A 144,179-nucleotide genomic window follows, 5' to 3' on the forward strand; every position below is an offset into this window, starting at 1 on the left:
AGGGTTGGTGTAATGGACTAATTAAAGACTTCAAGGTCAGAGTAGAGAAATCCAGAATTCTGTGGTGTGGAGAGACTCACAGGATATGCAGCACTACCCGTTTTTTAATGGCACAGGCGTGATCAAAGCCACCTGATTGTTACATCCCAAGGAACATGCCTCTGCCAGATCACCCAGTTTTTGATAAGTGGCTGATGTTCTCAGCCACACATTAAGAGAGGTGACAGCCTTTACTTTGCACATGAGAAATTATGAGGAAGCAATGCAGCTTGTGAGAGCAGCGAGCTTGCTCTCAGTAAGGCACTGACAGGCCACATGTGTGTGAGCCATACTTTGCTCTCTTCTTGCTGACCTGTCAGTTGTTTAACTGTCTTGGGTCAAAGAGCTCCACTGGCAGAGTAAAATACGATGCAGTCTGTATTCTTTTCAGTATGTACTTTCAGGTGTGCCTTCCTGTATCAATTCTGCTGCTAATGTATAGAGTAGAAGAATGTTCACATATGTGATAGAACAAGGCATAGAATCAGTGGCCTAGATCCCTGGGCGGTACTTAGGTTTCATTTCAAAAATTCCCAGAGAAAGAGAATTATAGAAAATTTTACTGCAGAACAATAAACATACCTAATAAGACAACACGTCTAAATTATTTCATGTGTCTGTTCAGCCCGACACATGTATGTGCTGTGTAAGATAGGTTAAATTAATACAAATTATCAAGTCAAAACTCATTAATTTAAAAGTTGGAATTTTGGAATAAGATTTCCCCCCTGAATACTTTTCAGTGTTACTTTGTTGAAATCAGTAGATAGCAATGAAACTCTTCCACTGGAAATGCTGCAAGTAGTTCTATATGACTTGTGAATCAAGAGTTAAGTGAAACACAAGGAAAGACGTGCAAGGTGGGAGTTAAGCCATAAGGATGTGTGTAATAAACAGTAGTTACAGAGTGCTGCCCATTTTCGTGGCCAGTGTGCCAGGCAATTTGATCATCAAAAATAAAAGCTTATGATGTGCTAGGCTTAATGAATTAGAGTCATACTCAGAAGGGATGGCTATAGCAAACTCAGACTCTTTGTGAACTGACAGTGGTATACTTAAAACAAGTGTGAGGTCATTTCAATTGTCTAAACATTGCCCAGTGTTTTTTACAGATGTTCATGGAAGAGAGTTTTAAAGAGACATTTGAAGAATTTTAAGGTCACATGCTCTGCTTCTTCATCTGGTTAATGTCACTAGCAAATCAATTCTAAACAAATGACTGTTTAAGAGTGTATTTAAAGAATTGAGAAGACTTGCCAAAATCAAAGAGATAGAAAGTTCAGAACAAGATGGAGCTTCAGCCTGTAAGAGAAGTACATCCAGCCTGCAGGCTACGGCAACTTCTCTTTCTCCTGGACATCTCTCAGCTGCAGAGATAGGACTGAGACAGACTAAATGAATTGTTTTGGCAGCCAAGTGCTGTCTTCTATTACAGACCAAAAGAATATCTTCCAGAAGGGCATGTGATGAGTCCCCTTGAAAATCATGTTGCATAGTAGGATAAGTCCTACTATGAGATTGGAACATATATTGCATGACCAGCATTCTCACATGCTCTGCAATGTTACTGACTGTGCTCATTGGGAGGATACTGGCCTCTGCTCACTCAATGGACATAGCTGCAATTACCCAACAGACCTTGCCTCCTTAACTGGCTATGAAGCTTGACTGCTTGGAAAGTTCACATCTCTGCTTTATAGCACTTAGAACATAAATCCATTTAGGGCTTTTGCAAGCTCCTGTCACTGTATCAACAGCTCAGTTTGGTTATGGATTTAGGGAGAACTGGTAACATGATCATAGACTCCTCTGACTTGGAAATATAGTGGAAACAACTGGAACTGGCAACACCCTAAAGCTTTAATGGAAAATCCCTTTTGAGTTTGCTCTAAACTTCTGCCTTCTTTCAGCTTCTCCCCACACTATATCTGCTTCATTTATAGTGGTCTGAATCAAACGTCCCTATTTGAACTCTGCTGAACTAATAGAATTTTGATAGTACAGATGAGAGCAACTATTTGTACACATGCCTTTTTTCTGATCTGGGCGCTAAGAACTGTTTGTCTGCCACTGTTTTCCATCAGAAAGTGAACTGGCATAGTGGCATGCTGAAAATTACGTTAAGGCCAGGGTATGGAATGAGCTTATTTTAGCCAAAACTGGCTATTGTCCCAAACTAGAACCTCTGAGGCCACACCTCAAATACTGTGTTCAGTTTTGGGCCCCTCACTATAAGAAGGATGTTGAGGTGCTCGAGCGTGTCCAGAGAAGGGCAATGAAGCTGGTGAGGGGTCTGGAGCACAAGTCTTACGGGGAGTGGCTGAGGGAACTGGGCTTGTTCGGTCTGGAGAAGAGCAGGCTGAGGGGAAACCATACTGCTCTCTACAACTACCTGAAAGGGGGTTGTGGCGAGGTGGGTGTTGGTCTCTTCTCCCAAGTAACTAGTGATAGGATGAGAGGAAATGGCCTCAAGTTGCGCCAGGGGAGGTTTAGATTGGATATTAGGAAAAATTTCTTCACCGAGAGAGTGGTCAAACATTGGAACAGGCTGCCCAGGGAGGTGGTGGAGTCACCATCTCTGGAGATATTCAAAAAACATGTGGTCGTGGCACTGCAGGATATGGTTTAGTGGGCATGGTGGTGTTGGGTTGATGGTTGGACTTGATGATCTTAAAGGTCTTTTCCAACCTTAATGATTCTGTGATTCTGTGAATTTCAGTGGGGTGGACAAAACAGACACAGAGCTGGAACCCAGAAATGGGCTAGCAAATAGTCCCACCACAGTAGGTATTGCAGCTATTTATCTACTTCTAAATCTCCTGTATGCTTCCTGTCATCCATGCACAGGACCTCTGGAGGTGGTCTACTTATGATATCATTGTGGAAGAACATGTTACACTAATTCTAGTTCGATTTTGATTGTCACAAAAGTAAAGCACACAGGGATTTGTACAGTTTTCAATGTGCCAAATAGGGGGTTCAAAAGACCTGAATTCTGCACTTGCTTTTTTTCCCAGCTTCCCAGGTGATTGTGAGAAAGTCAGTTTATGAATTTCCTCTTTTTCTCTTTCCCCACCACTGAAGTTGGATCTCCGTTGTAAAACAGTTTAAAATCTGTGGATAAGAAGTATAAGATACTGGTTCACAGTGGTGAGAATATGGAGTATTATGTTATTAGCAAAGAAGGTGACTTTTGTGTAGTCTTCTGTATCTGTACTCAAAATTAGGACCTGTTCAGAGATGTGATTAGTTATGTTTTAACATCCTAGCATCACGCCCTGACAGGCCCAAGGCTTCATTAAAGGACAGGAGCCAGCTTCCCTACGTTCTGTTACTATCTAGTGGTCTGAGGAGACAGTGGCTGGCGTGAATGGCCATGATGGGCAGCACACCCTGCTGCCTGTCACAGTCACATGTTAATCAGGGTACAGTAATTTGTGAGAACATTAATAAATACAAATCACTCTCCAGGGGACTGCAGTACATTATTTTACCTCTCAACAATAACAGACCTTATTATCTTGCAGGGAGAATCTCCTGTCAGGGCAATCAAGGATGGCCACTTTTAATGAAGACAAATGATCTCCTTCAAAGGAGCGGCGAGCCTTGATTTGGCTTAATGGCCCACTAGTATGAAGCATGGATTTAATCAGAGCTCCAGCTTCTGTCACGCATGGACCTTGAAGTCAAGTAATTGGAGGCAGGTGCTAAATACAATTTAAATGAAATATCTAGTTAATAAGGACAGTTTGAAACAAGCTATTTATACCCCTCCCCCAAGCCCTAGCCCTCTCAGGGACATGAAGGCAGCCAGCTGTGCTCAGGAACCAAATGACTTAATTTTTCAGCATTGCCTTTCTCACTCCCAACACTGTGCTGCTACTTTTAGCTTCCCAGATGTCCCAGTTGGAGTGATCCTCTTTCAGGTAAGATGGGCAACTGAAGGACTGTCAGAGCTTAGTATGCTTTTTTTTGTGCTGGAAGAGGCAGCTGAGCCAAAATCTGGACAGAGATGTGGTCCATAAGATTCTGGCTTTTAAGCATCTCAAAGTCTAGGGAGGGAATGAGAAGGAAAAGAGTAGCAGTCTTTCCCTAAAATGTGTATCATTGTTCACCCCTAAACTGTGGATCTGAATGAGGGGATTTGACTCTCCAGGCTGTATTGTGCAGGTCATTTTAGATGGTCACAACTGCTATATCAAAATTGGAGTATGTATGACCCTCAATGCCTCTCATAATACAAATGAAAGAGCCTTCTGAAGAACACTGTGGCCCCTTTCCTACCTGCTAACTGTTCCAAGAACACGACCACAGTTCATACTTACATCTTTTTCTTTTTTGGTGGGGGTGGGGCAGAAAAGACAGCAGATCCTCTGAACTTGTTGGTGCCAGAAGAAACATTACTACAACCTATGACCTATGTGCAGTTCCATTGTGTACCATGTAGGAATTGTCAGCATCACTAAGTCTTGTGCTTTAAAGGAAAGCCTTAAAACATTTGTGGTTTTTTTTTTTTCTTGAAAACCCAGCTCATGGAGTTGTGTGCTTATGAAGTAAATAATGCTTGTGGCTGGGGAAGAAAATCTGAACATGTTATCTAAAACAACTGCAACACCAACCCAACACCTCACTGAAAAAGAAATACTTATTTTTAAGTGAATCTTACAGTTCTGAAGAAAGGCCTCTCTTATTTTCAGGCATTTGATGCCAGCAACACTGAACCTTATAGGCAATACAGGGAGTTACAGGAAGTTCAGTGAATTATCACTAACACATTGGTCATATTCCAGATTTTCAGACATAAATCAACAGAAAACCAAGCTGGGTTTTAAGCCCTAATTATCAGTTACTTAAAAGCAGGGTCTAACAGGCAAAAGCATAATAAGAGCAGTACCATAGGTACTACAGGATCTCCCTTGTCCCTTTTAGGTCTCTCTGCCATGCCTTGAAACTAACCGTTAAAAGGTAGTGCATTCATAACAAAACCAAGATTTTACTTCTGAGGGAGAAAGTAATTAGCCACTGGGTGTGGAAGTATTTTCCATTAGCAACTTTTTAAACACAGGCTGGAATGCAACTATGCCTGTAGGGACTGCACAACTGGGAGAAACCACAAACCTTCACAATAGGGAGACTTCTACGATCAACTTCTGTGGGACTCATTTTTCAGTCAAGGAAGTACACACAGGCAAGCAAGGTCCATTGATGCAACTAAGGAGCCAGATATCTCTTATGTGCTTTCTCAGGATGACATGTGCTGTTTTGTTTTGCCGTAGGGCCAGGCGACAGGTAGGGCTGCCTCTGTACAGCAGGACCAAAGTTACTAAACCTGAACCATGGTAGGTGCATCTATTTCTGGGAGCGTGACATGGCAGTGATATTGGAAATGGATTTCTCTCCATTAATACTTCATTACAGCAGGACCATTAAAGATTAGTTGCCCCCTAAGGAACCTTTTTTAGAGAAGAATTAGAGTAATCCCTGGCTCAAATTGCTTATTGAACTGCTTGAAAACAAGAATTCTTCCTGGGGGCCTGTGGAGTTTTGTCTAGATTTTGGGAAACCAAAGAGGTTTTGGCTTTTCAGATATATTTTGAAATTCATTGTTGATTTTTTTTTTTTTCATTCTTTTCCCTTCCTCTGTTTGTTTTGGGTTTTTTTAACTGGGAAAAAATGGTGAGCTCTAATTAATAGATGAGAAATACAACAATCTTGAGAAGGCAAATGGATCAAGAAAAGAGTCAGAAGTAAAATACAGGCCTTTTAGATCAGAAGTTAGTGTTCAGCTGATCAGAGTCCTGCTACCCTTCCGCTTTATGGCTTGAATTCCTTCCAGTAGCCCTGAAGGTGTAAAATTTCCCACTAGTGACAAAAAAAATAACAGGCAAGATGTTCAGATGGCCTTTCAAGTTTACAGCAACATTGTGGTCATGGATGTGATTGCAACTTAGGTAGCTGCAAAAGAGCTGCCAGCTATTAGAATTACTAAGTCTAGCTAAGTTGGGTAGCAGAAGCAGTGGACATTCAATAGCACGGGCTGCACCACAAACTGAACAAAACTGGCTGGTGTGTGAGCAAATGTGTCAGTTGTGATCATGTCTGTCTGTAGTGGAGGAGAGAAGCAGCATTCTGTAAGTGGCAGAGGTTTGTTCTTCCAATCCTGTAGTCACTTCCTATTCGTGTATGTACAGTATGTAGGGTTTGTCATGGGCATGCATGAGGATGAATGCTGATGGGAAGAAGAAAAGAAGAGTAATTTGATTCTGTACCAGAAGGCGAAGGGTTACAATGTCCACCTTGCCTTTTAAATGTTGGGTGTTTCTGTGTACCTGTCAAGGCAAGATGTTTATGGCAGGAAGAGAAACTATTATTCTGTCAGAAAATGAAGCACTGGAAATGCTATGATTGGCCCAGCTGAGGAAAAAGAGAAGTTCCCAGAAGAAGAGGAGGAGTTTGTGATGTTAAGATCACTTTTGTTGATGTAAGGCAAGACAGTGGAGAGAAAGCCCAGGCTGGGATTCCCCTCTCCTCCTTGGGAAGCAGGATTGGGACCATGTAATCGTGGCTTGTGTATATTCTGTCTGCAGTCATGAACTATTTTAAAAAGATATACACAACTCTTAGAAACAACTCACACCTTAACAATGGAGATATTCCAGTTCTAGATAGGAAGCTGTTTTGGTAGGCCAGAAGAACATAACACTGATAGCTCCAGTGGGCAGGAGACAAGACAAGACTTGAGTTACCTGCTGAGTTACAGAAATAACGCATAAGACTAACTTCTGAGCTAAATCACCTTGTGACTGTTGTCAGCTTGTCAGGGCACCAAAGAGTAATGCCAAACCATGTTGCTTCCTCTGCATGCCCTTGGCTGCTGTGTACTCTGCAATGTGCACTCTATTCCCAGCTACCCCAGAAAACAGGCTTTGTTATTCTTATGGACAAGGATCTCTTCATTACAACGTCATCTGTGAGAGCTGGCACAATAGAAACCAACTGCCATGCTTCCCTAGGAGCAAGGTTGCAGGAATAGGACTCTAGGCCAGAGGTTCATTTATACTGATGAGGATTCACTTTCCCAGATCTTGGAGTTGCTCACCGTGAGGCCAAGTCATTTTGTCTCAGTGTGTACGTCAATGTCTGTAAAAAGCCCAGAATAATGCTACCAGCCTCTCATAAGTGAAATTATTTGAAGCACTCCATGAAAGTTGCTATATAGGCCCAAGCTGCCACAATCAAGCCAGCACAACAATACCTCACGGAACATGTGCCTTTCATGTTTGTTCTGGGGCCATGGGGAACAATGCCCTTGCAGGACAATAGATGTCTGTGATTCATGGTGGATTTCCTTCCCTTCTCTCATTAAAATCCATTCATTTCCAGTTCTGGCTTCTTCATTCTCAAACATACATCTTGGATATTTGTCAACTTCTATTCATTTTACTTAGTCTGTGCATCTAATCTCTTTGAGACTAAACATTTCCTCTGATGGCAGAGCCTTAAGAGTGCTATTCTGCCAATTGGGATGCATTGAGGAGAGCCTCTTGGGAAGCTGGCTCTTTCTTGAGGAACACACATATTTGAGTAGTGAGGCCTCAGGCATTTATGCTGTGCAAGACACCACAATGCTCAGCACTCAGTAAAACTCAGAAGGGAACCACTCCCTTGAAAAGCAGGATGCTTACTGGCAAGTGTTTTTCAAGATGGGTATGGAAAGCTGGCTTCAGTGCCCAGTTTAGCTCATGACTCTCTATGCAGTTTCAGGCAGGCCACTTCATCACAGAGTCTGTAGCCTGTAAAGCAGTAACACAAACGTCTTGTGCATGTTACTGTACCTCCTGCCCGCTCTGCTGGGTTTTTAAGGTAGAGGAGAGCAGAACTGTGATGGTAGTGTTCCCTACTAGTAAGTGAAGGGAGATAGACTCATTTTGGATTAAATTATCCAACAGCAGTGAAATCATAGCATCTTTGGCTCGGTAGCGATTCGTCAGTGTTTCATCCACTGACACAAGGAACGGCTCTGTCCTCCAACAGAGGAGGACCCTGCCGTTTTACCCTGTTCTCTTTAAAAGGGAAAGACACTGTATGTGACTGGCACTTAAGCAGGAGGGTTCTGCTGCCCTGACTTGAGAGATCGTTGAAAGGTTGGTGACATCTGGTGGGAACTGGAAGGATCACAAACCTTTTGCTTCCATCCTCTGCTGCCAACACTCTTCTGCACTGTGAGCTTTTCTTTCACTCCCAAGTAATTTATAAAACAAATTTAAAAATATTACCCCCAAAACAGACCATAAAAATTGCTGTTGATTTTATGCTCAGAAACACAAGAGTACAAAATCAAAACATGATGCTATAATGATGCATACTGAACACTATGGTTTAGAGATCAAAGGGCTTAAAAAGCTGCTGTGACATAACAGAGTTGAAATACGAGGAATTTGGCATTTTGCAGGCATGTAAATGCCATCTTTTTATCAGCCTGGTCAGAATATCAGTATAAAAAGCGAATGATGCAGATCACATTTGCTCATCATGCAGTGCCAGACCCCTGTGATATAACCAGTCTCCATCATGTTTAAACTTCGCAGAAATCACATATATGCCTTACCCTGGAAAGTACCATTGTGTGAGCAGTTAGATACGTGTGCCCAGAGTTTGGATTAGGTGTGGGTAGTGAATTTGGATTTGCCCAGACTTTGAATCAGGGAAGGATAGTGAAGTTAATGCTATATTCAGGCTAATTCTGGTAAGGAAAGTGGAAATTATTTGCTTGAAGTTCAGATGAATTATCCCGTTGGATCTCCATGCAGATGCATGTGCATGAGTTTTTCCAATTTTTTCTAGATCTTTTTAATCCTATAAACATAAGCACTATTGCCTGTGCTCTCATTTTTGCAAGTGTACTTTTTTGTTCTAGCTGTGTACAGCATTTGTGCAGCTTCACAAGATGGAAAAAGTAATAACCAACAAAATTTTTTCCCAATATCTTTTAGATATTGGAACACTATGTCCTTTGTAAGACAGACGATTCCCTGCATTTGCCAAGGGTTCTGTGAGGCCTTTGATAAAGGGAGAAGAGTCTGAAATGCTACCAATCCATCTCCATTTCTCCTTCATCCCTTTTCAGGGTTTGTAATGGGAAAGAATGGATATAGGAGGAGGAAATCAGTAAAATGATGGTCAAAGTTTTCAGAAGCGATTGTGAAGGCCACACCACAGATCCAGCTACTACTGAGAATCCAGAATGTGGATACACAGCATTTCCTGAACTTGAATGCCCCTTGAAGAATGCTGAACTGGGACTTCAAAGTCACTTGTAAGTTTTAACAATCATAGCCTGTTGCTGCAGCCTATTTATCTTTTCATCCCTCAGTAAGAAAGAGTTAGGTTAGAGGACAAAGCAGGGTGGATTTTCAGGGTAAAATCCATCAAGTCCAAAGCAGATATCCTCTTAGCTACTTAGGAGAAAGATTTTCACTCTAAGGATTCAGGTTGCCTGCCTTGAGCTCCTCAGACCTCCACCTCCCTTCTCATGCCAGCTCGTCTCTGCAGTGATGTTATGACATGTATTATCAATGCTGGCAACCTTATTAGCAGAGCCAGTTGTCCAAAGACCTTCAAATGGGAGGCTGCTTGCCATTGTATGAGCTCTGGCCCTATTGTTTATGACAGCACTAGGTGACCTAATTCACTCCAGTGGTCCCATCACACATATCCTCACAGGGTGATTTTCCCCTCTGACAGGCCATTGTCACCATACCTTCTGCTAGTACTCTGCTGGTCCTAGCCTCATGTTCTTGCAATCACAAAACTACACACAGATGGGGCCCTTACTGAAAGCTTGTCTAGTTAGTGGATATTTACATGGGCATAGTGAGCACAGGGCATGAGCATAAAGCTATTTGGACAGACCTTAGGCCTTTAACATAGCAGACTATATGGAGCCTTTGGAGTTTAGTGTTGGGTAAGCCCATTATTTTAGCTTCCCTGACCAGCACTGGACCTGGAGACAGTTCTGCTGATACTGAGGTATTCATGGTACTATTAGGACACAGTGATAAGCTGTTAAGTCCAAACCCAGAGAGAATGCCATGTTCACCACCACGCTACACGCATGGTATCTTTTGGGGCAGCAAGATTCTCCTGCACAAAGCAGAGACAGGAATGAAGGCAAACTCCCCACTGACAAAATTAGTAGCTGTAAAGGGGCACTTAGTTGAATGGTTTGAGTCTGTTCTGTAGGGAGTAGTGTTACATACCTGCATACTTGTGCACTCACAAAGATATACATTACTGTGCTTCAGATTGAGGAGTGAATGGATGTCTTATTTTAGTGTAGATTATTCTGTGATTTGGCAGAGTGTGAGAACAAAGAAAAGAGAACATTACTCCAAGGAGTTAAAGAAAGGTGGGTATTCTCCCTGCCTGCTCCATTTCCTGCATAATTTGTTGGCAGCCTGCATCCATCATCAGCCTGCTCCTGTGGCATTGTAGGCTGGTGAATGCATCTACACTAACGCAGATGGCCTTCCCAATCCTGCCAGTTTTCTCCCAGACCGGTAGAGGTCATGTTTGTTTGTGGTATGAGACGGATTGGGAATGCGTATATTCTACCTCTTTCAGAAGCCAAGGCAATTGCAATATACAGGCTTAGTACCCCCAGCTATTGAAGAGGTAATTGATAATTAAAGGCAGATCGGTCACATCCCTGTCAACGTTCAAAGAACATCCTGACAGGAAGAGAAATGCTGGAGTTTTGGAGGGAAACCTCAAAGGGAATTGAACATGTGTAAACCCTGTGGCTGAAAGCTGTGGAGAGGACAGGGTGTCCTCCCTTTGGTGGACAGGGAGAGGAGCAGCTAGAATACATCTCACAAGCACATTAGTCACAGATCATTTTGGTGTGAATGTTGGAAAAGAAGGGATGAGGATGTGATTAAACTTTACCAATCTTGCATTGATAAGGAGTGCACAAGTGAATGGGACCAATGCGCTTTGATTAAGGACCAGCCTCATCTATCAGCAGCAATTGTGGTACAGGTCCTAGAAAAGCTAAGTGGTAACCTAGACTGTGGTAAGAAACATTATTGTCTGTTCCAAGACCTGTGTATGTATTGCTTTATGAAGATTTCCCAGGGAGCTGATCTCTCTAATGATTTTGAGACAACTTTGACTGAAGCTACAGAGAGCAGCAGCTTTGTTAAAATTTTCTCTTCCCTGCCCAAGGCTGTAATCACTTCAGCTGGCTACAGGCCAGCGCAGTCCTGATCACCTGGAGGTAACCTAGCTACACCTTGGATTCCTCAAAGATTTTACAAAAAAATGGAAGTAAAAGCACACAGTCAGAAGTGGGGTGTGCAAACCTGTTGCCCTGTTAATTGAGGAAGTAAAAGGGGAGAACTGTTGACAAAGGGGAAGGAAGAAAAGTTTTATTTAATGGATATTTTTAACATATTTACTTGTTGGTGGTGCTCCCAGCTTATTCTGTGTCCTTCTCAGAACTCCAAGGAGATAATTGAGTTTCACCAGATACTTTGATAGAGCTCAAACCAGTGTTATGTAAGTCCCCGGGAGGACTCCTTGGATAGTTGAACCTGGCCTTTTGAGCCGCTGACGAAGTCTAGCAGAAGAACATAATCCAGCAGCCACCCACACTCTTAGCTAGAGATCTAAGTGAATTTTGATGAGAAAGGGAGTAGGTGGAGAAGTCTCCATGAGGTTGAACATCTCAGCAGGAGCTGGCATGGAGTGCTCTGGAAGGAGCTGCTGTTGCCTGGAGCAATGTTGCTCTGAAGGGGTTGAGCATTTGTATTGAGCTGAGAGGCGTGGTCATCCCACTGCTGTTGGCTTCCCAGGCTTTGTCCAGATTCTGATTGTGTGAACAGTTTTAGATCTTTTGACCTAAAATTGCTGTCAAGCAAAGGGAATGATGCTCAGTCTGTGCTAAGTGGCTTAAGTTAGGTGATACTAATAGAATTTCTAGCAGTGAAATAACCACTTTGTTCCTACTTGCTGTTCAATTGATACATTAGCAGTATCCTACTCTTTCTGTGGGACAGGCACATGCAATGGAAATAGCTCACAGTCATATGAAATGTTTCCCTTAATGGAGCAGCACAAATTTCCTAATAGTAGAGACAGATGCTTGCTACATGTACCCTAACTCACACACAGTGGTAGAGGAGAATGTGTGGTAACTGAAAAGTGTAAGCATGAAGAATATTTTATGCTTTGTATTGTCTTTTCCTTGAGTACTTCCTTGACACTTCACAAGCATTACCCATGACTCATGCATCAACTGTAGATGGCAAAACAGTAGACAAGGAAAATGAGGCATGATACTGTTAAGGAAGTTGTCTTACAATGAATTATAGATATGGTGAAGAGAGGAACCCAGGAGTTCTGGAGGAGTATGTGTAGTGCTATTCCAAGTTAAATAAACTAACTTTTTATTTCTTTTATCTAGTAAAGTCAAAATTCCCCAAGGGTCATCAATTATTTCAGTTTAGGATTAAAAAAAAAAAGTCAGAAAGCACTGTCTGTGTTCCTGTTGAATACACAACTACAAATTTTGCCTGGTTTCAGTGGATAAAATAGGTGTGAGATGGAGGCAGGATGGTTTAGTGAGAGACCAGGGTTCATTTCCTGCCTCTAGAACAATGGCAGCCTCCTGATCACCATGACAGCGTTACCAATAGATGGTTCCTTTGATGACATGGTGCTAAACTTGCAGTAAAATCTGGAGGCAGCTGAGTGAGGTTTGGGATTTCCTTGCAAAGACTTAACAGTTTTGGATGAATTGTTTCACCCAACATTTCCAAAAGTGTGTGAGCTAAGTTTCTGTCTGCTATAGGCATGCTCTCTCCTGATGCCCAAGTCCCTACTTTATCAGCACTTTTACATATACAATAACAGCAGTTTCCTTGCACTCATGGTGGGGATTTTCTTTGTGAATAGTAGTGTTGCTATAGCTACATTTCCCTAATGTTCATTATTTCCCATAGTGTCCTTGTCACTCATCCAAGGATGCTGGCATTAAGCAAGCTCACAGCACGCCATTTCTGCCTTGGTAGCTATTGGTAGGTGTACTGAATGGGCCAAGAGGTACTGCAGCTGGTGCTTTGCCTGGGCTAAATCTGTTTCAACCATGAAGGAAATGGTCAGGGAAATAGTTAAGAGCTTTTTTACAGCAGTGTGATGGGAAAGGAAAGCCTACAATCACTAGGGCACCTTTCCAAGAGGGTTGAACAGGAAGGAGGAGAAGGAATTGTCATCTCTCAAGAGAACAAATGCAGGGAGGGAGCACAAGCAACATCAGTTAATTGCTAGGTTGTGTAATGAGCTGGGGTGCTGGAGAGCTACTGTATAGTCCCCATTGTGTCTGTCGCCTGGTTGGGGGTGTGCTGCTCTTGGGCATTTTAGCTGTTTTGGGTGGGGGTTTTTTTTGTTTTTGAATGGTTTAATGAGCAAGCTAAATAGCTGTAAAATTCAGAGCAGGATCTCAAAAAGTTCACTGTCAGTGAGGCATGCATGTGTATCTAGTGCTGTGCAGCAGGGCAATGAATTTTGAACAGCCACTACTTCCTATGGGAGGGAGCTATGTACAGAACTCAGTTACACAAAGACAGACACCAAAGAGTTAAGACTAGCTGAAAAGTAAAACTGGTCACTGGCAGATCTTGCAGACCAATATCGAAGACATACTCCAGACTCTGCAACTTCTCTCAAACTCCCATATTGGCTTCTCAGGCCTTGATCAGTGAATAAGTGGTATTAAACCAGCAACTCTCTCATGCTAATAGGCACCAAAAGCCTGTATCTCCTAACTTCAGTAGGCATGCAGCTGTTGGATGGAATCTCATCCTCTCTGAATGAGTATTGGCATATTAAGGCTACTGAGATGATTAAGAAATTGGAATGTCTGTTGTGTAAGAGGAAGCTGAGAGAGCTGTGGTTGGTTAGCGTGGAGAACAGAATGCTCACGTTATCAATATGTACAAATTCCTAGATGGAAGGGAATAAAGAAGTAAAGAAGGTAGATACAGACTCCTCCTAGTGGTATCTGGTGACAGAACAAGACACAATGGGCACACATTGAAATACAGGAAATTCCATTTAAACATCAGAAAAAATCTTTTTTAGTCTAAGGATGGTCAAATATCAGAACAGGTTGCCTAGGCAGGTCATGGAGTCTCCATTCCTGGAGATAGTCAAAACCCAGCTGAACACAGTCCTGAGCTCTACATGACACTGCTCTGAGTTGGGGGCTTTAGACTAGATGCTCTCCAGAGGTTCCTTCCAGTCTCAGCTATTCTGTGTTTTCGTGGTTCTGTGGTTTGGTGTTAATTGTTCCATGCTATTGGGTCTGGAGAAGCATGAATGAAGAATGAGGTTCTGTTTGTTCCTGGTGTGCATTAAGTAATTGAATGCTTGCTGTATGGCACTACAGAACACTCTTCTGGTTTCACAAGCTTATTTCTAAACCTGCAGAGCTACATTGGTGCAAGATTATGTGTGAATTATACTTAACTGTCACACATATCTTTAGAAGTGCTGTGCCCCTCAATCACATGTGTTACTGGACATTTAAAGGATCCATCTAATAGTGGACAGTCACCCTCAGTCTGCTTAGACTGCAAAGGCGAGCTCTCTTTTCAGTGTAGAGAGCTCAGCTGGCATCTTATTTTTTGTGATATTACAATAATATTCAGTTATCTTTGCAAGCAGTAGGCAGCCAATCTGCATGTTGAACCCAGCTTTGTGATTTAACAACCGTGAGAAATACCATTGCCCTTCACTGGTGACTGAGTGTTTTGTATCTGGAGGTGCTATTCCATTGTAATTCCAGTATGAAAGGCACTCAGACTATGCAAAGTTGTCACTTTAAAGTCCTGTTTATTAGAGCTAACACTGTAAAGAAAGAGAGAATAGTATAGGTAATCTCATGTCCCTTCAGATGCTGGGAACTCCAAGTTCTGCAGCATCAAACAGGCATCTGATCCAGGCACAGCAAACTGTGCAATCCCTGTCTGTGAAAGGGTTACCTCATTTTGGTCATTTGAACTAGTACATGATTTTCTCACAAGAAAACAACTCCATTCAGGATTACTACTGTCCAACGGAAAGAATGTTCACATGAGAACTTCTTGCTGCACTTTTAGATAAAGGCAAGGACTTGCAGATGGCATAATCACCAGTAGCAAGTGAGAGCTGCCTACAGGTTCTCTCTTACAATTAGCTGGCTACGTTTATCCTGTGGCTAAGAGATATTCGCAATGTAACATGGGCCTGAAGGCTAAGTTGTATGTGCAGCACAGCACCGGCTTGGGCCTATTCAGGCTAACCGTTATGTGGATCACATTCCTAGATGTGCAATGATCAGGATCATTACACTGAGATATGTGACACTATCTCCAGTCCTCATTCTGCAGAAGAATTTGCAACATACTTGACAAAAGAAACCAGTTTACAGTGATTATCTTACACTAAATGTGCCCCAACCCAACTAGATTCAGCTGCTCACAGTGTTTTATAAAACCAATTCTTGTAAAACTCCAGGAGGATTTACCATTATTCATAATTTTCAGTAAATGAAGAAAGTGCACGCTTCGTTACAAAAGCATCGCTGCTTTAAGGTCAAGAGCAAGCTTATGTATAAGTCGGGCTTTCATCAGATTTGGACAAATCCTGTCAAATTTCTAGATACCCTTTCCTGAGGCTGACCGAGTACTTCATTATCATAATTTTAGGACCTGTAGGACCAGCAGCAGTATAGCTATATAGTTGTCAGCAGCATGCAGCACCTGCCTGGCCAGGTAGGTACTTGCCAGGCTGGAGCGAGTGCGAGAGCGCTGCATCCTGATGCACCCGTCTTGGTAACACTTTTGAGTGAACCTCGGTGGAAGTTCATGGAGTGGTTCTGTCCCACGGCCACGAGTGACTAATTGCGATTAATGCTATCGCAGTAGCGATTTGCCCATAGATGGCAGTATTTGCTGTTCTTTTGCAACACTAGCCGTCTTTGCATTTACTGTACTTGTTCCGTCACAGGAGATTCTGTTGTTCATGAACTCCAGCCAAAAAGGCAGTTAGAGAAAAGTTACTGACTCGTCTCTCAGGCTTTCTGAGAAAATTAAAAGGAAGCCTTGTTACGTTAGCACAAGTTGTAAAAACACAAGCTGGTACCTTTTAAAGACAATTATTCAAACATGACAATGTTCTTGTAGCCAATAGCACGCATTTTGGCATGTATGGGTATTTTAAGATGTCTTGCCATTGAAGATGGGGAATTAGAGTACACGGAGCCATGAGCGTGATGCAGTCCTGAGCATGTGGAACTCGATGTTAAAGGAAAGAATGAGGACCCTGGCTTCCCCTTACTCACACATGGTTTTGTAACTTAATGACTATGAGATGGCTGTCCTTGCTATACTTGCTTTTAAACTGAGATAAAATGTTATATATAAAATACTTAGCGTCAGTCTCAATGGCAGTAAAAGAGTTGCTTCCTCAGAGTAAGATAACTGTGCTGTTCTGTAGACAGAACTACTGACTGAACATAGAGTATCACTGACAAGGTTTTGTGCTACAGTATGAATCGGAGGACTAGCAGATGTTTACCTGTTTTGAGTGCTTGTTATGGCAGGTGCTGCCTCCAACAAATGTGTCCTTTTTGTTTGCATTTGTACTGCAACTTGTCCCGACTGGTGACTAGGCAGTAGAGTAACATGGTTTAGAAATACAAATAGTGATCTCAGTGCCACTTCTGAAGTAAGCGGGGTGATCACAGGCACAGACTGAGGTTCTGTAACATAATACATCTCTTGCATGTTAGAATGTATGCAAGTTCCGGTCAGACCACTTTATATGCTAAATAATATCACACCAGAAAAGGGCCAGAGCAGCGTGATCCTATTTTATGACTGAGGAAAGATACTTTTGTGTGTAGGTGCAGAATCAGAGCTTGTATCATCTGGGTTTAGTTCCCAAGTTTTCCAAAAACTCTGTAGACCTTGGACAAATCACCAACCCCTGCCTCACTTCCATACAACTGAAATGGGGGAGTAGATCCTCCTTTCTTTCCAGCTTAGCCTGACTTGTCAAGTAGTGTGAGCTCTTTAAGGAGCGGATTATCTCTTGTTCCGAATGAATGTGTATCAATGAGCCTTGATCTCTGTGGGAGTTTTGCATGAACGAAGAACACAGAAGTGGGACTCTCATTTGTGCTATGTACGGGGGGGGGGGGGGGAGCAGGGAATGGTGTACGAGCTGCTGGGTGAGGCCAGATTCCCCTATACTTAAATGCTTCTTAACAGTCTTCTAACTGCTCTCAGTTTATCTACACTTTGAGCTCAGTGACCCCATCTGTAAAGGATGTGAGTGTGTCCCAGCAGTGCAGTGTAAAAGAAGAAACCTGTGAGGCACAGAGAATCCTAAGTGGTTTGGCGTATTCAGGAAGTCTGCAGCAGAGCTGGAAGTTGAATCCCATGGTTCCTTAGCATCTCCAAGAGAGCGTATACGGGCAGCCACATCTGCTAAGCATTTTCTGGTGATGGCTCATTGTTTATTTCTCCAAACATAGTGTCTATTGTAGGAAGAAGCTGTGTGTATCGTTTTTTTTTTTTCTTCCCTCCTCAAAATTTGTCTGCTGTCTAGGCTGACTGTCAGCAGTGGAGCTCATGATCTCTACTATTACTGAGGTGACCAGCTTTTATCTTCAAACGTGCAGAACCCTTGCAAGTCTGCAGTTTTCTTAAAATGTTTTCAGGCTGTGCATTGAGAGACTTGCTCTGTAGAATTGCTCTGGGACTGTGACAGATGGAGGGCCTGTCACCCAGCATGTGGTAAATTGCATCTATCTGGATCTGCTCAAAGTTGGTTTGAGAGGCTCTGAGATTTTCAGTGGATGAAAGTTTCTTTGTTATATATCAGATTATGAAATATCTGGAAGGACAGTTCTGTTTTATCTTACTCTGCTAGCAGCATTAGAAGACTAGATCTGTGTAAAAGTGTATGTCTCACCCAAAACAAAGTTCAGTCTGAATGACGGTGTCGTTACAGGAATCATAACCATAGTATCTGTTTAAAAGCATTTAATTATTATATTCCTAAAGGATAAGAACATAGGATATGGCAGAATGTCTCAGAAGTCAGTAACACCTGCTTTAGGAGAATATACAGAAGGGACCATCATCACAAAATCTGCCTTTAGAGGAAGTTTAAATATAAGTCCCAATTAATGAAAGATTATTTTCCCTGGAGCTTTTACTGGCTAGTAGTTAAGTATTACAGCTGCTTTTTCATAAAAAGAAATCAAAATGAAACACAATTCAGTGTTTTCAGAAATCTTTTTAATATCCCTGTAAAACAGGAAAAACTTCCGTCAAACAGCAAACACTTCTGTCAAACAGCTGCAAAGATGATGCACAAATGTGGAGGAACAAATAATTGCACAAAGATTGTATTCTTAAATCAAGAATGCTTGCTCTAAACCACAGAAAAAACAGCTTTGCATAAAGTACAGGAACATTTTCACCAAGCAGCTTTTTAAAGTTGTGGTACAAAAAGTGAATTGTGCATTTGTGTGCCATGTAGTGCATTCATTGCATAGTAGTACATGTGCAGTAATTAAAATCAAAGTGAAAGGCCAGATGCCAAATGAAGGTAACAAAGTTGTGACCAAAATTTGGCTGATGACACTTGACAAAATGGCAAATAGTCCTTTATATGCAAAATAAAGATAGCAAATGCAGAATGCATGGAGAGTAATGCTTCCGGGAAGGCTCAAATTCAATGAATTTAAGACAAAACATTTAATTCTGTTAATGTTTATACCAATATAAGTCCAGGGTTACTCCACTTATTTAGGGTTATTCTGGTTGTCTATCAATATGTCTGAAATTAGCATCTGGCTCACATCATAAATTTCATTTTTATTTTTTCCTGACTTCCAGCAGACTATCTGAGGGCAGAAAGAAAAAATGGCCCATGGCCTTAATTATAATTGTTTTACAGTGGCTTTTTCTAAAAGTCATGCTTTTAATTTTTATTTAATCCCTCATTCTTTCTGAACCATAAACGTGTCATTCATAATAAAAATAAACAGCTATTTTATTGTCTTGTTTCTACAGTTTTATATTCAAATGCCTTTTAATATTTTCTTCTTTTCTGAAATCAAAGAAGTTTTAAAAATATGTACAATTCAGTTAAATAAATTCTGTTATGATTTCCTATGTTTAAAAGTTACTTTTCCAATGCACATCTAAAAACTTCACTTCCGTATATATCACCTTCTAAATAAAGAACTTAGAACAGGTACAATCTTACAAACGTGAGCAGATTTCTGTCCAAATCCACTCAAACTCACACTAGCAGAAATGCTTTTTACAAGAGAAATAAACTGTACAGAGAGTTATTTACTCTAATTTAAAGATCTGATTCAGCCCCTACTGAAACCAGTGGGACTTCCCATAGGTTAGTTCAGATCCTAGATAAGAATTACTAGTTAATCAATGGAAAGGATCAGGGGAAGATGAAATGTATATGTGTGCCACAATGTACACACAGTCATTTCATCTGGCTTGGTATTGCATTCCTTTTTACATGGATGCAGAATGAAAGAATACTGATACTATCTACAGCCATGCATATTGCTGGGAAAAAATAATATTCCATCCAATTATTAGAACACTCTTCCTGCTTTGAAGGGAACCAACTAGGATTTAAAGGCGTCTTATTCTTCTGTTGGTTTCTCGATTTAAGATGTCTAATGGTGGTGGTATAAATTCCAGGGCTGGAATGATGACTGGAAATGGTTCTACATTGTTCAAGCAACCAAACGTAAAGAAATTGAGTCCTTCCACACGAAAGTATAACTACTGTAGAAAACATCAATTTGCAGTCCAGAAGCCACGAGTGCACAACAATATGTAAGGGACAACTAATCTTCCACCAACACCAACAGAGTCTTAGATTGCTATAGTTGCCCTCTGGACAGTAAAACTAATTCCTAAGGCTGCTATCTCCTTGTCACAGTCCCAAAATATTTTTCTAACAATTAATATGTTATTACACGAAAATTGCCCATGGCAATTTAACAGCAGTGTTGCAGTGCTGGCTGGCTGTTTCTCCAAACTGTGAGCCAAGATTTAAATGACTTACCCAGGACATGTTAAGCAAGGTTTAGAAATACCTTAGGAATTAAAGTAATCTAACAAAGCATGTAATGTAACACTTGTCTGTGCTGGCTTGACATCTCTTTAAAGCAATTGCTGAGTGGTCCCTGGACCCCATGTGGAATAGCAACAGGGAGGAGTCATACCGCAGTCAGTAGGAATCCATTGCTTGAAGGTTCTGAAGGACTTCCAGCGCAACTTCATAACAGAATAAATACTCATCCTGTGTGCAGAGACACCAATGTGAAACATCTGGTTACATTGAACATAAATTCTAGACAAAGAGAAGTTGTGGTTGTGGACTGGCTGAAGTACTGTTTATAAAACCAGCATCTTTGTAACATGGATACAAAACCTTAGATATTAAAGACCATCCTTGTTCTTTTTGTTCCATCACTTGTAAAAGTTCAGGAGCACTTTCTTGTTCAGTGCAGTACCTGTAAGCATGTGCTCAAGTCTCGTTTAGGTCAAAGAAGGTTATCTATTTGCTTAATTTAATCACATGCTCAATCATTATCCTGAAGAAAAATGTAGTGAAGCATGTGCTAAAATATTTGCCTATAGGAAGAACTTATCCTAGTCTTCTCTTGTTTTTCTTACCACCACCTGTTTGCTCTAATCTGAGTTAGCCGCATCTTGTCTTTTCCTGTGTGAAAACTCTTTTGAGGGGTAAGTTTAACTCAGTAGTAGAAGGGTTTACAGAGGTGATAATAACTCAGCAATAGCAAGAATTCAACTGAAGGCTGCAATTTTGCAGGTAGAGTTTATGGTATCTCACTGGTTTTGTTGTTGATCCCTGCTTTTTTTTTTTTTCTTAAAAAAAGGGAGGGGGGGCTGTTATCTGTACTGTATTGGTGCTTTGCTTTTATTTCAGTTAGTTAGTAAGGGACAGAGCTTTCATATTTAAATCTAGACACCACTTGCCTGGAAGGCTGTTATTTTCCTCAAATGAGAGGGCTAAAATTATGCTTTAAGCCCCAGATTTATCAAAGCATGTGGGTATCTACCACTAATTGAGGCTTTTAAAAATCATAATCGAGTTGAATATTGAGAACTTACCTTTGTTTGGATCATGCCAAAACGCTGATCTCTCAAATCTCTCACAATCTGCTTGATGTTGAACTATCAGAAGAGAACTTTTTTTATTTTGTTGACAGTGCAAATTATAAAGAAAGATTTAAGCATGTTCAGACAGGGAAGCTATGACTCAGTGCTTTTACAAATAGTATATTTGTAGTTATTATCTTTGTTGTTTAAAACAACAAAAGGTGGATTTATTCCATTTTGTTAGGATGAATTCAACCAGGAATTACTCTGATCTAAGACACCCCACATGTTGTTGACATCTGTGCCGTTTTGTAATACTTAACGATGATCTGTTTGATACTTACACATAGATCTTTTTCTATATAGCTGAGCAGAACTTCAACACAGAGCAAAATTCCACTTCTTCCAATGCCAGTACTGCAGTGAGCAACAATAGGTCCTGCACTGTGAGCTTTTCTCATGTAACAAATAAATTTTACAAGCTGCCCAGCCAGTTTGGGAGTATTGTGGTCTGGCCAAGTAGTAAACTGCAAATGATTTACAATGCGTTTCTCTTCTGTCTGGAAGAGAAAGAACAGAAATGTTAAAAATTATCAGTCCTAAGACTGATTTTCAAGTATTTCCACTGATAATTTTTCCTTCAGCCTCATTCTTAGTCAATTGTTTGTCCACCCTACAATTCTTCAGTTTTTTGTACTTGACCCTATTAAGGTTTCTTTTAGGTTTTCAGAAATGTACTCAGAAGACACAGATCTAGGAACTTCATATAATTTTGATGACACTCTGTTGCCCCAAAAGGATGTAGTTATCTTATTTGTTGGTTAGAAAGGAAAAGCAAAAACATTTCTTAAATTAGAACATTCCAGTACTGTTTACTAAAATTGCTTTTGTAACTGAACTAAACTGTACAAATAGAGGAGTAGCAATATGATAGCCATGATGGTAGGATAGTAAATGCTAGTCTGGATATCAGAGATAAAATAATAATTTGTGATTAGACACCCTAATGTACAAACCAAATCAACTAAAAAAATTCTTACAAGAATAGTCATAATGTAGATAAAATAAAGAGTATTATTAACTGAATGGTCCTGGGCCAGTACTTCCTGTTGCCAGCTTGCCAAAACACATTAAGCTGAATGTAAAAGAACTACGTCGATTTTTACCATCAGAAGAATTTGAATGCATGTCTGGATTTCTGCTGAAGTAAACCTGTGGATTTCTGTAGTTAGATACTGGTCCAAGACAAACATAGCAAACACAACGTGTTCATTGAAACAATCACATATAATGGCCTGTCTTCCTATTTTAATAATCTTTTGGGAAGACTCATATCAAATGCTTTGCTATATTTCACACTCAGTGACATAAGGTGAATAGTGTTTTCTTCATATAGAGAAATTGTTTTCTTGATGGAAAAAGACACCAAGTTAGTCTGGCACAAGTATGAATCTTTTAATTATTCCATTAATTAGTATGTCCTGAAGAAATTTTTGCAAAGCTTTACTTAATATTGAGGCAAGACTGATGGACTATAGTTGTCTCGATTTCCATGTTCTTACACCTGGATTCTGTATTTGTTAGGTTTCTAAAAATTTGCTGCTAGATTTGTAGTTTCATGTGTATTCATGTCTTTTCATGAATGAAAGAAGTATAATTTGTTCTAAATTCTAGGATGAAAACCACCTTCCTCCCCTCTTTCCTTCCAGCCACTGTTACAGAATATGAACCCACTCTGGCAGCCCTTGCTGATTTGATTTGATGAGAACATTAAGTAATTCTGCAAAACACTGAGCACACCAGCTCTGTGACTATTAGAGGACTAATGTTTTGATATTGTCCAAATGTATATAATGTTGGATCCATTGCTTGTGCAATGAACAAAGAAGCAGCATCTCATTAATCTGATTTCATACCTGTTATTCAGATTTTTACATTCCTAAAAAATAGTAAGCAAATATTACTTAGAATTACTTAGAGGAAGCGAACAATAATACTAGTATTTACTTATTTACTTACTAGTAAAATATCTAATAAATTTCAACATATATGACATTATTAAGTATACTTAATAATACTTAATATTTAACACTTAAGTTGATTTAAGTCAACTTACCTGCTTGTTGATCATTTCTATTGTTCTAATTATGAAGTATTCCAGAATCTGGTAGTTGTCTAGCCTGAGATGGAAATTAGTCAGGTCTATAGAGTCCTGGGGAGGCTCAGGCCAGTACCGATGACATTTGACTTGCCCTAGCTCCACTTCTTTTGTCATCATGGCAATCACATCCGATTCACTCTCCCAGACCATTTGCCAGAAATCAGCCATAGTGGATGGCAGAGGCCCTTGCGTTGTAATATAGAAATGATCCTCGTCTCCAACTTTCATTCTAATGTAACTTGCATTAATGTAGCCGTTCTTTTCTCCCAGATGAACTCGTGTCTTATCGTCTGTACAGAAACAGAAAGTTGCTACTTTAGCTGTAGGTCTAAAACAGAGTTCTAGCATCTCTAGCACTCAGGAGATGAGGAAGCTCAGCCTCTAGAAGCAAAGTAAGCCTCTGGATTTTAGAATACATTTGGCTAGTAGCGTTAATATTAATTACTCCTAGTAAGAATTCCCGTAGATAAATTGTATGGTCCAGTGCAGCTTTATTTCTCTTAAGACACTTGTGTAACACTCTGACAAACCTTCTAATTACCATAGAATTGTTTGGCAGTAATTCAGAATAGTTTATCCAACACTGCTTTTAATGTATGGCATGGGAACATTGTCACTGGATATTGGGGTTACAAAACAGGAAACTTCTGAGAACATATACTGTATCACTAATACAGAGACGTAACTGTGCTACAAATTTTGCATGTGTTATCCTGCTGCTGCAATTTAGAAAGACATCAGGGGTCCAAAAATGTTGTTCTTCTGTCATGATACCTCTCAGGGAATCTTTGGGTTGTACACTTTTTTTTTAAAATCCTTGTCAACACCAGTCATTCAGCACTTGGACTCAAATCTTCCTTCTAAAATGACTTCTCATCAGTGATGAAACTTGTTTCTGGCTTATATCAGAGCTGAGCAGCTGAAAGCTCTGGTTGAATATTATGGTTTCAAATACTTCTGAAAGAATCTTTATCTTTCTGAGAGCTACGTAACGCCATGATTTCCACTGTATTTTTCAGAATTCCACAGTGTCACAAGCAGTGGGAATAGCTGTACATTTAAATAGATTTAAAGAACTATTTAAAGCTATTATAGTTCAAGTTACACTTTCTCACAGAAATGTAGGTCAATAACTCTGAGAAAGAGGGAAGGGAACACCAAGACAGCTGGCCCCCTACCAGACCAAGTCCTGCCCTGTGGAAGATGATACTTCAGAAAATTACATATTGTGCAATGCAGACATCCTTACATGAACTCTACCTCTTTTGGAAAAATCTCAACACATTTCATTATTAATAGAGCTTTCTGTGACTAGGGATGTGGTGGGATTTGCCTGCTACATCTCAGTGTTATAGCCATTTTCCTGTTTTCTGATGTCTGTCTTCACTGAATGTATGTTCTCATTACTGTGCGTACTTACATGGAAGGATATCTTGATATCTGTTTTTATTCTGGTTTTCTGGTGCTTTGCCAGTTCTGCAGTCATCTATTGGTTTCACATGTTCTAAAGCCTAGATCAAAGAGAAATAGTCAATCCATGTCGTTCACATCCTTTATAGACAACCATTACAGAGTCACTGTGAGCAAACTTTACTGCTATATGTGACCCAAGACTGGCAAATAAACCTCTTACAGAAGAGAAGCAGTACATCCTTCTCTAAACTTCTAGGCAAGGGATTCAAATTACTTTGCATTTTCTTCAGCCTGCATAAAATTTCTGGGGTTTTCAAGTAAGATTTCCAACCCAAATCTTCAGCCCCTGTTGTATATTACTGTAAAATAGATGTTTGGAATAGTGTCTTGGCCAAATGTCAGCATTCGTAATTGGTAACCTACTGACTGAAGCACCAATTATTGAACTGTTAACAGGTAGTGAATGTCAGTGAAGACTTTTCAGTGACAGAAAATGATGGATATAGGTAACAGTATGTTAAGTGCAAATCATATGGTCGTTAAGTACTTCATAGCAGATTTAGGGGAGCAGAATGCAGTGTAGCTGGAAGCAGGAATGTACAAGTTAATTTCAGTTACAGTTTTGAGTTACCTTCACTTTTCTGTATTCTTTACCTCTTTGGTATGCATTGCACAATCCTCAGCCATCACATTATGCCACTATACAGTGTATACAGACTGAAATACATGTGACATTTCTTCAGTTACTACAGCTTTTACTCAGATAAAATACCCATTGGCTTTGGTAACCAGTGCTTTCCCTGTTAGCTCTTTATGTTTTCTGAGCAGATGTGTGACAGCTCATAGTATGCTATGCTTACATCGGTAACAGAATAGAATGAATGGAAATTAATACATGCCTTTGAGCCTTCAGAGAAAGTCAGCAAATCCTATGCGCTTGAGCCTGTGCGATTTTGTACCCAGAAAGTCAGAGATATAAAGGCAAGTGAAAAAAACTGATAACATTGTAATTACTATGGAAAAGTGGTAGCAATCTATTTCACTGGTGATAAGTACATCATTTAACAGAAATTCCAGTAGTGTTGAAGAGTTATGAAATAATCTGTTCTTTAGGAATTTGCAGATAACTGAGTACTCTATTTATATCCTGAAACAAGAGATTTTATAGACTTTCCTAATTTTACACTTTTTCATGATTTATATGCCATCGGATGTAATTATGTATTTTCATTATCTATGGAGGTACGTTACTTTTTCTTTTTAATTTCACAAAGTTCCTGACCTTAAGAGCACCTTGTGGCAATGATTTCCATGGATCACTAGAGCACTGTGTGAAACATTTTCCTTTCATCAACTAAGTGTTTCAACACTAGTGAATCCCTAGCAGCATGGATTTCTTGCTTTAATGCAGCCTCCAGAATAGTTCTTAGGCAGATGTTCAGCAGAGCTGAGTGGGTAACAGGAAGAAGTCAGTCTGGGAAAAAGTGATTCATACTCTACTTTTGTGTATTATTTATTTTTCATTCCATGTGGGCAGTATCTTTAGACAGGAACGATGCAAGCCTGACCTGTTTGGAAAGAGAGAGACCCAAGTTCTGTAGCATCACCCAAACAGCAGAGTAGAAACCCCTTTCTGGCTGGAATAATTCTCTGAAAGTGGAGTCAGTAAAGATATACAAGTGGATAAAGATATACAAGACTAAACACTCAGATCTTAAAAAGGAACCACACCTTACCATAAACTCCTTTAACACTTCTTGATTCTCTATCTGCAGCTGGAGGCCTTGAATAAGACCTGTGATGCCAGTCCTTGGACCTACTCCAGTCAGTGATGGTTCAAAGTTAATTAGCTGAGTCAGTTCATCTCCAGAAGCAAAGGTTCTGCCTATATATCAACAAAAAAAAAAAGGGATTTTTTAATGATTATTGTTCATAGTGCCAAGTTTTGGCTTTAAAAACTAGGAGGCTGCAGTACTTAAGTACATTTTGATGCTTATACTGTGGAAGCGAAATATGAAAAAATATTTTTGGCTTACTTGTGTTCACAGCAGAAAGAAGAATAAGTCAGCACTGTGGATAAGATGAGCACCACATTTTATGTAATTTGGAAGCAGATCCAACTATTGCAATTTATTGCCTCATACAGTTTCTAAATACAGTCTGCTCTAAATAAACTGTTCTTGCAGAATTGTAAACCTTAACACTAGTTTATACTGGTATAGGAGACTCTGGCCACATCTTCACAGGGAATCATCTTCATGTTTCCAACACTTTCTTGAAAACTACTGTTGCCACACCACACTGCTAGGAATAATCACTGCAAATTCTTCCTTCCTGAAGAAAGGAAATATCTTCTGTTCTTTTCATCTTACCTCAGACTCCCCTTCAAAAACAAAATGTGAAGTGTCTTTGATGCACCAAAATCAGGATTCAGTTTTACTAACTAACTCATCCTGAAGTATATGCTGTGATCTAAAACTTGACAGATTAAGAAGATGGATAAACATTTATATCTCCAGAAATATCACTACTCTGCTGGAGCAATTGAAAAATTTTTGTTAACCATGTAGAGTAAAAACAGTAGTTTATTTGGTAAAAAATAGTGATTTGAGGCAGAGGAATTATGGAATTTGTCCTTTTAGTCATAGGCTACTGTTGGCAAATAATAACATGCCAGCTGTCTCAAAGAAAACTTGATGATCTGTTCCACAGGTTTGTTGTAGGCTGAAGAACAAGGAGCAACGCTGTTTTCCTTTTGTAAGATGTCATTGCTACTCTCTGTTACAGAAGTGTTGTGCTTGCTGTGCTTTTGTCTTGGACCACAACTTGCACCTGCCTTTCCTGAGCTTCTAAGACACTTTCTGTTTACTTTCTGTCCTCTAACCCTCACAGATGTGAGGGTGTTTCTATTAAGTAGTTGAGTGCCAGTAAAGACAGATCCCCTCTCCAGACAGAGCATGCTATTCCCCATACACCTCTCTTTCCTTCCAGATCAAGTGGAATAAAAAAAACAAACTTTGAGCAGGTAGTAGAGGATAGGTTGCTTGTAATTTTCTGTTTACTAGCCAGTACAGCTTGGTAGTGTGAGGGAGATAACTGTGGTTTACTTCTGATAAAAGCCACCAGCAATTCATTGCTTCTACAGAGCAAGAAGAAGCTGGGAGAGACCTGTATTTCAGAGAATCTATGGAATACTACAGCATCCTCAACATAACCCCTTTCACAAATTATTCTTGTTTGGGGCAGAAGCAGCTTAATTTTCTATAGGAACAACTAGGCAGATTCTTTCTGTAAAGTGTCTTCTGATATGAGAGGGGCTTTAGCACCTGAGCTGTGAAAGTGCTTCAGTATGTGTTCAAGCACATCAGTTCTAGCAATTTTAATGAAATTATATGAAGTGAAATTCAGTGATTCTGGGAACAAAGTCTTGAGATAGAATTTGACCCTTTCATTCTACATTTTTGTGTGTTTCATTTACTTTTTTGAGGAGTTGTTTGGGAACAGTAAGAGAGAAAGCAGAAAGATTTCAAAAACCTATTGCATGCAGTGATAACAAGCACATTTTGTAGTATGTTCCTGGAATTCGTTCCATTAATTCTCAAAGCCTTCTTTGTCAATGCCTTTCATATATGAAAAAGGCCTTCTGCTACATCCAGCCAGTAGGATAATCCATCTGCTTTTGTTTTATTTATTTTGGAACAAACTAAGAATTTCAGTTTTTTAATTATGCAGTGGGAAGCCCCCCCAAATTTGTTCCTGACCCAAATTGCAACGTTCATTTTTTTTGTTCAGCCACTGAGCCAATGTGTCATTTCTTTGCACTATCCAATAGTGCATGATTTGAACAAATGTCATGATCTTGCTCAAATTAATTCAACAACTTTCTTTTTATCTTAATTTTTCAGTTTACCTAATTGAGTATAATAAAGATATTCAGAGATTTTCGTTTGGGGAAGGACATCACATATAACGTTAAAAAAAAAAAAGACAAACACAAAACGAAAACAAAACAAAGTTGCTCATCCTTTTGAAACTGGAGTTCCAAAGCAGAGGTGCTCAGAGCAGTGGCAAGTGGGTGATGGCCAGCAGAGCTGCCCTCCCTGGGTTCATTACATTAATTAATTCCAACTCATGTTCCTTCCTTCTAGCAGTTCTCCGAAAGAGTTGGAGAGACCCTGATGTAGGCCGCCTTCTGGATGCTGCAAAGGTTTGATGACCTTCATATGTATCAATGGTAAAAATTGTGTCCCGAGTGCCCTGATCTTTGAGACATGAGACAAAAAGAGCAAATTCTTAGCTTGTATACAAGGGATTAGTGTTGTTCTCACTGTACGTATATGGAGGAGCTGGCCTATAGCGTTAAAGAAACAAGAGAAGTTTTTGCATGGTTACTTCTAGGTAGAACGGAAATTCTGTGGGGCATATCGTCATCTTCATTGTTCCAGCTGTCTGACTCAGACTGCTGACTCTCTCTTCTGCAGCCTTCACATTTTGCATATTGCTGTGACCTGTAAAACAGCGTTAGTTGAATGGTCTTACGGAAGCAGCAGAAGCTTTGATAATCTGAACCGTACAAAGGTTTTGTTTTTAATCTATTTTAAAATCTATTTTAAATAAGTTTAAATAGATTTAAAATCTATTTAAGTCACTTAAAACTTTCTTGAGCAACTATTTTCAAGAATTAGTGTGAACTCTGAAGAACATTTTGTCTTGAGTACTGTTTGCAAATACAGCTAGTGAAAACCACTACTATTTGTATGTAGTATTTTATTTTTTTCAAAGAGATAAAAACATACTTTGTATAAAAAGCTGCCCAAAAATGATTGAAAGTAAAGTTTGTCCCAGTTATAGACCGTTTTTCATGTATGACATTTTTCAGTTGTTAGGCAATCATAGATAAATAGGCTTTGCTTGTTACTGTTTCCTAAAGTATTGTATTGGGTCTGGCTGAGATGGAGTTAATTTTCCCCATAGCAGCCCTCATAGTGCTGTGCTCTGCATTGGTAGCTACAGAGGTGTTGATAACGCACCAGTGTTTTGGCTACTGCTGAGCAGTGCTTGCACAGCATCAAGGCTGTCTCTCCAACGTTCCTCCCTCACCAGGAGGCTGGGGTTGAGCAAGATCTTGGGAGGGGACATAGCCAGGACAGCTGACCCAAAATGCCCAAAGGGATATTCTATACCATATGATGTCTACTCAGCAATAAAAGCCAAGAGAAAGGAGGAGGAGTAGGGGGCATTTGTTGTTATGACATTTGTCTTCCAGAGCAGCTGCTACACATACTGAAGCCCTCCTTCCTAGGAAGTGGCTGGACATCGCCTGCTGATGGGAAGTAGAAATAAATCTTTTGTCTTCCTTTGCTTCCATGTGCAGCCTTTGCTTTTGCTTTATTAAACTGCCTTTATCTTGATCCACAAGGGGATTTTTTTCCATCTTGTTTTCTCCCACCTGCCCCATTCTGCTGAGGAGGGGAGTGTTAGAGCAGTTTGGTGGGCACCTGGCATCCAGCCAAGGTCAACCCACCACAAGTATTTAGAAAATTTTAGAGGACTTAAATATGTTTTAGGTAGAAGATATGCCTGCAATCCAGAATACAACTATAATGTGTGAAGAATGGGCTAAATATTCCTCTACTGGCTAGCTCAAATACCCTCAGACCTGACACTTAACTATGGTAGTAGGCTTAAGCATATCACAGTTTTACATTATCCTATCCTATGTATGATCATAATACATAATGTTAGAAATAGTAAAAGGTACCCTTAAGAGGGAGAATAAGGTAATAAGTAGCAGCTTTACAAATGTCAATAACTATTACAGGCTGTGCATGTTCAAGTTACACAAAGCTTTTGCAAGTAGGATATGGAAATACCAGAAAATACTGGTAGTAAAAAGATTCATCTTACAGGACCGGGGCCAGAAAACCATTGCATTTGCAAAACAATCAGAAAAGATACTGGTTATCCCTATATATTATAAGATAACTTTGTATTAGCCATAGATGCATTAATACATCTTGCACACAGAGCAAGATAATTTAATAATAATTACACCTGACTACCTGGTATATCACAAGATAATGTTGCATTAGCAATGAGATAATAGGAGGTGGCACTGAGCCTATGTTCACAAGGATGTAATCACTAACAGATGCTCTCAAAGCTTTTTTCAAACTTTAGCTCTGCAAGCAGGTAAGTTAGGGAAGATTTTCATCCCTAATTGATTGGCCAAGTACTGTTATTACAAAATTTTAAGTTTTAAATGTAAACATTTATTCCTTTTTTCCATTTATGTGGGTTGTAAGTGATAAAGAAAATAATCGTGTTTCATATATTCTGCATCATTGTAATAGACAAAACTGCCCGTGTCTTATCAATGCTCCATTATTCTTTGAATTCCCATGGTACTGTAGATTTAAAATTTGAAGTAAAATTCTTCTCTTCTTGTACTATGTACTTTCTTTGGAGTAACAACCTCAAAGTCTCTGGATTCCCAGATGTCTGGAGTTCAACATCTGTATCACTACAGCCATAGTAGCACAGGGTCCAGCCCAGGCTGCAGGACCTGCTTGGAATACATGCTAAAGCCCATGGGGACCCTGCCCACACCAATGTGATAGTGGTACCACTGTTCTATCTCCTCCTCAGCTAGAAAGGCTAAAGCTAGCTTAGACGTGTCTGCATGAGCTGTTACACCTAGAAGTTTCTGTTTCATTTGTCTTAGAAGTTGTGTGGAAGCTGTTTTGGAACTCCTACTGCAGATGGAGCTGCATTCCAATAGAACTGTATTTCTATCATTTGGGACACATGAGTGCATTTGCATTCCATATTAGGACAGCTCTGGAAATAAATAGTATGGATAATTTATTCCTCTATTTTAATAGTTTTACTGCATTTGAAAGACTTACCTGTCTGAAATGTTACTGATGATATCCTTATAGTCTTGTCCAGCCAGCTGACCTTGCAGAGGGGAATTGTGTATACTTTCTGGATCCTGCAGGTTTAAAACAAGAAAAAGCTGTGAAAAAATCAGTACACAGAAACATCATGTATATAGTTACTTTCATCAAATTCTTTCTTATATCTGACAACAATGTGTCCTTCAATCAAGAAGGAAAGGGAAAATAGAATAGTTTACACTTTCAGAAGAAAGTATGTAACTTGGATTCAGCATTGCAGTATCTACTAGAAGTAAAAAGCCACATCAGCTGTATTTGTGAGTTTCATAGCAATATAGTCTTCAGACATCTCTACAACTTAGCAAGCATGACTAAACTTTGAAAAGGTTCATGTTAGCTATATCCTCTCTGATTTCATAAAGAAAATGCAATCACAGGCATCATGAGTCACACTCTATTTTTCACCTCTCAGCTCTCGGCAGCAGCAAGCACCAGTGTCTGAGATGGAATTGTTGGTGACAATTTCCTTTTTCTGTCTCAGACACAATGATGCCAGCTGTTAGAAGCAGGGTGCAGCTGCTCTACTGAAGAAGTACTCAACTAACAGAAAAGGCAGACCCTTCATCACCCTCCATATGCAGTAGAAGCAATAGTGTTGGTAGCTGATTTTCCAGCCTAGAGAATGATAACTGGGTCCTGCATTTAAATAATGATGCAGAACATCTACCGTTAGTATGGGGAACTAGCTCCTTCTCAGTTGCAACACTTCATAGATAATAACTGAAATTTTAGTTCAGAGTGGTGGTTTTTATTCTTTGCCTGCTTAATATTCCAGATGCACTCAGAAACCACCCTGGCATGTTACACAGTATAAACTACTGAATGCCCCACAGAATCTTAATAGTAGCTGTCACTTATACTTTACTTTCTTACTGTTGTGCTTGTATTTCCCATTATAATAAGGGAATTCATGGCTGCTTATTTAACCATGAATTCATTTACCCAGTTTCTGCACCTGCTGACTACACTGATTGGAGAATGCTATATGGATTTTTGTTTTCTATTTGCCAAGGAAAGGTATTTTATTGCTGCTTTTTTGCATCTGTTTTTTTCAGTAGCTTGTCATTTTCAAAGTCTACATCTTTGGAGTAGATGGCAGCTGTGCTCTATAAAGTAAAGCATAAATAGTTTCTATTCATAGCAGACAGCTAAAGGCAAGCTGGAAATAATGAAGGAGAGAGAGTTAATGGACCCAATTCAGCAAAAAATTTTAGTATGTTCTTACAGTTAGGCATGTTCTGTGCTGAACTAGACACATGTAACTCCATGCTTAAAACTTTGTGCCTTAGTACCTTGCTAATTCAGGGATCTAATAAGGAACCTGTAACCTTAGTACTATCTCCTACTTCTCATTGACATTATTTCTTGGGTGTACTTATCCATCAGATCATGGACATGACCTTGTTTTGATACTACATTTCACCAATCTCTAACAGTGTACTTCCAACACCCATTCCAACAGTGTACTTAAAACTTCCTCAAACAAATTCCTCTTCAACGTTTTCTCAGCTTATTCACATCAAGGATTTCTTCCATTTTTCTTTTCGAGACTGATTATATTGGTTGAGATAGGGTTTGGGATTTTTTAATTTGTTCTGGAGGATAAGATAACCTATATTTTCTCACTTTCTCTGAGGAGTGGTGTTACAGTTGTAAACATAGATATAATAGATGCTGTAAAATTTGATGTGGAGTGTCTTGCAGAGTTTACTAAGATTCAAAAATGTAACCATATTTGAATAAGTTTGGGTGCCTTGGAGTTATGAATATTAATGGCAGATAACTGAATAGAAATCTTTTAAAGTATATTATTTTAAAATACTGAAAGAATGGTAAAGTTAATAAATCATTAATTCCAATACTATAAAGCACCAGAACTAGACTTGCATATGCAACCTTCCTTCCCCCCACCCTTTTAGCATATATTTTATACTAATCATATGCTCTTATCTCAGTGCAATCCTCTGACTCATTCCAATGTTAGCAGTTCCAGTCATTGCAGCACACTTCCCTTACATTAATATTTTCTCATTAAGAAGGTGTGGTTCTTGCCTGCATTGCAGCAAATCCATTTCGTAAACAAACATATGAGTACATTGCCTGATAACTTCTAGAAGCCTGATTCAGATTTTACCTTGGTGCACTTCTGATTGGATTGTTCTTCCTTGAAAGTGAAAACAGGCTGAGCTCTCAGACTTCCCTCAGCACCATCTGAATACGAGAAAACAAAATCAAAGTAAAATGCCTATAACGCATGAAAATACAGATGCATTTCTTCTGTGCCATCCACATCAGAGGACTTTGACCTTGGAAGAGGCACTGAGATACAGTGCCAGAAACTGGCATGGAATATCCCTTTCATGGATGCTCTGAGAGGGTTAGTACAGCACAAATGCCGTATATTACCACTGAAGAAGCCAGCATAGTTCAGGTTGCCAGAAGATACACTGAAGTAGACCCCTGTTTCAATAGCAGTTATAAAAAACTTAAAAGAGAATTTAAATCTTCCCTCCCTAACCCACCCCATTCCTTTGCAGTGCTAACGGACAAATACCATAGATTTAACTTTGATGCCAGTGCTTCTATAATACCATTGGGTTTTGCTGGTCCAAGAATCACAAAATCACTAGGTTGGAAAGGACCTTCAAGATCATCAAGTCCAACCATTAATCCAGCGCCACCATGTCCCCTAAACCATGTCCTGAAGCGCCACATCCACACGTTTTTTGAACACTTCCAGAGATGGCGACTCCACCACCTCCCTGGGCAGCCTGTTCCAATGCCTAACCACACTCTTGGTGAAGAAATTTTTCCTAATATCCAATCTAAACCTCCCCTGGTGCAACTTGAGACCATTTCCTCTTGTCCTATCACTAGTTACTTGGGAGAAGAGACCAACACCCTCATTGCCACAACCCCCTTTCAGGTAGTTGTAGAGAGCAATAAGGTCTCCCCTCAGCCTCCTCTTCTCCAGACTGAACAACCCCAGTTCCCTCAGCCGCTCCTCATAAGACTTGTGCTCCAGACCCCTCACCAGCTTCGTTGCCCTTCTCTGGACAAGAGAACAGTTTAAACTTTCCAGCAACTGTGTAATTCACCAATGTCATGTGAGATGTCAATAAACGTCCCCACAGTTCATTCCTTAAATTTGCAGAGCTGGAGAAAAGGCTAGACTCACTGAAGTGAATGGGATTATTTCCATAACCCTTAATAGGGCAAGACCTTCAATCAGCCTTTTTATAGCAGTCTGTCCTTCCATTTTTTGCATCATTAACCCCCAAAATTAAACTAGAATAGAGATGAGGCAGTGAACATCCTCCTTCCAGGCCAGTGCTGAGCATAGTTTTCTCATCTTTATGTAAAAGCTTTGCTCTTGAAACACACAGGTTAGCTTCCAGTAAGTGAAGGAGTGTCCAGTGCTTATGACGCAAACTAGGAGTTCAAGAGGATTAGCTTCAGTCTAATAGATACTGAAAAAACTGAGATCCTTAAACCCTAGGGGCAGCTGCTGCCTAACAGCAGAATTGCCCAAAATAATTATGCAGGTAAGTTTGCATCAGTAAAGCTGACTAGATACACACATTTTTGCTGTAAAATAGGTCCAAAACCCACAGTCAGCTCTGCATCTCTCCCTAGTCAGCTGGGGAGAAAGCAAATAGCAATGGCAATGGCTTTTTGCTTGAAAAGATTTGAAACAAAGCCTCCAATTTGTAACCAGCAGGCCAGAAGGTATATTAAGGAGGAATTCTGTATTCTTCCCATTTAAGTTTCTCCACATTATAGGAAACATTTCAGTGTTCAAAGAAATAGAAAGTTGAAGAACATAAACCCATAATCTATTGGTAATAGTATACTCTTGCTTCCACTCCCAGCTCTAAATAGTATTTAAATTTTGAGCATTCAGTAGAGTGGAGCCTGCAGCACAAGTGTTTTCCATTAGAGTTAGCTCTCTAAGTGCTGCCCTATGCAGGTGCGTGTGCTCTCAAACTAAGAGCAATCAACCTGGGAGTAGAGGCTTCTGGATTTTAACATGAACAAGTACAGAAGGGAGAAGAGCTATCTGCCAGGCAGAACAGGAGGTGTAGTGCTTCCAAGAGATAAGGTAGGAGTGCTGGGATGTGAAATTTGTGGGAAATGTATTTTAGTAGCTGGGCCAGTAATTGGCTGTGATTCTATCAGAGTTGCATAAAGTTGGGTAAAATTAGCACAAGACCAGGAGCCTTCTTGGCTTAAAAACATAAGCTGACTTAAAGCATCTTTGAGGGTCATGCAGCTTTGCTTCCACTGTTCCTAGACTTAAATAATCACACTTAGGCATTCCTTCCCTGTGGTCCTATGTCTTGAGTAGCTTAGCCAGAGCTGCACACGAGGGTGAAAAATGTGTTTGTATCTACGGCTATGAATCAAGAGTAACTGTAAAGTTAGTAATATTGAATTGATTTGCTAATAGGAAAGTTGAATTCAGGCAACACATAATCCCACTCTTATAAAGTGCTGTGCAGATGTGGCTGCTTACCAGGCTCTGCTTTTATGTTTGGGGGGGAAGGTATACTGTTGCTCTGATTGCCTGAATAAGCCCAGTGCAAAGCCATGCTTCGGCAGACAGTCAGTTGAACAGTGCCTCGAGCCTTGCGCAGCAAATCTATAACTGTTTGGCGTGGCAGACCAGACACGGAAGTCTCATTCACCTGAAATATACAATGATAATATACTTCCAGATTCCTGTAACAGAAAGCATTTTTTAATCACATGTCCCAGCACTGATCAATCTTTATAACTCCTTTGTATTTCATGTGTCCTCATCCCCTCCCACTTTAGTAACTTGCTTGATCATCTCCTCTCTACTTCTTTATACCATGATTTCCAGCAGTACACCACAAAAGCATAGTCTGCATCTTTCCTGAGGCACTAAGAGGGCAATGTTTTCCCCACTCTTCAGAGTGAAGATGGAGGAGAGATGGAAGTAAATGAAAAACTGGAAAAGCAAACAAAAATATTGAGACTCCTGGAGGGGGAAGAAAAAAATTGGGGTAAAAAAAAAAAGATTATTTATGTTAAAAGATGGTTAAGGCAGTAAGATTTTAAATGAAGATTCAAAAACTGTAATTCCAGTGCTTTTTGCTTGTCTTGGTAATACCTAACTGGCACCAATGATGGGTTCCTCCCAGTATGCTCCTCGTTAGGGGTCATATGCATGCTTGGTCAGTTAACTCTTGTTTCCCTGATTTTTTTTTTTCATGTGTAATCCTCACTGGGCACAGTTACACTATGGAGTAGTTGCACTTTTCTGTTTGCCCTGCTATTCTGGGTCTGCTTTTCTGCTGGAGTGCCCAACAGCCCCCTTCCAGCTGTAGAGCGGCCCAGTCCCCGAGGAAGCGGAACTCTAGGCAAGGGCTGGGGGGACCCAGAACAGCCCTCTGACCCCCAGGAGCTGAGGGACACCATCTTCCACGTGTTAACTATGCCTCGCAGCCTCAGATTTCTCATTTGCACAACCTTTACACTGAATAGAATGCTCATTATAGAGTAACTAGAGAAAATGTAGGCCAAAACAATGGAGAACAAGCATTACCTTAAGTAGGATGTCACCAACTTGAAGCCTCCCATCTAAGTCTGCAATGCTGTCCGGGCTGATGGCTTTTATTAGGATAGCCCTGCCATTTCTTCCACCTACCAGTGCAAATCCTAGGCTTCCACTTTCTGCCTTTTCCAGCTCAATCTTAATAATGAAGTCCTACAATAGAAGAGGATGCAGTCTAACATGGAGTTTATTCAGGGCTGTGTTTTGTTTGCATTTTTAATACCAAAGAATCCCATTACGCTTCAGTCCTCACTGGTTTATGTAGATTATGGGATAGATCCTTCTCTTGAATAGGTGTCTAGAGCTTCCAGTGATCAACATAGCAGCTGCATGTATGTATCAGAATGAAAACAGTATTATTTCCATAATATTTTTAATAATTGCTGGAGAGGAAAATAACCTCTTAAGAGCAAGGAAACATGTACTTTTATAATCCTTTTAGAAAGTATCAGATACATCACCTTCATTGACAAACAAGTCACTCCCATCTCCAGCATGACAGTACTGCAGTACATACTCCATTCTTTGACTGTTCTGTAATGAAAATCTTAACCTTGCAACACCATCTTACCCCATCTGTTTGCCTTTAGCACTTCATTCAGTTTTAAAATCATCTGCTTTTTTAGGGTCAAGTATTAGATTAGAAATGTCAGCAACCTAGAAATGTTTATGTCTTGCAGCATGACTAGTTCCAATGTTGCAAATATCATCCCCAGAAGTTATGTTAGCAAGTTGAACAGATAAACCATCATGGATTAAATGGTGTGGAAGAAGCAGTAATAGTGATGACTTAATCAAAAGTGAAAAAATTGTTCCAATTTTTCTGCCAGATCGGAGGTCTAATTTTAACAAGACAGCCCTTTTTTGCAAACCACAATCAGGAGGAAACTAGTAAATCTAGTCCCATGAAAAATCAGTCCCAATATGGGTAATTTTAATTCCAAGTAACATTATTTTCCACGTTTGCACAAACAGAAGTCATGTTTGCACTTCTAAGAATTCTGAAGCAGTGTATATTGAGCATGGATATTTACTCTTTTTTCAAAGAACACACCTGTGTATTTTAGGAATTCATCATTTAAAAAATGGCATTACTCTTGCCAGATTCAAACAGTTACGATTTATGTCAATGCTGCATAATACTCCAAAGGTTTGGAATAATTTTACCCTTGTTTCAAATGCCCCATCTGAGAATTTCAGAATGAAACATGTTAATCTCAGGTTTCAAAATTCTTGTGGAAAATGCTTCACAATTACACTTATTTTCCCCAGAACCCCATGCTGTGACATTCTGTGTCTTTTTCCTATGCTATTTTCTTTCGAAGCTAAGGACTAATCTAGTAAGATGTTAAGAGTACTATGAAGACCTAATGGAGGGGCTACATCGTATGAGTCGTGCTTATATTACCAAACTGCTAAAATAGTGATGTTATACATTGAAAACCAGCAATAGGAGAGTTTGGCCCCAGCAAGTGCTCAGTGCATTCTAGTCCATGAATGCTGAAGCAATTCAACACTTCACAGGACGCTCTCCAAATGCATTATATTCACATTTTCAAGGAAATTGGAGAGGAAACAAATACATCAAATAGCACTATTGAAAAAATCTCACTCCATATAGCTCACTTCATTTGATGGACTGTCTCACACTTGATAAAATTGTCACTTACCTTACATTCTGGAGAATCGGGAGTGTTTTGCTGAGCACCACAGTTTGTTTCCTCCGAATGTTTCTCTGTGAAAAAGCAGCAGCATTTTTTACCAGTTGTAAAACACTGGTTAAATGTTCTCACTCGATATCGTATTCCGAGACATAATAAGACATTTCATATTTTACATGTCAAATATAAAAAAATTCCTGTGGACTTATGTGGGCTTACATTCCTGAACTGTGAACGGACCTTCTGCACATTATCCCTGTAGACTTTCTACCTCCCACCGAGCAAGTTGCAAAATAAGCTTTAGTAGCTGCATATTAGAGGGTCAGAGGTACCAGGACAACAGGTAATATATAAATGTTATCTGAAACTCTGAGGGAGGCAGTTCTGTTTGTAAAGGATTAATCTTTCCCAGGTGCTGCCAGTACCACCTACAGACTTATTTTCTTTTGAAGAGCGGGCACAAAATTTTACAAACCCTAACCGAAAAATACAAAGTTCCTTACCATGTTGATGCAGCAGATGCTGTTCTCGGGAATTCAGGTTTTCATTTGAGAAAGAAATATTGGCTTTCTCTGTCTCAGCAGGTGGCCCTAAAAGCATACATGTAGGTTTGTTCTGACAGGCCTCCTGCTAATCTTCATATACACAATGGAATGTAAACTCTGTGCTTAGATTATTAAACAAAGCATCAATATCCATATTGATACTATATGAGGCAGTTTGAGACACTACTGCATGATTAAGTTTGCTAATTTGTACAGTGGTATAAACAATTCTGTCATGAATTGCAGAGGTATTGCATCTCAGTCGTTGCTATTTTTAAAATTGTAACAACAATGAGAGATCAGACTGAGTCATTCTAGACACGTGGCAATGATCAGGCAGAGGAGGAGGAATCACACAGCAGGGTGTGTTAGTGTCTGCAGCGATGGAGGTGTAAGAAGACAATGTGCATTTCTTGACACTCACACCTCTACCCACCCACCCCCAGTTTTGGGGTTTTGCTTTATCATATCTTGGTGCTCTTAGTTGTCTTGCACAAAGTGCTCGTAATGTATGAATTACAGAAAATTATGAGTGTTCTGTTGTTAACAAACAAACAAAAAAAGCTCCCTGTTGCATTTGTAATTTTAGTATGCATTTTTGTAACTAAGAGAGTCTGTAAAATGAAGGCTTTCATCCTTAATAACAAATTATTATAGATTTATCTGTCAATCTATCAGAGAGGATGGCAAACAAAACACCAAATACCAAATTACTATAGATTTCTTTAAGTAAATGCCTTATAAGAGGGAAGAATCTTGTTTTATAAAAGAGGCAGAAAACTGTACCATTGTAGAGATCATAAATCTGTATCAGAGGTGGATCAGATCTGGTAACCTATTTTGAAGCTGTCTTGAGAAATCTTAGAATCTGCAAAGCTCGTGGAGCAAGCATGTGTAAGCAAGGCCCTAACAGGACACGCATTTACCACGCTTTAGTTATACCACAGTAGCTGAGACTACACATAACTGTGTCTTGTAGTAAATTCAAAGAAGCTGTTCTTCAGTAAGTGAAATAAGCTGCTTCAGTTTTTGAAAACAAACACACAGCTAGTTTTTGTAGAGTAGAAAATATGTAACTAGCTTGACTTGGAATAATTTCTTCAGGTAGCCATATGCCAGTATTCAGATGAGTGTAGGCATATGAGCTTCTGGTCCAGCGTTACTTTTTCAGGTCATCTTTGTACGGTTAAAAAATAATTCAGATATGCAGGCAGGTAAATGAAACTGTGGGTTAGGCCTGACTTAACAGTCCAGCCAGATGGACACTAGAAAGTATTACTTGCATAGCTAACACACTTTCTGTGCAGTGACATAAATGTGATGTCAGCTGATGGTGCATATGCAACCTCTGCTTGCTGTGACTCCTTCTACTGCTAGAGCAATTCTGCTCAAGTCTTTGTAGTGCAGATAATTACTGAAGTCTTGTATTAATTATCATCCCCTGTCAGGGATGCTTTTATATTAACCAAGAGGTATTGGTGCTGCCTGTTTCTGATTTTCTATAGATTTATTGATAACAGTTTTAAAAGTTGGTCTAGATGATACAGTATTGGCTCATTAAAGAGTGGCTCAAAAAGTGGTGGAAAACCCCTTAGAGAATAGTTTCAATCAAAACAGATGTTGAAATATGATCACGTAAAATTCCCATTTAATAGCAACAAATTAAAAAATAGAAACTGACTATACAAAATGCAATAAATAATTTTTAGAGAATTATACATTTTATTTCTATCTTTAAAGAGCAACCAAATTTCATTCAGACCTTTAGAATGGCCATAACAGAAATACTGAATGCCAAGTTGCATTTAAAAAGTTATTAACAGATTGTAATTAATCAATACCTTATGCTTATTTCCAAAATCAGAAGCAAGTTTTGAGCTAAAACCCAAAAATATTAGCCTTACTTACTATTTTCCTGCTCTAGAGGAACCACGGGATTGCCATTTCTGGGGGGCAGAAAAAGTGAAATATGTGAGCCATTGAGCTGCATGCTTTCTAAAGCACATACGAAAAATATTTTTAGAAAGTCAGTTGTCTAAATTGTACTTGTACTTCTATGATTTTGTTAATGGTGCTTTCCTAAAGAGCATTTACATCGGTGTGTAAAATATTTGACTGTATCTAACAACAGTGAAACTTTTTATTTAAATGGCTTGTGGAAAGAAAGAACATGTTAAACCATCTGTCCCAGTACAGAACTGCTTTGTGGTACATTTTGAATTCAGCTTCAGTTCCCCCTCTATAAAGTGGGAACGAACTTCTGTAATTTCCTTTACCCTATTTCTGTTTGTATCCTTAGATTGTAATTTCTTATGATCAGGGTGTGTTGCCTACTAACTGCTTGTACAGCAAGAAGTAGAATGAGGCTGCAGTTTCTTCATCGCTAGCCTGGTGCAGGTTAATGAAATGTTGATAGAAGTTGCAGCTACATTAAGACAGCTGTGACAGGCACACTGTCACTAACTCAGGTTATGAAACTTAGTCATTCACATACTTTTGGGTTACTATTTGACTGTTCCTCTGAGATCTTTGGAAGCTATTTCTGCATCAGCCCAGGACTTCTGATGATGCTCTTACAGACTGTAGAACACAGTAAATTTAAAGTGCAGACAAGATCTGATGAGGGAAATTCTTAACTTGCTGCAGATTAAATGCTGCATTTTTAACACCTTTCTAGAACATTTGGCTGTTGGAAGTACCTTGGAGTTTCCCATCAGAGGTAGTTTCTTGCCTGTAGTTTTGAATCTGAGAATGAATGGAGAAAGTTGGCACTAGTGGTGGAGATATAAAGATGATTTTTCCCTGCAGAACAGAATATCTGAAAATGGTGGCCAGCCTCACAGTTGAAGGGTTCACATTTGTGTTTGGATGGTGAAGTTTGAAGAGTTCTCATTTGTGTCAGACGAGTCTACTTGTATTCACTGTGTTAGTTGTAATTACAAGTAGTTAAGATATCTTGTGGATGTTACGACTCAGATTGCAACGTTCAGACCTTTGAGGTGAGGCATTTTTCTTTGTTGTAGTTTGTTGTGTTTTTATTGTTTGACTTGTTGATGTAAAATTTAGAAAACTGCTTTAACATTAAGATTGAGTATGCTCAGATTTACCTTGTCAGCTCAGATTTACCTTGTGGCTTTGATTTGAACATTCTGGGTGGCAGCTTCACATACTCTCACTGCATCATCAAGGGTAATGCCCTCAGTCCAGAGTCCACAGATGTAAACAATCTGATCTCGTGGCTGCAAACTGCCTTCCATGCTGGCAGGAGAGCCAGGCACTATCTCTAGCACATAAATACCTTGTAACTTGCTTCCAGCTCCTCCTGTCAGCTTCAAGCCTAGAATAATGCAGAGAAAGCATCTTTTGTGGCAGCGTGTTTAGAATTTCACTCTCAGTGGCACACAGACTAATGGAATAGGTGTGGGTCATTGAAAGATAGGCTGAACAAATTACCAACATTATAAACAACAGTCTTGCCCCAGTGAGATGGGGTATAAGAGCTGGACTGGGAGAATGAAACGCAATTACATGTTAAAAAAGTATGGAAAAACCTGACATGGCTTCATTTCTATGTCCATCTCTATGCTTCAGTTATTCCATAGTGCTTTATTTCACTTGATGTTGAAGAGTCATTTGACTAAGGCACTTAGCTGCATAGCGTAACTCCTTCATTACCAGAGTGCTGAAGTGCCTTCCAGTCTTTAGAGTGACAGGGAATGGAGGCATGTGACAGCTAAGGAGATACCTGTACAGTGCAAAACAGAATTGTGCAACAATATTCAAGCAATCGCCAAACAAGCTAGTTTCTGAACTGGAAACAGGATGCTGTATCTGAGCAAATATAGCTATACTGTTTCCTGGGTCTACAGGTTTATCTGTGTGTAGTGCTCACCACATTCTGCAGAAATACCAAGATACTCACACTGTGGGTATTTCTTTTATCCCTTGTATTGCACAATGTGGATAAAGCCTTTTGTCTGTGGTGAATCAAGGATTTGAGTGCAGGTTTTTTGAACAGCAAACTATTGCCCTAACCAGTGGCTCATCCTGCTTAAACGTTGCCTTTTTTTTCTTTTTTCTTTCTTTCTTTATTTCAAATAGATCTTTGCATATCTCAGCAGGTAGTAGACATTATTATCTAACTACCAACAACTTCTGTATATCAGTAACATAAAAAATGAGACTGGACATCTGCCAGAAACTTCAGCCACTAGGGTGATAATACAAAGATAATTTTTCCGACTATCTTCATTGGTCTAATGATATCTAAAGATATTAATCTTCCCTTTAAGGCCTTGCCCAAAATAAAGCTGTCCCTTCCTTGGTCATGGGTGATGGAGGAGAACATAAAGCTGTCAAGGTCACTCAGGATCATACTGATCCAAGACCACAGTTGCTTGTGATTATCTTACAATAACTGCAATCCCTGTCCAAAATAGTATGCATAGTATTTACTACACACCTAGCTGTCCATTGGCACCTTTTGTGAGAGTAATTTCAGGAATCTCCTCTGGCCTAATAGACGGACGCAGATCACTGTCAGCGCGACCAACCACAAGGTGCAGATCCGGAGGAGAGCTTTGCAGTAAAGTCAGGGCTTCATTGCATGGTAAAGATGTGACATCAATTCCATTCACCTAAATGACAAACCGGTAAAATGATGTCATAGATCTCATTGACGATCATGTACTTCTTCCTCCACTCTAAATTTTGCATATGAACTTAAATTAGTTTTCACTTTCATCTTACTGCTTTGCTGTGGTATTTAATGTCAGTAAATGCAACAGTTAGGATTGCAGCAAGATTTCTTTTTTGAACTTTTATTTTTCTGAATGCAGTGTTTTCATAAAAATAGCTCTTTTTTTCTTGAAACTCAAGGTTTTTGTAGCAAAAAAACAAGACAGCCTAATGCAAGAAACTGAAGATGAACCAGGCTGAAAACAGGCTTTAGTCATACATTACAAAGGACGTAACTCCCGCATCCTTTGTATGTCACCTATCTTATCAGTTTGTCATTTAACTGGGAAGGCATTTAATGTCTCTGTTGTCTTGCATTGCTGCTAGATGATTCATGTTATTTGCCTGGTCATACAATCTATTCAGTCTGATAGTTGTCCTACTAAAGTCAGCAGAATCGCATTTATTATGGGATCCATTTGCACTTGCATGCCTAAATATGTGATAAACTGGGCCCTATGGGATGAAGAATACCTAAGCTAAATGACATTGATCTGCAAATATTCTCTCCTCTTGTATAAACTCAAAGGATTACTGTACCATAATGATTCTGTCTCCCCTTCTTAGTCTTCCATCAGACAGGGCAGGCTCATTCAAGATTTCATCGACATACAGGCAGCTGTCCACTTTGTTAAGAACTACAGAGAATCCATAAGTGCTGTTCTCTGACTTTGTCAAAGTCACAAAGATCTCAGTTTCCTATTAAAATAAGCACAAGATATGTTTGATGTAGGCTTTTCTGTTGCTTTGTTAACATCTTCCATTATGTTTTATATGCAAATAGGAATCAGATCCTCATATGGTATAAATAAGAGCATACATAAGGGTTTCTCTGATTTGGCACTGCCTTATTTCAGAGTTAATTCTACTACTTTTTGCATAGCGGTGCTTCACGGTGATTGGTTGATGGCGCCTAATAAGGCAGGGAATGCCATCAGGGACTAGAATTTTGGCATTTGAAATCTGTAAAGAAAGGCTTGGAGTCCTCTGAGCTGACAAGCATTGCAATAGTAGGGTGCAGAGATTATTGTTGTTGCTATTGCTGTCCCACTGAAGGAAATGGCTGGACCTAAATTTTTGTCCTCAGTGCTCTCAAATTAGTAGGAATTCAGAGCTCGTTAGTGTCAGCAGGAATGCAAGATATTCAGCATTTGGCAGGACTGAGCCCTGTATTTTGAATAGTAATTAGCACAAGGATCATACTTTCTTATCAGGACATTATAGTATCACTGTGACTAAGTGATTTTCCATATGGGTTTAAAACACGATAGAAAAAAAACAACTAGCTGACTCCAATTAATTTTAGAGGCTACTAGAGGGCTTTTGGGCCTTTGTACACTGGGAATAATACTGCAGAATGCTGGAAAGTTGAAGAAATAGTAAGATGGCAAGAGCAAGGACATGGTCTTAAGGCAAATGGTAAAGAATTCTGGAGACCTGGACATAGAGGAAGGTCTGCTTTACTTGAAGATTGTGGACATTCAGGAAAGTTAAAAAAAAAAAAAAAAAAGCAAGCCATGCAGAAATAGTATAGATAATGAGTTAAAATTAATGTTTAAGAATGTTACATTCTTAAAGTTGTTTCTTTTCCCTTGTCAAATTTTATGTGTTAATAATCTGGTGCCTATCACATACCCTAGTGCAATCTTCCTTTTCTTCCTTTTCTTCCTCTAGTTCCTCCAAGTCTTCCCATTCATTGTCACTGTCACGTGTGTCTCTAGTAGGCAGGGATGATGAGAAAGGACCACAAACATGTGGTTGTGGGGTCGCCATGGTTGTGGAGAGTGTCTCGGAGCTTCCTCCCCGTGAAAGTGAGGTCACAGACGTTGAGCTGATAGTGAGATACTCTTCATCAATAGGGGTTAGAGAGAGAGTTTCAGGCATAGATTTTGTGTTCGATAGGTCATCATGACTCTTATTAAATACGTGGCTGGAAAATAAAAAGATTGCAGGGCTGGGGTTTTCCTCCATATCCTTCATTAGATGGCCACTGAAAAGTCTACTGCTTAACCAGCACCTTAATTTAATTTTAGCTGAAGTACTAGTTATGGTATTAAATTGCAGTCTTGGTCCTCCAGTGTTACTATAAAAATAAGTAAGTAATCAATATTTTGCAAAGCTGGTTAGAAGATAAAGAAGCTTTCAGAATTTGAAAGCAGCCTTTGCAAAAGCAGCCTTGCACTCTTTTTTTAAGGCATTAATTAGTTGCTTCTTGAAAAGAATAATTGGACAATTCCTAGACCATTAATTATTTCATCTGCCATAAGCAACTTATCTGGTAAGTGGTATGCACATTACAATACTACTACAGTTTTCATATTTGCGTTTTTCTTGAAAAGGGAATGTCAGCCACATTCCTGGCTCCTGCAGGTCTTTCCTTGGTAACTAAAGCACAGGCCAGAAACATGAAATATAAAATTATTCCTGTGTCTCCATAAAAAATACATGTCTGGACTTCTCTTGTAAGCCTACTTTTATTCTTATGCTTGCCTTGAAGCATAAGAGTTGTCCTACAGAAATCAATAGATTTGTTCAATTACTTGAATTAAAATTATTATTCATTTTATTCCACTATATTGGAGACACAGTATTCAGCACTTTTAAAGTTGAAGCCCATGCTATAATCATATATGTTGTATTTGATTTTGTTTTGGCTGTTGCTGTTAATGAACTCTGTAACAGAGTTCACAGTTTGTCTTCTGAGGTTTTTTTATTTTCTCTGAAAAAAATTGAAATTAAAAGACCATACAATAAGAAAGAATTTTTTGTGTCTATTTAAGTCAACTCTGAGAAAATTTAAATTGAAAGATCATATAATAAATAAGAAAGTCTTTGGTTCCTATTTAAGTCAACAAGAGTCTTTCCAATTATTTCAAACTGTAGCCAGCCTCAGCTGAACAGCATAAATTATTACAGTGCAGCACTCATACAACTGTCTTGCAATGCAAACTTATGCAAAATGCTAGTAAGATGAGAGTAAATAAAAACAGCCAATTAGGATAGTCAGAATAAGATGGTAAAACAGAATCTTCAATAATCATCAGTGACTAGAAGCAGATAGCCCTGTACTTAAACCTAAGCAATTCACTTTCAAAATTATAAGAGCCGAAGGAAGGGCTGCAGAGCAGATTTCAGTATTCCTTACCTTTTGACGCATCCAGCTTCACATGGTGAGTAGCAGTTCTGCTTCACTTCTTCCTCTAGGGAGTGAAAGACTTCAGAACTGGCAGCTTCTTGATGAAACTTCCAAAGATGCTTATAGAAACTTTCCCTGGGAGCCATAAGTTTCTGTATGGGCTTCTCTTGAAACTCGGCTTCCTGCTCTTCGTAAGTTGAGCTGTCGTATTCAGGAGGCTCACTGAAATCTGCTGCCACTGGAGAATCCAGGCAGTCTTCAAGGTCCGGAGAGGTGCTACCTCCATCACTGGTAGACTGATCCATGCTATTTCCTACCTCTGTACTGCCTGGCATTTCTGCCACAAACTCCTTAATTGGAGATGGTGCTGGAGTCTATCAAAATAACAGAAAGGTTAGTGTAATTCCATTTTTATCTCCCATCTTCTTTCCTTTAAAGACAAAATTATTTGAAGAGGTGGTATCAATAAGCATCTGAATGTGAAAATATCAAATGGTAGCTGCAAGGGAGAGAAAAAAAAAAAGAGGGAGGTACTCTTTCACTAAATAACTGTTTTGTCTTTATGCTCATCTTCCACATTCTTCAGGAGTTCCAACCAGGTAACTACTACACAAGTTCACTTTTCTCAATGAATTCTTTTCTAGAGGTGGCCCCTTTTCATTTCTTTTCCTGTCATGCCTCAACTTTGTGTCTATATTCTCTTCATTGTGTAGAAGTGGCTTCTAGATTTGACTCCTGTGTGACAGACCATAGAAATTGGCCAAGGGCACATTGCAGAAGAGCAACAGGAGTCAGTTTGTTATCTGGAGATGGTCCTGACAGTTATTTCTGTCTTCCCGTGGACAGTGCTTATAAATCCTGGTGGGACAGGAACCGTGGATGGGCCATTCTGCATGGTGCAAGAGTAATGCAAATGTGTATTCATTATAAGAATACTTGCGTATGTGTCCAAGAGTTGTGTTCAAGAAGCAGGAATAATAATGCTAGCACACCTAATGGCAATGTTTTAGTCTCTGCAGTCTCTGTTTGATTTATTTTCTCCCCCACACCCTGACTCTGCAGATTCTGCTATTAATAAGAAGCTGAATAACAAGTTGAAACCATTATTTCATTTATTTAAGTTTATTAAGAGGTAGCCTCGATAGGAAAAGTTCTTTATTTTCCTCTTGCTTTTGGGAGTAATACAGCTACCTCAAGCCCACAAGTTACAACAGCTGCAGTTGAGAATATCTGCAGTTTCTGGCTGAGGATCTAGTAGAGCATTTTTGGAAGCATCATGAGAAGATCTGCTTGGGTATGTGTTTTTCACTCCAGTGACAGTACTGCAATTCAAAAGTTGTTGGACTGGAATAAACATGTTTCACATCTGTTGGATTTCTATTATTTTGGTTGCTAAGGAAGAATCAGTTGAGCTCTAGACATTGCATTGAAGCTGGGAAGAGAAAGAAATGGAATAGAGGGCCTTGGAGAAAAGGGAAGGTTGCCTTCTTCAAGATCGGATAGACAATGTAGCGGTGGTTTTCCAGGTTTACAGAAGCACGCTTACTGACAGAAGCTTTGCCTTACCAGGGCACTCTGCTCTATTTCTGGAAGAACACCTTTTGGTGGTCTGCAAAGTAGTAGTGTGACTTCTGGAGGAGCTCCTCGCAACAAGTGCAGGACATCCTAAGCAGAAAGAAGGAATATTAGATTTCTTATGGAACAGTCTATAGTACATGTAATTTTACCAACTGGGATGGAGACAAATTTTATTGCGAATGCCAAGCTCCTAGTATTTGTGCCTCTCAGCAGTGTCTGAGAGCCAAAATTCACTGCCGTATGATTGTCATATAAATGGACCATAGCTTTTTATGTGAATGTGTACCTAAAGTCAAGTCAGTTCTGTTTACAAACTCTTGTTCTACTAAAAGACACAGAGGATAAAATTAATTCTTCTCTTTTCTTGAAGAAAATAGGATTTTCAGACAAATGCATTCAAACTGCATGCGGCAGGGACACATCTTCAGTCAGTCATATCAGCATAGATCCACAGACTGCCATATAGACATAACCAAAGGTAGACTTCGTCAAAGCCCCTCCTTGACATAATGTCTATTCAGTGGCATTCAGCTTTCAGCTATAGTGGGAGTTGAACTACTTAATCTAGAGAAAAAAAAAAAAAAATGCTGTAGGCCAAAACACCAAGTCTCTCCCTGTAGGCTGTATGTCAGAGAGCAACACAGTGCTGGAAGAAGACAGATACCAGGTCAGGGGAAAAAAAAAAAAAAAAAAAAGAGGAGTACAATTACAGCACTCCCCAGGTGTCTAGGACTTGCAGCACCTTGTCTTTTCCCTAGCTATTTAATGATACAAATGACCTGCCAGTGGGAAAATTGCATGATTTCATCATTTCTGTTTGTTACCAGTCTTATCTGTTCAACGCATATTCATATAAAGAATTCAGGGATTTTCATAAGGTGAAAAGATTACAGTGAACTACATGTAGAGTCCTTTGTACCATTAAATTTCTTTGTATGAGTATAGAATTTCTCGTTCCAGGTAAAAAAGTTACACTGGATTTACCTCACCTGGTAGAGATTTGAATCTGGGGCATGGTATTTAGCATAACATTACAAAGCACAGATGACCACAGGGGAAAAAATGTTCCAATTATGCATAACAATAACAAAGATTCCAACTAATTAACAACTGGTGTGCATCTAACAATAGACTTTGTGCATCACTAGTAGAAAGTTATAAATTAAATATCGGAAGTAATTCTCTCTAAGAATTCTGTTAGGAAGGAAATTCTCCATAAGAATTCTAGAGTAGAATCCTACAAAGAAATCAGATTCATTACATGCAAATTCTGAGCCCTTCTGGTGATAATTAAGTTTAAATGCAGTTTCATCCTATTGTCTTTATTAATGTGTTACCTATCAGGAGGCCCAGTGATCGTACTAACTAGTACCTGATACAAGAGTCCTTGAATAGGTTTCCCATTCACAGCTAAAATGATGTCTCCGACTTCAATTTTGCCATTCTCTTCAGCTGGCTGCCCTGGAAACAGTCTTTTGATCCTGACAATAGCTCCTCCAAGGTGTTCAAAAGCATCTCCTTCCATTTGCAGAACACTAAACCCAAGGCCTCCAGAATTCTTTGTCAATTTGACTTCAAATGTATTATCTGTTCAAAGCAGAGATTGGAAAAAGAGTGGGAGCTGTGACATATGTACCCCCTAAGTAGCTGATGTAAATTAAACCCTCACCAGACCTTTTACCTGTGGGCTGCAGAGGTAGATCTACGGATACTAATGGCAAAAGATGGGTTTGTTGTTCCTTTAATTTATGTGAGCCCTTGAAATCACACAGGCAGAATGGGGAGAATGGATTCTATTCCACCATGTGTTCACAGACTTTATGCCATCTGGTACAAGCCCATACAGGAACAAGTCTTTTGGACCAACATAAAAAGGTTCAAAAGCTATCATCTGACATTCCTCTCTAAGTGTTGGGTAGATCCTACTGTTCTGTAGCTGCCCAATGTTAGTTTGGGTCCTGTACTAACCAGCATAAACTAGAATCAGAGCTACTGCTCTTTACAGACAAGAATGAGACCAGCTCTTTCCCAAATACCAGAGTTGCGGCTGGACACCATTCTGCTAGGGACAATGTAGAGGAGTAACTGCCCCATGGGAAAATATGGTTCAGACTTGGTGTTTATGAGACAGCCTTAGTGTAAAAGATACAACAGTTATTTATTGGCTAAATTCAGTGACAGTGATCTCTGAATCTTCTCCTTTTAAGAAATGAAGTCCTGGCCCTGGGGTAGCAGTTCACCCTGGCTTTGTCACTGACACAGCAGTTGTGCTGCTGTGCGCTCTTTGGTAACAGGCTGGCAACATCAACACAGCTGCTTCCTGCCTGTGAGTGCTATAGAGTATAGGCAGGGATGTCCCCTCTGGGATGACCCCCATCTCATGAAGGCTGAGAGATACAGTACTTGCGCCTAGGATAAATTCAGCTGTATCTAGCAACTGTAACTCTAAGTACATGTGAAATACTTTGTTCAGAATTGATTTTTATAACGGCATTAATATTGCGCATTATATTTTTATTCAGTATGCAGTCTTCCTTCCAACCCACAAAAATTTCATAGAATTATTTACATGCATTCCTTTCTTGCACGTTGTAAGAAGTCACCCTGAGTTCCTTTTTCATCGCTTACCATCTGTCAAAAAGCAGTGGTCCTTGGTACCATCTGTGAAGGATGTTGTTACAGAAACAACTGCACACTGGTCCTCCTTTCTGTCATTAGTAGTCAGGCATGGCTCTGCCAGTTGGTAGTTTCCCCTTTCTAGAACCAGCTTGGCAACCTAAACCAATGATGAACAGATTCCAATTACACAGTACACGTTGAGCCCTAAGTCTTTTTACTTTTCTTTATAGGAGAATGGGGTTGGATGGGGTAAAGGGGGCAGTTTCTTTTGGCCTAGCTTTGCTACTGTGTTTCATACTAAGTGCAGTTTATTCTATTGGGTATCTGATTGAGCTCTGCTGTTGTACAAACCTGGCCAGATTTCTTAAGGTGTTCCACAGCCTGTTTGTGGGTGATGCCGCAGAGGCTGATGCCATCTACTTCCAGCAGACGATCACCTGAGGCAAAAGAAAACAAACAAAAAAGGGTCAAGTTGCTTTGATGTTCAAGTTCAATGGATGTAAACCTTGAGGCAATAGATCTTCACTCTTAAATGTGTCAAATTATGTTACTTTCCCTGAAAGCAATACTGCTTGATGTACAGCATTCTATAACTAGCACTTAAAACATACCAGGGTATTCTGTAAGCAGTGATAGTATCTGGTTATCACAGCAACACTGAAAGTAGATGTCAGTCAGTAGCCTTATGTGCAGCTACAGAGATAACTGTACAATGTTGGTATGAGGCTCCTGGTTTTTCAGTGGGATATGTACATGTAGTACAGGGATGGGCTGAGGAATGATGGACTGCATATTACATTTCACAGTTGTTTGACCTCCAATCACAAATTTGTTTCACTGTCCCCGTGGCAGGCATTCCACACTGAGTTCACTAACATTGCCAGACACGTTACCTATCTTTATTTGTCCATCTTTATCTGCTGGTCCCCTGGGAATAATTGACTTCACGTATATCCCACCGTGACGCACACTAGTGTTAATTCCACCCTGCAAAACAGATGCCCACAGATTAGAGTGGAGTCTTCACAAGTTCTTCCTGTGATAAAAATCAAACCAATTTACACAAGCATTACAAAGCTACTGCTTCAGCAATTTTTTTTTTTTTTTTAAATAGGAAAAAAAGGAAAGAGGATGTTACTTGAAAGTCCCATCTAGTTGTGATATACTTCCCTAGGCAGTAATCTTGCTTTATTTTCTCAGGAAAATGCAATGCATTTCTATGTGGCTATATAAAAACATTTACTAAATGTTCATAAGTTTTTTTTCCCTATGCTAACATCAAGATAAGGTTGCATCTTTCAGTCAGTCTCTAGCACAGCTTCCAAACTATGCAATATACATTCAGCAATTATTAACCTTTCAAACAATATATAAAACATGGACCTGAACTTGTGCAGCCACTAAAGACCCTACAGCTCAGAGGAATTACAGATTAACCTAAGAATCATGTTCTGTCCATCTAATCCCCTGGCCAAATTCAGATGAAAAGGCAGCCCTCAGTTTCTTTTGCAGGCAATGAAATGGCTATTGCTTCTCATTTCAGCAAGGACTGCAAAGAGATATCAGCCTGGAGGGGTAAATGCAACTTTGATAATAAGGGCAAGGAATTATTATTCAAATGTGGCAGATAGTTTTCACTGCTGTTTTCTCTGGTACTCTAAATATATGGAGAACTGTATTTCCATATATTAGGAAATAAAATTGTCTAGAGCCCTTTCTTTGGCTTTCAGAGTAAGAAGCATGGCTTATCTTGAGAAGCAAAATAGTCGTGACTTCCACATAAATACACTTCCCTATGGTTTTTTTTGGTCATGTAACAGACAGACACACTGAAAGATTAACAGTAACACTTGCAGTCACACTGATTCCAAAAGTCCCATCTTCTTTAACAAGCTCCACAGAATAGATTTCCTTTGAGTTGGTTTCAGTTGGAGATGGTAAGTGTGAAGAGTCACCTTCCTGTCTCAAAAATATAAACACTAATGAGACTACAGCATCTCAGTAAAGAAAGGGCGGGAAAGGAAGGAAAAAAAGGAGAGTTTCTAGAAGATACAAAGGCTTTGATCCTGCTGCCACTGTAAGCTTGGAGTGGTACCATTTATATCCCTGACATTATTTCAAGCTTAAACTAATATTACTCAAAATATAATCTGTCTAAATGTGCATAAGTTGAGTATAGATAGGGAGGCTGTCTAATAGTAGGAAGTTAGACACAGTTGTTCTGTGTGTGGTTGAAAACTTAAGAGATTGCAAGGAAATAATCAAAATTTTGTACCTCCACTGGAAAAGGGAGGAGAATTTTTAATAACATTTTGTGGAACAGTTACTGCATTTTTTTCACATATTTTAGACCTGTCTATCATTTTGACATTTCCAATATAATTTAACAAGCAACATCTTCCAAGGTTTTCTTTCTCATTTCTTCTCTTTTTTTAAAAAAATTCTTGGTTACCTTCCATTCTTAATATAGCTGGCATGTTGTTAAGACACATGCTGGGAATAATATTACTGAATAGCATCAAAATCTCAGTTACCTCCACTTCCAGGCTATCAGCTGAAGGAACTGGAATCCTAGGGCTCAATTTTGGTGCTAAATTCCAGGAAAGAGCCTTTTCAAGTTCATCTATATTTATGTCCTGTTCTTTGGGGAGAGCTGTATGACAATCCTGAATCTTTTTTCTCCCACTGTCTACATAAGAGATCTCAGATCCACTAGTGCTGTTTCCTCTTGATAGATTCTTTTCTTCATTTAATCCTTCTTCATACATGTCTGTAAAGCCATACCAAAATAAACATTGCTGAATACAAACAGTAAGTAAACTTGAAGGCAAATATTATTATACCTCAGCACAGGAGGATAAAGTAACTTCCTACATCAACTGGTTGTGAAATCATATTCTATAAAATGAGTCAGTCATTGTAAAATGGAGTGCTGCTATTACAAGTGTGGAGAAATGTATTTGCTTCATCACTGCAGAGGACTATGACTCTATCAGAAAAAGAAATGCCAAAATTTCCTTGGTATTCAGCAATGCAGCCCATAATAGATTTTTTTCACCCCAACTGTAGAACAGAGATCACATGATACCTACTACAAGTTGACAATTTTTACTGCTAGCCTATGGTTATTGTAGCTGGCACTGAGTAGCAAGAAAGTACTACTATGTCCCAGTGCCTAATAAATACCAGTGTCCTGAGTTAACTATTAGCATTCCATAGCCAGCAAAGACATTTGCCTTTATACCTTTGGGTTGAGAGATGATGAGCTCCACTTCATCGGGAGAATTCTGTATGATTTTAACTGCAGTATTAAATGAAACGCCCTCAAGACTAGTATTATTCACAGAGATGAGTCGTCCTCCTTAAAAAAAAAAAAAAAAAGTGGGGGGTTAAAAACAAGACAAAACACATCTAAATAAGGAAATAAATCCAGAGTAGCTAACTTTAAACCATGAAAGTATTTTAACTCTAATTTAAAACTAAGGACAATGACCTGGTTTGATATTTCCAGCTCTGTCTGCAGGTCCCCCAGGGATAATTGAAGCGATAAAGATACCAAGGTCTAATTTTCCCACATTTTCTCCTCCAATAATTACAAAACCTGCAAAAATGAGATAGCATGAGAATGCAGAGACACTGGCAGTATTAGAAAAGATGAACAAAAGGCACAAAAGGCTTTTGCTCTAATGGCATAGATTTTAAACATGGTATGGAGAATGGGGAGCTCTGATTTACATGGCATCAAGGTCTTGATTTGTGAGAACTTTAAATTCACGTTATAATTAAAGCGTGCTGGTGACTTTGGTGTCTATTTAAATGTAATTTCTCAGTAAGAACACTTTCCTGGCTTGGGACTTCTAAAGGTTCCAACTACTTTCTTACAAGAGTCATAAACTATGTGGACCTTTGTATTCAACGCCTGCAGGAGGAAAATGGTTTAAAAGCTCTTTAGATAACTTTGAACATTGTTCTACATCATGAAATCTAGGGCCCCTGAGGTTGGCCGTGTAAACTTCTAATGGACATGTAAGAGATATCTAAGAAAATTGTATCTATTGTCAAGTAGTTCAATTTCACTATCCTATCTCAGAATATTCTGCCTATTGCAGGCTACATTCTTTTCACTGGTAGAATAGTTGTGTTTGGGATCGGGATATTCCACACAGACCTGCACCATTTAGAAATTTGATGTTTAATTGGATAATAAAAATGTTATCCAAATAAGAATCCAAAAGTCAGGAAACATTCATGTTAAGCTTGTGTACGCATTTTGCACCCCCACAGGCAATACCTGAAAAGTTTGCAGAACATCATCTTGCCCTATGTAAGGTCTAAGATAAATAAAACCACTGTGCATGTATTTCAGGTACAAAACTATGACCTTTGTTCCTTTCATTCTACTCTTAGCACTTGGTCCCCTTGACCTCTGTGGCCTTAGTTAATCCTCTGAAAAAACTGTGGTCTTGATTTACGCTCTTAGTCCTTTTCAGTCTTGGAAATTCTAAGTCCTTCACCAGGATTGGTAGTCTTATTCTATAAGAAGAATAATGAAGTGAAGACTACAATCTGCCTCAGTTTGAGTCTGCAAGTATCGTTAGCACCAGGATCTGACAGTCCCAGTGACAAATATGAATGTTATGTTCCTTACTTACCAAATCCATTCTTAGGGTCACGTTTTAGGCCGACACAAATGATTTCTCTTTCTAGACCACTTAGCAAAACTTCCTTTTGGATCGCTGGTGATCCAGGTGCTGCGGAAACAAAACAGCTAGAATAAATGCAGATTAATGCAGGGAGACAGTAGAGTCATATAGTATGCAAAACTGGGGCTTGAAAAATTAAAAATACATTTTGTCCTTGTTTTCAACAATGATGTTACTTCTGAATCAATATAATGCAGGAAGGAAGCTCAAACAAGTCTCTGGAAATTTACATTCTTTAGAAAAGTATGTGTACAGTAGCTGTGTAAACTCTTCCTATAATGTTCGTTTCTGGGAGAATACACATTTATCTGCAACATTTTTATTAAGATTAGGATATCTAAAGAATCAGGCATGTAGCGCCCATTGAACCTGAGGGTGATTTGGACACAAAATCTCCTATGGGTTCCTTTGGAAACTCTAGCCTTTGGGCCTGTGGGCCCTTTTGGCTCTGTAGGTGCAATCCAGTCAGCACAGATTGTGATGGTGACTTTTGTATTGTTAACACTATTTAATATTGTGCAATTGCCATAGTGTTTTTAAAGTACAGTTCTAATTTTAAAATGGAGTAACCAAATAATCATAGCTTTGTATTCTATAGATCAGCTCACTGTGTGCATGCAGTATGGCTTCTGTGAGAAAGGTTAGGTGTTAGGTGTCCAGTTCTTCTTCCAGTTAGTGTCATGCAAATGCAAGAATAGCAGAAGGGCCGGGAGCCTGTGTTGTTTCCTGCACTATTTATTGAGTTGTAGATCTGTCAATTGCAAACCAAATGATGACCTCTGAGCACAGAGATATTCCCCCATGCGAGAGTCCTGGGTGTACCAAACTATATCTCTGAAGAGCATTCGGCACCATTGATAGAATAATTTTATCATGAAGGCCCTTACCACTGATCCTGATGGAAAGTGGGAATGAAAGGTAAGAAAACAGCTTGTCTTGCTAAACTCTGGGTTAATTCCCAGGACTAGAAGTGCAAAAGGATATTCTTTAATCTGTTAAGTGGAATATATTTTATTCTTCTGCTATTGCGACAATAAATATGGAAGGGTACTGTCTGTCTTTATGATTATTATACTCACCACTGATTGTGTTCTGAGTTGAGTGGATAGAGAGGTAGTCATAACTTCTTTGCTTTCCATTCAAATTGATGTGCATTTCTGACTGGGATAGCCCTGATGTGGATCTGCACAGCAGGGAATTAAGACTGCATTACAATAACAAACCAGCAATGGTATTTAGCACTCTTCATTGTTGTTAGTCTGCCAGAGCCAAGTTGGGAACACACATGTTTATAATGAGTATTCTGATTTCTGGGCTACATTTCATTGTATGTAAGGAGAGGTAATTTATCCTTGCCGGCATTTGCTTCCAAGTAACAGCTGCCATTAGACCACTCACATCATGACTGATTTCCCCCTGTGTTTTTTCTCTGAGCTCAATGCAGGCATCAGGAAAACACAGCGTAGCCTCAGCATAATTCATTTAGCCTTGCTGTCCATTTAGACAAAACCATGTCTGAAAGTTTTCCTGGTAGTTCATGTTCTTCTTGGCTCTATTCTAACTCTTAGTATTATAAAAGGCAGTAGAATTCATCAAAGTCCTTGAGGCTGTGTGCAGCTTTAGTAACCACCTACACCGGTGAATGTACCAATGCAAATGAAAAGGGAGAAGTTCTTAAACTGTTCTCTATGATTTGCACCTTTAGACATGGAGGAATCAATTAGGTAAGACCTGCTCAAAAACAGCTTCTGCTGTGCACTCAGTTCACATGCTGCCATTTCCAGAAAAGATAGAGAGACACTAAAGATTTTACTTTTTTCTTCCCTTATTTTAATCCTTCTCCGTAACCCAATAAGTGGTTCATTCCTGAGTCTGCTACAAATTTAAATGTCACTCTTTTTCAAGTTCTTTCTGTTAGACTGTTAGCTTCCTGCCTGTGTTTGCACTACTGCTGGTACCGTGGAGCCCCAGGCCTGACAGGGCCTTTTGGTGTGACCATAATAAAGACTGGAAAAAAAAAAAAAAAAGTCTGCCTCACAGTTTACCACAGTGGTTTGCAATGATATAGTCTATGACTGAGTATTCTTACACAGGTTTAGAGGAAAAAGCAAACCTACCTGCCAAGATTGCTTTTGTCTCTAACCCTGTTGTTGGTTTGCACACTGAGGTTATCACAAGATTTGCTCATCATCCCAGCAGAAAGGTTTTCCAGATTTGCTCCATAGAGCACATTCTCTGAACGAGACAGTCTCTGAATCAGGGCAAGGTGTTCACGCTGAGCTGCATATGCAGAATTTGATTTGTCTATTTCCATAAATTTACTTTCCTCTGAATAAGAAGGGAGAGGGGAAGAGGAAGGAAAGATAAATCCACTGATGTTATCCCATCTTTTTAAGCTCAAAGCTGCTTTCTGTCTAACTTTTTGAAATGCCAGCAAAAAAGATTGACATCACAGATATATTTGTTTTGGTATCCTTGAGGATATGTAGGCCTTGGAGTGAGTGGAAAGGGTTTCCAATCCATTTCTTTCGTAGAAAGTATATGCCGTATTTAGATTTCATTTCTATGAATTATACTGCAAGTTCATTTTCCACAAAGACAGATGAAATGTATAACCCTGTATAATTTTAACCTGAATATCTCTGTAAAGTATATTTTGTAAACGTTCAGTGTATGAGAAATACCTGTCTGCCAGAGACTGAAACAGCCAGGTTGGTAGTTTCCCATCCTTCCCAGGCCCACCCCTCCAGTATATGTGTATCTGAGAAGACCGCGGCTTTACTGACACATGCTTTCTAAGCTCAGAGAGGGGCCAAGGAGCTGGCTGTTTGCTCTGAGTGATTTGCACAAGTAGAGTTGAGTAGGGGACCGTCTTGGTGGCAAAGTTTGCTATCCAATTTTCCATTTCCGTGTGAAATCTACTACTTGCTTAATGACATCTGGGCTCTGCTATTTATGAATCTATCCTCTAAAAAGATTTTATTTCCCTGAAACAAGATAGTGCTGGAGGAGTCGTTAATTTATTTAGATTCTTAACTGGTGGGCTGGAGAGGGGATCTGAAGGAGAGAGGGACAGCAGGCAATTGGAGATCTGTCAGAAAGTAAAACAAGAATCCGGCTTGGTACAGGCTAGCACAGATATGGCCTTTAAATCTGCTTGTACGTGACAGCTGACCTCCCGTGTGTTTTCCTAACAAATATTAGCCCAAATGCAACTTTCTAGTACACTACTCTGCAGCATTAAACCTAGGGTCCCTCTCTCCTCAGTGACTTTGATCAGTGGCATTTGTTAAGGCATCAGGAGGCTTGACTGTCCACGGTATTAGCACAGTCTGAGAGTTGCCATGGTGATTTCAAAGTAGGGGGTTGCTAGCAAGTTTTGAGGAGATGGTACTTATACATCTGAACAGAGCAGCAGAAGGAAGAGTTTCCCTCATACAGAAAAAGCCTTATAATCTCTTGCAGTCTCACTGTGCTGGCAAAGGCAGCATTTTGAACTATTGTCTATCATTGCCTTCACAAAGCCTTTTTTTCTGGGACAGGTCTCAATCTTTTTGTCCTCTTATATATGGAATATAGTAATTTTTATCAAGAAATATTAGTACAAGCAAATGTGACACAGGAAACTTTAAGATTCATTATTAGGGTTCATTTTTATGCTACAAATCACAGTCCCACTAAGTTGTGTTTGAAGCTACAGGACCCCAAACAACAAAAGGTGCCTTGAACCTAAATGTCACCCTAGCACCTTTTTCATTGTAACAAATTTGTGCAGGTGGAATTTCAGTTTTCATGGAATAATTTTAGTGGGAAAGCAGCAATATATTAATCATCCTGTTATATCCCATGGTATTATTTCAGTGCAAACACTTTTACAGTTTTACTAGAGGATGGAGTATCCCGGGAGATAAGGCATGACAGTTGATTCTCCTGCTGTGACTCACTGGGTTAAATATTCAGTAGTTGTAAATGATGATGATTCTGTTCGAGGCAAAGGACAAGTCCTCAGCTAGTGAAAAACCATGTTGCTTCACTGAAGTCAAGAGTGATGACAGTTGTCAGCTTCGGCTGTTATTTCTTATGTGCCTCAGTTTCCCTATAATGATCCTCACCCATCTTTACAGAGCATGCTGAGAACTGTGGGTGAGAAGTGCTAACTGCCCTGGGTTGAGCAGAACCTTGGTTTAGAAACTATGGAAAATCTGAATTTTAAGGAGGTAGTAGTCTTATCTTCTACAGACATGGCAAAACCTAGGGTAAGAACATCTAGTAGCTACATAGCTGAGTGTAACTGATGTGCTTTTGGTTTGGTAGTTTTGTCCTGGGACTGAACCATAGAACCCCTGTCTTATGCAAAGATAACCAGTTAACTGAATTCAGCTCCAGCATATCTGGGCACTACTGTAGTTATTCTTTGTGTGGAACATTTATCGGGTTACATTTGGGGTAAGTCTGATACGTATCTTCAGAATTCTCAGGAGGTTTCCTGAAGGGAAGTGTAATCATTCTTTTTTTCAAATCTGAGTTTAGCTATATAGTTATTATCAGAGAACCCCTCTCCACCCCCCGCACACGCACACTCACATGCACACACTAAATTAGACTTGCACACCTCTAACTTCCACTAAGTAGGAAACATTATTTTCTGCTCTGCAAATGAGAAGCTGAAGCACAGTGAAACTGATGTAGCAGGTTCTGATTCTCAGCTTCACTGAATGCACTCTTCCTAAAACCTAACCTTATCCTATGGCCTGAGTAATGAAAGTGCATTTATTCCTCACCTGATGAAGTTTGCCGAAGTTGCCTAGAATTCATCTGTGCATTAAATTTGTGCTGGGCGGAGCAGAGGTCCAGTAGATATTTACATGTCTTTGCTGTATCGGTAATGAAGGTGTGTTTTTTGCCACTGAAGCTGCTTTCAATCATGAATTTTTTTCTCTAAAGGGAGAAAAAAAGCACAGCTTGCTTCATATATTAGTCGTTGCACTGAGGCACTGAAAGTTCATTTGTATAATCTTGTTGGTTTGTCCAGTTGTATTTATGCCTGACTGCATGCCTTTTGGGTGCATTAAATGCCAATCATAAATTCAACAGTTGTTAGTAAGGTGTCTGTCATTGGGATCATGACTGCCCTGTGTTGAAAGTCAAGAGCTTTGGGACATTGACTGCACTGGGAGCAGGTTGATAGAACCGGCAAGATTTGGCCCTACAGATGTTAAAATGATTAAACCAATATTTAATGTGAATATGAAAATATCTTTAAGGGACAGAAGGGCCATTTTGGGAGAGCAAACAGGCTGGGAAATGTGTCATGCAGGTTGACACCTACACTGTATGATGGTAGGTTGATATACATCTGATGGCAGAATACCATTTAGAAGGCATCACAATCTTATCACCAATACTGGTTTGTTAACAGACATCAATACAGTAAGAGATGAGGATGGGAATAATAAGATCTGCAAAGAGGGACACATGATCCCATGACCTGATGTAGGAGGGAAAATGAAAGAAAAAGGAGACAGAAGTAAAGATGAGAGGGGAATGAATATGCAATAGGGAAGTTTGACATAGTCTCTGTAATAGTCAACACCAGATTATTTAGTTTTATAGTAATTTGACTCCAGCCTTGGCAAAAAACTCCAGAACTAAACCTCACTAAGAACTGGATATCTTGGGATCCACATCCAGATCCACCCTTGATTTTAGACTGTTTTCCAGAAGGACTTGCCTGTACAGAATGAGTCTAGCCCTGGGTCTGAACGCAATAAATTTATCAGTGTGACAGGCAGAAGGGGAGTAGGAGAGTGGAGAAGAGATTCACTGGCTTCCAACTCACATGAGCTGAAATTCTTTCTGTTTCACGCCACTGGAATCTTAAACTGGCAATTCTTGTGTGATTTTTGACCTCATACACAATGATGCCTTTGGCACAGATTCCCAGGATGATGTCTCCTCCTGCTCCTTTCTTCTCTTGGGACACACGATAGAATAACACTCCATATTCAGGAAGTTGCTGAGTCACCTTGTAGAGAAAAAGTGCATTTGGCACGCATTAATCAAAAAGAGGCGTGAGGAGAAAAGGTAGGAGTAGATGGGAGGGAAAATGGTTTTGAGTGCATTTACTGAATGTTCTCTCACTGTCAAGAAACGTCCGGAAGCCCTTACCAAATTTGCATACCTACTGCCTGACAGAATCATGACCTTACTTTGGTATGTCACAGAGCCATTACTTGCATTCATTTTCCATGTGTAAAATTGAGATAACGCTTTCCCACACACTTCATTTGAAGAGGTAGGAGGAATATGTAGCTTCAGTACAGTGGCACTGACGTACCCGGCATTAGGGCTACTTGGCACTTGTGTGCATTTCCAAATAGAAATCCATGCAGGATTAATGTTGCTTGACTACTGTTAGACCTTGTTTCTTTCCATTTTCTTTTCGGTGTCTGTTTCCCTGAGCAAACCCAGAAACCACAAGGTACAGCAAATATGATGATCTTAGTAAAACTGCTAATACTTTGGTGCCGGGGCTACTCTGACATTTTTCTGGGCTTGTGTGGTTTCCTTTCTACAGTAGTGATGACCAACTGGAAATCTTAACTGCAGTGACACCACAGCTCCCAGCCTGCAACAGACTCACTCAGGTACATACAGCCATTCCTTCATGGGTATCATCTTTTAAAATCAGACATTATAGATTTCCATTGCCAAGAATCTTAAGTTATAGGGTTTGCTAAATTGTACCTCAAAGTGTCTCACCTAAATATAGTGGTGACTTTTGAGAGAATTTCACTGGCCCGGAATACCCTTTGGTGCCAGACTCTAGTAACAGATCTTCAGTGTCACTTCTGGGTGAAAAGTTAAGTAGGATTATACTTCAAGGGACTGAGGAGACAGCTTTGGCCCCTGACATCTTACTGTGCAGAGGATACTCTGAGGAACTCACCCAGAGGTTCTGGATGTTGTTGCTTGTCTTTCTACCTCCTGCACTTGGCCACAAAATGTTAAAATGTGACTCAGACCCTTTACAGAACTATGGCATATGAGGAGGGTTTTCCGTCCTCTTTTGTTATCTGCACATCAATATGAGTTTCTTCTAAAACTTTTTTTTCTGGGAAGTTAATGTAGAATCCCCAAATGACTTTTCAACCATGAATAGATATTTTCAGTGATGAAAACTTTAAGAAGATCTGTTTTTCAGAAAGTATCCAGAGCACGAATGTTCAGGTCCTTAAAACTGGGGCACCCATAATCACTAGCTGAATCTGGGTTTTAATTTTTAATCCCTTTCATATTTGGAATTTGCATGTTCTTGCCATGGGGGCTATCTTGCTTATTTTGTATGATGTGTTGACTCCTTCTACAGACTTATTCATTGAAACAGATACTAACAAAGCTGCTTTTCTTCATTGGATTTGCCATGCATGATGGGACTGTCATTAAGGCTAAGCTTCAATCTATTCCATCAATTCCACTGACAGTGTTAAATGAGGAACAAACATAATTAAACAGCAACTGAACTAAAATGATGCTATAAATAAAAGCATGTGGCACTGCAGAAAAATTACTACTGGCATTTATACATTATTTGGTGCCTGATATTTTTCATTTGATGGAAAGCAGAGAAGTTTGAGGGAGAAGAAGAAATTGGGAGGGGTGGGGGGCAGAATTAAGTCTCACATCATCGTGACACCCTAGAGCCCTACAGAAATAGTCATGTGAGAAAATACTTCATATAACTCCCTCCTCACTTCCAGGGTTCACAGATATTTTTAAACAAATAATCACTACATGTTTAGAAAGTGTCTGAACAGCTGGTATAGTTTCAGAAGTCAAGGAACTGCTTATTCCCATATTCTATAATCATCTCTAATACATTCAGCAGGTGTATTTATAATCATCTGGAACCCAGACATGTCAGTAACATGCTGAAATTTGCCTCAACCCTTAGGATGTTGAAAATACCCTGAAATGTGCATTAACCCTTTATAAACTATCAGTGAAAGGAAACCTACCATGTAAATGTGATGTTAGTTATAACGTGATATGTATGAAAGTATCTACGACAGAATGAAATTCTGAGATTTTTGTTGGCTATTCAAATTTGTTCACCTTCTCTAAAATCCACTGCATCTGGCAAGAAGAAAATAATAGGCAATGGTAAGTAGAGAGTGGCTTTCTATCTCAGAATAAATAAATAATGTTTGGGCTATGGCAAGTTACCTTTAAAAATTCTAGTTCAGCTTCATCCTCAAATAGGGAACGATTCATACGATGTAATTTAGCAAGCTCTCGCTGTACATACGCCAGGGTCATTTTCTCTATTCGGCTTGCTGGAATGTAGTCTTCAACACGAAAATAGCTCTTTCCATGCATCTTTGGGAGGAAAAAAGAAAAAAAGAAAAAAAAACCCCAAAAAACCAAAAAACAAGAGAGAGAGGAGCCTTTTGTTCTTTCTTGACTTTTCTTGACTTTCTTGACTTTTCTTATTTGGTGCATTTCCAATTTCAGGGTGACTTGTACGCTTAAGTCCCCCTGTTGACATTTCCTGACAGCCAAATGTGCCTCCTACACCTGTGCTCAGCCAGGTGCTCAAAGCACGCCCTGCTTCTCTGTGCAGAGCGGGGAAAAGAGCTGGGCCTACAGGCGTGCCTGCGGCCCTGCACGTAGAGCTGTCGACAGGTACAGCTGCAGCAGTACAGCCTACAGTGGGGGACCCAGTGCTGGGATGGATCTGGCCAGATGGATCAGACCACTCAGAGTTCAATTAATATAGTTACACTGATTTATATAATTGAGGGTATGGAAGGGAACAGAAATGGGTATTTTGTGTACGCTTCAAAACTAGGATAACTAGTTCAGATCATCAGTGACCTTCCTGTCTTTGCAGCTTGTGGATCTGAGCCTACGCACAAAATAGCTGTGAATTCTGGAGTGTTTATTTATTTTTCTCTTCCATGTTTTCTAATCTCTTTTCGCCCCTCTGCACATCCATGCCCCTCTCTCTGTTGAGAGAGACCTCTGAGAAATATTGTATTACTTATCCATACCTCAGAAGCATAATTGCCGAGCTCTGCCTGTAAAGCCAAAGCGCCAAGCTTCAGGGCAGTCTCATCATTGCAATATAGTCGCTCTTCCAAGATATCTTTACGAAGCTGCAGGTAAAACTGATGCCTTGTCAAGCCATGCCTGGAACACAAAAAGGTTTAGGAACACAGGAGGAGCCTTGAACAGCCACTTTAAGTGCTACTGGTTTTCCTGCAGTCAGCAGAACTATGCACTTACTGGATAACATTAAAATGGTTGACAAAGAATTTTATCCTTAGAAAGAGTGTGAAATTAATGATGGAGGTTTTCTTCTTGGGTTGGTCATTCCAGCCATCTGGGGCCACTTTGTAGAGTTTGGTCTCCTCATCCAAAAAGAAGAATTCTTTACCTGAAAGGAGAATTTTGGGTTCTGTGATAAATCTGGAGATACTTCAGTAGCTCAAAGTTCTGCTGTCTTCATTCAGTGCATCACTAGCAGTAAAAAATAAAATGGATCACGGACATCAGTTGAGACTTGCTTCTCTGTGCCGTGGCTTAATTTCTTACTTCTTTGATGGAGAACTTAGGATAACACAATGTGTAACTGAGGATTACAATTGTTAGATGCTGGATTGGTGTGGTCTCTGTGGAATCACTTAAGAATTTATGGGGCTGGAATTCTGCTCACCATTCAGGTTCTGCACCCCATTGTCATCCTTGTGCCCTACACACAAGGTATGATTCTTCCTAGTGCCTCAGTTGTGCTTGCCATCAGAAATGGGCTAGGGAGATGTGGGTCTGCTAGATTAAATGGCTGAGTCTGTACTCCATTTTATATCTATGAAGGAAGACAGTCAGGCTTCCTTTGTACAGTGCTTCCTGGAATTTCTGCTGGAGCTACGTGGCTCTGTATTATTCCAGTGCAAGGCTGGGACAAAGCCTTTTCTGCATGGGAATATCATCAAGGAACAGTTTGGCTGTGCTGATGCACAATCCTAGGGTAGACATGCTTCATGTCAGTGCAGTACAGTTTAAACCAACGTACCTTACTTTTGCTTAAGCTTTGGACCTGCTTTTGTCTGAGGATCTTAGAGGATCTTTAATAGATTCATTAATAAAGTGACTGAGGTGCTGAGGGAGAGAACTGTTACTGTAGTTAGCTGTGTCATTACCTTTCAGGTAAGCCAAGCCAAAGTAGAAATGTTCCACCAAGTTTGCATACGCCACCACGGTGTTGAAAACATCTCTTGCCTTGGACTTGATGTCACATTGCACCTCAAGGCACTGCCCATTGAGTAGAATCACATTGAGATCCCTTTGGGACAAATAGGATTTCCCTTTTTTAGTCTAAGAACATATAACAGAGAGTGAAGAATGAGTGCCAAGTACAAGCAATGCAAGTTCCACAGCATTTTATTACTGAGGCCCCACTTAGTCTCCTGTCTCTACATAACCTGATGGAATTGGTCACAACACTATGCTTCTCCCTGCCTCCCTTCTCATGAATTAATATCCCAAACATTTCTAGTTATTAAAAAACCCAGGGAATCCCAACAGAATGGCTGAGCATACTCAGACTCTATAATCACCAGAGTTATTCTAGATTTGAGGGTAATTCCAGATTTTCTTTGCCGTCATTTTTACTACTGTATTCTGTCAGCTTTTTACCTTATCTTAATGAAAGGTAGAGGATGTGCCTGTAAACTCGAGTCCAATACATTGGCACTAGATGTCACATTGCATATTTGCTGTATAATCTTCATCTCAGAAGTCTTGTGCTAAAGTGAGCATTCTTAGCTGAGAAGGATAAATTAAGCTATTTTCACACCAACAGAAATAAGTATGTGGCACTGAGAATTAAATGACCTCCTTTCAAGTCTCAATACCTCTGCAGGAACCCTAACTTGGCCTGGGAGGAGGACATGGTAAGAATACTGGGTTGGGACTCAGATGTGACTTACAAAGAGACCCAGCTAAAAAGGTCACTAGATTATTTCTGAATTCTTAATGTTCATACTTACCACAATTGATCCAGGCAGCTGTAAGGTCACTGGTGGTTCACTAGACAAAATAATAAATTCTGGACCTGAAAACTGTGAGGAGACAATTTAGAAATTTAATAAATATCTCCTTAATATAAAGAAGATCCCAAACATCAGTACCAATGAAACCTATTTCTGTTGATCTGTATGCTGTAGCTAATTGACTTCAGTGTCTAATAAGGTGCAAATGCTGATTGAAGACTTCTCTCTGGGGTTTCACCTGTGTGGACTTTCTGGGGTCTAATTAGGGGTAAGCTCATCCTGACGCCTTTTCTTCTGTAAAAGCATCTAACCAAGATCCCTTGCCTTTGCAAGGCACCTATTTTCATGACACAGAAACTTAATTTCTTCTGAGACCTTTTCCTGTTTGATCCCCAAGTTACTATGAGGACAGTCACAGACATGTACACACATACATACACGCCACTGTGATTTCATAAGCCTAGCTTCCATAGGGAACCAGACTAAATTGCAGAGCTGCTTTCTTCCCTGTAATGAAGTTTGACTATATTTCTTCTTAGCAGACACTGTATTCTTTCTTTTTAACTTCAGCAAACTTTAACAGCACAAGATGCTTTTTTCTTGCTGAGCATCCACCTCAAGGAATTTTGCATATTGAGGTTTTTTCAGGCTCATCTATGCTTTTAGATCCTTGAAGCAGACAGAAATAACTAAATGTCTGCAAGTGGTAAGATGTGTATCGTTCCAACCATTCTCCATGACTTAGTACCTTGATCCATTTAGATCTTTTTTTTGAGAAAATTTATAGTTTGTTTCATAATACTAGTATTGTCCTGCCAACAGACAATTGTATCACTTACAAAGAGGGACTAGCACTTTGTTGTAACAGTTTCTGGGCTCCTTCTGAGGAATTTAATTATTATCCCAGCAAAAAACATATTAACAAAATTTAAAACTAAATTTATATATAAAAAGATAATTTCCCAAAGTATCTAACTGAAACTCTTGATGAAAGTTCTGCCACTGGTCAGTCTTGAGCTTGTGAACTGAGCACAGGTGAAGGGACTCACCAGCCGGAAACTTGTCCCTTCTTCCTCCCAAGAGAAAACTCCATGGGCAGCATTGTGGAGTTTTCTGTGATTCAGTTATTTATGGTTTTTTGTAATCCAGCTGCCGAAGAGACATCACCCTTCCCATTTAACACAGTCCTACAACAAATGAGCAACTAGAAATAGACCCTTAGGTGAACTAGTGGTTTGGCATGTTCACTGCTAGCCTATGCTTTCTGTCAAGGCATACACTGTAAGAAAAATTTAAGTCCTCTGAGCACTGTTGACCAGCAAGGGTTTGGGCTCACTGTCTCTGTAAATGTTTTTGCTTTCTGAAGCTGCTGTTAAAGTGGTTGATGAAAACAGTCCATATGGTGTTTGATGCTTGCAGAAATCACACATGTAGGTCAGAGAGGTTTTGATTATAAGTTTTTGCTTAGTCTTTATGAACAAGAGCTTTCACTACCTTCAGTTCTGAGTTATCAGAACCAGATCATGCCTAATTTGGAGTCTGTCAATTTAGAATACTCAACTGGATGAGAGGTTTCTCTTCAGTGATATTTACATTTTGAAATCAGCTTATATGTTTTCATTAGTCACCTTTTCCTTCCTGTGGAACAAACATTTCTGTGATGCAGGAGCTGCTGTGTAGTCCTTTGTAGACACAGAGAAGGTGGAACCTAAACTCAGCAGATTCTGTCTGCTGTTCTTCTGAGTTCCAACAGGGATTTCTTCTACAGCACTGACTGACCTTCAAAAGAAATGTCATGGTGAACAACATATATCGCATGCAATCAAAACAACACAGACTTGAGGACAAAGAGTGTAAGGTACATTGACTGGCAGAATATTATGAAATCCAGGGCAATGTCAGTTCCAAGTTGTTAAATATTTCTTCACAGAAAAAGGAAAAATAATTTAACATAGATAATATTACCGATGCCCTTTGTAAATAAATTTAAACTATGCTTTAATTCAGTAACAGTCGTCTTTTTCTTTTGGTGAGCCAGATCTAGCAGATTTAAGTCTGGTGAAGCCAACAGGCAAAGAATTAGCCCCATGCCTTTCTGGAAATTCTACAGGATGAAGTCAATTCCTCATTTCTTATTTTCTGAAGCAAAAAAGCTTCAGAATACTATGACATTTGTTGTTACATTATTAAGAATTTTCCAGGAATGGGAACTAAATTATTTGAATACTAGATCATTAGAATAAATTAATGTCTTACGGAACTGAGGGAATTTTCAGTTTAATTGAGAGAGAGATGTGTGAAATCTCAGATCAGAAAGCTGTCTTTATACTATACTTTTAACCCAAAAGTAATGGTGTTTTCCATGTGAGCAGACACATGTATGCATAGAGTAAACATATATATTCTTATCAGTGAGGAAAGAATGATTACATGGTATTGAAGGAAAGGGTTTTTTGAAGTGGATTTTTGTTAACTACATTTTTAACAAAAGCCGAAGTCACACAGAAGATTTTTTATTATCCCAAAGTTTTATGCTTTTCTTTTGCATGTTGTAGAGTTGCTTCAGGGAACTATTCAGGGAGTTTCAGAAGGTTTTTAACGAAGTTACTGGAGTAGTTGCCAACCTGTTCTCCCTAGTATCCAGTGACAGAACATGTGGGAATGGTCCAAAGTTGCACCAGGGGAGTTTCAGACTTGATATTAGGAAGCATTTCTTTACTGGGAGGGTGACCAAACACTGGAACAGGCTTCCTAGAGATGTGGTCAATGCCTCAAGCCTGTCAGTGTTTAAAAGGCAGGTCTCTTCCAACTGAACTATTCTGTTCTGTGCTATGCTATGCTAGTTTGCATTCCTCTGTCTATAAAGATATCTAGATATTTTTCTTTCTATCAACATAGAGATCAACATTTAACTAAGAAACATGCCTAAAAATGACCTGACATGACTTTTGTGGGTATAAAAATCCTATTAGCTCAAAACCCAAGATGCTGTATTAAGAAGACTTTTTTTTTCCTGTGGAAAGAACTTCCTGTTGTTAGTCCTGCAAGGTAAGAGATGCCAGACTTGACAGCTCTGTCTTCTTTATATATAGGCCATAGCCCTGCATATACTTACAAGCTTAATTTTATGAGATGTATATTATGTCAATTGGACTGCTGACAGAAGTGAGTGTCATGATATTAGTAAGCTTTATAGATAGTAAATGCATCACTAAAGTTTTGTGTTGATTGTCCTCTTGTATGGGAAATCAGTGGTTTACAGACTAATTATTTCAACTTCACTGTTGTCATGGTTCTTACAATACAGTGATGACCTTGGTAGAAATTCAACTGCAGATGCTTGCAACCAAAAGTCCCTGAAGTTCTGTGGGAAAGAGCTTGCTGGAAATTTGGAGGAGAGTTCATCTTTCAGCAGAGGAGTGGAACATTTTCTTGGCAGCATGATTTTAGATCAAGGATATCAAGATGATACCCAGGTTGGTAGTCAGAGGCATGGCAATTGCTCCAAAATATTGACTAAATAAATATTCTGTTACTGATATCATTTCCGGGTGTGTGATGCATATATAGAGGTTTGTATATACACATAGATATGTATGTGTCTGTAGTTAGACAGGTAGACAGAGAGTTCTTTCTTTACAAAAGCTGCCACTATCCCACAACCTGCTTGTAGTTTTTGTTCTTATTGTATGTTTAGAGGTGCACTGGGGTATCATACATAGCTCAGATTATCATGGCTGATTTATCAGGAAATTCAAACTGTTTACTTGGGATACATTTAATTGGGAGTTGATCTAAATGGAGTATTTCCTGTGGGCCTGAATTACTCATGTCATGGTTAAAAGAAGAAACTCCTGTTTAACTGGGTCAGGATCTCAATTTAAATGGAATGTCTGTAGGGATTACATGGTGCTTAACCATGGGTTTCTGGTCTTTGTGGTGCCTAGAGGTTAACAGTACTTACATCTCCTCTTCATTTGGAAACAGCCATAATTACAGCTGCACTATGCTCACACCTAGTGTAGAAAACTCTTGTTTGGCAGCAGTGGTGTTTCCCTGGCTTTTGAAAAGGAGTTAGTATCAGTTGTACAATTCTCAGCTTTCCTTGTCTATGTACAGGGCTGCTGTAGATGCCATGGCTGAAATGAGGCTAATCCTCATGACAGAGCAGAGGTCTTTACTGCTTGTGTCCCTGGGTTACCTATAACTCTTTAGTAAAGTGGTGGCACAGGGCTGGATATGGTTGACACAAGTGAGACAAATCAGTCTAAGAACTGAGATGGAAATGCAAATAATCCACTGAAAATGATGGATCATATACATGGTCTGTCATAAACACTCCAGAACACATCAAGCCTCTGCTAATGTGACAGCAAGGCAAGACCAGATCCAAAATCTGAATGTAGACCATTACAGACTCTGCAGAATGCCTTGCCAGTGAAAGCAATGACTGGTCATGCCTTTTCAACAGGTTTTTCCCTTCCACACTCTCTGTGAAGCTGCTTCCCAGTTGTTTCAGCCACAGTGAGCTATTGTTGTTACCTGTCTGATTGTGGGACAGCTGTTCTGGGAGGCCAGTGACATCTGGCAGGACACAGTGGTAAAGAGTAAAGGTGGAAAACTTCAATGTGCTTGTTTTGTATGGATTGTTTAGGGCCCAAGCTCCTTCTCACTAGAGCATTTGGACTGTTTTGCGTGGAGCCAAACCAAGTCTAGGTGCACTTTAATTCTACATAAACAGTATCTATTATCAAAACTGCTTCAGCTGGTGATCCAGGGATTTTCTGATAATGACATTGCCACACTGGTTGTCTGCTTCACTTGGTGATAAAACAGCTTCCATCTTTTAGGAATATGAGTTTTGATTACCTGTTTATGAAGAGCTTGTAGCTACTTTGTGTCCTTGACCCACTAAGCGTGGGGTCCCATGACCTGTGCGTCTGTGGAACTCTCCCTGAAATGAATAAAGCAAGTTTCACAACTGAAGCAATTGTAGCAGCACTCAGCATCAGATCTTGGCACAATTACAAGAAGGAGGAAGTTTAGACTGGCTTACTTCCTCTCTTGTGTTCTTGCTTGGCCATGATAAATGGCTATTTGATAAGGCTAAGTGAATACTACACCAGCAGTATTCCCATTTCTGCAGTTATTGTTACTTCCTCTTCATAACCCTTCATGTGAATGTAATTTAGAAAATAGCTGTGTAGGTACAATGGCTGTTATTTCCATATGTATGGGGGTAATTTATGAAACAGTTTTTGCTCTTCAAAAATTACTGCTAGTATTCTTTGTTATTCTATTTCCAGGCATAAAATCAGGGTGAAAAAGCCATGAAAATTCTCTGGCTTAATCAGAGTAGGATATAAAATCACTGAAATGAAAACTATTTGTAAATATTCCATTGGTTATTTGCTACGTTAAGTATATCGTGAAAGTTTTTACATCATAAAAATCTGGTGGGAATATAGGAAGGTTTAAGAGTCATTAGCAGATAAGATTTGCATAATTTTTCACCTTCAGTCATCTTTCCTGCTACAGAAGGGCTAGGCATTGCTTTGTCCGAATACGTGAAGGCTGAAATTTAGAGGTAGAACCAGAAAGAGTTATGCAAGTGATAGTTCCATGAACATTTCTTCTAGCAGCAGAAATTTTTAAATCCTTTAGGGAAGGTTGGGAAGGTTAATTTTTTCTTCACTTGGATCATTTCTTTTATTTTATCTGAAGAATTGCATATCGAACTATTACATAGGCAGAATGATAGAGGTGATGAGTGATGTGGAAGTAATCATTTAGGTCAGATTTTTGTCCAGATAAAATATCCATGAACTACACTCTGAGACCTCACTCTGAATTCTAACATGAAAACATGACATTGGATTCTAGTGTACCAACCACAAATTGCAATTTTAAAAACTAGAAAATCTACAGTCACGTTGCTAAAATATACATAAACATGTTTTTTCAAGCTGCAGATGGTAGTGACAAAATGTGAGATTTGAGATAAGCCAAATACTCAGGGCTAGTTACCAAAGTTAAGATTCAGTCCTGTGGTCTGAAACTGCATGCTTTTTAATGAGAAAGCCTTGCAAAATTCTCTGCTTACACTATAGGTTTCACATAGTTGTATAAATGTACTTTGACAAGCACATACAGTTTTCTGTCTCAGCTGTTATGGCAGTGGGACAAGTTGGCTAGTGTCAGTGGCCAGACTGCCATGCTTTGATCATAAATCCAACACAAATCCTGATGTTTAAGTAACATGTGGCCCTGAAATAATTTGTTCCTGTAGATGATTAACTTATTATATGTTAAATGAGCTTCTAAAATGGAGTCTGGATAGAGATATTGATCTCCCTCAATAATGGTACTCTACTAGATGGTAATAATTCTTTTCAGAGAAGAATGCATTTTTCTAATACATTTTCTCATGAAAGAATGTCTGCGGCAAACAAGCTCTCACATTCTGTGTTTTCTGTATTTTTAGAGTTTTGTCTTACAAAATCTGAGTATGAACAGCTACTGATGTTTCAGTGGAGACCTCTGCGACATGCAGAAAGCACTGGAATGAGCCTTTGTCAAGTTTCTGACCAAAATTTTTTTAGAAAGGACTTACAAAACAAGCTCCCGAGTTTACATTCACTATGTGCCACTAGGTATGTGACTAACACATATGCATCACATAGGGAGAAGCTGCAATCTCAGGTTTTTATTGTTGCTGATATTGATTGCAATTCTGGAGCTTCAGAAAAGCAGTGCCTTTCAGGAGGAGAGTATCAACAGCAGCTGCATGAGTAACCTCACCTTCCTCATCCTTGGGGCTGAGAGGCTATTACATGGGGTTTTTCTTCCCAAGATATATTCACTTTCTGTGAATTATCTCCTGACAGACTTATGATAATGCAGTGTGCACGCAGTTTTTTTGCCATTTTTTCTAGGGAAATTAGTCCCTTGAGGTCATGCTCTATACCTTTCATTTTTGCCTAGTAAACTTTAAACCTTTTGAATTTGGAAGAGTGTGGTTAATAAGTTCCTACAAATTTCATGGCAATCAGCATCTGGATATCATAAACCCAAATTAACCCTCCCCAGTGAGGAAAAGCAAGGACTACTCAGCAGTTTTCTGTTATTTATGGCATCGGTGAACTAACCAGTCAGTGCATACCTTGTTGCATCATAACTGATGTAGCGGATGCTAGAGTTATTGCCTTAGGGAAGAAAATTCTGGGATAAAAAAATCGCACATGCTTACAGAGCACATTTGAATCCATGCCACAGGAGGACCCTGTACTTAATTTCTCATGGAGGCTCATAGAGGGAGGAAGTAAACTTCAAAGTACAGAGTAAACTTCCACCTTTGGGTCTGGAAGCTCAGGAGAAGTGCCCCAGGCAGGATGGAAATAAAGCCTGAAAGCAGATGGGAGGGTGGGTAACTGTGGAACGGAGAATAGAAATGGGCAGGAGTCAGAGAATGGGGAACTGGCATGGTAAGCTTGGGTTTTTTAGGAGACACTGATGACATTTGGCAACAGAAAACTTTCGCTTTTGGGCAGTGTGAACATCCCGTCTAGGCGTTCGTAGCTCAGATTCCAATTTAAACATGAAGATACATGTGCACAGCTGTACTCCCCTTTCTGCTGAATTCCCTTCTTTTCTTCATAGTATCTCCTTACACTGTGATTTAAGTGGCTTGGGAAGGACCCTGACTGATGTCTACCACAGTGTCTTCACTGAATGGATCTTCTCCCAAACAGTTTCTTTCATGCTGTTCCCACCATAAAAGGATTGAAAGTGGAGCTAAAATTTCAACTCTGATATCTCTGGACAAAGTAAATCAGAAGAGCAGCATTGCAACCTGGCATTTAGCACAATGAAAACAACACGCTGAGCAGGAAATATACAATGGCTTTAGGACAAAAATGCGAAGAAAACAAAGGGTTGTTTCATTGTTTTTTTCCTTTTAGATTTCAGAATTAGTCCCTTTGTTTTTCAAATGGGCTTGAAGAAACATTAATCCCCACCATTCAAGTCTCACATATTGTTCATAGATTCAACTGATCTCAGTGCTGCCATCTTGACATTGCCCATCATATGCATTTGTGGGATAGCTCCACCATTTCTCATGTGTTTCATGACCCCATGTGCCAGAAACATGCTGCCAGGCTTTGTCTGTGATCTGCTGATCTGATCTACCTTCACCTGGCAAAGGGGGCATAAAGCAAGAAAAAGGTGATGGTGCTGCATGGTAACCAGGAAACATATAGCTTTACAGTAGGACACAAGTGAAAAGGAATCCAGTATAAAAGGATCTTTCTTCTCTGCAGTTTAGCACAAATATACCTCCCTAGTCACATAATCACCAGTGTGTGGGAGCAGCTATCACCTGACCGTACATGTGTAGTGTCATATGTCAGGGGACAAAAGAAGTGAGTACATAAATCATAAACATAATCGTTCAGGAAAATTTTACCTCTTCTGTGTCCTCGGTTAGACAGTATCAAAGACGTACTTTCAGAAATACTATTAGAGTCACTGTAGTCTACAGAGAGTTGTCTGTAATCTTCTGTTGACCAGCTATAATTCATTAATCTGGACCCTTTGTCTGGAAACAGAAAGGAAGTATGGTGAATCACAGACTTTAATTATAAATCATTGTCTCTGCATGATGACGTAAATAACATTTGGCTTGACTAATTTTTATACAGTCCATGTCTGCCTGTCTTCTAATCCTGACTTCAATTCTTTAAGGATCAAGGAAAGCTTGGTAACTTCATTCTATTACTTTCATAATCTTATTCTGACACAAAATAGTTGTCATAGTTCTCCTCATCCATTCCAAATAAAACCATTCTAATATATTAATTCTATTTTGCATGTTTAACTGTAAAGTTGCAAAGTGCAGATAACCTGCAAAGTTCTCCTTCCTTGTATTCAGAAGCCCAAAACCTTCATCTATAAGGTATTCTTTCTGTGTGCTGGATGGACAGTGCCCAGACACAAGCCACTACCAGAGTCAGCTGCAGAAATTCCATTAAGGGGTCATCCTAAGTCATTAATAAGTACATATTTCTGTTGCACCCTAACTTTACTTTGATTGCACTGTCTCTTGTCCCTTTCCAGAATCTCTGAAGGTGATCATTTTTAATTTAAAAAAAAAAAGAATGAAATCGAATGCTGCCTTGAAAAGTGAAGCTTACATGTTCTCAATGGAATCAATATCCTGATTCATTGAAGTCCTTAAGCTAGTCTAAACCATGTGACCAAAATCCCTAGAAAACACAGAGATCACCACAGATACATAGTCACTAGAACCAGAAGCAGGAAAATGGCAGGAATTTGTGGCTAATAGGAGGCTGAAGATGGGATCATCCCTTTCGGCAGCAGCAGAGTTTTCACTAGCTTATGCAAGTGTGAATCTGTACGCTTAGCTTCTGAATGAGTGAGTGAGCCAATATGATTTGAGGGCTGGTTTGTCTGTATTTTGTCTATATTTGTCTTCTGATTTCCAGAAGAATCTCCTTTTCTTATGACCAATAATACCTCATAGAAATGTTACACAGGTATTTAAGCGTGTGTTTAATTCTAGCTGAGATTAGTGGGATATATGTGATTTGCTGAATAGGAGTTGTATTGTTCATATACCTAGTGTTGAGCATATCCCAAAAAAACCTGCATAGCTTGAGCCAACCTTCCCCTTGCCCCAAAATCAGAGATTTCTGTTGAAGTGAACAGTACAATATAAAGAGTAGAAAAAACTATCTGAACCTGAAGTCCACATTTAGTTACAGTTAGAGGATTACTCTGAGAGATAATAAAATCTTGATCTTAGTCAAATGAAATGTGAAATTACTATCTGCTGGTTTATTTTTATAGTGAGCAGAATTTGGCCTTGTGTCTTGAAATCACTCCACCAATCCATGTGTGAATTTATAAAACATCTCTTGAATAGAAAAATGGAACTAAAATAAAGAAGAAACCACAAATCTTTGCTTGAGTACTCAAATATGAAGGATGAATTTATATTCCTTAATGGCAACAGGATAACTTCACAGAATCCCACTCTTTGCCTTCGAAAATACACTGCAGTATACAAAGTACAAAAGCAGTTTTGGAAGTAGTTTTGATTTATATTGCACAGGTTTTATGCAAAGTGCTTTAAGAGTCAAATCTGTGCAAGCTGATTTGTTATCATTGCTTCACAGCCCTCAGACTACTGTCCTTTGAGGAAATAAGGAACAGAAACCCTGCCGTCTTGCCTTAGTGTCTTTCCATTAATAAGTCATTTATATGTAAAGCAATAAATATCGTATCCGACACCACATGTAATCACTACAGCGTGAAATTAAACAATTCATCTAGTTTAGGAAAGACTCAGAGAAGGCTGGCTGTATCCTTATTAGACAGTTAAGATTATAAATCCTTCTTTACCTTGGTGAAAATTCATCTGGGAGGACAGTGGTGAGGTGTCCGATATTTTCTCATGCAGTCTTTTCCTTATCACATGACTTCTGTTAAGCTGAGAGGCTGTGTTGTCTTCGGTGACCACCCGCTCTACCTAGAAGACAGTAGTACTGCAAGTCAATGTCATATGATATGTGGACTTTGGACTCTCATGCTGAAGTGATCCTTGCCCTCTGCTTGTCAGAGGCTGCCGATTTGCTTGGTATAAGCAACTTCATCTTCTCAGATTAACACAAAGCAGGATTGAGTTTTGATGGCATCATGCTCTCATGCTACCTGTGTTTTAGAGAGGATACCCTCTGTTACAGTGAGGAAGTAGAATAATAGAGAATGCAAGGGAAAAGGTCATCTCAGAATTTTAATGAATACTGGTTGAAAACAGAAAAAAAGATATTTGCAGCTTGTCAACAAAAATGTTTGTTGATATTTCAAATCTTGAAAAAGACTCAGGTGCTTACTTATTAAAGACTTCACGTGGTCAGGCTTGATTGCACGGTGAATGTTCAGCTCCACTCAAGGATGGTAAATGAAATTCTCAATATGATGTAAATGTGATTTCTTTTAATTTCATACAGAAAGTCTGAGACCAGAGTGGCAATGGGGAAATCTTCTCTCTTGTGTAAAGTCCATTCCTTTGGATAATATGAAGTCTCTGTAAAGGTTATGATTGCTTCAGTATTAACCAAAGAAATGAAGATACTGTAAGTGCAAAAGCTGGATTTGTATAATTTCCCAGGAGTGTAAGAGTGGTGAGAGAGATGGCTTCATTCCCTCATTTGCTTGTACACATGCCCACTCAATTTCCTGCTTAGAAGTCTAGAACTAAATCTCACTTCTTTAATTCATACGAGCATTAATTTCAAGCAATTGCTCACCTGTATCCCATGTCGCTGCTCACCTCTCTCACTAAAGAAAAGGAGATGGTTAGAGTATGACAGTAGTACCTACCTCACTGACACTTCCCACAGCAAGCTGGACCATTTTCTTTATATAGACGTTTGCTGGTAAGGCAGCAGATTCCTTCTGATGTGCCTCACATGCTTCCAGAATTGATTCAGGAGAAAGTCTTTTATGTGGCACATCTTCACATAGTGTCAGCAAGAGCATGTGTAGCTGGTCACTCAGCTGGAGGGACTGAGTCAAAACAGAGGTGCTGTTAAATGGTATCTCCCAGTGATCTGAAATCCTGTGTAAACTGGGACAAGGACTTTCTGTAAGCCTTTCACCCTGAGTTAGAAATGAGCACTTTCCATTTCCATCTAAAGGAATGAATTCCTTTAGGCTTTGGGAAAATTCCAGACAGGCAGCATAACAGCACTAAATGGAGCCTCTAATGGATAGATTCTTCCAGGATAGCCTTGGAAGAAACTGGCATCTACAAGGAGGGGCAGCAGCAGCCTGTATAGGGACTTCTTGGTGCCAGACAACAGTTCAGTCTGCTCCACAGCTTTGCTAATTAGACTGTGAATCTTAAAGATTCATGCAAGTAAGATATGTGGCAGCATTAGCTTCAAAAAGGTGAAGGGTTGTACCACCCAAAACTGTTGCTATATAGACCGAATACTTAAATTTTAGAGTCATTTAGCTTATAGAGCCTTCTCTCTTAGACCATGTATACCCATGAGGGGGAGGTTAAATCTACTAAAAGCTTGTGCTGTCCAAATCAAAACCATGCAATCAAAGGCATGGATATAGAAACTAAGCAAAATGTGTGCTATAAATCTTTGAAAGGATTCTGAGTAAGCAAGAAATGCAAAATTTCAACTAGCAGAGATGCTGGTAGAATTTATGCAGAAATAAGGAGAGTTATTTAGTTTTATTCTAGCATCCCATGCTTTGAAAAAGCACATAAATGTGCATAGCACCACAGTCATGCCAACATGATGTTTTTCTTTTGGCCCTTCCTGTCACAGAAAAGACCTTTAAGATCATCGAGTCCAACCGTAAACCTAACACTGCCAAGTCCATCTTTAAACCATGTCCCTAAGTGCCACATCTACACATCTGTGAAATACCTCCAGGGATGGTGACTCAACCACTTCACTGGGCAGCCTGTTCCTTATTACAGTCTTGGAATAAATAATCTTCACTCTTAAAAGCAAGGTACAATTCAACTTAATGGGAACAATTCTGGTTTTTGAAGAAAAAGGGAAACAAAAAGGAAAGTAAAGATGAGGCCTAACTAAATTCCTGATTTAGATTTTTGGTGAAGACTGGACCTTGACACAAGCTTTCCAATTCTTTCTAGTGGTCCAGAACATAAAGCCCCTCCTACTGAGACTTCAGATTATGCCTCTCAATCTTTGAAACTACTAATATAAGATGGAATAAAAGAAACCAAAAATGTTTGTGTTACTGGCCTGGTTTGGAGGAACCTGGTAGTCTACTGACCAATAGAGGGTCATTCCTAAGGAATACACCAACATCTGTCAAAACAGAAAGGCAAACCCTTTATGAAGTAAACATTAAATACAGAAAAGCCTTGTACTAGAGAGACCATTTTTTGGTGTCTTTGTCACAAAATGGCAGAAGCCAAACAGCTAATTTTTTAAATAACTAGAGGAAGACTAGAGGAAACATATATAAAAGTACAATACTGACTCTTGTCTTATGGACTTATAGATAACATGCACTAAATACTGTTCAGGTCGAGGAGCTGAGCCAGGCTGCCTTCTATCCAATCATGCCATAAGTAGGAAAAGAAATTTGAACTCCTTCCTTTATTTTTGAAGCTCTCCCATTGGTGATTAAAGCTCTCCCCTACCTGTGGGACTGACTGACAGTCATGTCCAGGAAGAGGATTACTGGAGTAAGGGCCAACTATTCCAAAGCTTTATGTTTCTGCATAGCATCTAAGTGATCAGTTATGTAGGAGTCTGAAACTACTGCGTTCTGCCTGAGGGAATTATGCACTGATGGTATTTAAACTTCTAGGTACCTGAGTGTTGTATCATACTGTCTTGCCAGGGAGAAGAAAAGTAAATTGTTAACAAAGCTGAACATATTTCTGACTTCCTGGGAGTACTTCCACTCTCTGATGGTATAGATACTGCAGTCCTGCTACTTCTGGGATTACAATTACCATAGCTGGTCAAACATCATGCTTATAGAAATATTCTTCCTTTCCATGGGCCTTTACAAATATTACTTTTCTGCAGACCTTGAGGACTGATATTCAAAATTGATTTTGAAGTTGACATGCATGCTAATCTAATGGCGAGCTGCAAGATACATGTAAATATTTCTAACTGTAGCCTAATTTGCTTAGTGTTATTAGAAATAGAGTTTGACAGTAGATATGCTGCATTAAAACCCACAACCTTGTCTTCATGAGGTACTCTCAAGTTTTATTTTGTAATATACCTCACCTTTGTTAGTCCAATGCGCTGGTTTTTACTTTGTCTGTGGAGCAATTCCGGTGCACTGAAAGGGACAGCTTCTGTCTGAGATGCATTGTTTTGGAAGGACAAATTTCCTTCAGCAGACAATAGTACTGACCATGGACAAATCACACAGATGGCAGGGTCTGAAAAATGTTGAGGAAGATAATGGAGTTCTTAACGTTGAATTCACTGCACTCAGAAAATCATATTGCTGGTGTCATACCTGCATAGCCAAACCCATCACTGAGGTTTCCTGGAGATGTACACAGAAGTTGTGCACGTTAGGCGTGTTCACTTATGCCTGGCTTATTTTGTCAGCTGGAATTCAGTGGTGGTTAAAGATTTGATTTCTCTCTCACATCATTTCAGACATATAAACAATATATTGATTTCAATGGATTTCTGAAGGCTAAGGAAAGGCAGAATTACCTCCCATGTGCAGATTGTGGAGATCTTGATGTTTTCGGTAGATCTTTTTATGCAAAGCACAAGAGAGTATCAGAAGAGTAGAACACTCCGTCCAATAAAGCAGGAATACTTTGAAGCTGGCATTTGCAAAAGGCTTCAAGTTAGCTTTCATTAAGTTGCGTGATCATGGTACAAATCTCTTCCCTCTGGTGACATTTTTTTGTTCTGTATGCTGCTTATAGTTAGTCAGCTCTGCATTTTAGTAACCTTTATCTCAGTATATTGTGTCTAGCAAAGCCGTGTTACTTTGCCAGAAAGTCAGTGTCAGGAGTCAGTATCTTTATTTCCATTGTACAGGTGATGAAACTGATGCAGAGCCCAGCTTTGATGACTATACCGTGTCAGTCAACAGAAGCTGAGGTAGCAGTAGAAACAAATTCCCAAGTCCCAGTGCTACAAACTACTAAGCTTTTCTTTAAGTGGAAACATAATTTCCAACTAACCTGAACTTTGGGAGGTTTTTTTACCAGAATGCAAATATGAAAACTCTCCAAACTAAAACTTAGACTAGATTCTACCAGTAACGTGAACAGCCATGATATTTTAGCATTATTCACATTCAGTCACTCATTCACTGCATGTCAGTTCTGTTAAAAGAGAGGGAATACTTCAAACAAAAGTGGTTTTAAATTATAAATGTAGACTTCTAAAGCTGACACTAATAGGCCTTAATGGCCCTGACCAGCCTCACTTGGGACCTACCTCCATCCTCTGCCCATAGTCCCAGGCTCCAGTTAAGCTCAGCCTGGGGCCTTAAGTCCCTGCCTGAGGTATGGTGTAGTAGTACCTGTCTCCAGCTCAGCCACGGCCATGCCTTGCCTGACTGTGGACCTCATTGATCCTGACCCACAGACTGACTTCCCAGCCTGACCTCAGATTTGCCTTGTCACTGTGGACTTGCCTGGTGCTATGTGACCCTGGTTGCCCACACCAGACCTGGTCCCGACTCAGCTTCCCAGCTTGATCTCGGATCTGCTTTGTCACCACAAACTCATGTGGTGATCTGGATTCTCCAGTGGTCAACCCCAGACCTGCCCCACTTGCCCTATTTGGGTACTGTGGGATAAAGGGCCTGGCTGGCACAGCCCCTGCCCTGCCACCCTTGTAAACAGTGCTTGGGTCTGGGCTCCCTGTCCCTTAGGGAACAGCTTGCCCCTTCTGTTCCCTGAAAAAATCTAGGTGTCTCAGCAATGCACTGGATTCTTCTTGTAAATGGCTGAGTACTCTTAAAAAATATCACTGCAGAGATCCACTGATGTTGGTCCCAGTGGTCTGAAGCAAGAGTGGAAGCATGAGGATGTGCAGTCTTTTGCAAACACTCCGCACTTGCATAAATATCTTAAGTGAATTTGACCAAACATATCTAAGGGATTTGGTTAAAATATTCATTAAAAAAGCATGATGAAAAGCATCTAAGTTCAATCTGTTTACTTTAGAAAGAGGAAAAGCTGCACTAACTATGGCAATATTTAGATATAGGGTCCCTGGAAATATAGGTAATTTTAAAAAATATGTTGGCTGTTGAACCACTCTCTTCAGTCTAGACTGTGAGAACAGATACCATTCAGATCTGTAGGAAAAGAGTTCAGAAATATGCCCTAAATGCTTTGGTATTTTTGCATTTAAAAATCATATATTAAAAAATATCTACTTAGTTCTTCTGCATGGTGACCTTTACATCAGGAAAATGGATGGTAAAAATGGGTAAAATGTTAATCTGGGAACTCACATACACCTAGGAGGTTTGTATAGCCAGAGAACCCAGAGATTCAACACTTATGGACCACTGGTATTTGCAACAGTTGTGGCATTTACTTCTAGCCTTCTCTTTTGCTCCTTCCCCATTTTCTGTAGTGTTGTATGCAAATACAGTTAGCACATGCTGGGAAATGTGTCTGTTTTAGAAACAGGTAGCCTGCTTGTACTTTAGCCTCGATGAAGATTACTTGGCCTTCTGTAACGTTGGCCAGCCAATGTGTCAGCCTGCCTGCCTAACCAGTCAGTGCCCAAACACATTGGAAATATTGCTATAGCAAGTGGTGATGACCATCATCAGGTCTAGCAGGATTTATTACATCAAGCACAGTGCAGCACAAACGCAGCAGTACTAGCCCTGAGAAGAGGCTGATTCCAGAAGCAATATAGCTGTAAGTAGGAGATGTAGAGAGAGATATGCCTTGGTAAACTGGGATGATCCTATGCAGAGGCAGTTCACCTTTGCTGCCCTCCAGGAAACTGGAGCACTGGGGATTCAGCTTCAGGATGAATCCATCTTGGCATAATTTCTGGACTTGAGCTCTCTAAAGACAGGTTTGAGCAGCCTTGCACTTGACCTGTAGACCAGCTTGGTTCTACATCCCTGCTTCCTCTTGTTTTACTCTTCATCTTCTGATCATAATACCCTAAATTTATCTGGTGCAGCATAGGGAACTATAGGTCTGATTATCTCAATTCAATAGACATCTAACAAGTAGTCTTTTTTTCTTTTTAAACAAGAGATCAGGAGAGCGTACTGTCAGCTTAGTGTCTGGCACTGAGTTAATTAGCTGTGATGGACCTGAGCTGAATCTATCCAGGTGGGTATATCTGGGCTGCACTCCTTTGCACATTTCTGGTGCCTGTCTTTTCTGGGCTGTTCTATCCTCTTGTTACACTAGATAAGAGAACTGATGGTATAGTTAACCTGCTGTAGTGTTCCAGTCCATTAAAAACTAGTTGGTAATAAAAGTTCACCCCTCTAGCTATAGCAGAAGTTACACATCATTTGTTTTCAGTATTTTGTATTCTGACTCTACATGCTCATGAGGTAAGAAGACATCTCGTCTCATCTCCCCTCAAAAGGAATATCCATTGTCATAAACAGTTCTCAAAATGTGACAGGTTACTCAGGTGTACCCTCTTGTACAGCTGGCCTGCTTGGCAAGCATCCATCATGATGACTTGCCTAGTGCCTAGTCATTATGATAAGTCACATTATTATCATCAAGGATAAAAATCTCTTACTAGCTGGATGAGGAGCCGTGTGCATTTGCCTGTACTCCTCTATCAGTAGGGGAATGACATGATACTAGCTGGCACTGCACACTCTGTGTGTGTATGTTATTCGGACTTTACGAAGGACTCTTCTGTCCCATTCCACTGTGTGTAGTTGTACTTAGATGAATTAATATCTGATGTGTAATTTGGGGAAAAAAAACAACTGTGTGAAGATCTCTTATGTAGGCAGAGCAGTCTGCACAAAATCCCAGCAGCACTGAAAGTTTTCTCATTTTTATTAGCAATATGCTATTATTACCATTAATGCTTTTTATCTCAAAAAAAACCCCAAACCTTCAAAAGAGCTAAAATAACTCAAGAATGAATTTCCAACAGTAAGAACTATAAGAAGATACTTTTCACCTCACCTTTGTGAAGGTCCTCCAGAAGCTGCACTGTGGCCACGTACAAAAGTGCCCATATTTCTTCTTCCTCCAAAGGGCTTCCTTTTGCCCACAGGACCTCGGCCAGTGTCACACAGGAACTGCTCATGCCTGCTGCAATAGAAACCACGTTTTGGACACACTAAAGTAGACTGAATTGCTCAAAGCAAACTATATTGTTTACAACTGTACCCTTCTCTCACAATAAGAAATATTTTGTGAACCACCCTGCTGCTTTGTTCACAAAAAGTAGATATCATTCATCCCTATCTTAATCTGAGTAGGAGTAAATAAAGGGGAGTGAACTAAGTGACCTCCTGTAATCTTTTTCAGCCCTTTTACTCATAATTTGAAACCAATCACAAGACTCTGTGGGGCAAATAGTTTTTACTCAGGAGATCCTTCATGAGTATGTGCTGTTCAGACTTTGTGAGTGGTTATCTGAATAGTAGGGCATTGATAATTGCTTCGTAATTGGATGCTCTCGTCTATAAAAACATGACAGAGTTAATCTAAGAGAAAAAGAATATCAAAGCAAAAGAGATGCACTGTAACATGACAGGTTTATAAACACAGTCTAACAGAGCAACTGAGTTTCATTCATTGCTCAGCAGATTTATCAGTAAAAGCTTGTAGACTCTTACTGAATTAATTGATGAGAGATTTTTCTCAGTCAGATACCTGAGACTTAGAACTTGCAGTTCGTCCATACCGATATACATGTAAACTTGCTTTGTTTCACTAAACCAAATTAAAAGATGATTCCCTCTGTGAGCTGCTGAATAGAAATTTAGTGGCTCCCAGCACACTGTCCTATCTGACAGGTACATAAGACCTGGCATATTGCAGAAGAATGTTGGTCCACATGCTCTCCCAGTTTTGTCTCAGCTGCAATGCAGCATCAGATCATTTAGAGAAAGGCATCCTGTAGAAAATAATAACTTAGTGTCTTACCTATTGGAGAAATTTTTTTCCTAATCCCAGCCAACTAGAAACTGACTTGTGACTTGAAGTATCAAGGCTTCTTTTCCTCTGAATGTTTTATCATACTAAATATTGTCAAAGAAGGTTTTATTCTTCATAAGTGGGTCTGATTTTCCATTTCACCAGTTTTATGTTTCTGTAATTTACTAATTTAGGTACAGCTACTCTAGGTCTACCAACCTGTAAGGAAAACTGAATCCAAGCTTAAAATTTGCTAAACATTTTTGAACTTAATTTACACTTTTGCTGTTACTGTCCTGTAACAGCAAGCTCCATAGGTTCATTGTATGCTGTATAAATAAGGGCATAATGAGAAAAGTTGGAAGTGATCCATCTATTGCTTTGAGGTTTTGACATTGTCTGTAGAGCACCAAGTGAGAACACTAGGTCCTAAGATGCTATTGCCGTGTATAGGATTATAAACACCACTGTAAAATGACTTCACTTACAGCCTGAAAACAGATCTCCCTGCTCCCAACCATTTCTTCACCCCCTGTACACAGCCTACTTACTGCTACCATTTGCTCTCTGCCTGCAATAGAGTTTACTGTGTCTTACAGCTGATTTCTTCGCCAGCTCCCTGTTTGTTATGCAGCCTTCAAGGGGTCACTGCAAGAACATTACGAAGTTCTGCAGCACCAACTTGTTGCTGATTAATAGACTACTCAGACTTTGATTCACAGGGTCTTGTCCTGGCTCACTAGCTTCCAAACAAGGAATCACAACATTGGAAGAATGATCCCTTGCCGCAATCACTACAGGATTATGGACCAACCTAGTGACATTTTGAACAGAATCAGAGTCCTAATTTTAGTCTCTGTAGCTTCAAAGGATAGTAAAGCTTCTTAAGAACCTAACCTTAATTAGAAGAGACAGACAAATCTTCTTAATCTAAGCCATCACCATTTCTCTTAATAATAAATTACTGTGATAGCATTTCATTTAACCCTGTGGTGCTGGGAATAAACAATCAATTCATGTCCCCAGAGTTAGAATCTGTGTGGCTTCTCGATATGGGCAACCCACCAGACTGTACTTAGTGCTGTTTTATTTGAGACCATGCTGGGGAAGAAGCACTGCATCCTCTATTTTAGATAGAAATGCTTATACCAAGTGATTTCAGTGCTGGTATTTCTAACTCGCTTAAGTTACTCAATAAGCAACTATCTATAGTAAATGTTTTTTCTAAGAGTAAAAGTAATGTCTCAGATCAATACTAAGTGTGAATTAAATGAATTCTGCTGGCAATGATGTGCAAACCTCTTCCAAAAATTATTAGATTGTATGGCCATGGAAATCATAATCTCTTTAAAGTCTAATAAATCATTGCTTTAATGCAATGTAGAGTTAAGCGATGTGTTACTTTACAAGCAACTTTGCAATTGATTTTTAAACACACTTAGAATGCCCTGTAATTTTGGGCTGTATTATTGATTTTTGGTTTTCAAGACCAGCATGATATGATATTTGACAAAAATATAACTCTGTGAGTGCTTGGGAAAAAAAACACATTTCATTTCCTTTTATAGCCAGGCTATGCTATGGATATGGTATAAGAGTAAAAGTGATACAAAGCTATTGTTACCATTGTAGCACTGCACATATTCATGGTCCCTCAATTTAATGAAAGCTGTGATCCAGAACCAAACAATTCTGACCTTCAAACAAGCTACAACTGATAAGGCAAAGCTAACAAATTGGGAGGCAAGGAGGAAAAAGTTAACAGTAACATTGCAAAAAGGGACTTGCTTGTTCGCAGTAACACTACCCATCACGAAACGATGCTAGATCTAGTTGAGCCTGCATGGAAAAATTAGAGCAGCAGAATGTAATCACCCGCTTTGGAGTTTGGCCAGGTTATAGACCTTACTGTTTTTGTGCCTGGAAAAAGTAGCAAAGGGTATTCAGTGCCAATTCATGCTCTGAGGCCAAAGATAAATCTTCTGCTGACTTCTGTGGAAGAAGGTAGTGCCATCCAAATAGGCAAATTAGCCTAAAATATCCTCCCCATTCTAATCTTTGCAACACATTCATGTATTACATGGACTGTCTCAATTAAACATATTTTCCCCTGGAAGAATTTAAGCTACTCTTCTTGCATAGATATGAAAGGCACACTGAAGTGTGGCTAATCCATTGTTTTGCCACAAACATCCACCTATATATCACCTTTCTTTTTAAATGATTTTATTCTATTTTGGTACATTTTGTTTTATCATATGTGTAAGCTTTCAACCAAACGGTCGTTGCAATCTAGGGTCAGTGAAAGAAATTGAATTGATTATAAAAGATAATGAACTACAGCTTTGCATTTCAAGTTAACAATTAATAACAATCATGTGTTAGTAATTTCATATGCTAGGGTCACTTGATGTGCAATTTGGCTTTGTTAAATTTGACAATATTATTTACTAAAAGGCAACAACAAGGGAGCAACTTGGCTTTTGTCAACCTTCATCTTTACTTTTGCTGTTTTGTTGACTGTATAAAGACAAAAAATGAACTAAAAATTATTACTTTTGCAGGGAAACTGACTTTCCCTTATTAAACACAGTCACATGAATTAAACATCCACACGGGGAACAAGGCATCTGGATTCCTAACTAAATGACAGCCCTTTTCACGCAAGCCTACTAGAGGGAGTTTACTGGGGAGTTGGTTCAGCTGTAAAATCAATTTCTATAGCATGAAAGTCTTAATCCATTACTTGGGTGATGGTGAAAAAGCAGATGAAAACGGGACATCATAGGACATGGCAGCGAATAAGATGGTGAGGAAGGAGAAATTGGGTTTAGGTTTTAAATATATGGGGTCGAGTTTGTTTCTGGTGTATTTTTAAAGGCGTAAAGCAAGAACAGATTTGCCCCATTTGGGCATCCCGAAGAACAACTGGAAATGAGAACTTTGGCAAAAAGCTTGTGTGTAAACACAACAAGAACAACAACAAAGGATTAATCTTGGGTAGGAACCAAGCATTCTGTGAACTGGAAAGGCTTCTATCAAACCAGAAATGCCTTTCAATTTTTACTGCCTGGAAGCTGTTCTTGCAGAGGTCTTCTGACTGAGCATCAAGTTCTGCTTCATTACTTTATCTGTATATTGCAAAATACCTATCTGGAAACTTAACCAGCTTTTAAATTGCTTAAAGGTGTAAACAGATGTAGATTTTGTAAGCAGTTGTGTCTGAGAAAGGTGTATTGCTTATTTACAGTTTGGACATAAATGCCGATCACAGCCCCGCTACTAGGGGTGGCTAATTGATTTTGAGTGAGCCAGAGAGAGGCCACATAAGTCGGTCCTCTGACAGAGCTGCGAGGTTACTAACCTCAGCCACTAACCTCACTAAGAGCATATGAGTGTAGGTTTGTACTGACAGGCAAGTGAGAGGGGGCTTGGAGTGTAACCTCTTCCATTTGCACCACTATATCCAGAAAAAGTTGTCTACTCACAGCAGTACATGGAAGTTGGTGCAAACCCACTGCACATGAAGACAAATGAAGTTGGCTGGTACTGATTTTGTTTAATTTAACCACTATGCTGTGTGGAAGGATCTGAATCTCCATCGAGCACTTTCAAGTGAAACTTTAGAGACCAGGAATTGTTTCTTCTAGTGCTGTGTTGAAGGACACACCAATAAAACTACATGCAAGTCTATAATAAGATGGTCTTTAGCTGACTTTCTCTAGATACAGTATTTTTCTTAGCCTTCTATCCCTTTCAGCTGTTGTACTCCAATTTCTTAGCTATGTCTAGCAGTCCCCTTTAGGCCCCAGGTGCTGCCTGATAGTCTAAAAGCACCTCATGTAAATAAATGACCAAAACCAAGGGGACTCAATCCTGCTTCAGGATAGCCAAAGGCAAAACTTCATGTATCAGTAGCAGCAAGATGAAGTGATAAAAAAGATACTTTTTGGAAGAAGGGATTTAGGCAGAGGACCTCAACTGCTATTCTGCAAAGATGTCAAGCAATCTGCTTTCTAATCTAAGCTGATCAAATGCCAGGAAAGATGAGAACTTGAAGTGACATTTTTCTAGGGTGTTCAAGGGCTAATAGACTGATTTTAAAGGCTGACAAGGGGTCAATAGCAGACAGATTAGCAAGACAGACTTGCTAATTCTTAAAGATCTTTTAGAATGAAAAGCAGCTAGAAAAATGCATTTTTAGTCAGTGTTGACATGAGGTGCTGGGCAATGGGTTAATTAACTTATCAAGTAATGTAATTTCTGAACACACCCAGGTGAGGACTTTGACCTGGATAAAATCAGTCTCTCCGTCCTATCTCTTGATTTTCCTCTGTGGTTCCACCCCTCAAAGATTAGTAACTTCCAGTAACATGTTGCTTTGAAGTACCTTACGTTTGAGAGTAGCCGAGTGATGAATTTGTATCTTTACATCTTTATGACACAAGAGTTCCGAAACTTCATCAAAAGGGACTGAAAATTCACTGAAGACTAGAAGTAAATTAAAACACAAATAATATCTGACTAAGGGCAAGACAAATGCTTTTTTAATATCAAGTATTCCAAATACCCTAAGAAAAGTTCTTGCAGCCTATCTCAGAACCTGCTGTGCAAAAAATCAAACTTGGAATACAAAATTAGGGGGATTAAAAATAGGGTCAATATTAACATTTGGATTGAGCAATAGTTTTGACATCATCAGTGATAATTCCAAAGTAAATTTACAGAATTTATGAACAGTCTGTCCTGAGCCTAGCAGTACATTGATGTGACATGATGAAAGCAGAAGACCTTCTGTAGTCACAGGTGGAGAAGGAACAGATGCAGCTAGCATCAGTCTCACTGCCTCTGACTTCCCCGAGTCATAGTGGCAGGGACAGCATTTGGCACAAACCTGAACCAGGGCCAGAATCACCTCTCTGCATTCTGCAGGAGGTATCTCCAGGAAGATACTTAACTATTCTCCTTTACGCATATAAGTATGTATAGTTTATATATATAAACTATATATAGCTATCTATAACTATATATACATAGTTATATATACTTACATGCATAAAGGAGAGCAGTTATATATAAGTAACTATATATAGTTTACTATATATAACTATATATGTTACAAATGTGAATGTAGGGGCATTTTTGAAATTGAAAATTATTGTAGTATGCATACAGGTTAAATATTTGATGTACAGAATCATTTCTGAATTGAAATGGGAAGATAGGGCTTGCTTTTTATAGAGGCACAAGATTATTGCATAGTACATATGTATTAAACTGATTATGGGTCTCTAGAGACAGTTTGGGATCAGTGAAATAATTCTGCCCCACTCAAGAGTGTCTACACTTAAATGCTCTTAAATGAACAATTTTCCTGTAAGGATCACAATCTTCTGGTGCTCACGGCTGCATATTTGCTTCTTAAAAAAAAAAAAATGCAGACCCTGTAATTGGCAATACTCTGTGGAGTTTTTGAGAGGTGTTGGTCTCCAAAATGACAAGGACTAAGTAGTTAGGAGATACTGAAGAAGCACTGAAAGCTGGGACCAAACTGTCTGTCAGTGAGAACCCTAAACTTGTTTTGTTTTGCATCTGATTCATAGCAATCCACAAAACTGTAACATGCAATTGGCTACAGAGGAAAGAAGATGATCACTTCAGTCTGTAATCGTGAGTTTTGGATAGGGTCTGACTGCATCTATTGTGTTAATGGCAGTTCTGGTTTAATACTTCAGGTTGTATTTTGTTTTTGAAGAAGAGTGCTCTTCCACAAGAAAAATTAAACATTAAAAATGTAGTATAGAAATTATTTACTAAGAAATGACAAGTAAATATATTGGGTTTACAGGCACTATTAGTCTATAACATTTACAATTGAAAATCCAAGTAAATTCTCAAACAGTAAATTCTCAACATATATTAAAACATAGTTACAATTTAATTAAGGGAATGTTGTTGCTATCACCAAACTAATGACTGTTACTGATGATCTTAGGGAAAATACAGAAAAAACTGTATTGAAAATAAGTGTAAAATAATATCTTAATCATAACTGTATGAATACTTTAGAGAAACAAAAAGGGAATTAATCCGGGGAGATCAGATGCCCTCATCATGTACTTCAGACTTTTTTAAATGTCTAAATTAAATTCTGAGCTTCTTGTGTATATAATGCAATATATAATGGCCAATAAAATAACCCTTTAATATATTTAAAGTCAGTTCTTGATACATGCTATCATTCATGACAACATGTTTTTTACCTGAAAATATAATAACTGGGTAAAAAGCTGTATGATTACTAATTACTTTGCTTAAGTATAAGCTAATATATTTCGATGCTGCTTGTCCATAAAATACCAATAAATTTTAGCTACATGCAAAGTTGGAAGAGACTGAAAGAGCACACTGTTGAAAGACCTAGTTTAAAATTAATTTAAATCATAATCTAATTTATTCACATATACTCCATATACAAATTTTATACTCTGACTCATTGTACACTTGTTGTAATTTTGGAGAGAATACACTGTATTCCTCATACCAGAGATATGAATCTCATTAAGTATGAAATTCAACTCTCTGAAATATGGAGTGGAAATTTATGGGTTTATAATTTGAATAAGCATGTTAAATGTTTAAAAATTATGTTCAAATAAAGTAGACAGGCAGACCCAAATCTGTAAATACGGACACGTCAATAAGGGAGTTGCCTTATTGTTAAAGCATGACTTTTCCTTAGAGAGATTATGCCACAGAAATTGTAGCTGTAACAACACAGCCTCATTATATGATATTTTTTCACCCTCTAATGTAAATTCTTAAATTTTATTTCCTTTCTAGAAACATGCACTTTAATCAATAGTAGAATTAACCAGACTATTGCCAACTATTCAGCACTCAAGGGGGATAAAGTTTCATTGCTGAAGGGAGTCTAATTTCATTGCTAGGGAATCATAAACTTCTAATGGGTTGGGCCAGTCTTTAAATTAACGTCTGATCTTTGAAGGAGAGAGTTGAACTCTGATTCCTGAACAGTGTGGTTATGTGCCTCTCTGTAGTGAAATTCATGAGCTGAGTGGTAAGGGTGTTAAAAGATGTGGCTTTGTTACAAGATCTGTGGACATTGTTCCTCAAAGATACAAAATGTTATTGACGCCAAAAGAAAATGTAGAAGAACTCAGCATCCTACAGAATCAAACTTACAGGGACAAATTCCAATTTCCTCTTTGCTTCAAAGGGAACCTACCTGAGATTTTCATAGGAAAATATTACACTGTCTGCAGTCAGTTTGCAACAGCTATTCTTCCAATAGAAATGTATAAAAACATCTCACTGGATAACTGCTTTCAAAAGAAAGTGGCGCTACATTTGTTCTTGCTAAGCTTATATGCCCTATCACCTCTACCCTGGCTGACGTCAAACCCCCAGGACCTCACTGAACACCTATCTATGATAACTACTGTCATATTTTTTTTTTTATGCACGTTTCATTGCAAGCTCATTGTACAAGAGAGCATAATGGACTGGAGGCCTAGAACTGAATCTAATACATCTAATAGGTAATCTGCATTCTAGTGCTTCAAAGATTAAAACTTCAAAGACATGCTGTCTGCTGCTGCAGTGCCAGAAATAGAAGGACAGTAGGACTCAAGCACCGTAGTAGTATTTCTCTTTTATTTTATTGACTTATGTCCTTTTTTAGGCATTATGTAATTCTCTGCAATGAGGCAGCGTTATTCCAGAAATAGGAACTGGGAATGAAAAGTTAAATGATATGCTGATGCTGAGGTGAAAAGGTAGCACAATACATGTGAAAGAACCTGAGCAGGCTTTACTCTAGCTTCCTCAGGTGCCAAAGAAAAATTAAGTCACAATTAAAGATGAAGAGCTAAGATTTTAGCATATACTGCCCAGGCTTCCCAAAATGTCCCCATAGCTTCTCATGCAGCTAATCCTACTGTAGCCAATGCTACTGTGGCTTGCCTATTGTTCATATGTTAAACAGGTCATCTAAGCTAGGTTTTGAGTCCTGAAAGTGTCACAGTTATGCCTTTGTTTGCAGTAGGGAGATATCCAAAGCTTCTGATCTTGATTCCGCTGCTGACTGGTTCTGCCAACTGGGAAAGTCTCAGTGCCTTCTTTCACCACATCATGGATGATGATGTGGTTTGCTATCATTAGTGATCCACTTTAGATGTAAATAGTGAATTACCATTATTTGTATTCCTCTGGAATTTCCATCTAGAAATTTCTAAATCAGTAATGTTTACAAAGCATATGCCAAAACTTCCATAAAATAAGGCTGCTTTTATTTTAGAAACTGCAAACTGTAATGCAGGAACTTGCCTAAAAACAGCAGTAGAGAAGAAATTAGGAAACCAGTTTCTTAATTGAGAGTCTTTAGTCCCAGGTTGTAATCGCTAGAGACACCTCTTTCTGCTGTTCGGAGTTCAGTGCTGTTTTCTAAATAACAGTGCTGAGTATAAATCCATTAATAAATGATATACTTAAACATGTTTTCCAGAATCATGTGAACTGTGTTATACAAATAAGTATTTATCCCTGACATAAGAGCAGTAAATATTTTGTGCTTTCTATTCCTTTACCCTCTGTAGAAAATAAAAATAGGCTGAGGTAATCTGAATTTTTATCAGTGAAATGCTTTCATAGGTGAATGTTTCTAACTCCAGAAGAAGGCAGGAGGGACTGACCACTGATGGTCTGGGCCATAATCTGACCAGCTCTGTATTATAATTTTTCATACAAGCAAGCAGCCTTCTAATCAGAATTAGCTAATAACTTTAGAGAAATTAAGTGAGCTTTAATGTCAGAAAACCCCAGGGTAAATATTAGATACTGCTGTACAAAGCCAAGAAGATGAATGCTTTAATACTTACTTTATAATGGGATTAAGAGAAATACATAAGAACCTACCTGTACAAGTTGGACAGATGCTGCATCCAGAATAGTCTGAAATCTTCTATATTTTTGCCCAGTGCTGATTGTTTAGGTCATCATAGTTGTAAATGTCACATTAAACATATTCAGGACTTGCTTGGACTTCCGTTGCTTGAGTTTTCTCTCTTTCTCTTCTTTTCTTTCCTTTTGTCTTATCTCTTTCTTTCTCTTTCTTCCTTTCTTTCTACTGCTTTGTTTATATCTCGTAACTAAGCACTGTGTGGTCTGGCAAGTGGCTAAGCAAGTAAACAATAAGGTTCCTTCTCTTGCTTGCAAACCAAGCCTAGCAGCTCCTGGTTTGAAGTTGAGGGCAACGTCATGTCTGCTGAGGCTGTTTACACTCCTTCCTTCCTTTTTTTTTTCTCGGGGGTAGTTCACCCGCCAGGTAATAAGAGTCAGCTTTTAGGAAGTGGCTCAATATAAATCTGGGTCTGTCGACATATAAGAACTCAATTGGATTACCTGACGCACACAGGAGCATTAGATCTAAAGCCCTGTAGACTGATGTCACTTTCAGCTCCCTGCCAATCCAGAAAGAAGCAGTACACCAAAGCAGAGATTGATGGTCTAAGGGGGTGAGCGTGTCTTTTATGAGCAGCAAAATCCTTCAGACTCAATAAACAATACGGATAAGATTTTGATGGGTCTGACTGGCAGAGAAAACAACTGAAAGAAGGGAATTTGATTGTTTTTTTAATATTGCTCAATCTGAAAAATTCTGGTTAATTATTGCAGGGTGCAGCTGTGCTCAGAGCAAGGCAAAGGGAGCTCATGGGATGCTGCAGGGCAACTGTAAGATGGGCATATGAAAGTGAGAACAAAAAAAAACCCTTTAGCAAAACAAAAGAAAGTTCTAGTGGACTTACTCAATAAGCTCTTCGCATTAATTGTTCCTTCATTCTTCCCAGCTCTGTTTCTCTTAACATTGTATTTTATTCCTTCCATTTTCAAAACAGCTTTCTTCTGGTTTGAGCTAAATAGAAGTCCCTCTGCCTCCAAAAAATCTAAATTTATTAATTTATTTCAAAGTGTTAAAAAAAATAAAACCAGAAGAAATTATCAAAATGTATGTTATGTATTGCAATGGCAAATATCTGCCTTTATGATAATGTTAGTAATCAGATAGAGCAGACAGCGTTTTATTTTTAAAGGTGACCCTCAAAAATTGGATGACACAGCAGAAAATACTGTATCATACAAAAGTCTAAAAGCTACAAGAAGAAAATATTCATATCAGGCAACCATCTCATTTACTGTCCATGTCTATGGTAGACACAAGTCAAGATTATTTTACCATCAGAAGCCGAAATCATCATTACTCTAGATTCTCGTACTGTTGATTTATCAGCTGACACTCAGCCATGTTGTTCTTTGTGTCTTATTCTTCCTTGGGATCTAAGACTGTCTCCACTCCTGATTCTTGTCCTCCATAGGTGTTCTTCTGGGGAGTAGTTGGAGGATCCTTTGCTTTCTCCCTCCATCTTTGTATAAGCATTCCAGAGAGCTGCATTTGCTTACTCTTTTTCCCTATACTTTGTGCCTGAGCAATGTGATTTGCAAATGCAATTTCAGTTACAATCTTTATGCCAATGCCTCACAGATGTCTCCACTGTAGATTTCTCTCTTTATGTCCAAGTGAAAACCTTGGATTGTCTCTCTCTGCCTAACTTCATGCAACTACTCATTTAAGTTCAACACGGCTAAAAAAAGGCCCACTTATTTCCATATTTCTCACTCCTTCTTCCTTTCTTAATCACTGTGAATGATGCCACTGTTATCCCTAGCCCATATCCTGGGATTCATGTTCAGTTTGGTCTTCTTTATAGGTCAACCCTTCCACTGTATCTTGACATGTGCTTTTGCATAAAATTTACAAGCTATGATCATCTTTACCTATCTTTAAACAAAATTTATTCAGGCTTTCATCATCTCAGTTGCTGCTGAGAGATCCCTCTCTCCTGACACTGACAAAGGCAATATTGCCTTAACCAAAATGTCACTGAAAACATCCATTTTGCTGTATTCTCACACTGGGTATATCACCCATCTTCTTGTATCCCTTCACAGGTCCCTTTTCTTTATAGCAGCAAAATAAATCTATTTTTTTCTAAATTTGGTCTTGATCCAGAAGTCATAAATCTGATCTGAAGGGTAGTCTGCCAGGAATGCAGGCAGGAATAAAACTAGTTAGAGAAGTCTCACATCTGAAGTGTTTTAAACAAAACATTTTGGAATCAGCCAAACAACATTTACTGATAAATCTCACTGTGCAGTAAAGACTATTTGTTGACCCTTTTGCTGTGATCACTGGGACTGATATTGCCCTTCATTTTTTTGGATTAATTGGATCCAAATACCAACAGATCAGCAAAAAGTTGTTGATGATAAAAAGAAACTCTGAGCATTGATGCAGCTTGGGATGTGTCCAGCCCGATTGTCAGTACAGTCATACTAGCAGGAGAAAAGCTACACAGAAGTTTGTGGCTGTTCCTTCCCCAGGTAATGAGTGGGGAGGAGAGATGATGTTATTTATAGTGGGCATTTGTAGCAACCAAATTTAATTTAAGCACATGTGTGTATAATGCTGTTTGTGGAGTTAATCGGGCATGTGGCTTGTTGAATCATTTTGCTAGAAATAATGTGTTGTGTGAATATGCTCCTCTTAAGTCAGGTAGAAATGTTGATTGGATTAACTAATCAAAGTTCCTAAACTTTTTATGCTCCATTGCTTTAGGAAAAGACTCAATCATTCTTCTCATGAAAACATGGTCCTGACGCAAACCTGTGGTGGTTCTGTTGGTGTAAGCAACAGTTCCAGATTTGTGAAATCAAATTCTCAGCCATGGTTCTTTCTCTATTCTGAATAGTTATTGAAAACGGCCATTTTGGAAAATTACATCAGATTGGTCTGAACCAAAGTGGTATTTCAGACTCATAAACTCAAACCAGACAGTATGGGAGCTTCAGTTGCATTCAGTCAGTTCACCTGTTGAGTCCTTTACTGTATACAGATGACATGTATATAATTGTGACAAAGTTTATGTAACTAGATCACTATGAAAGAAGGTTAACAAGATGAAAGACTATTTATCCCAGTGAAGGAACTGCTGGATGGAGGCTTAGGATCTCCCTTATGTTCCGCCCAGCCTTCTGAGAACTGGCAAGGGTTAGAATCCAATTATTCTCTGACATTAATGCCTTTTCATCCCACAGAAGCTGAAGTGTGGGAAGCTCTTAAAGTTTACATAAAGGTGAGGATTATTATTTACTTCTCAGCTGATGGTGGTACAAGCAGGCTGTCAAAACTACAACCACAGGTCAGGTGTGGAGTTTCTATTAAACAGAGAAATCTAGCAGTGCTTCTGTTAAGTTTTAACTGTTTTTAGTTCAGAGTCCCATGGAGTGGATCATAAACTGTTTGAGCCGTCAAAGTGAAATGGAAATAACTTGAGCTTTCAGAAAAATCAGGGAATCTCCCTTTTTGTTCTAAGTCTGATCAAGTCATATAACAGGACCTAACCACTTCTTCTGATAGTGAACTTCCATGCAGCATCCCTATGCGCAGTATACATACAAATTAAAGATTTATTTCCATGTGGTTTCTAAGCAGATTGGAATTGGTCCAGTCATCTATATTTAGCTTAGCAAAGTAATACAGGGATGTGAGTCTATGCTCTTGTTCTGGTCTTTGCAGTCAGGTGTATTTCACAGCAGCATTTTCATGAGAACCAGGTCTGATTTGTGTAGCTCTGATCTCTGTGAAGAAAAAGAGAAGAGGCCAATATGTAAGCAAGATGCAAAGAAAGGATCTATGTCAGGAAATGAATTTAAAATTAATAGCAGAACAATCATATCTGAAGAGCCTGTTTCCCTCTAAGAAATAATTCCTAAGTTAATTTAAAAAAAAAAAACCAACCTACTAAACTGAGAGTGGAGGTGGTTTTGAGTTTGTCTTTTAGTTTGTTTCAAGGAGGCAGAAAGGCAGGATAACTCTTACATACCACTGGTGGCAGTCATTGGTTTTCCTTAAGAGCAATAATTGGCAAAGGCTGGATCAAATCCCTGGGAGATTCTAAATCTTTAGAAAGTTCTATGAATGGATGAGATCCAGTTAAAGTATCACTTTTAATACAGTCTGTTCAATTTGCTTTTGCTTCTTTCACTGCTTTTGAGATGTGATGTGAGGCGGTGAAACATGATCGGACAAGTAACTCATGTTTGTGATACCTGGTTGCAGCTCTGCTGATCCCATAAGTAATTCAATGAGAGCCAGTATTCCTATGACACATCCTCCAATGCATCTTTCTAGGATACAAGAAGAGAGGGTGTGAAGCAAGTAAGTCATAATATAAAGTACAAAGTGGCACTGTTTAATGATCAAATGCTCATGGACTGTAATATACTCACTCTCTAAACAAGAACTGTAAGTTCAGGTCATTAATCTGAGGAAAGATAGAGTGAAACTTCTTTAAAGGTTTCTGGAATATGGTGATGGAATTCTATATGTATGTGGAATGTACTATGTACATCCCATGCATAGTTTCATTAAATAGCCATTTTACTCAGCAATGACATGGATACGGGTTATAAGGGAAAAAAAAAAAAATCTCTTTTCTTTCTTGGAAAAGAGATTTTATATTTGGGTTGCTCTTGGCCACCACAATGAAACCTGCATACATTCAGGTATACTTACGTATATCAGGTTAATACTTTACTTGTAGAGAAAAATTATTTTCGCTCCTTAACAGCTGAAGTGATCAATATATATCTTCATTTCAAAATCCTAAAATGAGTGTACTATAAGTGGTCACAGGGTGGTATTCCACAACGCAGACACCAAACTGGCACAAAGAGGTACAGTTTTACCGAAGGGGAATCGTTTGCTATTGCAGTTATCCTTATTCTACCTAGTGCTTGGTACTAAGTCATGGTATTGTGCAGCGTAGGCACAACAAACACTATTAATTATCTTCAAAATGCTTTCGTCAGTTCATAGTTAAATACCAAATCAAAAGAGGTAAAGCTAAGTTGTTTATATTCCTCTACCTGCCATTTAGCTCACAGTCCCCACATTTAGTTGTTTTTCAAAACTGCATTCAGAAGTTATTAAGTTTTGTATTGGGATCATTAATTATATGGAATGCTAGATTCAACAGGCATTTAGACAGGATGTCAGATAATTGGTGTTGACCAATTTCATCTAAAATGCAGTAATTTTCTAGCTCTTTTCAGATATAATCTATGACACATTATTTAACATGGGAGAGGTGTTAGTGTTTAGGAGTTGAGAATAAAAAGTCTGACAAGAATTGGTGCACTCCTCCTAAGTCTGTTGTTTTAACCAGAAAGATGCATTGAGCAAGTTCAGGGCTGAAGAACATTGAATGCTGGTTGGAGAGAACGTAACTGAAAGTTTGCCTTCAGTATCCTCTGAGTTCAGTGCCAGAGTCATCACTGATATTGTTCAGTGTAAGGTCACCAAATTTTGGTCAACTTCGAATGGTCCCATGTAGCAGAAACCATGACTAGAGGATGGTACAGGGGCTTTTCCAACTACGATCACCTTATAATGACAAGGGAGAAACAGCTGATATAAAAGTCCCTATGGCCTTGTTCTGAACCCTGGAAATGCCTTTTGCTCTGGAATTATTCTTAGAAAGCCAAATACAAAGTCTTCATTGATAAGGGTGCAGGAAGGGAGATCAGGCATGTCAGCAGGTAATTTAGAAAGACAGGCACGGGGTAGAGATAGAAATTAGAAGTATGTTTGGCAGATTGCTGAATTAAACCCCACAGCTGAAACGCTGCACACATTTACTATCCGTCTTTCCCCAGTAAAGAAACCACAACTTGTTGTGACTGAGGTAGAATATAGTGCCACAATCCATCCTAGTGAACCCACTGTCTAATGCTGTCCTCAGATAATGCCAAATCCCAAGAACTTTTCCTAAATTTGCCCATGCAAAATTTCAGTTGAGTAGTAGTATAAATAAAGAACACACTATGCTGTGGTAATATCAGTGTATAGAAATATAAGGCATGTGATACCATAAGCACTGTTTTCTAATAGTTAAACTACACTTCCCTCCACAAACAATTTCCAGTTGGCTGAGTATGTCTCGTGATTGTACGTATTTTGTTGCCTATTTACTCGATAAACCTATTAATATAAATTGGCTGTACATGGAACTATGGCAACTCAGAAAGAACTTTGCAGGATCAGCAGAAAAGGGGTTAATAGTATTAATGACATTTCAGAGAACACAGTTTCTTGACTAGACATACAGTAATGTGATTTTTACTGAGCTTCAGTATCCCTTAGCCACGAGCGCGGCCCTGCCTTCATGTTCACATTTATAACCTGTGGCATGGTGCCCCACGGTGGCTGCTTGCCTTCTGTTACATTTGCTCCAGCCAGCAAGAGCTCAGTTCATTTTGGTTTCTCCTAAAGAAAATATTTACCCCGGTTCATGATTATATATTTGCTCGTAGTCAGAATTCAAGCGTAAAACAATATTTGGCAACTACTGACTGTTTCTAGTTCCATGCAAAGAGGGATTACAGGTCCCTCCAGCTAGTTACTTGAAGTTGATGTCACCCTGCTTTTCAAGATGTAATTAAATAAAAAAATCTAGCTGCTACAATGTTTCTTTTATGAGGTTCTTTTTCATCTATTTCATTATTAAAATGAAACATTTTAACATCAGCTGTATTTATCAACAATTAGAATGTGCGATTCGTGATTCATTTTGCTTTGTACACTTTTTTAGTCTACAATGTGCCAATTAATTTGGGGTTTGGTTGTAATTAGTTTCTAGCAAATTTCCATTTCACTTTATTAAGTGAAATGCAGCTTCTGTGCCACAACCAACGGTAAAAAAACATTTAAGAAAAGATATTATTACCAAATTGTTTATTTCACATAAACATTTGTATGAATTCTGGATTTTCCTAAAATGTTTCAAAGCCTGAGTTTTCTTTCCACATATATTTCCCCATCAAACAATATTTATCAACCTGTTTTCATTAGAGGAAATGGATGTTGATAGGCTGTGACTTATCAAACCTTCGGGTGGGAAAGCTGCCACCCTGAGTACCCACAGCTCCTGTTGAGCTCACCTTGATGAAATAATTAGTGAGATGAGGAGAGGGTGTGTTAATTTGGTTCATTTCCAGAAGGTGGCTTTCGCTGCTGCAAGGTACCTAGGTGCCTATGTGATTAGGATATATAAATGTCTAAAATAAATAAGTGACAGGATTACAGTGGCTTCATGTTTGCACAGGTGTCTCAGCCTGAGAAGTCCCATGAAATGCAATTTTGGGCAATGCAATCTATTGAAGATTGCTTAAGAAAAGAACAGTTAGATGGCCCATTCTTGCAAAGAAATATTTTTAAATACGTAACTAAAAGATTGTAAAAATATCAGTACACACAGATGTTGGTCTACATGTTGATATCTTGTAGTTACACCACATGCCTAGAATATCTTGTTTCTATTTTCAGCTTGTCTAAAGATGACTGTAGGCATAATCAGATATTTATTTGAAAAAGAGCTATTGTGGTTTAAGCAGTTACCACCTTCTATCTGTTCGCTACAGTCCCACTCAGCTGAAGTGTATTGAGCTACTATGTGTATTATGCTGAACCATTTTGGTGCAAAAATAAATAATTATTCTTTACTATGGATGTTTTGTAGGGAAAAAATGACTGCTCCATATATCTTTGGGCCTGTTATTTTATGTTTTAGTTTCTAATTTTGGACTTTTTTTTTAATACATCAAAATTTGGGTCAGATACTCAGATCCGTTGCCTTGAGTCCAAAGATTTCAGCCTGAATTGTTTGCTTTGCAGTTTATAAACATCGATATATTAAAACCGTCTTTACTACCAAGAGTGTGGTAATTAATAAGAACTTAATGAAAATACTAAAAAATTAAAAAACTACATTTTTAATCCAATTTCATGACTGCTGAATCCAGACATTTTAGTATGTTCATAAATATACTTGTATACCAATATATGGGAGTGAGAAAGCTTGTAGTATTTTGACATAATTCAGATTTTACTGGCACTTTTTAAATCAAAATATTTATTAAACACTCAACAACTGCTTATTTTAAAGCAGCAGTCCAAATCCAAGACTAACACTACATGGACATCAAAACTGAGGATGTCAGAGAATGATTAACAATTACATGTAAGCAGAGGATGATTTTCATGATCCACATTGTTCCTTAACTTAATTTTTGACTTTCTATTATTAAATAAAACTGCTCATCAGATTCTCTTTATTTATAAAATTTCATGTTTATTTTGGAAAGGAAAATTCAAGTTCTGAGGTTGGTGATTCCCATTATTTTGCCAAACAGACCCTTACCAGCTTTCAGACTTTCTCATGGGCTACCATGCACCTTTATTGTCAAACCCATTGCCAAAAATCCTGTCAAGTTATGTCATTCTGTGGCCTCAGCAGGGCCACAGCCTGAGAGCCCTTGGCCCCTGCCAGGTAGCCATGCTTCCCTGTGTGCGCTGCTCTCTTTACATTGTTCTGCAAAACTTTTTCCCCCCTTCTGCTACTGATCCTCTATGAACAACTACGAATCTCCTGGATGCTTGCCTGTATGTTCTGCTGTAACGCATCCATACTCTTGCTCTCTACTGTATTCTTCTAATCTGTTAAAAGGTCCAGAGAAAAATGATGGTTGTGTTGAAGTCACTGTTTACTCTCATGGATATCGGGACTTCAGTTTTGTATTTTCTTAGATATCAATCAGGACAATCCTGAAAACAGCTTCCATCCAGACATATGCAATATATGAGTATAGCCATTATGCTTCTAAGAAAATACTTCTGCAAATCAGTTTAGAAAACAATACTATTGTGATGCTCTATGACATTCTCCAAAGTTTTATTTTCTTATATAGGGACTTGGTTTTGAAAAATCGATTGTATACACAAAGAAACCTTTGTCCTTACTTAGGTATTATTTCAATGTCTTGTAAATTTTGCATAGTGTACAAGCACTTTACAGCCTATCTGTCATATTATCCTTATTTTTTAAACCATTATGCTGATAAGTAGCAAATTTACAGTATGAAATTCTTATTTTCCTTTCAGTTTTCCTTCATTAAATCTTTACATATTTTGCAGCCCCTGTTAAAATATATAATACTCCTTCATCATGCTTTGCAACAACACCAATCTGATCTTTTTGTGTAACTTCTGAATCGTTATTTCTGTTGCTTATCAGTTCTACGTGCAAGATGGCAATAGATGCTGATGGTGTACAAGGTTGTGAGGACTCGTTTTAAAAAGTCACTTAGAAATACATCTCTGTTTAAAAGCGTCAACTTTGTGAACTATAAAATCTTAATGAGAAATTGATTATGCCCTGAAAAACAAATGTGACAAATCTGGATCCTTAGCAAAACACCATTTTATACTTTAAAGGGACCATTGTCCTTCTTTGCTTGCAGATCTCAGTGCAGTCTTACTTCCAATGGGAGGATGATCAGGAACAATAACTCTCCCCAAAAGATTACGAGTAACAGCAGTGATCTATAAGGCCATGGGTCTTGGTGCAAATAACTCAACTGGCTGAACATGATGTCACCCTACCTGTTTCTTGCTGTGCAGAGGAGGTTAACACCAGAGGTCTATTTGCCAATAGAAAGGAACATCTGAAGGTGCATTGACTGGCATCAGTCAAAACCAGCAGTGCTAGTTTAATCTGCTGGTGAAGATCAATATGACCTACGCGGATTAAATTTTGCCTGCAGTATATTTTGGGGATTCATATTGCCCCTTCTGCCATCTGAGCTTTGCCTTTGGTGTACATAAGCATGGAAGGGAATGCAACGTTTGGCTGTGATCTAACATACTGCAACAAGAAAAAGCCTCAAAGCCAAAAACTGGCTCATTCAGTTCTGGGGCTGTTCCACAGAGATGATCAGAGGTGAGGTGGGAGGTGTGTCTTAGAAACACACTTAAAGCCTAGTGGCATCTCAAGAGGACTGGGGATGGCGTCTGAGTGTTAGTTTTGGTTTGTTTTTTTGTATAGGTATAAAGGAAGCGTCACATATCTTTCTGTGGGGATCTGTAAAAGAACCACTTCTAACTTATGAAGTGTAAAGGGGCTTGCTTAAATTAAGTGGGAATTTTAAGGGCAGAGAGTGCAGAGATCTCACTAAAATGGGCATATGAGTAGTATATGGACAGCTTCATGGAAGTGAAGCTTTTAACACCAAAATAGTGGGCAAAACTGGAATATTCTGAAGCACCACTTTACTATGTAAGAAACCCATGCTTATTACAGATGGATAAAAGCTGCTAGCAGCAATAATCTCTTTAGGCCACTCAAATGTTTGACAATGAATTAAATGTGAAAAGTCCATTTTTACAGTGCCCTGTCCTAACTGGCCGATTTCATGTATTTTTAAATACTGCTCATAAGACCTTTTTTGTACTGTGTAGTAAAAATATACAAAGGCTTGCTTCAACCATGTTGACATGGCTTCAAGGTTTTGAGGGGCCTCCTTACAGCTGTAAGGGGGGACATTCCTGGGGAAAAAAGAAAAAAAAGAAAGATGATGATATAGTAAACAAAATATTGAAAAAATGAGGAGAAAGTACGCATGTCAGGTGCCGAGAGCCAAAGGCACTAGCAATGAATAACTCAACATCTCAGAAAGAGGCACTGAAGATTTACAGGAAAAACAGCGCCAAAACAGCTACAGGACAAGAAAACATTACAACACCCCAGACACCTAAAAATGAGATATAAAGTGCTGCCATGCCAGGCATGCAATGGGAAGCTTGGAGCTGCCAAGGCTGTGAAAGATATCTAGGAGCAGCAGAAAACTGATGCCCAGAGCGTGATGGTTCGTGTCAAAGCACTGGCGCAGAGCATGAAGGCAAAGACCTGAAAAACGCCTATTTTTTTCCTGGAAGCCTCAGCAGGGAGGGAGGCCTGGCTGAGCGGCCTAATTCAGGGAAGGAACTGCCCCAGGGGAAGCGGTGCGGAGGAGCCCGAGGGGCGCTGGTGCCAAGCACAGATGCACGGGCCCGTGGGCAGCCGGGGCCCCGCAGGAAACAGGTCGGGGCCGGGGCCCTCGGGCGAGGGGAGGCTGCGGCGACGGGCAGCGGCGGCGCAGCGCCGGGGGCGGACAGCGGCGGCGCGGGGCGGGGCCAGGCGGGCGGAGGGGGCGGGCGGGCGGTGCGCGGTGCGTGTGCGCGGCCCGGCCCCGGCTCATTACTCAGCGGCCGAGGCAGGAGGAGGCGGCGGCGGCAGGAGGCGGTGAGTGCGGCGCTGGGGGGCCGCGGCCCTGCTGGAGCGGCGAGCGGCCGCGGAAGCGAGGCGCGGGGCCGAGCTGGGGTGGGGCGGCGCGGGGTGCGGTGCGGTTACGCGGGTGGGGCGCCGCGGGGGCCGGGCCCGGTCGCTTTGTTTACGTTGCGGTGGGGCAGCGGGCGGGGAGGGAGCTGGGGGCGGCCCGCGGCCTGGCCCGACGGCGGCGCGGGGCTCTCCGGTCCGGTGACCTTCCGTGTCTGCTGGGGCTGGAGGTGTCTCGGTGGATAATGGCGGGGGCCTCTTTGTTGGTGTGGCAGGAGGCTCGGCGCGGGGCTCCTCCTCCTTCTCCCAGGAGCGGGGGCACCCAGGCAGGCCGGGCTGGAGTCCCCTTCGGTGAGCCCCAGCGCCCGCTCGGCCTTCGGGGAAGGAAGGGTCTGCGGCCGAGAAGGTGGGAGTGCAGCCCAGCGAGTGAGTGAGCCACATCTGTGGTCAACTTCCATGACCTTGCTCATAAAATTGCCTCTCAAAGCGAAAAATATTCCCCTGGGATAACGTAACTGCTTCAGATACAGGGGCTTGGGGGAGTCCGGCAGCGTCTTTGGATCTTTTGCCTTTTAATTCTTAGATTTTTTTTTTTTTTCCAAAAAGAGTGAGTTGTCTCTTTGCAGAATTTCTTTTGCTCTGTGGTTTCTCTGTGTCGTTAACAGCATCCAGTTTTAGTGCCCAAAGCCTGTTTCTTTATGTCTTTCTGTCTGGCGTGGCTCCATCAGTGAAGTTTGACCTGAGCACTACTAATAACCTACAAATACAAATCCCACTTGATTATTTATTTCCTCCCCCCACCAGCTACAACAATGTTTGGTGGGTTTTTTTTTTTTTTTGAGTGTGTAGCATGTTTTTGAATTTCAGTGTTGTATGGAACAGACTTGCTGAAATGTTTCAGACAATCAAAAAACCCTACACACTTTGGCCTATCTGATAGTGTAAATACAAAGGGTGTTGTACCTATTCGGGGAAGGCAAGTATTACTTGCCCCAGGGCATGTGCAGCTGGAATTGAGCAAGCTTACTCGTTGCAGCTGGGTTTTACTTACAGGTGTGGAGACTTTAAACTAATGATGGTCTCACAGGTTACGTGTGACCTGGTCTCGTTTCCAGAGATGCCAGCAAATGCACTTCTAGTATATGACATGCATCTTTATGTATTTGTGGGTATATTGGTGTATTAGATAACTTGGAAATGGTTTAAACTATAACATTAAGAGAAACTTGGCCAAACCTAGTTAAGGATACTGTCAAAGTGAGTTCACTGACTTATTTGAGCATTCCTTGTGTATAATGAAGGGAAACTCTTAATTCTTCTAATGGCAGTTAAGAAAAATACATTGGATGTCAAATAGTCCCCTGCTTTGATCCCACTCGGTGGGGGCAGCCATCTTGTCTTTTCCCCACTTAACTCAAAGATGTGTGGCACAGACTAGTTTGTTGGTAGGTTGCAGGTATGGAGTTCTGCAGAACATGCGATGCTGGTGCAGGGACCAGACAGATTCCAGGCTGCCTGTCCCGTTTTCAGGACCAGCTGGGCAAAAGTATGATAGGAGAAGGAAGGGGGAAACATCTGCTGAATGAGACTAACCCGGAGATTCAGAGGATGCATGAGGTTGTTTTATCATTACCCTGAAAAACGAATTTTAATGGTGACTTCCAGTGCAGAAGTTCCCAAGCTTTTTGGACCACTGGCTCATATAAGCATTCAAAGTAATCTTGTGGGCTACCATATACTTTGTTGAGACTTCTAGGTCAGAACCATATCAGATCATCTTACTAATGTTCCTGAGTCCTATAGTTTTGGCCTGTTTATTCTAGGCAGAAGTAGAATTGCCTTTTGTTTGTGGTTTTTGTGTTCTAACTTTTAACGCCATTCTTTAGGGACCAAGGTCTTTGCTGACTTTATAGGAATGCAGGTATAACCTCCTTTGCACAGGCTTTAGGTAAACTTATGTTGGTGAATTGTTATGCAAATACTAGGAAATAAGAAAGTATTTGGAGATTTTAACAAATGAATTTATTTTCTGCCTGCTACTTACCTGCAATGAATGGATGTGTTTATTTCATATTTGGTTTTATTGTGGTTTTGTTTTTTGTTTTTAAACCATGAACTAATAGGAGTGTGTTTGAGCTTATAATGCTACTTGGTTATTTGTTCACTGTATATGTGTTTTTGGTTTCTTTTTCATTCTTCCTCAACTGCCTAAATTGTTTATTGTTTAAAAGATGCATGGCAAGTACATGCTCAGCTCCTGATTTCTGAGGATTGATCCAGTATTCTGGATAAATACAAATGTCCTATTTGATAGTCTGCTGAAAAATACAGTGTGCGATTTCTTAAACTTCATTCACCCCTTGGAAAAAAAAACCGCTTTGTGTGTATGTAGTTTTACTGTGTATTTTTAATATATATAAAGTTCCTTGCTGTATCACTTTGGAAGTTAGATTAATCTGGCTTTAATCTTAGGTTTTTAAATAAAGACTAAATGTATTTTATTGCTGTGTCTCCTTTAAAAAAACCTTAGTCCTTAATTCAAAACCTGCAGAAACAAGCTTCCGTTTGTGTTGCAGAACGATCTCTTGGCTTTTGAAAGCTGTTTAAAAATCCAATTGAGACTACTTACGTTGTTTTCCTACTGTGAAATCCACCATAGTTTGGGCATGGATACTGTAAAACAATTTTTATTTTAAGTATCTGAACATCAAGTCTTGAAATCTTTCAAAGAACCTCTTGTTTAAATGGAGATGGGAATTCACCTTTAAATTTAATAAAAGCCCTTTCTGGCTATCCTCATGAAAGATGAGCTATATTTAAAGAGGTATTCATTGCTCCATTACAACGTGTATTTGTATGAAATTACAGTAATACTCACTTTTATTTGCATACATTCTTTTTGATAGTGACTTCAGTGTCAGTGAGAGACACTTGGTTGATAAAGTCCTTGAGTTTTCAGAGCGATTGTAAGTGTTTATATTTCTATGAAATCACACCATAGTTTCAAGTCCAGTGGCTACCTTGCTTAAGCAGTCTCTCTTACCTGCTGTTCCTTCTTGCTAGCTGCTGTGTGGCAAAACAGATCAACGAGCTAACTGATCCAGCTGAAAAAAATCTTCCTCTTGGACTATGTTTCAGCCTGATTAATTCCCTTATGTGTCTGAACAAACAGCTATGCCGTTGCAAGGTTGGAAGACAGGAGGCTGCTTAGGTGGGGATTGCTATCAGTCATGCATAGGCACAAAGGTATTTGCAGATCAAGTAGTGGTTGCAGGAAGAGTAAAGTGATAGAAGTGGGCAAACCTCTTTTAGGTTGAGAAGTGTTTGTTTAAAGATACGTTTTCAGACTTGGTGGTCTGCTGCTGTTACTGAAAAGCACTCTGAACAAGGTATTTATTTTGGTTTCTTAAATGCACTGTAGAGCCCAAAATGAATTGGGGATGCATACCCATTTGGTAATGATCTAGAAGTTATGAGTCAGTAACTTATTGTGGATGGACATTCTCTTCCACCCCTATCTGTATTAATAATTTAAAAAAATACATACGTAGTATCAATAGGGACCCTTAAATAAAACAATCTGGACATTTTTGGAGTGAGGCAGAAGATGCATCCTCACAATACTGACAACTGTTTGTGTGTTCTGCCTGGTTTAAATACTGTGTTTGTGAATAAGTGCTTTCCTGGTGAGGCTGTGCTTTACTTAATGCTCATGTATTCCAGTTTTTAATCTTAACTTACAGTCCAAAAATAGTTAATATTTTGGTTTTTTTGTATTTTACATGTAGGAATGGAAATGTTCATTTCTCTCTTGTGGCACTTCAAAAATATGGGACTACATATGTAGGTCACTGAATAGTTTTCCAAGTTGTTCATATTTACCAAACACTTAGTGGAATTTTATTAGTACTGTTCATCTGTACAAGTTTGTCCTGTGGCAAAACTGTAGCCTTCTTATTGAACAAAGATTGATATTATTAAGAAATGTGCTGTCTTAGAAGAATTTGAAGATGATGCCGAGAAATTCATGATGACCTGGTGATGAGTGGAGTATGTTGCCAATACATTGACGTGAAATTTATGGGGAGTAAATAGCAGTAAGTGTAGCTATGTATGATATCTTTAAGGGGAATTACTACTTGAATTTGAAGAACTAAGTCATAGAAAATGAAATAAAACTGAACCATAATTGCTAGACACTTTTAAACTGTAAATCAAAATTTCCTTGATGTAAACTTTGATGTCTACGCAGCACAATGAACGCACCAAGCACATGGTAGTGAGCCTCCATTTGTAAGCTGGAAGACTCTTCCATTCTGTGTAGCGTAAGGAGCACTCCAGCTTATCATACAGCCAACAGTGAATAGTAGTTTTTTCTGCTATAGATTTTACAAAGCCTTTGGGTGAGAACCCTTCCAAGAGACTGGAGCCGGCGGCATCAAACTGTGAGAAAGAGATCCATTACTGATGTTGAATCAGATCAGCGTGGAGAACTGCCCAACCAGCTGTTTATATAGCACTGTTACCTTGACCATTATTTATTTTGTAAAATATTTTTTAAGGTTTTCTAAGGCCTGCATTTTTCTTTGTGTGAAGAAATAATGATCTTGGTGTACTGAGCTTGTAATTAATAGCAACACATTTCTTCTTTACTTTAGATGCTTTTTTTTCTTTGAAATGATTAAAAAATAGTCTTTTGTTCTTTTTCTGTCCAAGTTGATTGCCTGTAAGCTTGATACTAAAATGAACCTCATGTTTTTTGCCCATATTGTCACTTTTATTTTTGGATAAATGCTGCTTGATATGTGAACAGACAGGATGCTGTTAATAATTCTCAGTTGGATATTATAGACTAATGCTAAAATGGTGACTGGCAGAAAATGTACTTTACCTTAATGGTCATTTGTGTTGCAAACAAAGCAAATAGTATATATGTGCTCTTGTGTATACAGTTAAAATAAACAAAAAGGGCAAACATTAATTCAGCAGTGCTGCTGGAAAGCCTATCCAAATCACTGATTTTGAGTATTAAAAAAAAAAACAAACCACAAACAAAAAAAAAAACCCACAAACCAACTCTGACAAGCTCCATTACTTAATTATATTGACATTATACCAAGCTTTTTTTTTAAACTATAGAACTTATGAGCACGCAGGAAAATGTTTTAACCCAATATTTACTCTTTTAATGACAAACTATGGCTAAATCATTGTAGTCTCTGTCCACTCAAACATTTACCGTGTATCTTGGTCTTCTGAACAAAACCTGAAATGTCTCCATTCTTACTTCATAACAATCAAAACACCAGACTGAACATTAGGTACCATATTTGCCACTGTGATCTCAAAGTCATGGAAATGCCCAGCTCTGTGAGTGTGTGTCTGTGTGTACGTAGGTGCTTAACATGCAAATGATCCTTCTGCTGTCAGTTGCTGGGAGCTGCTGACTGGGCAGCAGCTCTTGCTGAAGAGGGCCTGGGGCTCCTGATGAATGAGATGCTGCTGACCAGGAATCAGCAGTGTGCTTCTGTAGCCCTCAAGAGCTACAGAATTTTACTTACTGGGCTGTGTTAGAATGAGCCTAGCCAGCAGGTACAAGGAAGAAACTGTTCCCATCTGTGGGGCAGCTGTGAAGCTCCAGCTGCTTTGCTGCCTGGTAGATCATGCATATATGCACCCTGTGTGAGAGAGACAAACTGGAGGGTGTCCAGCACTGGGTTGCTCAGGTGTTTGGGGGCTGGAGCACCTGAAGGTAGAGGAGGGTTTGTAGCCTGGAGAAGGCTAAGGGAGAATGTAGTTGCTGTACTTGGCCATCTTTAAGCAGGGGTTTATAGAGATGATGGAGCTGGGTTCCCCTCAGAAGTGCACAGTGAAAAGACAAGAGTCAGTAGTCACAAGCCATGAGAATGGAAATTTCAATAGGACGTGAAGGGAATGTCTTGACGCATAGGAGTGGGCGAGTGCTGTGATGAGCCTGGAGGGGCCACAGACTCTCTATTGGTGGAGACTTTTGACTAGACAAGGCCCTGAGCAGCCTGATATAAATACAAATTTGAAGTTCTACCTGTAGATGATCTCTATAAGTTGCTTTCAAGCTATATTATGATTCTACTCTATGTAGATTTTAAATATTTTATTTCCAGAGGAGTTTGAGGAAGTTGGCAAAACAAAGGCATGGTGATGTGGATAAACAAGGCTGCTCAGAACTGTGTTATAAGTTGTGGAGGGAAAAGTAATGAGATGCAATAACCATCTTCATTCAAGTCTGCTGGTGGCAATACTGGCAATTTTCTGCCCTGCATTGAACTTTCCAGCTGACTAGACCAGAAGTGCTTGCAGGCTAGCATAAAGGATAAAAAAAGGGTTATGATATCTCTCATGCCTGTGATCACTGTGATGAGTATAAAAACCTGTCTCCAAAGGAACAGCCTGCAGTGAACAGCTTGATAGCGAGCTGAAGGTTGTCCAGGTCTTGCTTTCTGTAGTGGAGGGCTGTGTTGGCAGCTGCTGCTGCAAGGCTTTGGTCTTCTGAGTGGGTGATGGTTCCTTGTGCTTAGCTGGAGCATGGTTACTCCAGGAAGTGGCTTCATGGAGCAAATCAGCAATGATTTTCAATTGATCACAGTAGCAGTTCATGACTGCAGAGAGGTGGTAGGATTAATATCAGCTGGGAGAAAGCAAAAGGGCCGTGGCAGGTCTATAAATCCTTCTGTGTTGTTATCCTTAATGCTTGTGCTGCCTCGAGAACACAGCATCCTGCAGCTCATTTTTTACTGTTAATGCTTATGTATTTGTCCATTTAATAAAGCTAACGTGAAATCTTAGGGAAAGGGAGATGAGCAGAATATGAAGCTGCAACACAGAGTGCTTATTTTGCCACTGAACAACACAGCTATCCCAGCGGTTGAACCTGTGGGTAGTTAAATATGTGAACACAGCTGCTCGTGTATGATTCTATATTGGAGTTATGTGGGAAATCTGCTGTTGGGGATAGCACATTGTTGTAAACCCTACATGTATTCTTTAACAGTTTAATGCCTATGTTTGTGTCGGAGCAAGGTTAACAGTAATTATAATGCTTACTTGCAGGATCTTGAGTGTAAAAGTACAAATACAGTTTTGAGCATGTAATCCCAATTTTAAGTTTTGCTATGGAAACCGTAAAAGTGAAATGCTGTGGTTGACAAGCTGATCAGCATACATCTTGATTGTTCATTGTGGGAATGTTTCAGATGGTGAGAAACACCCTGGTCACCTTCAGAGTAGGAAGGGTAGTAACATGATATCCTAAAAAGCTTTATTAGAAAGATGTGGGCTAGATTTCCTTTTTCATTTAGTGCCAAAAGCGAATACTCAGGAGACACACAGTAACAGGAAGGTCCTTGTGTGTGGCAGCGGCTCATTTAATGAGCAGCGAAGCCTTCCAGCAGCAAGTCACTTTCATTGGTACAGTTGCTGTAATGCAAAACTCTTCCTTTTTGAAAAATAGCTAGGGTTTCCCTTTCTATTTTTCAAATTGAAGCATGACAAGATTCTTGTGACACTTGTCTCAAGAGGGGGGAAAAAGGCAGTTCAGTTTCTAATACGCTTATGTTGGCCATAGAAGGTTTTCATTAATATTAGCATGGTGTTGTGGGGAAATTGGAAAAGCTTGATGTGACTAGAGCTACTTTATTCTTCTCCGTGTATTTTATTTGAAGTTCCTGCTACTTTTCCTCAGAAATTTTCTCATCAAAACTTGTAGTGTGCATAGCTACTAGCACTAGCATGTGGTGCACAGTGGTGCTTCTGAAGTTGGGGTTTCTTGCTCTTGTTTAAATAATGGGAATTCTCAAGCTCTTCCTAGTTTGGGAACTTTTGTCTTTTTTGTTTGTTTGGTTTTTTTTGTTTGTTTTTTGCTAGGACAGAGCATCAGGCACTACTGAAGTGCAAGAGAAATGGGACAACAGAACAGACTGTTGCCATTAGTAATGAATCCTGTAGATTGGTGTAGTTTCCTACAAACTACCTAGAAAGTAAAGCCTTTATTCTGAAAAGTACTGTCTTCCCACCCCCAGTAAATTACTGTGCGAGGTACTGTACTGCGTTACAGGAGGAATCTGGGAAAGAACTGTCAGTGCTGAGGTTGTAATATGCTTTGGAGTTTTTTGTTCCATTCTGAAGCTCTTATTAGTCTGAGGTATTTTATGCCAAATACTTTAGCCAGGATTTCATAGCACATTAATCTGCTTGTACTTAACAGATAAATGCATGAATTAGTGAAAGTAGCACATTCATAATTGGATTCTAAGTTTTTGCAACTGGGATTTAAAGTTAAAATGTTTTAAGACTTTTTTTACTTTTTGTGGAACTATTGATGTGATTCTTAAATGTAGTTTTAAAACATTCTAAAAACTTTTTTTCCCAGCTGTTATGCAACTCCCTGCTTCCTCTAATGGTCTGTAGCTATTGTGGTCTTCACCACTGATATTTAATGAGTATTTTAGGTCACTTGGTATCTTTTGTTTGTTTGTGCCCTTTCAAAGAATCAGAGCATCCTTTGATCTGTTTATTCTGCTGAAACATTTAGCTTCCATATGCTTCATCTTCCCCTGATGAGGTTAAAGAACAAGCCTTTCCTCCTGCCCCAGAGTAATCCTGGAGTGGGATTTCACTTCTGACCTTGTGCAGATCTCATTGAAGCATCCTGAGTCATATTTACTGGTTTACTTTGCTGATGGTTTGCCTCTTTATTCTATATTACTCTTTTGCTAGCGGTCATTGGATGGGCAGAGGACTAGCATATGCAGGCAAACTTTTATGGTACAGTTCGAAGTAACAGTCCCTTAGGTAATTAGCTGAAGCAGTATAGTGCTAAGATTAACAATTTATTCTCTTGTCGTGAATCTCAAGTTAAATTACGGTTAAACTTTTTCAAGTACCTGAATAAGTTGAATAGGCGATGACATGATTGTGCACAAAAGGGAGGCATATAAAGCAATATGGAATAACATTCCCCTGAATGCAGTTGTTCCAGTCGTTTGGCAGGATTATGGCTTAAGTGAGATTTTTAACCTGTTTTCTGGGTCCAGCAGCATGCATTCAGATTGCACTTCTGACACAATTTAATTGGATACTTAAAGTGGTACAGCTTTTTGAAGTCTGGCTTCACTGAATTTTCATGGATTTTAGATTTTAAGAACGTTGTTGAAAAAATAAAAATTGGAGTGACAAATAATGCCCTGCCATAAACCTGAATATTTTAAGCCTTTTAAAAAATGTTTACCTTGTTTTTTCTTCACATCTACTGTCCTTTTGTATAATCTTGTATTTGAAAAAGGATTAAAGAATTGGAATATCCTTGCCTTATCCTATTATTTCTGAAAAAGAGAATTTTGCTAAGAATAGTCTTTTAATCTGCTGTCATAGCAGCTTCTTTGCCAAACTGTAGAATTGTACAAGTTTTCTTTTGATAGAGCCATTCTGGTTTATGATTTCTGTGGCAAAACTGACCTGCAAGAGACACTTGGCAAAGTGTTACTTCATATATTGTGTTAATAGGATTCATCATGGAACCATCTGTAGTGGAGCTTCATGTGACATTACACTGAAGAAGCTGTAGAGATACTCTCCTATGAAATGTAGCACAGCAGAGTGTTTGCAGAGCGATAATTTTTTTTTTTTTTTTAGATATAGCACTATTCATTCTGATAATGGTTGTTCTAGAAAAATGCTATGTATTAATTTTTTTTGTGATTAAAGTCGCAATTCACGAGTCCATTAAAATATTGAGAGGAAAGGTAGGTTGAGAATCTTCAGCTTCTAAACTGGCATTTCTAATGCTGTTTAATATTGTGTGCTGCAGCCTATCTGCCTCTTCATTTACCTCCTACTGGCACATGAATCTAAATCCTATTTTAAAGAGGAAGGCAGTTATTTATTTTAAAGAATTTCTGCTGATGTCTAATCACTTAAAAGTTTAAGAATTGTGAAACTCTGCAGCATATTCTATTACGTATGCATCATTCCACTGTGCAACCTCCTGTGTTGATATCTGTGTCATATATACCCTTATCATAAAATACAAAATCCTGGAAAACTTATAGTACAGAATACCGTATAGTAGTAGAGTGTCATTGTAATAAACTAAATCAAAAGTGATTTATGACTTGGTGAGGATAGGTGTGTTAAGTGCTATTGGCTACAGATGAGGGTGTTCTAGAGAGGGTACACTGGTGTTCCAGAGCAGCTGTATTGACTTAACTGGTCATGTGAAAGGTACTGGCTTGATCATGAGAAGTGCTGGGAGGCTGTATGTGCTGCTGTCTTATTTGTTGCTGATTTGGATAACCAGGGATGATTTGACTATCACCAACATCACCTCCAAGCCTCAAATAACATTTGGGTAAATCTTAGACTTCGTAACTCTTAGTACAGTTTTCAGGATGTTTTAAATACTTATGTTGGTGCCTCTCTCTAGAGATTGCTTCATGTTCAGAATATGTACCTTTTTAAAAAATATATTCCGGAAACTAGGAAATCTGGATAGCACCAAGTGTTTAATATTCGCAGATGATAAAGTGTCATGTTTCATCTCCCGTGCCACAAACCGGCAGACTCCCCTGCTTCCTTAGAGGAAAGGGAGATGGCTGAAGGAATGGTAGACGTGCAAGCACAAATTTTTGCATCTTTTTCATGGAGCCAATCGCATGAATTCACTTTACGCTTCTCTCTTTCCTTGGCTTCAGGCTACTGGAAGTCTGATTTTTAGACTGCGCTATATATTTTGACTTCTTATTCTTCTGTCTTTTGAATCTTAATTTTGTTTTACTTCAGCTTCCCATGTTATGAAGTTAGAGCTGCTGGTGTCCATAATGTGTGTTTTACCTAATTGCTGGGCAGGGCCTAAACCAACAGTCTGGGGATAATTTTCTTCTGTGACCAGCTGCTTTAATGAGCATCGAAGAAGGGAGATAAAACTGAGTAGCACTAAAAGTGCCAGAGGTGAGGTCAGCTATATGACTGTTTTGGGTAATATGAGTGTGTAGAAGATAAATAGAAACACGCAGTCCCATGTGGTTTCTTTCCTGTGCTTTGTGGTGATCTCTTTTATTGTCTCTGTGCTGTTAACAAACAATACCTTAACTCTTCATGAATGACTACTATATGCTAGTATTTTTTGTAGTGGAAGGGCTGTAGCTTATAAACTGGTGTTACGTGATGATATTTTAGAGTGTAGAGAAACTGAAGTGCAAGATTAGTAAGGTGGATTGGGTGAAATCCTCTCAATATGAGCTTTATTGATAAAAGAAAAATGTCTTTTTTGAAACGCGAATCACTGCAAAACTTATGTCAGTTGTGAATAATTTACTATCTGTGCATTTGTTATTTGGTTCTTCATTTTCCTGCTTGTGCAAGGTATATGGTGTATTTGACTGTAAAGAATTCAGTTCACAACTGAATTTGATTCGATATTAAATAAAGCAAATGTTTTAGCAGCAGCAGAAATTATATTGATTGTCTTATTTTGGATGTTTCACGATATGAGAATTCTCTTTAGAAATGCACGTAGCAGTTCAATATTGATTTTTTTTTTTTTTTTTAATATAAAGAATACTCAAAAGTTGTGGATGCAGGTTCAGCATTTGAAGTTGGTGCTGCTGACCCCCGTCCAGGAATACCTTTTTCTTCAACTACTTCTCAAAATATTGCTATTTGATAGCTGCTTTGCATAGATGTATCCTTTGAGCTTCTGAGGAAAATGTGATGTGAAAATGTGATGTGAAGTGGACATGTTGGCCTTGCCTGTGCTCCACGGGGAGCGGTGTGTGAAATCGCTGTTGGATTTGATGGTTCTGTCCGTGCCAGTTGGCTGAGCAGCATTAGGAAATGGTTCAGCTGGAGCAGCATTTAACAACAGGAATTCGTTTTCTGACTTTCTACGTGTTTGGATGTGATCTTATGCTACCTATTTCTAGAAAAATGCCCGTATCTCAATATTCTGCTAGTTACAGTCTTCATTATGTTGCTGCCAGTCACAGGTCTTTCCTTACTGTTAAACAACCTCTGAATTGTTAGTTACTTCTGATAGTATATCATACCATTTGAAGTTAACTTGAGACGGGGAAGCTGAAAAGCTTAAAGCTCCAGTTGCCTAAATAGAGAAATCACTAAGCACTGCTCACTCTCTGTAATTCAGGTTTCCCCAGTTTCAGGTTCAGCTGTTAACATTTTGGCACTGATGACTGCAACCTGTGACTGATGGCTATTTCTGGCTACCTAGTATTTGCACATAATGATGCAGGGAACTCAAACAGTGGTGCATAAAACATATGTTGAAAATTAGCTGTTTGAGCGCTGTTGTGTGTTCCTGCTTTTATTATTAACCTTTTATCATGGCTTGTGAAACATTTGAGGTGAGGTTCCCAAAATGACTGCTCTGTGGAAACGTCTGCTTTTGGCTGAGATGCTACGGTATTGATCAGGTAAGTCTGACAGGAGCAGTGCTAGAGAACATGCCAGTTTCAAGTTTCTGCCCGTATGACTAACCCTGCAAATACAAACCCTGGGGAGTCCTAGCTTCAGTGACGCTGCAGAACGTGTCCTCAGCCTCGCATGGAAAGTGAAAACTCAAGGGGCTGCATTTGCCAGCAGCTGCTACTGAAGAGCTCTGAATTCTTATTCAAATAAGAATGTTCCTCTTCCCTGGAGAAATCCTTGACTGGCTGCCAGTAGTAACTTTCCTCTCCCTTCCCTTCCTCCAGAGCAAACAAGGAAGCTCCCAAGTGCTAGTGGTGCTTGTAGGTCAGGCTGTTTACCTGTGCTCTGCCGCACCGTGGAAGTCATTCACTAATTGAAGCGACTAGAGGAAGGAGCAGATCAGTTTAATTAAGATGAAAAATGAAACATGCATTTGCTCTCCTTATTTGTTTGTGGGTTTTGTTTTTGTTTTTTTTTCTTTTAATAACTTTTAGTCTGTCTCTAAGCTGGAAGCTGATTTTCAGTAGGTGTAAAATTTTAAGGAGGCATTCTGCCCCCTTCCATAACACAATGGAGTTATTTTTATTCAGTGGATAACAAAGTGTCTGGCTTGGGCATTACAATTCATAAAATGTGTAAATATTAGGTTGGGAAAGATTTAACTTGCAGGAAGCTCACTAAAATTAATTTTAAAAAGGGCAACCCAAAAACAGTTACTGGTTGTATGTCAGTGAAGAAGTGTTTTCCTTTCCTGTCCCTTGAATTCTACTGTAATAGTGTTAAAGAGAAAAGTTTGCTTTTGCTTTGTTTCTGATTTTTAAAACTACAGTTTTTGTTCCATAATCCACAGTCACAACTGGCAGGGTAGTCCAGGCTGCCTTGACATTTTTAAAGAGTTACAGGGGAGACACAGTTTCTTACCTAAGGGTGAAGTCTGGAGTTTGCAGGGATTCAAGGACCTGCCTCTGCTATGGGGAAGCACAGGAAAGCCTCTGGTGGAAGCTGAAAGCAGGGGAGGTTGGCCCCAAAGCTGGCTTTTCCGGAGTATAGGATGCAAATATTCTTGAGGCAGAAAGGGAAATAAGGAATGGATATAATGTACTGTTACGTCTGTGGAGAGAAGTACGGCACTAGCGAGCAGAAGCAACCCAAAGACTGGAGAGATGTACGTGTTGCAAGAAGGTGATCCGGTTTAGAGCATCTGAGAGTACCTCATCTGCAAAAGGTTCTCTGTTGAAAGGGCCGTTTGTACTTAAGCATGTTCAGTCTTAAAAATGATTAGTTTTCTCCATCTGAGTTTCTACCTTCAGTCACTGCTAACTGGGTGAAGACTCAAGGCACCTTGCAATTCTTGAGGTCCTTTATACTTCTTTTATACTTTGTCTGGATGGTGGTCATTAAGAAAGCTCCCTGTATGTGAGGTAATAGGATTACTTGTCTGTTCCAAACAGAATTGGGATTTGGGGAAGGTCATCAGTTCTGGAAATTAAAATCAGATTATCAGACTGTTTTGTGAGTGGATCTTTCAAGAAGTGATAGTGGGTCCTTGGAAGGTTCTTTTGTAGACAACAAGAAGTATTTAATTTAGGAGAGTTTTGGATTTTGCTAGGAGAATTTTTATTGACAACTGATAAAGAAATCAGTATAGACTTTTTATTTACCAGGTTGAGAACTAAAATTTAGAAGCTGAATTTTAGATATCTTACGAGTAGCTTACAAAAACCAGTTTTATGTAATATCCTTTTCCAATCAATGTAATTTGTTGATTTCCCTGTCAAAGGAAAGACATGCTTCCTCCTTTGCTTAGAGCCTCTTGTGCTCCTTATTCTCCAAAATACAGATTGTTTTGTATTTAATAGTAAAGCCAATGTCCATTTTAATTTTACTTACTACTTTATTTTACTTTTCTGTATGTGGGAGAGGGGTCACTGTACAGGCTTGAATTGGAATGCAGTATGGAGTGCGGGTGCTGTTGTGTGAGCCTGTGCTGATTAAGTGGTAGACAGGTCCTTGATACTGACTGGTGCTCCAAGTGATTTTTGTAATGCACAATTAAGTTCAGTTTCTTGCAGTTGCATTCAGTTAGGTGATCTTCTTATGGAAACTGTAATAAGGTGAATATTGGCCAAGAAAAGGCTGCTGGAGTGGAGAAGGGGTTGGTTTATTTCCTTGCATATCCTCCTCTTCTTAGTAGAGTCCTCAGGTTACCATTGCTGTCTTAATATTCAGATGAGATGAGAGAAATATATGATGATAATTATATCTAGTTTTCTAGATAAGTAGAAAAAGTCATCATGTGATCAGCTGCAGTATGAGGTTAGAGCCACTATATGAACCTGTAAACTGCAACATTAAATCATTGGAAAGGTTGCATTAGTATTAATGGATTTCATGCATTGTTAATCTAGGACTTCCCATAGTTGTTTCCTGTAAAATGTACCAAGAACTGAGTTAGTTTAACAGAGGGCTCTAAGTTTTCCCAAGAGATTTATCAATCTGGCAGTGATGTTTGCTGAACCACTGAGGTAATTCATTGGTGCAAACAGCTCGTATTATATTCTCATAAGTTTAATTTTGCTGTTGCATACTCAAAAGCTTTTTGCATTAAAGCCATATTTATTTTTCTATATGAAACCTGTGATCTTTTCTGGAATTATCATCTTTACTGGAGAAAGCCATCTATTTACTGTTAAATATTTAACAGGCTCTTGAAAAATCAAGAAATCTAGTTTGAATTTTCTATAAAAATGAGTGTTAAAAAAGAAAAACATAACAGTCTTAGAGTTAAAAAATTCAAATGTGTCTTAAATCTCTTGTCTTCAGGCAAACTGAAGTGACTTCCCCTTCTCTGTTTGAACTTAAAAGCAGTAGGCAAGTCATAACAGAAATCTAAATGTGCCTTTGTTGTGTTAATGCACGTTTCCCCTGCCTCAGTACCTCTTTCTTTTCTGGATGAGCACTGAGATCTGGTGTCCACCGTTGCTTTACTGAATCTGTAGCTAATGGAAGTTTGCCTTTCAGGTGGCCAAAAGATATGTTAAAATACACTGTTATTTTAAGAAAGGTACCTGCACTGCACTTCTAACCTGTGATGTATAAGAATCACTCCGGTATATATGTGGTTTTGTTTAATAGTTGCCAGTAGAAAATAGGTCATAGATCAAGCTGTAGACTTGAAATTTTGTGTTTTGCCACTGTTTCTGTTGAGTGGCATAAGCCAAACGGAGGACTCCAGTAATGCAGATGTATATTAGATGAAGTATAAGGCAATTCCATATCAATTACGGACAACCTAGAGACCTCATTAAACACATGTCAGCATTAGGAGTAGTTTAGGCAATCGTGTGGAAGTTGTTCAACTTAAAACCATCTCATTTGTGAAAGCATAATTTGAAAGCTATGCAAATGTTTAGAAAATTAATCCTATAGTCAACAATAAGAATATTTCATTTTAGAATAAGCTTCAGGTTTTTCAGACATCTTTAGCATCTATAATGGTCTGGTAATATCTCGCTGCAATGTTCGCCCAGCTAATGTTAACTCCTTTTTCCAAATTCCTTATCTACATTTGCATTTAACAGAGTTGGTAGTATTGCGAAATATAACTTTAAATTTCGAGGACAGCATGGAAAAAGAAAACATTATTAAAACTGTGATTACTTTTGTGAATAATTGAACAAGTTATGAAGATACCGTTAAGAAACAGAATGCTTTTGTTCTTTCATTTCCTAAATTTGAGCCTTTGAAGGATTTGTTTTATTAAGTATCTGAAAAATGGGCTCTATTTGCGATATCCATTTAGCAGATGTCCAGAAGCCTTTAAATGTGACAACTGAGAATTAGACAAGCATTCACAAACACATGATGCATACAAATCAGCTATGTGTGAACTGTATTTTCACAAAGAAATTAAATAAAATTCATAAATAAAATTCATTAATTCAAAGCTTTCTTTATGCTGTGCATTTGTTTTGCTTTCAGTAGCAATCTGGCTTATACGTGAAATACTGTTAGCTTTCTCTAGGTCAACCACAGATTCGTACAGGATATTCATTTCAGTAGTGTTAGATCCCCTTCTAAATGGAGTTATTGAATTATCATTGATATGTAGCTTATGTCCTTATAATGTTGATTATATTACTAATTAATTTGTTAATGTATGCAATCGTTTCATTTTAGAATTGCCTTTTTGCATTTCTGCATCTCTGTAACTGTCATAATCTTCATCTTTTTTCACCCTACTTCTGAGCAGCTTCTGTAGTAATCTCCTTCCTTAATTGTAAAATAGTTTTGGCGAGGAGCCCCCAGTTTTCAGCGTGTGTAGGTAGATGGCTGCCTTAGTTGATATTTGTGTTGTACTTAAGACATGGCTTGCCCCAAAGACTGTTTGCTGGCTTAGCATCCTAATTTTCTTCTAAAACTAAGCCCATTTATGCTTACTCTTAGGAAAGGATTGCTTTCGAAACTATGAACATGAAAACCAAGTCTGATTCCATGCAAAACTTGTAACTAATAATAGTTGTTCCCACCTATGAATTTTCTCATTTCTTATATTTTATTACATTTCAAGGTATTAAGGTATGAAAATATCTTCTCAGCTGTACTTCTTCACTGCAGTAGGAACAAACTGAATATGTATAATTTCTTACATAAAAGGATACTTAGGGTAAGGTATTGTGTGCTGTAGCATGGGATGAATCCTGGATTCTCATTTATGTTGTCTAGTAAAGGTATAAAACAGCAATTAACAAGCAGTCTTAGAGACTTAGCTGTACAGAGCATATGTTTCTCCACCTTTTAAGTTGGCAGTATTCTGGCCAATTGTATTTCCATGTCCCTAGTGGGAAAATTATCTCCTGGGTTCCATTTATCTATCTGAAAAGGAGAAGCATCTCTCAAATTTATGCTTTTTGTCAGTTTGCAATGCAACCTTTGAAGCTTTCCTGCTAATAGTTACTATCTCTGGTGAGGGAACAGCTCCAAAGAGGTCATAAAATATTTTGTGCTCTTATGTAAACTGGGAGATGCTTTCTTCCTGTTCCATTTTTGTTCCTCTGTATGCCTGGAATGCATGCATTCAGGTCACTGCATGAGAGAAGTAACATTATGCATAATTATGTGTTGTTTTAAAGTGATCTCTGATTTAAAAAGCACAGACTTGGTACCTAGTTGATGTGAAGGCTAGCAGGTGTGATTACCATCAAATAATATTTTCTTGGTTGTGCTGCGCTGAAGGTAAATACTCAAATGTCTGGTTGGAAGCACACAGTTTTCTAATTAAAATCTAATTGTGGATATATAAACTTGCTGTGGTTAACTCAGCCGTACAACACTTAAGGCCCATGTGAGCCAGGCAAGTTCTTATAATTGCCTGCTGTTTCAGCTAAACTTCTCTGAGTCCTGGTGCAGATGAGCCTGGATTGATCTTAAAAGCATAATGTGAGATTGCCCAGATCCAGCCATAATGACATGGTGTGTACAGGTCTGATAACCATGTCTGTACCGCAAGCTCTACATAGCCATAAATCTCAACTAAGCCACAATGGTGCCAGCGCTAGTTCGAACACATGAAGTTCATTTACAGTTAGGGTGTGTGCTGTTTAGAGTTGAAACTGCCTTACTTTGGAGGCCCCTTTATAGCACTGTCCGGTGCTATAGATCATAGGTGTAAAAAGTATTATATAAACGGGGTCTGGAGTGAGCATCAAGTCATCTCTGCCTTCTAAAGAAATCAGTTTACACACTGCAAAGGCAAGTTTACCAAATACATTGCTATTGTTTATATAATTTTCATTGTAAGCTTTTTGTTTTATTTATATCTAAGTCCCTCTGGCCATTTCTAAGGTTTTAATGCACCTGCAATAGGACTTTTTAAGTGAAAGGTGTGTGATCAAAGGATTAGCTCCTCTGTTTCCCACCCCACCTTTCTATCCCCAAATTCTCTTGTTTCACCTATGTATTTAGGCTGTACTGGAAAATTTTGACGTATGCTGTCCATACATTGCCCTGTATCTTGATTATAAGTTGAATGCTTTCTGCATTAGGGACAAAGTTTGATTTTTAGTATTAAAATGGAGCATTGTGTTGTCTTCCAGATGTCTTGAAGTCAGCAAGTTTATATAGAACAGTCTTGTTGAGAAATGCTAAGGTACATGCCTTTCTTTAAACAGAAGTAAATAGCAGATGTTTGCATATTTGTATATAAACATTGCTATACATGGTTCCTTTTATTCCAAAATCTTGCCATTGTTTTAAATATGCTTATTTTAAAGCTGGGTGAAAAAATTTGGTCAATCTTCACTGTCAGTATTATTCACTTGTGGAGGAGGAGCAGAATGGGTTGTCAGTGAAACATTTTTGTAAATGTCCATACTTCTTAAGGTTAGCCATAATACTTTCATAGCTATATGCTACTTGTCTTTTCAAGGAGCTACAAGTTCAGTGTGTCCATGTTCCTGCTTTTACAACTTAGAGTTTATCAGGCTGTATAAAAGAAGTGATGAGTGGAAATTGTTGACCATCTTAAGTCTCCTGCAGGACTATAGAATTCTGGTTGCTTTTAGTAGAGCCAGACTAAGACTTCCGCACAGCCTTGCGGGTCCCTGAAGGGACTTTCTCCGGTATGCATATAGTGTTATTTCCATTTCCAACATTTTTGTTGTTCTTCCTTGGGTAAATACTACTTATGGCAATCTGAAGAATTGGTAAGTTAATATGCCAAACCACACCGTACTATCTTAGGGTTCAGTTTTGGACTGTCCTTATCTTGAGTAATTGCAGGCTGCCACTGAAAGGTTGCCATGTATTGAAATTTGCTTAGGCAAGGTATTTTCGAGGAAAAGCACAACAGTTGATGTGTGAGAGGAAATTGAAATGTTCTGCGGGATTCTTCCCCTGCTGACAGTCGACAGCATTCCGGCAAGTTGACAGTTAATGGGACAAATGTATTATTAGTTTCCTCATTAATAATAGAAATCTGGAATCTGCATCTTGCCTTTCTTCCCATATGTGCTTCTGCGAAATTGCTAGAAAATGGAACAAAATGTCAAATTTCAGGCAGATGAGTTTATCTGATACAGCTTAATCATGTTTTAATGAAAGACATTGCAGGCATACATTGTGTAAGAACGTTGAAAGTCTGCCAGTTTCTGAATTTAAACTTAGTTTAATATTTAAAGACTAAGACTTTTGGTGTTGTGGATCTTTGAAGCTAGACTTCATAAGATTAGTCACCAGTAAATTAGCAGATAGGAAAAAAAGAAGTCTTTTGCTTTCTTTTGGGAGCTGTATTTACAGAACTGGGCAACACCAGGTGCTTCTGAGGATGCTTTTGTGAGAGGTGAAGAGACAGGGAGCACAACAGGTTCTAAGCTGAGTGGGAGCAAAGCACTGAGTGGAAGTAAACTTGCTTGTAAAATGACAGGCTTACACTTTCCCTGGTCGATGGACAAAACTGTGTAGAAGTTTTAAGAGACTCTGAGGGGAGGGGTGCAGAGGAGATGGACGTCAGGGCTGGTTCAGGCTGAGGAAGCTGTAATGGCCGGATGAAAGAGGGCTGGAGGCGATGGCAAAGCACATGTATGTTCTGAGACCTCTGTCACCTGTGCTGACCCGAGAGTGTTGCGCCCAAGTGGCTTATTTACATCCCACAATAGCTCACCATACAAAATGTGAAAGAAATGGCTTTTCTGAGAATTTACTCCATTTCTTCTCAAGCTGAGTAAGTCAGTTTTATACTAGAAGAGTGTGTATTTAAAACTAAGAGATAGACTATACCTCTCACTGACACAGCAGAGGCTGATAATTTTTGATGGACAGCACATGGGGCTGCAGAAAAAGAAATTATAATTTAGATGCAGATGGAGATTCTCCTCCTTCCTCACTCCAGGATACCTCTCTCTCCTTCCTCATTTATTTGCTCTTCTCTCTTGCTATCACTTTTAATTGATACTGTTTTTCTATCCTATCTGTTGGTCTGGGGTGCTTTGAGTTCTTTCTCTGCTTCAGCCATTATTATAAGACCTACACTTCAATCTCCTGTGAAGCTTATGGGAACAAACCTCATGGATAATAGTAAAGGAACCAACTGCTGTGGTTCTGGTTGCATGTGCTCGAGCATATATTTAGCTACATGAAGATTTTTCAGGCCTGAGTTTCTAAGTCAATTGGGCAACAGACTGACGTATGTGTTCAGCTAACCTGTCTGGTATCTTCATCCTTCTCGTGTTTTGAATTGTGCTGACTGTCGATACTCTGAGTAATGGTAAAGATGACTATCCTAATCCAAAGTAGACTTTTTTTTGGTGCACATTGGGATACAAAACACAACATATATTGGTCTTTAAAATATACAACATTAGGTTTGGAGTGGTGCTCCAGAGCTGCTGTATGCAAACATATATTGAAGTACAAAACCTTATCAGTTGTGTCTGAGTATTTGCTTTTCATCTGTGTTTTGACTGCCCTTACTTGTGCATTACACCCTGACCTGAATTTTCTCAGGAGTTCTTTAAATTTTTTTTTTTTAACAGAAAGCAGTCCCTTCTCTGAAATAGTGTCTTACTGAAAGTGCAGAAGTTTGGTTTTGCTGTATGTAAGAGCAGGGTTCTTTGCTTTTACTCGTTTCCTCCTGTAACTAGTTCCTGCAAAAGCAATCTTTGCACTGCAAAACCCCTCTCCCCAGCCTTGGTCTTTACTGATTTCCTAGGACTCAGAAATATTGCCAAATAGTGGTAGGAGAAACTTTCAATCTTCACAGTCTTGCAAAGGGAGAGTGATGTGTGGGGTCAAGGTAGCAGTGGGGGTGAAGCATAATCCAGGTAGACCAGGTCTCTTCCAGAATACCCACAGCTTTGTAAGAACATCTGTTATAAGGAAGTTACTTGACAAGTTTCATGACTAAGGGGAAGCATTCACTGAAACTTTCTTGTAATTTATTTTATAAAGAGTTAAATAGATACAGTGGCAACTAGAACACTGAGGTTTTTCAACTGTCAGTAGAAAGACACAGTGCACTGTAGGCTGTTCAGTATTATTCAGATGCAATATATGGCATGGTTTTTTAATATTTTAAGGAGTCCAGTAACAAGGAAAGCCTTTTGAACCATAATCTGATCGTGCTTTTATAGAATGTTATGTTTTTTCCCTTTTATTTCTTTATTCTTTACTAATTGGGTTTTTTCTTTGGTTTTGTTTTTTTGTTTTTATTTTAAGTTCCAAGTGTCATGACTGACATCAGTTGGTGAATATTTCAAGAGGGTAGAGGCACATTTAATTATATCTGACTGTCACTGAATCATGTCCCTCAAACACTTAGCTCATTCTTTTTTAAGTAACCAATTATAATTAAACCATTGGTAGCAGGAGTTTGTAATTTGTGTGGAATTAAGATAGGAATGTAATAATTCTTGGGACTAGAAAGTTTAGCAGATTTATTTATTTTTTTTAATTTTCTAACCGTAAATCTTAAAATGCCCTGACTTTTGATACAGTGTATCTACAATATTTTGCTTTAGGAATCTATGTTGGAATACTTTCTCTTTTAAAAATTTTTGAATAGCTACTTGAATAGATTTCAAATACTTGAATTTTTGAGTGTAATTGTTTTTGATTGTTGAAGTAGATGTTATAAATATTTCCTTTCTCTATTAGGCAGTCCCATGAAAAGAAACTTTGGCTCTAACAGATTTCAAGCTTGGGGAGCAAAACCATCTTGTACTTACACTGAGGCTTGAAAAAGCCTAGTGAGACATGTCATCTTTAGATAAGCCTGGTTTTCTCCATGGGTATGGAAGGGCAGGTGAGGACACAGCTCTTTGAGAGAGGTGAGCTTTTTGTTCCTCCTGCACAGCGGGCAGTGTAAGTGGCAGTGCCAAAGATTGTTGAAGAAGGGGAGACTGAGCCTAGAATGAGTGAGACGGTGAGCTGGTGCCGGGCTGGCCGCCTGCATGTTGTAGTCCTGACCGAAGCTGTCTATTGACCAAATGCTTTGTCACCAATGTTCATGTATAGGCAAAACTATCCTCGGTGCTTTCTCTTTTCTGGCCAGGGGGTAGATTCCCCATCTTGCCTGGCAGCTTTGCTTTGCGAGGCATTAGCAGAGCGCAGGGGAACAGACCGTGAGAGTGTGACAGTGATCTCCTCCATCCAAGATACAGTCGCTGGCTAAAGTGAGAGAGAGAATTTACATACCAAACCTTGTCACAAACTTGATTTTTATTTTTTTTTTTAAGGATCAGCGTAGCTACTGTAATAGTTCAGAGTGCGAGCTTTTTAGTTATGAAACTTAGACTTAGTGTACAAATGGGGTTTTGTTGGGTTTTTTAAATTTATCTTAGGAGCAGAGAGGGGTAGACTAACTGGTTATAGGCGGTACCTAGGTGACTGCAAAACTAGTATATTCAGAAAGGAGTGAAAGCTTTATTACAGAAAGATTACACACATTTTTTTTTTAACCTTAGTAAAAATAAGGTTAATTTCTTAATTCAGGGATTTCTTTTATATGCTACTATGTGCTAAAAATACTATTATTATAAAATGGTTAGTAAATACAAATTTCCCAATACATATTTCCAAGCGCATTTTACAGTATTGAACATGTAGCAAATGACAAAGCTTTAAGGCAGTAAAATTTCCTTGGTAATAATACCATGTATGGTATACATGTAAAATCTGTTGATATAAAGGAGTTATTTTCTAAGAGAATACTGCCTCTCAAGATACTTTTCTTAAACTTTATGTGATTTGTTTCACCTTTTGATCCTATGAAGTTTACCAAATTGAAAGAAAATGCAATTAAACACTTGGCCTTGGCTATTCAAAATATTGACCTTTAAATGGGAAGGTGTCAACACTGATCTGAAAACCTTGAATGGAGAGGAGCAGTTCTTCCTGCATTTGTTTCCAAGGAATTATTTAAAGTGAAGTATTAAATTTTCATTATCTTGATGCTGATACCAAACAGCAGAGCTAGAGCTCTTTCTACTAAGCTGTTCTGGCTAATCCTACATTGTTCAGTGTCACTACATCTTAATACAGTTTTAGTGGATAAACTCAGTAGTTTTTTTCTGAGCTGAAAATGAACAAATGTAAGATTGTGTGAATGATTGTCTTAATTCTTTGTTTTCTCATTTTCAAAACTTTCATACCTTCCACAACAAATTTTCTCTCTTCTCATTTGGGGTGGTGGTGTCATTATCTATTTGTTGGGCATCTTAATTCCGCAACTTTGTGTGAGTACATCTGTGAAGAAGGTGTTGAAAAAGAGGCAGAGTCCAAAGATGCAGTGATAAAAGGGATAGGGAATAAAGATCTGGGGATGGTGATGTGTGTTGCTAAGAAATTAGGCTTTTTCGCTCCCTCCAGTAAGCCTACCTCCACCCCATAGAGCTACTGTTTACAGTCTGGATCCCCAGCTTGTATACAGGTTTTTTTGTGCTAGGCAACAGTTCTTGCCCAATAATGCCTTCCTGGAGAAGGAAGCCTTTAACAACACTGCTAATACACTGATACAACCTGTTTTGGTATTTAGTTAAGGCTCCATGACAGAGACTTGTGATTTTGACTGTATTTTGGAAAAGGGGCTTGTTTAATAGATGTTTCTTTTGAGATAAATGCCTATTAAGGTAGTGCATTTGTAATTTATGATATACCAAATAGGTAAAAATGTGTCCTTTTTAGAACTTCACAGTGCTTTTTATTGCACCTCTGTAGCTGAAATGAATGCAGGTTAGCTAGTTGAAAGTGGAATTTGTTAAGTTTACAGATTCTTAAAAAATCTACTTGTACAATGTCTGTGATTACTTATTTGCACTGTCTGCATTTTCAAATCTTGTTTAAAGTTTAACAAATGTATAGTGTCATGGCATACAGAAGCTAAAAATCTGTTTGGGGCTTTCAAGTAGCAAAATGGGAAAATCCTTAAGTTAATAACGAAGGAAGACAACATGCTGTTGCTCTTGAAGAAATGAAGAAATTTCTTCTAGTCAAACAGGAATTTGCACTACTACACATCTATTACAGCTACACCCAAAACCTACATACAGACAAAATTAGAAGTGCACAGTTAACATCAAAGAAACAGGAAATGATACAGTAAAAGCCACCATGCAGTTTTCTTTCTTTTTTTTTTTTCCTGTGGACATGTGCATTGAGATGCTGCCTTTCTTTTTTTAATATGAAGGGGTTTTGGTGTAATATATACCCTTTTTTCTTACTTTTGTTCTCTCTTTCCCTGATTATTAGTTGCATTCATAGCAGTTAGTATGCGAGATCTCTGATGAGGCCAGTTTTCCTTTTCTGGCCTAGATTGGCTGTGTGTGTTTCCACATCAGTGACAGGTATTCCTGGCAGTTGCGGCCAAGAGTATTTTGATGATTGCAGTGTTGATATTTAGAGAGTCCTGCAACAATTTGGGTTGGAAGGGTCCTCTGGAGAGTGTCTGGTCCAAACCCAGCTCCCTTGCTCTGTGTGTGTGTGTGAAGGGATGGCAGCCCTCTTGGAGCTCTGCAAATGACATGTAGCTGTCATCCTGCCTTTTGATCTTCTGCTTGTTGCCGTCTAAGATTTTTGCTACCAACGATTCACTTTTGGTTTTCTATCATTTTTGCCCTTCTAGAATCCTATTCTAGGAACATTCCTGACAAAACATTTCAGACACATGCCATTCATTCTTGCAGACATTAAAAGTAACATACATTTGCATATAGGACTCATTTGGGAAATGTCTTCTTTGTGTTATAAAGAATTTTGCCTTTTGTCAGCTTACATGCAGTTGTAAAGTACTAGTTTTTCAAGTTTTATTTCTTTACAGGCCAGAAGCAAAATTTGGATGAAGCGATCTAACTAAGTTGCCGTCATGAGCAGAAGCAAGCGTGACAACAATTTCTACAGCGTCGAAATTGGAGACTCTACTTTCACTGTATTGAAACGGTATCAAAACTTAAAACCAATAGGATCAGGAGCACAAGGGATAGTGTGGTAAGGCTTCTTTAAAATGTAAATGTACTTTTAGATTCCCTTGAGAGAATTTTCTGGGTCCTTTAACAGTTGCATGTTACTGAGTAGGAGTGTGGCGAACTACTTTTTCCATGCAAAATGGTGATAGTAATAGTTAGCTGTTTTTCCTCAGCAAAGGCTGTTGCTGTTGCTTTTTGACCTGTGTTCTTTCCTGCTTCCAAACTGATGCCCTTCTGTGCAAATTCATACAGCTGTGCTGAGTCCCATAAATTAATGGGGGGGGTGGAACCTGGATAAAGAAACTAATCCTAATCCTAAACCACACTGTTTACAGTGAAACAACAGCCAGAAATACCCTCTATGTAAAACTTGGTGCTTGTAAATGCTTTTACTTCTTGAAATGGTTTGTTAGGGGCCTGTTTCATGTAGTTTCATAATCTAGCTATTCCCTGATACCAGTTAGTGAGCATTTGTGCTGCTGCCTGTCATTGTAATACGTGCAGTTTAGGAAAATATGACTTGACAATATAATTCTTTGAATATAAGAGTTCTGTTGTGTGGATTGAAGAGTGTCTGATTGATTTAAAATTGGTGACATCTAGCTGCTTGTAGGCACTCTTCCCTGTTCAGTGGCATTACCCCAAAGATAAATGTTGGTTTAAGCTTCCTGAGAGTTTTTTGAATGTTCAAGAGAAGGATGTAGACTTTCCAATTTGTTGTAACTCTTTAAAATGCTAACCAGGGACGTAAAAATACAAAAGAAATATCAAGGAAGAGAAAGGTAGGGGAAAGCATAATCTTCTCAAACACCTTTCCAAGTAACCTCTTTATTGCCTTGATCTTGTCTTGATCAGTGTTGAGAGAATGTGTGGTATGGGCATGTTTTTAATTTGTATTTGTGTTTTAGCTGGTTTAATAATAAAATAGTGTGCTTAGTGCAAATGAAAACTTGAAGGCCAGTACTTTAGAAAGAATTTATTTTGAAATGGTAACTTCTGGCATTAAGATTATTTGGTCTGTAAGTAGCAGCAGTGGCAGAACTGATGTGAATTTTGTTTGCATGTGTGTTAATATAATGAGGACATAGACAGTTGTTTGAATACAATCTGTTTAGTTGCTATAGAAATGCCTGCAAAACCTTTAGATGTTATCACTGTCCTCCGGATTCCCTGTCATACATTTCTGCCTGTTTTCCAAATTTACTGTCGCTCCCAGAGCTGGGATCCAAAACCTGACTGTGCAGTTACTCTAGTGTTATTCTGTAATTGCTGCTTATGGTAATTGAAGCCTTTTTAGTTAAACCACTATGATTACCCTGAGGATGGGAGTGCTCATGTGGTTCAATCTTGCCCATGTCTAGAGGAGATTGGGTGTAATTCCTGTGATTTGGGTTGGATTATTTTTTTTTTTTTTTTTTAGTTTTTCTTGTTTGTTTGTTTTTTTAACTGATTCAACTTGATTTGGAGGAATATTAAGCAGATAAGAATATTAAGCCTAAAGGCTTAACCATATCTAATACTGAAACAGACTCTAAGGCTACTGTTATGTACTGGGGATGCAGAGGTTTAAATACTGGTACAGGAGTCCCATGTTGGCAGTCTTTCCTGTCCACCTTTTTGCCACTCTTTCATAAGATATTCCTTATCTTGGGGGTAGGTAGGGAAAATTGCAGATAGTGAAAAATGTAAACCAAAGAAAGTTACCAGTATATGTTGTTCCCATTTTTTCTTTCTTCAATAGTACAAGATGTTTTGACAATATAAAAAACAAAACAAAAAAAATTCTTCAAGTGTACATACTGTATAGACAACACACTTTTTAGGTAGTTGGTTTTAGTAGATGCTGACCATTTACTGTCAGATGTTCTTCATTAGGCTTGAATACTATTCTTGATAAGAGACAAAACCAGTATTTTCCCTGCTGAGGCTTTCTTAGTAACTGATAAATATTGCCCGAGTCTGCACAGTGCTCAGCTGTCATATTACTTCTTACAGGAGACAAAATCCGTTGCTTCCTGTCATGGAAATGTGACACTTACGGGAGTTGACCCCAGTAACAGTCAAACAGCCTGTGTCACTGGATCATATGACAATCATCTTGGCATTAGTCTGCAAACAAAATGTTATTCTTCCTTTTTACCAAGTAAAAGCCAGTGACATCAAGATATTAAGGCTTTCCTAACATTTTTTTTGTTTGGTTTTATCTTGACATTGATGCTCGCAGTGTCCTGAGGATATTAAGCGGCTGCATAAGTGAAAGCATGGGACCTTTGTATAACCTACTTTTCCTCTCTCGTTCTCCCTTCCTTTCAGTGTGGAGATTTTACATAAAATTGATGTGCTTTTAATGTTTGAAGTGTTTTGGATCTTTTTTAGGTGGTCTGTTCTTGAGTGCCAATGAATGGCAGAGAGCTCAATATCTTCAGTAAGTTATTTTAGGAAGCAGAGATCCTGCATTTTTTTTGTGGAGATTGTGATGTGTTAGTACTATAAAGCTGGGAAACATTTCTAAATTTTGAATTGCTTAGCATATAAGAGCACTTTGCTATTACAGTCCCTGAAGCTTGAATAATACTGGAAATTTGGTTTCTCTGCAGACATGATACAAAGTATCTGAAAAAAGTGGCAACGGCCACAGCTTAAAGGACCTTGACACTGAGATGTAATAATGTTATTTTTGATTACAGTGCAGCTTATGATGCCATCCTTGAACGAAATGTTGCAATCAAGAAGTTAAGCCGGCCGTTTCAGAACCAAACCCATGCTAAAAGAGCCTACAGAGAGCTTGTTCTTATGAAGTGTGTTAATCACAAAAACGTAAGTGCTATGTCCTGCTTTAAATGTTAAAGAATTAACTAGAAGGTTATTCTTTGTAAAAGTCTTAAAAGCGACTTCAGTGGATGGCATCCTCTGTAGATTATAGAGATTTTCATTGCATGGCTGTGTCTCTGTGAAAAGTACAGAAGGCTCTTTCAGAAGAGCTATTACTGGCTAATGCTAATACCTGCTCAATCTTTAAATACCCCCTTCAAATTCAGGAAGGGAGTCAGTGCTACATTGCTACATTTTACAGGCAGCTGGCAAATAAGAATACCGTGAGTGTTAAGTGCATCCTTGTTTCTACTGCTTCTGCTAGACAAATAGGAGGAAAAAGGGCTGTAATTTTTTTTTTTTGTTGTTTTCCCCCTGGTGCATGAATGAGTTAGGAATCTTGTGTTGTGACAACAGGAACTATCTGATGCTTAAGAAGCTCTGGAGTAGACAAGAACACAGAAATAGAGAGAAGTGATAAATTTATCAGACTTGGACTACAGAGGGCTGGTATTGGCCATTTTCTTAGTTCAGAGACAGCTGTGTGCAGTCTTCCTCACCTTCCCTCTTGATCCCCCTTCAGCAAGATGAAACTCCCCCTTGCTGCTAGTGACAGAGAGAGTCATAGAAGACTTACTCTGTCTTCTAGTTACACTTGGGAAAATTCTGGTTTTTTTCTAAAGCGGAGGTGGTTTATATGTGGATTCTCTGAAGGAAGTTTTACCTAACGGCATCATTTGTATGATGATAAGCCATTGCAAGCCTGCCTGACCCTTGATGAGTAGTAGCTTGACCTGTTTCTGCACACCCCATCCATTCTTAGTAACTGGAAAATACCCTACAGCAGCTCCAAGAATCTGTTTTTCCTCTTTGGGTGGACTTTTTGCTTCACCTCTGTCAATGGCAAAGTGGTATCTCTGAGGTAGTCTTAATCAGTTTTTCGTTTTAGTTTTCCTCATATGCAATAAAAATCTTACCAGCTCTCTTCAAACTGGAAGTAGGCGGCAGGGGAAGACTAACTTCCTTAGGTTTTAAGCTTTGAATAGCACCTTGTTAATACATACAGAGGGTCTTCAGATTATGTGATTTGTTGAGGAAAAAATACTCCTCCTAAAATCATCTATTACAGCGTGTTAGGCCTGGTTGAGCTGCTGGGCATCTTGAGCTTCAATGTATACGAGGAGATTTGCATCAGAATGCTGGGTATCGGTTTTGACTTTAGACTTTGCAACTTTGCTGTTGCTGTAGTGCGATTATACTTCCTCTCCCCCTTCCTGCAGATAATCGGCCTACTGAATGTGTTCACACCACAAAAATCCCTGGAAGAATTTCAAGACGTGTAAGTCTGATTTGAACTAAAGCTGAGAATTAATTTTTAAAATATTCGTGCAGAAAGATGAGTAAGGGAAAGAATACAATCAAATAGCAGTATTATCTGATTAGTCATCGTCTTTTTTTTGCTTCATAAGCTACATAGTGATGGAGCTCATGGATGCAAATCTCTGCCAAGTGATTCAGATGGAGCTAGACCATGAACGAATGTCCTATCTTCTTTATCAAATGCTGTGTGGTATCAAACATCTTCATTCAGCTGGAATTATACACAGGGTAAGTGAACTTAACTGTGTATATTTTGCATTGCACCTGGTTTTGCCTTGAGTATTTAAAAGACAGAAAAAATTCAGAAATGGGAACATAGGTGATCCATAGCCTATCCCATAGGCAAAGAGAGATAGCTGAAAGGAAATCATCACACTTACCTTTTTCCACTGTAATTCTGGAATTAACCCTTTGAATGTTTGAATGATTTGATAATAATCTGCAAAGAGTAAATAACGATTTTTTTTTTGCTGTTAGTTACATTACCTCCTGTAATTCTGTATAATATTCTATTTTAGTAGTCATGGCAGGAAAGAATATCTGAAAGGGTCTCTGCTTTATTGCTTTGGTAACCAAACCTGAAACCCCACCTTTTGAAAGAACTGCCCATTTTATTTCTGCTCTTTTGCTAGCAGAGTAATGAATAAATATCTGAAGTCTCCAGATAAACAGATGATGATAAAGACCCGTAAGTGGAACTTTACTACACCTGTGTGTCACAAAGCATTCACTCAAGGCTGCCCACAGGCAAAACTGACTACTGCTTTTTAAATGGCCTCTGTGTGTTGGAATCCAGTCAAGAAATTTTGAATTTGAGGTTGCCTGTTCAAGTTGAACATCTCATATATATTTGTATGTAGTGTAAAGATTCTTGAGATTGTCTAGTTATAACTTTTCAGATATAATCTCTGCTATTTTGGGAAATTGTAAGCTTGTATTTCTATAGTGCTGCATTTTTCATTGTAATTTTTTTAGAGAGTTTTAAAAGTTTTAATTTCTGAAATGATGCATTCATCATTTACTGTATCAAATACAATTACACTTACTCATATGTAATACGTTCAGTCATTACTGCATAGTCTTCCTCACGACTGATGTACACAGCAAAGTAAATCGTGAATGGCAATTCTGAGTGCTACCACAGGAATTGCTACGTTATGATGCTTGTCCAGTTCAGTAGTCCACCTCATTGTGACTGGGGTGTTGAATGGCCTTCAAGCTGGGTCTGGCAGTATGACACTCACGTTCAGTATGCTGTTTGTCCCTCGAGGGAACTAGGACAATTGTTTGAATAGAGAATATGCTCTAAATGGCCAAACACTGTGTCCTTTTGCTCAGCTAGCTCTAGTACTCGTCAGCTGTCTCATTCCTGTGGGGAGCTTAGGGAGGGAAGGTGAAGGCTTCCTTCTGGCATATAATTTGCCCTGAACTGTTGTGTTTGAAAGAGATGGGCCAGAGAAGGTAGGCAGGAACATCACCTGCAACTAGGCATTGCACCCTGTGCTTCTTGGTCCGCATGTGGGCATCGAGACAGGTCGGTGGGCTTCCTGCATTATTCTGGGAATGCTAGGCAAAGCTACGATACTTCGCTTACCACAGTTGTGATATTGTATTGCATATGACTGATATTATGCAGCCCTTTGTGTCTTAATGCATGTACCTGCAGGATTGAAATAATGATTTTGTACACAGTTTCACATTTTCTGGTCTTTTCGGTACTTAGGTATGCGAGTGTAATGCTGTAGGTTCTCCTAAGTCTTTTTTTTATTTTTGAAAAACTGTGTATTGTATGGACACGCTCGAGTAGGTAACGTAAGAGTGTCTCTTTCTGTGGATCTTGGCACAGGCAGGAGGGAGCTTCTAAAACTTCACTTGCTTCAAGGGCAGTTTGTACTCCTACAAAACGGGCATCAAACCACTGAGCCTGTAGAACTCATGGATAAATGTCAACATTCATACATTCATAGAAAAGATGTATCTACTCAGGTAGTTGTTGGGCAGGAGTAAAGACAGCTTTGAGGATAGGATTCCTGCATCTTTAAATATGGGTGAAATCTTTGAAATGCTTCATATTTTGCAGTAATATGAAGTACAGGGATAACCTATTCCAAAGAGATTATAAATACAGTTGCTATGTAAATAGCAACATATGTATGCATGAATGCTTTCGAAGGACATGGGCAGATACATTTTGTCTGCGTGTCTTCCTGGTAGATTTTCAGCTGACAGCTTCTTAGACTTTCTTAGAAGACTAAGTATGTTCAGGCAAAACATTTGCATTACTTTCCTGCTGTGTGCCTTATGCCTTTATGCTTCAAGGTGTAAAGTATCAAAATCATGTTTCTCTGTGGAACAAGTTAAACAAAACCTCAGAAGAAAAAGACAGCATGCTTGAAAGGGACATACTTTGTATGGACTGTGGAGCTGCCATAGTAACTCTTTATACCATTCTTCTGGGCTTACAGCACCACTGTCCTTAATGACTAAAGCTAATTACTTTGTTGAAACTAGTTACTCCTTAAACATAGTTTGCACTACTGTGGCTGCCAGTGGAGCATTCTGGCTGTGAATCTAGTGCACTACTTTAGTTTCCTCTAAAGCTTTAAGCTTTTTTTGGTGTTGGTAGTTTCACATGGTTTTTAACTGGGTTCTTCAGCTTCTAACACAGCTGCGATAATCTCAGTAACTTTTCTGAAGCTTGCTGAATGACTGAAATTACAACAGTCTGTATATGTGCCTCTGGCACTGGATACTACCTGCCATAGAAGTAAGTGGGTTTTTTTCATAGCGAACTAGAGGCACAGAAGGCGGCAGATCAAACACAAAGAGTTTTGGACAATTTCACCTGTAAGTTGTAGTGTGCATACTTAGCTGCCACATCAGTGGGTAAAGATTTGATCTTGATAAGGATTTGATTATAGTTTTACACCAGCTTTGGCAGATGTTGGCAAATGAACATTAGTGGGTTCAAAACATTTTGCAGAGACGGAGTTTCCAGCCAGTGTAGAACTACATGTTCATTTATATTTCACAATCTGAGGAGGATGAATGATCAGCATTGCAGAGTTGTGCCTCACTGACTTGCTGAAGGACACAAAGTGTCTCATTAGTCTTGTATGGAGGCTCTGAAACATTGTATTCTGCCTGATTTTGAGCACTTAACGGAAGTGCCTAATTGTGGAAGCCCTTCACAGAAATTTTTCTTTAGAAAGGGAAAAGCCCATAGGAGCCATGAATTACCCTCCAGAGATGCCGCTCTCTCCCTGTCTTTTTAACGAGGAGACAGCCATGAATAGTCTCTGAGTTTTAGGCACTGACATTTTACATTTTTAAGGTTAGGTGAGATCTCTTCTGCTATAGGTTCTGGATATATTTATACAGCCTAGCTAACCTGATCAGTCTTATAGGAGCTTTTGAGTCCTTGTTTATTTAAAGCATGAGAGGTATTGTTTCTGCATGAATTTGGATGCGGTATAAGTCAGCTCTTCACCTCCATCATTTTGAAGGACAGTGCTGTATTCCAAATTACAATATGGTCCTAGGCTTCATGACAACTACATGAAATTAGTAGTTCAGAAGTTAAGCAGTTCAGAAATTAAGGATGGACAGTACTCTGTAAGCTTTTGCTTTTTGTTCTCCTAGTGATTTTTCTCTTGCAAAGGGAAGATCTCTTAACATTTTCAGTGTTAATCCTGCAGCTTTGGGGAGGATGAGTATAGTTAATACTATGAGCATGCACCTGGGATACTGCAGTGAACATCCTCCAGATAATAGAAGTATGTAAAAATAAAGCTAATAAGAAACAGGATGGTAGCAGAATCTGAAACATGCATATTAAAAAGCTGGAATGCCTTATAATACTTGAATTTATTCGTGGTGTTTGAGAATCTTTTAAGGCATAGTTGGCTACAGAGTCTCTGTGTGTGATTTGGAAGTGCATGTGGGAATATGTAAGTGTGCAAGACTTTTAATTACCCATTAAAATTCTATTGTTCTGGAACTTTTTTTTTGTGGTTTCCTCTCTGTCTTTAATGCAGCTTTCTCAGCTTTCTGAGGAGTTTGCTGAAAGCCATACAAGTACAAATGAAAACTACATATATCTTGCAGATAGCCACTTTTAAGTCTTTATGAAATAGTGAAAGATAGGGCTACTTACCAAATGGTTGCAGCTCAAATGATGGAGTCCTCTGCCACATCTCGGGTTCTTCTCTCATTAATCTTAGGAGAGTGTAGGCAGAAAGGATCCAAGCCTTATCTATGTTGGCCTGTGTGCTATGAATGATTTTATGATGGCAAAGTTATTCTGAAGTTACTCTGTTTGTAATACTTGCTCTGTGGCACTTCAGATGTGTGCAAGATCTTCCTGAGGTAATGACCGAGTATGCCTGTGTAGTGTCCGTATAAAACCACTACTGTCAATGTGGCTTTAGGGTTCAAGTGAAGAGAATACAGTTATCAAGTTTCTAAGTAAGATGATCTGAAGCAGTACCAGGGTATTTTCCACTCCAGTTTAATGATTGTGTTAATTTCTGGCTGTATCAGGGTATTTTCCACTCCAGTTTAATGATTGTGTTAATTTCTGGCAGTTTTTCAATGGTGCCCTTTTGGGTTTGGTCACCAAAATTAGTACAAACCGAAATCCGAAATGGGAAACTAAATTTGTGTGAGCATGGGGATTTCCTTCCTGTTCAGAGAAACATCTGCATTGGTTCGAAAGAGATAATGCAGCCTCAACGAGCAAAGAAACCTTTTACTTTTTACATTCATGTTATAATTTTAATAATTCTTGTATCAGGATGATTATTGCATCAAATGATTTCAGCAATTGTCATGTTACTTGTGTTCTGTACTGTAGTAGTAACTGTTGTTCCAGTGAGCAGTTTCTAGACCTTTCCTCAGAGCTAACATTTCTTACTAACCTCAATTTATTTCAGACATTGCTAACATACCTTGTAACGCTGGTTGTGTTTTCCTTCTTTAATTGCTGTGTAAATCTACAAGAACAATAAAGGAATTAATTCTGTAGTCTGCAGAATGCACATGAATTAATACAAGGGGAAAAGAGACTGCAGTTATGGCAATAACCTAGTTGTATATGTGGGGTTTAATGTTAGCAGTATTATCTTTTAAAAATGTGAACTACAGAGTACTTCGTGCTTGTCTTAGCAGTCATATATGATGTTTCTTTTTAAAGGATTTAAAGCCCAGTAATATAGTAGTAAAGTCAGACTGCACTTTGAAGATTCTTGACTTTGGACTGGCCAGAACTGCAGGAACTAGTTTTATGATGACGCCTTATGTAGTGACTCGTTACTACAGAGCACCAGAGGTCATCCTAGGGATGGGATACAAAGAAAACGGTCAGCAAATATAGTCTTTCTTTGGCATAGCTTTATTTTTTGTTTGGCACACCACATTTTACATGTTAATGTTTTTTTCAAGCTGTAGAAATTTTATAAATTAGCCTAAATGTAGGTTCTGGATACACCAATTTATTTATTCAACTCAACCCATTAGAAATGTTTGCATTTAATAGGAAAAGAAATTGAGGGCCTTGTTTGTTTAAAAATGTAAATAACTTGCTTCATAGATTAAGTTTCATCCAGAAAGAACTGGAAATATATTTTCTTAATACGTAGTATGTACCTTGATATACCTTCACCTGACCTTATTCCTGATGAGGATGTAAATTGTAATTCATCAGTAAACGCGTGTCCTAAATTTAATGTTTAAATAACTATATTCAATACAGCCTTTCAGGATGTGAAAACTTAAAGGCTACTGAGGAACGAACAAGCTAAAACTGCCTACTGTGGCATTAGTTATTATTAAAACCTGCCTACTTTAGACCTGTCACACTAAGTTCTTATTTAATGTTGCTGAAGACAAATTAAATTATATACTTGAGGCAAGAATGCAGAGAGTACCGCCATGAAGCAACATAGATTCTTTGAGGTCCATGACGAATTGCAAGGAAATTTACTTTGTCTGCTTGCATACATTTCCCTCCTCTTTATACTCGTTCTGTGGCCTCTCTTCTCTCAATCTCCTCTGTAAGAAAATAAGGAAAGGATACAGCATTTGAGGGAAATGCACCATCAAGTACATTGCATCTTCTGAATGAAACAGCTAGTATCCTTTAGGAAACCAAAGTAAGTAACATGTCACTCCTGAACTTCTATTGTAGCGGCCCCAATTCTCGTGCCATTTCATTGATGGGCTGTCACTGTGGTCAGTTTGGCTGGCTTGGTGTCCCCCTCTCAGGCAGGCACAGTGCACAGAGGTCACCGTTTGCTGAAGGTATTTTAAACCCTGTATTGATTAGTCCTCCAGTAAGGCCCATGAGGTGCTGTGATGCTTGAGGCTTTGTTAGCTGTCTCCGGGTGATGTGAGGCATGGCTCCTCAGGTTATTGACACAACTGGGGCTTGCTCTGCTTTTCAGGATTCTTAATATAGTCTGCAAACTTCCCTGGCAACTGCATGCCATTACGGCAAGTGGCTTCAGTTTTTGCGTAAATGGTAGCTGCTCTGTGGCTAGAGAGTTGATTTTGTTGTCGTTTATAAAAGCCAAAAAGAGTAACTTCTATCGGTGTTGACAATGAAAGCAGCCAGCTCAAAGGAATTTATCGCAAGGCTGTGGTTTTTATTTCTGTTTGGATTATTAGTGTGTATGTACATTCCTTCAAATGGCCTCCATGGCTGGCTATTTTTCCTGTAATTTAGAAGTCAGAAGTTGAGCGAAGCACACTTAAAGTTATTTTTTTTAACTGCTAAAGTTTTGTAGAAAGCATATATTTAAGTTTGTCTTTCCTTTTTTTTCCCCAAGACTTTACATTGGCCAGTTAAGAGACACTAGATAACAGAACCTAAAGCTGTAGTCTGAGTCATGTAGCTGCCGTACAGAAGGAATTGATACAATGGAAGTCAAAAGTTTTCTGACTTAGCTTGCCCAGTTTACATTTTTCTCTTAAATACTAAGTACTTTTGAGTTGCAAAAGTGTGAAACATTCGTTCCACTAAAATGTTGCTTAGGTTATTATTGGAGTTAAATAGATTGTGTTCTAGAGCACCCTGTCATGCTAGTGACAATGCTGTTCCTTAAGCAAGCGTGAATTGTGTTGTGCAGCAGGATATAAATAAAAATATACCATCATTTGAAAAACTATCGCATCTTCCCCAAAGCCAAATACATGGTCGCTGAGTTGAGAATGACACTTTTGGAGCATGTAAAAGGAAATCTGTTAGATAAGTGAATCAGAAAATAATCTGCGTTTCCATATGTACTGTTGTCATTTCTCAATCGCTGCCTGATGAGTTCCTCATTGTGGAGCTCCCCTGATGGGGAGGCAGGTATCAAGGATGTACTTACAGTGAGAACCATGGGCTGTCCACGATCCTCACCTGTTAGCATTGATGCCTGTTTTAGCCCTTTAAACCCATAGTTACATTAAGAGTTAACTTAATTTAGAGTTAGATACTGAAAATAGACAGCTAACTAATGGTTAACATTAGCATTTAGTTTAATTGAACAAGGTCATTGGGCAGCTTTATGCCATTTCAGTGCCCTGCTGAACTTCCTCTTCAGACAAGATGTGGGAGGATTGCAATATATGTTTTGACGACTGAGATACGTACTGCAGAGTAGTATTGTTTTGATACTATACTACACACATCTGAAATCTTTAATTGTTTAAAAACTGGAAAAGATCCCAGACAAACTGATGATAGAGTTAATTTCTACATAGGTTTTGATACTGAAGGAGGTAAAGCACATTGGGGTGTATTACATGAAGAAACCAGGCCTTGCAAACTCAAGAAATTCAGAACTGAAGGACATGAAAACTGTTCATGTACACATACCTTAACATATGTCAATAATATATTTATGTGCATGATTATCAGGAAGGAAGCACTGAAAAGCAAGGAAAGCCCCAAAACCTCTGAAACTACTACTTTTAAGTTTCCTAGTATGTACACTGGTTTGAAATTCATTTTCACTTAGTTTTTTTTCTGTTAGAATTAGAGAAAATAGTGAGTTCATTCAAACAAGTTTTTTTAAGAATAAAATACACTGTGTACAACAAGCAGTAGCTCTTATTACAGATTTGAAAAATCCTTCTAAAGATTTGGCTCAGTCTTCTCTAGAAGTATTCACAGGAGCGGTCCTCTATGTACAAATCAGTCTAGCTTCGTAAAAAAGT

At 39.0% G+C, this 144,179-nt stretch overlaps 2 protein-coding genes across 5 annotated transcripts in view; one reads left to right on the forward strand and one right to left on the reverse strand.

The window, feature by feature from the left end:
• Positions 1-20,364: 20,364 nt before the first annotated feature.
• FRMPD2 (FERM and PDZ domain containing 2) lies at positions 20,365-78,846 on the reverse strand (the record flags this gene model as incomplete). The annotated part of the gene is made up of 43 exons (XM_082002186.1): positions 20,365-20,436; positions 21,273-21,335; positions 21,605-21,820; positions 23,377-23,711; positions 24,842-24,932; positions 26,571-26,719; positions 29,227-29,342; positions 31,743-31,828; positions 33,928-34,004; positions 36,310-36,481; positions 37,366-37,527; positions 39,045-39,109; positions 39,539-39,625; positions 41,489-41,526; positions 42,707-42,917; positions 44,043-44,217; positions 44,858-45,016; positions 45,953-46,247; positions 47,463-47,827; positions 49,020-49,118; positions 50,404-50,618; positions 51,660-51,807; positions 52,002-52,087; positions 52,544-52,637; positions 53,505-53,609; positions 54,185-54,420; positions 54,895-55,011; positions 55,144-55,251; positions 56,303-56,401; positions 57,433-57,536; positions 58,471-58,681; positions 61,135-61,291; positions 62,193-62,378; positions 64,580-64,732; positions 65,407-65,545; positions 65,642-65,792; positions 66,556-66,730; positions 67,405-67,476; positions 69,036-69,186; positions 72,277-72,361; positions 75,875-76,006; positions 77,833-77,959; positions 78,814-78,846. The coding sequence occupies 43 exons, from the start codon at positions 78,844-78,846 to the stop codon at positions 20,365-20,367; spliced, it is 6,117 nt and encodes a 2,038-aa protein (XP_081858312.1).
• A 52,840-nt stretch (positions 78,847-131,686) lies between these two features.
• The window catches only part of MAPK8 (mitogen-activated protein kinase 8), a gene marked incomplete at both ends in the record, with an annotated part of 21,964 nt that continues 9,471 nt past the window's right edge, over positions 131,687-144,179 (forward strand). For all 4 annotated transcript variants that reach the window (XM_082002020.1, XM_082002018.1, XM_082002019.1 and 1 more), the window contains 5 exons: positions 131,687-131,808; positions 134,474-134,603; positions 135,878-135,936; positions 136,067-136,205; positions 141,172-141,337. In XM_082002020.1, the coding sequence (XP_081858146.1) occupies positions 131,687-131,808; positions 134,474-134,603; positions 135,878-135,936; positions 136,067-136,205; positions 141,172-141,337 (616 nt within the window). The remainder of the gene's footprint in view (positions 131,809-134,473; positions 134,604-135,877; positions 135,937-136,066; positions 136,206-141,171; positions 141,338-144,179) is intronic.

This window comes from Phaethon aethereus (genome assembly GCF_964289735.1).
Source record: "Phaethon aethereus genome assembly, chromosome: 7".
In the NCBI taxonomy this organism is placed as follows: Eukaryota; Metazoa; Chordata; class Aves; order Phaethontiformes; family Phaethontidae; genus Phaethon; species Phaethon aethereus.